The 144,179-nt window shown below is 39.8% G+C and overlaps 3 protein-coding genes across 4 annotated transcripts; 2 read left to right on the top strand and 1 right to left on the bottom strand.

Moving 5' to 3' along the window:
• Positions 1-5,519: 5,519 nt before the first annotated feature.
• On the top strand, positions 5,520-53,758 carry LOC144519986 (myelin basic protein-like). Its single transcript, XM_078253550.1, has 4 exons — positions 5,520-5,791; positions 19,303-19,361; positions 29,927-29,996; positions 53,336-53,758. Exons 2-4 carry the CDS (start codon positions 19,317-19,319, stop codon positions 53,632-53,634), a joined length of 414 nt encoding a protein of 137 aa, XP_078109676.1. The 5' UTR covers positions 5,520-5,791; positions 19,303-19,316; the 3' UTR covers positions 53,635-53,758.
• A 7-nt stretch (positions 53,759-53,765) lies between these two features.
• LOC144519987 (myelin basic protein-like) lies at positions 53,766-69,395 on the top strand. Its single transcript, XM_078253551.1, has 4 exons — positions 53,766-53,855; positions 62,656-62,760; positions 64,825-64,908; positions 67,857-69,395. The coding sequence occupies exons 1-4, from the start codon at positions 53,766-53,768 to the stop codon at positions 67,887-67,889; spliced, it is 312 nt and encodes a 103-aa protein (XP_078109677.1). The 3' UTR covers positions 67,890-69,395.
• Positions 69,396-73,485: 4,090 nt separating this feature from the next.
• LOC144519985 (zinc finger protein 236) lies at positions 73,486-136,305 on the bottom strand. 2 transcript variants are annotated; one of them, XM_078253548.1, is made up of 32 exons: positions 136,219-136,305; positions 133,666-133,805; positions 127,279-127,443; positions 126,992-127,170; positions 126,048-126,178; positions 125,028-125,200; positions 119,322-119,444; positions 117,644-117,817; positions 116,286-116,463; positions 115,731-116,003; positions 114,695-114,898; positions 114,332-114,464; positions 112,379-112,639; positions 111,216-111,448; positions 110,003-110,104; positions 104,549-104,691; positions 104,238-104,341; positions 99,980-100,131; positions 99,267-99,443; positions 98,537-98,843; positions 96,828-96,931; positions 95,821-96,264; positions 93,683-93,828; positions 92,421-92,643; positions 91,688-91,879; positions 90,820-90,978; positions 86,065-86,222; positions 85,781-85,900; positions 85,126-85,299; positions 80,705-80,834; positions 77,557-77,730; positions 73,486-74,127 (listed from the first exon to the last, which is right to left on the bottom strand). In XM_078253548.1, exons 1-32 carry the CDS (start codon positions 136,268-136,270, stop codon positions 74,006-74,008), a joined length of 5,550 nt encoding a protein of 1,849 aa, XP_078109674.1. In that variant the 5' UTR covers positions 136,271-136,305; the 3' UTR covers positions 73,486-74,005. The 2 variants fall into 2 exon arrangements, with proteins under 2 accessions (XP_078109674.1, XP_078109675.1); XM_078253549.1 differs by lacking the exon at positions 99,267-99,443.
• Between the last annotated feature and the right edge of the window lie 7,874 nt (positions 136,306-144,179).

The raw sequence follows: 144,179 nt of genomic DNA, 5'->3' as shown, positions 1-144,179 counted from the left end.
TTGTCCATTGTTTATTTCTAAAGAAACACGACAATGTATAAAAGGCTCCATTACCTTGTATCTCACATTATGGCTCCGTAGTAGACGTTTTTGTAAAAATAGGCTAACGATTGTGTCATAACCACGGGACTTACTGTCGTATAGAGGAATTACCGTATAGTACAGGAGAAGATCGCAGGCAGTTTTGACTTACATTAGCTGTTTAAGTTTAATTACTAATGTTAACTAGCATTTTAGTTAGCAATAATTAGCCTGTGTCCATGTTATCTCCTTACATATACCTACGCTCTCCGTCTCTGCAATATTCGGAATGATTGAGATTTCTCTTGGCACAGCTACCAGAAGACTTACAACTTTCAGACAGGTTGCTCACGTCACGTTTACGTCGTCTCCCTCAGTTGGAGGCTGCGCAGTAACGCTCGGCGCTCACCTGAAAAGTGCTTCTAATAGCCTTCGGTAATGGTCTCTGTTCAAAGCAACGGGATCTGTTGGTCCATTCTGTATACAGTCTATGGTTTTCCCGCCCTTGTGATTGCCTGATGTTTCTCACCTGTTTCCCAGCCCTTGTGTCACCTGCCTCTTGTTACCTCGTTACCCTGTTTATTTAGTCTTTGTCTTCCCCCTGTCCTGTGTCAGATCATTTAGTGTCCTTGCCCTGTAAGTTAGTGTGTGTTTTGTGTTTGTGCCTGGTCAGTTTGTTCCTGTCAGTGTTTCGCTCTTGTGCCTGCATTCTGAATCTTCCCAACGGTCTTTTGTTCCTGTATGTTTTTTCGCTGTTAGTTTGTTCCAGTCTCTGTTTTCGTTATCACCCTTTTCCTCGTGTTTTCATTAGTTTTTGCCTGCTTCTTTTTACTCTTTGTGTTTGTTTTTGCCTGCTGTATTTTTTTTACTCCTTTTGTTGGTATTTACTCTTCGTTATAATAAATCCTCAAGCTCAAACTTTTTCTGCCTGATCTCCTGCATTTGGGTCCACCTATTTCCTGCATCATATAACACTGCACTATCAAAATGCTGTTTAATAATGATTACATCGTCATTGTCATCATGATACCATCCTTAATTAACAGCATTTGGGAAGTTTTTGAATTACATTTTTTTTTTTAAATAACACAATGTACCTCCGATGATTAAAAGCTAATAACGTTAGCATAATGTCTAACATTATGCTAACGTAATCAATCATTTAGTTTTAAACTGTGTTAATACCAGCATACTAACACTAAATATGTTTCCATGTATGCAGATATAAATATGACAAGATCATACATGATGGGATTGTTATTAAAGTTATTTTTTTGGAGTTATATTACAGTTGTTGCAATGCAGTGGTTAAATGGTTAATTGATTGAACAGTGTTGGACAGATGTTTCCTAGCAACCAATTTACACTAGTCTTTACTAGCTATGACATTTCTTAGGTTTACATGAAGCAATAAGGCAAATCCCTAGTGTTTTTAAGAACCTACAAAGGACTTTATACTCACTTGTAATAAAATCTTTTTTTCATTTTGTCTCAATGTATCATATAGGCAATGTGTCATAAAATCTTAGCAGGTAATTCTGACCCAGCTGTCATTTGCAGATCCAAAACCAGATACAGTACAGTGCCCATATTATGAAAAAATCACTTTTTCTGGGATTTGGGGTGTTATTTTGTGTCTCTGATTCTTCCACACGCATATAAACTTTGAAAAAAAAACATCCATGCTGTTTTGAGTGAGATACGGGTTTCTGAATGTGTCCTGCCTTCAGTCTCCGGGTGAGCTGTTCAAAATCTGCACAGCTTTATACGTCACTAGCCAAAACGAGGGGCCTAGGGGGCTAACCGTTAGCATGTTAGCGCTAGCATGTTAGCGCTAGCATGCTAGCTCGTTCTCAATGGCAACACACTGCTACAACTCACACAAATTCACCCTAATCTACAAAATAAATTGTATAGAACTACTTACATGTCCCTGTTCTGCAGGTATTCCACACAAAGTTGGAAGTGCGCCCTCATTTAGAAGAAGGCTCCCGGCTAATCCTGCCTTGTACAGGCTGAAGTTGCACAAACCCCTCGCTAGCTCATGTAATCCTTACCTAGCTACTGGGCAACTGACAACAAAGATGTTCCAGAAGTTGCGAGGTCTCACTCTGTAGCTAAAACAGAGACCTGACACAGGGTGAAAATAGGTTCTGCAGCAATGTGCAGTACAACAAAAATATGGTGTTTTTTGAAAATTAAACCATGTAAACCTATTCTGGTACAACCTCTAAATACAATTATGAACCTGAAAAAATGAGGAATGCCAGGAATCTAAGCAAAAGGACAATGTATTCATTAGGGAAAAGTTTAAGGCCTTTGTGTGTTTCAGAGCGATTTCATATCTTTCACTCTATATTTGATAGTTTGAGAATTCACATTACCCGACAGAACTGTAATTGCTAAACAACACTGAAACATTTATGAAGGTGATGGGGTTCAGTTAATCAAGACACTTTTGAAGCATTTTTTGCTTAATGAAAAGTAACAGTTTGCTTACTTGTTTAGATGCTAGTTATATATATATATATATATATATATATATATATATATATATATATATATATATATATATATATATATATGTTTTGCTTGGTTGAACAGTATTGGACAGATGTTTCCTAGCATATATATATATATATATATATATATATATATATATATATATAAACGTTCAGTTGTAAGTTCTTGTATATTAGATGTCTTTGTTTTCGCTTAACAGAGTTAACAAAAGTGAGCTTTGTCAAATGTTGATTAACATCACCCAGTAAGACCTTTACTTCCTGACATCTTTAGGCCCATTTGTGGTTCAAACCAAAACCTAGAATAAGGTGGTAAACCAGCTGGATCTTCAAAACACATCTAAATGAAACGTTTAGTTAAGGATGAGAGGAAATCCATCTTACTGCTTTATGCATGAGGACTTTCAATCAGGCTAATTACATCCAGGACAAATACAGATGAGAATAAGACACCTGGATTTATTTCCAGCATGTAATCAAGCAAAACATCCGCAGATACATAAAAACATGAAATCATGAGGATGTGTCTATTTCAGGCCCTTTAAATCACCATCTGTCTGGCAACAAACACTGTAATTTTTATGGAGTTGTGTTTTCAATCAAAAACTGAGGATATGATTTCTAGCTTTGAGTAAAGGAAATATGGCAGCATACATCTTGCTAAGCAATAAGCACACTGTCACATACATTTCCCTCAACACACATAGACTATAAACAACTCCCCCTTCCCCTGAGTTACTGTGATGGCTAAATCAGGCTGTTTACCTCAACTGAGGCCTGGCTATTTCCATGACAATGAGTTACTGTATCATGGTTGAAATCAGTCCAGGCTCAAAGCTAATGGGTTATTAATATATGACTAACAATGTTGAGTAATTTTCTCTGCCTTGGCCTGATAATCCTGGATTCTGCCAGCAACCCACCCCCCACCTCTACCGCCCATCACCCCCCGCCGCTCAACTCTCTCATGCAGTCACAAACCTTATCAGTTCGCTCTGAATCAGGATGGATTGGACATGGTCCTCCTGGATACATTACTAAAGGCCATTTGATTTCTCTGGTCATCGCTGCATCATCATACAAGAGCATCAGATCTGGTCATCTTTAAACAGGAGAGCTCAATATGTGAGAAACTATGACTCCAATGTTAGCATATTCTAAGGCCAATATTCCATCATAATGCACTGATCTTAATTATGCGTATTTTAATTAGTCTACCTACCTAAGTTTGCCTACCAGCACTTTGCTGTGAATATGGTTGGGCCGGACAACGTGCCTTGTGCTGTGATATAATCACAACATACCACAGCCTGCTGTGAGAACTATTGCTTAAGGAGAATAAGGCTTTGTGCATTTTAGCCCACACAGTCTGAAAATAGCTATTAAAACAATGCCTATTCCTGACTGATCAAAACTTTTGTAATTAAGAATCATAAAAAAAAGACATTTTAAACTATAAAATAACAGTGTGAGGCTGATGCATAGCCTGCATTTTGAAAAAATGAAAAACATTGTATTTTGAAGGGGAATTTAGGTCACCTGGAGTTTCATTTCTAAAGGTCTGGTCTCAGTTGGACTTTGTTGATCAGTTATATATGTTATCCTATTGTTTATTTCCTTTAATATGTTTATGTATGCACCATCCACCAAGGCAAATCCCTTGTGTTACTTGGCAATACATTTCTTTCTGATTCTGACTTTACTTTCATGAAAGTTTTAGCAGTTTGCATTGGTGCTCTATGAGGATAAAAGTAAGAACTTTTGGTGCTGAGTGGATAAAAGTAACAAGTATTCTTTTATCAGTAAACAGCACCCGAATATAGCGTATGACCACTTATTTGCCTATTCCTATACTCCTGCACTGCCAGAAAAATGTCTGCAGCGAATGCCAACCACCCCTCCCTTAAAGGACAATTCCGGCACAAAACGAACCTAGGGGTTAATAACAGATGTGTACCCACTCAAACGCTTTGTTATCGCTTCAATTTCATGCTAATCGAATGTGTTTGTAGCTTGAAACAAGCTAGCGCAGACCGCTGATTAGCTTACAACGCTAGTATTCGGGGCACAGGGAAAGTAAAAACAAATTGCTTATTATACCACTAAAAAGGTTCAAAATATAACCACACTTCAATGGTAGCATAATGAGGGTCCCTAAATGTTAACCGAAGCATTGAGAACTTTGTAAGTGTACAGACAGTTTATTAAAAAGATAGTTAAGAAAGACAGTAGCTCCCAAGACGGCGGCCGCCTGTATACGAGACCGCGGCTGTCTTTATAATCTCTTCCAGAGGTGGAAAGAGTACATAAATATTGTAAGTAAAAGTACTATTACTTTGATGAACTTTTACTTAAGTACTAGTAAAATTACCGGTATAAAAATCTACTCAAGTATAAGTAAAAAGTAGATCATTTAAAATGTACTTAAATTACTTAGTTACGTTTTAACAGCGGGGGGAATATATAGGCCTTCTTTTTTATATTTATTACAATATCTTATTTTTATTTATTTAATGAAATCACAGTCTTTTGTGATATGCAGGGCACAGGCCATATCACGTTTTCGATGTGAATTTGACGAGAGACCCAAAACAACGTTAGAGAGCTTTTTAATTACTTTTTTTTTTTTTTTACTCTGTAACGAATGGGATTTAAAATGTAGCAAAGTACAATATCCTATACTTCAACCAAAACTACTATGAAGTAAAAGTATACAAAAAAAACTACTCAATTACAGCAATGCGAAATTGTAATTCGTTACTTTCCACCTCTGCATGCAGCTGCCAACTAATGAGCATCAAGCAGAGTGGTGCAATCCTGCAGGTGTGTGATCCTTTCTGTGTAGCCTACGTGAGATCTTATTTCAAAATCACGACTCTGTTAGGCGCGTGTATTTAACCCTCCCTACTATGAAGCACGAGCTACTAATCATGCACAGACGTGCACCAACGTGCTTTTTAGCCCATTTTTCTTGGCGGACTAAAGCTGCATTCCGCCCCACCCCTTACAAACAACATCATCACTGTACCTAAATCAGGAAGCACCGAAACGTTTTCTTTTCTGTTATTTTTTTTACGGAGACACTTTGGTGATTACAGCAACGGTGAACCATAAAGGGGAAAAGGCGTTATTGTTGTTGATGTTGTTGACGTCCACCGTCGACTACTGTCGAAAGAAGACAGACAATTGGTTACATCCAGTACAAGGCTCAGCTGTGGATGCATTTGACACAGACTAACCGGAGAAGGGTATGTGCACAGTCGACCTGATACAATTTACAAAAACAAATAGCATATAGCCTACAAGGCGAGAAAGCCAGTGTAAAGACAGTTACATGCTACATTACTAAGCCTTACTCATTTTTCGTTTTGACAGTAGGATACGCGGTGTAGGCTAACGATAGTAAACATGTTATCCACGTCGACTTGTTTACAAGAAACCTGCAGGGAAAATATGCTCGGAATGTCAGTTTCTTACTCGTCCAAGTCTACCTAACTTGGTGTAATCGTACGTAGTAAATGTTGTTTAATAAGCATCGCTGTCAGTGCTTTGTCATGTGCTTTGATATTGTGTCGCCCCCCACCACCACCACTACTACAACCACCACCCTCCCTGTTGCCTTCTCTCTCTCTCGATGAACCAATCACAGTTAACAGTTCACGCAATTTAAGGTTCTTTGCTTAGTGGCAATATAACACGCTGTGTTAAATAACACTCAAGGCCTGATTTTAATCATTAGATGGTTGTCTTTAATTCGGCACAAATACCACACGCCAAGCAGGACTTTAACCCAATAAAAGTCAGAGTTTTGAAACTGCTCCACACCGTTTGCTTCCGGAAACACCGGTAGAATCAGAATCAGAAAGGGTTTTATTGCCAAGTACGTTTTTTAACACATACAAGGAATTTGTTTTAGTGTTGTTGGTGCACGTCACACATTCTTTAGATTGAATATTAAAAAAAACAGTTATTTAGTTTTAAACTTAATGAAATGCGCGTCTTGATAAACGGATCATATGCATGCCGAATTTATCAGATTGTCATGGCAATTCTTAAAAAGTATAATTCATGTTACAGGACGCTTGGCATTATGCACCAAACCTTAACTCTTCTTTAAATTGAGAGATTTTAAATGGAGTTTTGCGCCTACACTTTAGGGCTGTACTGTAAGAAGGGAACATGTCGGTGTCAGGGGTTTAAATATATATAAATTTGTTTTGGCCAAGCTCCACTTGTTCCACTTGCTCGACTTCACATAAAAACAGTTAAGGCTTGTAACAGAAACCATACAGACTCTATTGGCCTAACTTAACAGAACAACTGTTGACTGCTGCAGTGTATGTCAGTTGAAGAGGAGAGCTGCTAAGACGTAACAGCAGCATACGACCATATCACAAGATATGGGCTGTCATTTTTACACACAGCCTGTTAGTTTTGTAAAAACAAGAGAGTGGGTCTTAAAGGGAAGACCTGCTCATTTACTGTCGCTGCCTATAAATAAAGTACTCGCACATGACTGGCTGCTTACGTCTGAACCACACTGATTTATTAAAGCCTGCAGCCCTGGATTTCCTCTAGACAGCAAACACTCAGCAAGGTAACATCTGGCTCCATGTGATACAAACTACATGTAGGTCTAATCCTCACCTGTTTCATCCTCCTTTGATAAAGACAAAGCATCATGTTAGTTGAAACACTGAGGAATCTTATTTTCAATAGATCATATCAGGTGCACCATGATGAAAATTGCGCTGGCACACATTACTAACAAGACAGAAAAAGCTTGTATTGACGTACACGTAGCAGGATGCCAGCAGTTGTAGGTTAGCCCAGTGGTTCCCAAAGAGGGGCCGGGTACCCCCAGGGGTCATTGAAAGAGATTCTAGGGGGGTCTCCAGCAAAAAGGGGAATTATTTTTGGTCACTATAATTCCAATCCGTAAGTAATAAAATGACAGAGTATATGACGATTTTGCTCTTGGGTTACATAAACTTTCTGTAATAAAACATTTAAAAGCAAAAATCCTATCAGATGTGGGGGCTTCTGGGACAAAATCTTATCAAATGGGGCTCCGTGGTCTAATTCATGTCAGTTTAGAAGTCCTTGATGTGATCAAGTTTGGGAACCACTGGGTTAACCTTCACATAGTTTGAGGAGAAGCCTCTGTTTGCCTGTGACTACCTGAGCTGGTAACGTCGCAGGAATGCATTCCTTTGCATTCCTTTGCATTCCTTTCTCTTGTACAAGACTAGCTTTTTCCAGCAGGCCTTAAAGTGTAGTTTTTCACAGTGAAGTGAAAAATTAGGTGTTCTCTTTTCCATACTAAGTGTATTTTCCATCCTGCTCACTAAATATGTGTGCGACTGCTACGCTATATCTGTGTTTTGCAGGTGATACACTGAGGTTAGTCAACTTCCGTCCGCACAGACTCAAAAACTTCCTCTCTTCTCTCACTTCCCCTCTGGTCTGTGCCTGTTCTTGGCAGACAGGTTGAGTCACATAACCTGCTATAGGAACACCCCCTCTGCAACAACGCAATAGTGCCGTTAGCTTTGCCCAAGGCGTTGTGCTGCCAGTCATCGCAGTCATCCAAACACTGTCATCCGCGGTGGCGTCACAGCCTGCAGTGTGTGTCAGTGCCTCACAGGGAACACAGCAGATGGTCGAGCTAAATATTTGGCCTCTGGATCCAAGTCGAGAGGTTATAGCCTGGATTATTGGCTAGCAAACCCCAGGTGCCAGCTCTTGTGTATCTCCATTGAGGAGCATTGAGCTTATGCTTCAGGCCCGAGGCTATATAACTAGGACACCCCAGGGAGTGACGGGAGGTGCCCATGCAAAACAAATAAATGCTTAGATTAACAAAACAATAGTTGGACCCCTGGGAGTATTGTTTTTTTTCGTCTGAGTCTAATATACCTTGAGAGCCATATGTGTTTTTTCAAGAGGCAAGTCCCACAGCGGTCTTCTCAGAAATGTAAAGACGTTGTGCATAATAACAGCTGTATATTTGTCTGTACACTCAACCTTTCTCTTGCAGGACAACACCTGTGTGTGTGTGTGTGTGTGTGTGTGTGTGTGTGTGTGTGTGTGTAAGAAAGAGATGGAAAGAGCATTTGTCTTGTCAAGAAGGAAGCTCCAAGCCGCAGCCATAATGTTATGAAACAAGAATCTGGAGCCCACAGGCTGACTGGCCACTGAGCTGCCAAAACTCTGACTTCTTTTCTAGCCGGGTCCCACATAGTCCTTACTTATTCACAGTGCCGAGCTCAATCTCAGACTGGAATTGTTACCTAGGAGAGGTGGAGATGGTCATGATTATCTGATAATGGCAGTGATGAGTGTCAATGCAGGGCTTTATCCTTTGTTGAGGAGTTTACCAATCAGCAAAACATTCCTCTGGTGGGATGGTACGTGGCTGTAGCTCAGGATAGAGACTCATTGAGATTTAAAAATCTCTTTTTAATAGTAACATAGTAACAGTGGCAGACTTAAAACTCACAAATCCGAGGAATATTTGAACCAAACAGACGTAGACACACACGCAGCCGTAGCGATAACGTTGGTTGAAAGTGCTGTCACTAGCCAGATTATGTGAATGTGAATTCTTTTAAAAGGGTCTTAAATATGAACTTAATGGCTACGTACATGATACTTTGCTAGAAGACTGATGCTAAAGCTGTAACTCCCTGGCAAAAAGTGAGCGTTCTCGCCAACTGTTAACAAAGAATCAGCATCGTTCTTGTATTGTGTGGTAGAGCTAGTTACTCCTAGCATTAGAAGTGTGATGAAGAATAGTGTAAGGCCTTTCATGCATTTGAATAGGGCCAGTTCGTCATTACAAAGCAGGGTCGTCCGGCAACTAAGTTTAACCAGTTGGCCAATCATATAACGTGCAAGTACACATTCCTGGTGAATTACTTTGTAACCTGAACGCTGTATTTCTACCGTTTACCTTGTGATCATCTCAAACAAAAGATAAATTAATTGCCACTGTGATAACTTAAACAAACCGTAGGGCAGTGTTTTTGGCATCTAAGTCTTTAAACGCATTGCTAATAATAGCAAGTTATTTTAGATCGTATACATTTAATCGATTCCTTTCACTTTTGCATTTTTGGTTTTGGATAGGCTAGGAAAAATGATACCATCCTCCAAACAAGTATCTCTCGTACTCGCTCTTTCACCTTTTACCTTGATTTTTCAAACTTCATAGCCCTGTTCTGGCATCCTTACAGAACAAAATAACAAAACAAGTTGAGGCTAAAGAGAAGGAGAGAAAGGAAGTGAGAAGACTGAAACCAACGGGGCTGGCTGTCAGGCTTCCTGCAACGTTCACTCCTCTTTGCACAAGCAGAAGCCCTCCCGCAGGGACAGATGTTGAGCTACGTAATTGACTCTGGGTAGAGTGTAACACGGTGCAGTCACCGAGGGCAGCCGGAGGGTTTAAAGGAAGCTGTTGTTTCGTGTAAGAGCAAACTTAAAGCGAAACAAAGGAACCAGTCACGGCTGACAGACGCACGCGTGTTCTAGCCACTTACAGCTTTAGTGGTAGACTGAGAAATGAGTTTGTCAGCTTGTTGTGCAGCGTTATGCCAGGCAGGCTTCTTATCATATGAAATATGCACACAGTGGTTACTGTACATGCACTGTAGATAAGTACGCATCTATAGGTTGGTTGGTTGGTTGGTTGGTTGTTGAACACTGCGCTGCTGTAACAAATCTAGACAGAAGCTGTTTAGACTGCCTGAAATCGTATGACGCTGACCTGTATTTGAACTTCATAATAACAACATTACCAGACAGGATGTATAAATCTATGATAATACGATACAACTGTTTTCTGCTTCGTCTCCTGCATGTTCAGCACCCTAACCCTGGAGTAGCGGAGTCACTGACCCAAAACCCTCTCTAATCTAATCATGAAGTTCATATTTCCAAAAGATTTTCTTTTTTTATCTGCGCCTTTGTCGGAATATTGGACTTGTAGTGGTTGACATTTTGATGAGCTAACAAGCTGCAGAGAGTTGGAGAGAAACAAACACACCACATTATTTACTTGGCTCCTCGCATCCATCTCTTCTGTAAGTCATAGGCTTATAAAAACGTCATGCTCGCCGACTCTGGCTTTGAGGAAGTATCCTTCAGACAGGGGAGTGCTTGCGGTGTAAAATCCATTTCTGCAGTACTTTTTTGGCTTTGTTTGGAATTGTTTCTCGAAAATGAAGGAACAAACATACTTACTGCAGGTTGATAAAGCGAGCCTCTTTTGAGCTGAATATTGTTTCCAAACTGATTGTTCCGAATTTTGCAAGCATTATAAACCGGAAGATTAATGTTGCAGCAAGATAACATAACGAGCCGTACCACCTCCATTCTCAATGAAAAACAGAAGGATTGTCCTTGCTGTCAGTTGATGAAATGTCACCTGAACCAAATTTGCAACAGGTGGCCGAGAGAAGGTTTTCATCACAGGTACGATTCCTCTAGCTGTTCTGCAATCCGTCTAGATGACAACGCTATTTTCAAATGTCTTTTTTTTCTTCCTACAAAATGTCAAAGCACTCGTTATCCTCTGGAAAACAAGATCTCTTTTTTGAAGATCTCTGTTCCATCGCTCATGTGTGAAACCGAAACCTGAAATGCTAACGGAGAACATAAAATAGACCTTAAGTAATCCAGTGTGTGCAACAGAAAACATATGGTGTGGAGTAGGGATGGGCGATATGGCCTAAAATCCATATTGCGATATACATTGCAGCCTCTTGCGATAACGATATATATATCACGATATATAAATTATAATAGAACCATTTCAGAACAGGTTACATGGACCCTAAGGAAAGCGAAACTGCTAAATGTATTTTTTTTTTAAAGAGAAAGAAACGTAGTATGTAGTTTTGAGAACATTTATTGTGCAAAACTGTAATTGTACAGCATAATGTTTCAAGTATAAAAGTTTCTTTACAGTAGTGCCATGCCTCACACTCTCTCTCTCTCTCTCACACTCACTCTCTCTCTCTCTCACACTCACTCACTCTCTCTCTCTCACTCTCTCTCTCTCACACTCACTCACTCACTCTCTCTCACACTCTCTCTCTCACTCTCTCTCACACTCTCTCTCTCTCACACTCACACTCTCTCTCTCTCTCTCTCTCTCTCTCTCTCTCTCTCACACTCTCTCACACTCACACTCTCTCACACACACACAGTGGTATATTCTACTTGATACGCAGACGCGCAAGTATACCCACTAAGAACGCTCCAGGATTTCCATATACCCACTTAAAAATACGCAATGACACGTAACAACATATTTTCCATTACATGTTTAGTATATTTTGAATTGCCATCTGTGTTTTCCTTCGCATAGGCTAAATAAAGCTATTTCCATTGTAAATTGGTGCGTTAAAGTGTATCAGAATGAAGGAAATGAAGTCTTTGACGCTCAAAATTTCCCAGGGGGACACCCAGACGCCCCACTTTAATATGTCCATTCTGGTCCATATATTTTTATAGTACAGTATACCCGCTAAAATACATTAGACTACACCACTGCGCGCGCGCACACACACACACACACACACACACACACATACATACGGCCCTATGTTCAGCGGGGAAGTACGACGTCTGCAAACACTGCCTGCCAAGATTCCAATCGTCCGTTATGTAGTGAATGGTCAGGCTGGTGAAAGGCTCCATGGTACGGCTCGACCACAGGTCCGTTAAAGCGGCTTCAATCCGAACCAAGTCCAAATAATGGATGTTGCACCGGTCTTTTTCACCAGCTCCTCCGTTTCGCTTTCAGCCATGTTTACTCAAGATGACGATGATGCGTTGCAGCTCGTGGCTCTAAAAATCTCGTGTAGATTGCATCAACATGAATTATCGCGATAGTGCAATATAATTAAAATCTCTATCGTAGGCCAATTTTTTATCATTTATATTGCATATCGTTTATATCGCCCATCCCTAGTGTGGAGGTTTAATGTATTAAATGTTAAACTAATGAGCTCCGTAGTTATCTGCCTCAAAGCCATGTAAAAAGTGGCTTATGAAGTGTGGATTTGAAATAGCCTCAGGTGATAGACTGCTCCGACAGATAATTGCTCATATGCGATGCAGGCCAAGCGGTAATGGGTTCTTCCAGGTGCTGGCTTGAATGTGGCCGCCCTATCATGAGAGATTTTCCCATCCTAATGGATATATTTAAAAGGCAAAGAGAAATGTTTCAAGAGATGTACTCAGACACACCGGGTAGTTAACAGCAGCTTATATGGTTTGAATTATGAAGGAGCGATTTCACGTTTTCCACCGCCTTCCTATCTCTGTCTAAAATACAAGGCGATGTGTGAGGGGAAAAAAAGTAAAGGCCAGGCAAACAAGTGTGTGCGTTTTGTACGAACCCCCCCCCCCCACTCTTCCCTCCACTCCCCCTCCTCTCTGCATCTCACACTCTATTATGCAACAGTCTTTTCTTGCAAGTCCTTGCAGGATCTCCGCTTTAATTGTGTAACATTCAAGAGCGAAACTGTCTACAAGGCCCCTTGTTCAGTTGCACAGAATCCTTGCAATGTCTCAAGGTCCAGTGAAGAACTAGCTGTGTGCAGATGTGTGTTGCTATAAGGAAGTATGCTCTATGAAGCGACCTCCACTCCACAACCTGCACTAAAAATAAGCCTTGGGTCCTGTTCTTCATTCTTCTGGTGAAATGAGGTATATCCACTAGTCTAGAAGGTCTGTTTTCTTTTGAGTTCATTGGAAGAGTATTGTCCAATATCTTCAGGAATTGTGGGAGAAATTTGATAACTTCTGATGCAAATGTGCATTGGGATTCGGAATATCCAACCACCACACACAGCTTCTTATTTATCCATTTAATATGCTGGCAGGATCAGAAAAGGATGACTGCCCAGAGTCAGAGCTTTATCCAGACCCGTTCTTCATACCTTTTTTAAGTCTATAAGTGTGTTAGGTTGATTTGATTCTTGACAGGTTCATGCGTGCCTAGTCATTTAATTTCTTTAAGCTGCTTAAAGCCTTTCCGCAGCTGTTGTTGGTGCACAGGAACCCACAGTAAGCTCAAACTTGCAACAGAACAAGCTTATTAAAAGTTGCACTAATCAATACGGACAGATCAAGTACTTAAGAGAAAGTCAAAATACATTTTTTTCTGTTATAGTCTATTTGGTCTATTCTTTCTGGTATTGTCTATTTGCTATAGCTGTTACCAAGTACACATACAATGGGTTACATCGATCTCTCGACAGATTTCAGTCTTACTGGTTTTAGTGAAGATAATAAGCATATATACATGATTGCGGTGAGTCAAGCACAATTTGTTCACTGTATTTAGTCCAGCTGCTGAAAACGCCAGCTCCCGTGGAACAGATGTCTCAACATGCACAAATGCTTTCATGCCAAATTTACTGGCCCATGGTATCCTTGAACATTTCACTGCATCCTAATAAATTGGATTTACAACCAAAGAAGGGGGATGCCGCTTTGAGAGGTTTTTTTTCTTTTTCGTGTTGTTAGAAAGTACTGCATATCTTAACTCCCCAGTAAATCACTGACCTTATCCAACCTTTTATGCCAAATCGGGCTCTTAGATCATCTGAGAAAAATGTGCTGTTGTCCCTCGAGCCAACTATAAAACTTGAGGTGACCGGGCTTTTCAAGCTGTAGCCATCAATCTTTGGAACACTCACACCTAATGATTGCAATCCCTAGACTCCTGTGATCTGTTTATGAAACCACTGAAAACATTTTTATTCAGACAGGCTTTAAGTTATTTGAATGACTAATATCTTTTATTTGTCTCTAGGCCCTTATTTATCAGCTGCTGTTTTAATCTTGTCAGCCCTGTACTGTGTATTGTTGCTGTCTTTTGTATTGCTTGTATCGTGTAATTGTTTTTAATGTTAAGCAATTTGTGATTTAGCATCTCTGAAAGGTACTGAATACATAAACCTTAGTTACTAACTACTTGTCCTGAACAGTAGCACTGTAACTGCCTAAAACCCACTGTAAGCTACCTGCCTAGCATCATAGAGCAGACAGACCATGTTAGCAACAAGCTAGTGTACATAGTTGAGACTTTTGCAGCGTAAGAGCCAAATATCAACCCCAAAGAGTTGTTGAAGACCAAGCCAGGTCTAAAAGGAGAGTGAATATTGCATTGAAATTTGTCGGTGGCCAGGAACAAGACTGAACTAATGCTAATGTTGCTCAATGTCTACTGGTTGCGTATTTAGGCAACTGTTAGCTAACGTTCACCGTGACCGCTTTATACGGTGATAATATGCATTTACAGCTTGTTCCGCTGCTTGCAAGGAGTAAACGCAATGCTCAGGGCTGTTAAATTTCTCTCATTAACAAACTTATTTTCTGATGGCTGCTCCTCTCCTTAGAGAGGCGTCCTCAGTACATCATTGAACAATGGCACTGATTTTGAGAAGAGAAACTCATTCTTGTTAGAACAGTTTTGTGAGTGTTTTAAGTTCCTGGGAGAATTTCAAACTGCTATTGTTGCAAATGCTATTCCTCAGAATGCAGAGCTGTTCACCTTCAGCCATATTGCTGTGATGTAAAATCTTGAACTTTTCAAGGTGATTAGATTTTGATCACAGTTGTTCCTCCCTGAGATGTCGAAGCACTGCCAAAACTGCTGCTAGTGGTAAACCGTGCTCCCCTGTGCTCCCTGTTCAGAAGACAATCGATGTTATAGCGCCTCTCAATGCCTAATCTTAATTGATCGTTGGAGGCTCCGCATTAAATATAATTAACCTTACTTGACCGTTGCATGAAGCAAATACAATATTAAAATTGTGTGTGTGTATGTGTAAACATGACTGTGCAGTGATGATTTGGTCATGATTTTATAATTTTTTTTTGTGATTGTTCAAAGCCCTTATTAACACATTTATGAATCCTTTGGACTGATTGACCTGTGAGAGGCTGACACACTGCATTCATGAATGAATTAAGAATTTTTTAACATTGTTGCCGTTTATATGGACCGCCTTCTTGGCTGTAAAAATAAGAAAAAATAAGCTTAATATACAAACTCTGGTGCATTTTGCACATTTAGTTGGATTTGTTGCTGACCAAGCAACCGGACCGACACAGCCCGAAAAGCAGGGTCTGTTTCCAAGTAGACTCTGGGGCGTTCTTTTTGTGTGGTGTGAAAGCAAAGCAGACTAACTATTTGAGCATAAATTCAAAAGCTACACTACTATTAAATCCATCTGCTGATTGGCTCAGCAAGCGATCATATGATATGCCGCCTGTATATGCGGCGTATAGCCTCTATTTATGCAAGACCAAGGTAACCACGGTAACACGTATGAATGTCAGCACATCAGTGCTAGTTTTTTCCTGTTACATTAGAAATTGAAAAGGGAGTTAAAACAGTGGTGTGCTTGTGTAACTCCTAAGTGAAATGTAGCGACCCCACAGTAACATTATGGTACGCTTACCTGGAAGAGCGTGCCGCCCATATACAGAGGCTCATTCCTCGACGCAGCGGCCATGGGTTCTGTTCTGACCTGTGGTCCATTGCTGCATGTAATTCCCCCTCTCTCTCCCCTTTCATGGTCAAAGCTGTCCTGTCAGAAATAAAGGCCTAAAAACGCCACACACACACACAAAAAAAAAAAGCCTATTATGTCCTGTTTCCAAATGGCTCTGATCACATTATCGTTTCTCTCATTCACTTCAACATGTTGACAGGAGAAGCCAGGAGTCAAACTGACAACCTTATGTGACCCTTTTATCAGCGGACGACCCGCTCTACCACCTGAGCCACAGCCGCCCACATTTCTACCTATTGATCGGCCAAACTATAGTTAAATAATAATAACTAGAAGGGTACTCAGAGAGCGCAGACCTCCGCCAAGGCATGGCCTTTTTCAGAAATGTTAATTATGAGAATTTTTCCGATTATTTTCCGATTATACTTGTACACGTAGCTGCAGCTACGTGTACAAGCTTCCACTGAGCTAAAACGGCAGTTGTCAGGGCAAGTTTTAGAGTGCCTTTGTGCCTCCGGCCTGCTAGCGCAGCTAAAGGAACTACCACACAGATCGACACTGCCAAGCCTCCTACTCACCAACACCAGATCGATCACACACAAAATGGATGAGCTACAAATACACACGGAACTGCTGCGAGATAATTATCACAGACGGCAGCTACCAGCTAGCAGCTAACAGGGCGAGCTACCTACCGGCAGGATCGAGACAGGGTAGGTGAATTTAAACAATGTCTGAGTTGAAAACGTATCTTGTTGTCACGTATACAGTGGGGCAAAAAAGTATTTAGTCAGTCACCAATTGTGCAAGTTCTCCCACTTAAAAAGATGAGAGAGGCCTGTAATTTTCATCATAGGTACACTTCAACTATGAGAGACAAAATGAGAAGAAAAAAAAAGAAATCCAGAAAATCACATTGTAGGATTTTTAATGAATTTATTTGCAAATTATGGTGGAAAATAACTATTTGGTCAATAACAAAAGTTCATCTCAATTCTTTGTTATATACCCTTTGTTGGCAATGACAGAGATCAAACGTTTTCTGTAAGTCTTCACAAGGTTTTCACACACTGTTGCTGGTATTTTGGCCCATTCCTCCATGCAGATCTCCTCTAGAGCAGTGATGTTTTGGGGCTGTCGCTGGGCAACTTTTTTTTTTTTTTCAACTCCCTCCAAAGGTGATCTGGAGACTGGCTAGGCCACTCCAGGACCTTGAAATGCTTCTTACGAAGCCACTCCTTCGTTGCCTGGGCGGTGTGTTTGGGACCATTGTCATGCTGAAAGACCCAGCCATGTTTCATCTTCAATGCCCTTGCTGATGGAAGGAGGTTTTCACTCAAAATCTCACGATACATGGCCCCATTCATTCTTTCCTTTACACGGATCTGTCGTCCTGGTCCCTTTGCAGAAAAACAGCCCCAAAGCATGATGTTTCCACCCCCATGCTTCACAGTAGGTATGGTGTTCTTTGGATGCAACTCAGCATTCTTTCCCCTCCAAACACGACAAGTTGAGTTTTTACCAAAAAGTTCTATTTTGGTTTCATCTGACCATATGACATTCTCCCAATCCTCTTCTGGATCATCCAAATGCTCTCTAGCAAACTCCAGATGGGCCTGGACATGTACTGGCTTAAGCAGGGGGACACATCTGGCACTGCAGGATTTGAGTCCTTGGCGGTGTAGTGTGTTACTGATGGTAGCCTTTGTTACTTTGGTCCCAGCTTTCTGCAGGTCATTCACTAGGTCCCCCCGTGTGGTTCTGGGATTTTTGCTCACCGTTCTTGTGATCATTTTGCCCCCACGGGGTGAGATCTTGCATGGAGCCCCGGATCGAGGGAGATTATTAGTGGTCTTGTATGTCTTCCATTTTCTTATAATTGCTCCCACAGTTGATTTCTTCACACCACGCTGCTTACCTATTGCAGATTCAGTCTTCCCAGCCTGGTGCAGATCTACAATTTTGTTTCTGGTGTCCTTTGACAGCTCTTTGGTCTTGGCCATAGTGGAGTTTGGAGTGTGACTGTTTGAGGTTGTGGACAGGTGTCTTTTATACTGATAACAAGTTCAAACAGGTGCCATTAATACAGGTAACGAGTGGAGGACAGACCTCTTAAAGAAGGAAGTTACAGGTCTGTGAGAGCCAGAAATCTTGCTTGTTTGTAGGTGACCAAATACTTATTTTCTTGAGGAATTTGCAAATAAATTCATTAAAAATCCTACAATGTGATTTTTCTGGATAAAAATTACATGCCTCTCTCATCTTTTTAAGTGGGAGAACTTGCACAATTGGTGGCTGACTAAATACTTTTTTTGCCCCACTGTAGGTTTGGGTACCGAAACCCGGTTCCGCTATGGATCCGGTTCCTAAGCAAACGGTAGTATTCGGACTGGATTAGAACGCAAATTTCGGTTCCGACTGAAATATTTTCCCTCTGTCGCTCCGGACAACGGCAGACTCTTTTTTTCTTTCTCCCTTTTCTGCCGAGTGGCGCACGTGCCCACTCGCGGTGTGAAGCGCGTATCACTGCTGATAGACGGCTTTTTGTACACTCTCTGAAACGGACGTAAAAATATCACACTTTCTCTGTAGTCTAGTGGTAGCTAGCTATCGTAAATGTAGGCTACTTTTAAAATGCCATGTTTTCCTTCTGGGCCCACCAAAACGGACGTAAAGGCATATTAACCATTCATTGCACATGATCGCTAGTAAACATATTATACTTGCTCTGCTAGTCTATCATTCAGGACAAGACCCTGTAGCCTGGTGGTGGGGGAGGCGGGACAGCCTCCCCAAATTGTCTGCCCTTTCAAACTCCTCCCTGTGTGTACAGGCCTCTTGGACACCATGTGAGAGAGTTTTCTCCTGTGCAGGACATGCCATAATGCTCATAATCCGTTATTTCTTCGTAAGCTCTTGGTGACACCAGAGAATGTAAATAATGACTCTGCTCAGAAGCGGATTGAGACACACTTTTTCAAGCTGCCCCGATCCAGGTGTTTGGTCTGCTCCAGGGTTCCCATGACAGCTTTCACACCAGCCCAAACAAAGCGCACTAAACTGGCAGAAGGTTTTTTTACCGCTATGTGTAATGCTACAATTTCCCACACTGATTTAAAGAGGTGGCCCATCTTCCTTAGATAAGGAAGAGCACATACTCCTCACATAAATATGCTGTTCACATTCTTCTGGTGTAAACTCATTGTCTGTTTTTCTTACAGTCTCTGTCAGCAGCATGGGCCAGCATCTAGGAAAGAGGGAGTCTCCCACAGTCAGCAAGGTAGGACTCCTCCTCCCTGCAGGGGCTTTAATGGCCTGCTTTGTGCATGTTGAAATAAAAAATATCTTGAAATGTGTGTGTAAGCATTTGGTCAGTTATCAGTGTGAATACTGGCCTTTATCAGCACGACTTTAGACTCACCGTCAGGTGACTGATATGTCTGCACTTCTCTTTGATGCTCTGAAGACGATACAGGCAACACAAACGCAGCTTCACGTGACGCTAGTTAACGCTATACTCGACAGCAGCTAACGTTAGCCTACCGCTAGCTAGCTACACCCTTATTTTGTCTTTTATTTTTTTACTTTCTTAAAAAGTATTGGTTCAGGCACCATTAATTATGTATGCGATTAATTTCGATTAATTAATCAGAGTATGTAATTAATTAGATTAAATATTTTAATCGATTGACCGCCCTAATATATATATAAAAAATAACGCAGATTAATCCATTCCATATTGACGTTTGACCCGGAGCCATTCTAGCCACCATTGGACTGTAAAATGAAGGAGGGAGACGAGAATGTTCTGCCTGGATTATTAGTTGGAACATTTACTTGTAAAAATCTTGGTGCCACTGATTTGTCTGCGCTTCTCTCTGATGCTCTGAAACACAAACACCGCTGCACATGACGCTAGTTAACACTATACTCGACAGCATCTAACGTTAGCCTACCGCTAGCTAGTAGCTGGATTAAACACGGTTAAAATGCTGACAGCTAACGCTAAATGGTGTAAAGTGTGACTGTGTTTTACTGTAGAGGATTCAACACCGGGATGTAACAATCTGCAGCTGCCGTTGGGAAAAACAACACAGGCGGTGCGTTCAATGAAACTGGTAAACTACAGCCACGTGGTGCATTTGAAGTTATTGTAAATGTCCTTTTCCCATCTGATAGTTCAACAGCAATTTACTACTGAAATTAGTTATTGTTATACATTATTATTAAATCATTTCATTTTGACCATATGGCCTTAGCAATAAACAAGCCGTTCTTTAATGCCACCAACTGTTGTTTAGTACCTTTTTTCTTTTTTTACTTTCTTAAAAAGTATCGGTTCAGGCACCATTAATTATGTATGCGATTAATTTCGATTAATTAATCACAGAGTATGTAATTAAAATAGATTACATTTTTTAATTGATTGACAGCCCTTATATATCTATATATATATATATATATATATATATATATATATATATATATATATATATATATATATATATATATATATATTTATCTATCTATATCTCTTGAGCCACCAATGTGTTCTTGGTTACAAATTACTCTTTCATCTCCGGCGCTTACATCACATATCCAGGTTTTGCTGTATTCACACTTATCTCTAAAAAGTATTGCGAAGCAGTAATCTATGGATATTGCCACATCTCCATGCTTCATGTGGAGATTTTCTTTTTGAGTAGAGGAGTGATAAGGTGACGATGACTTTGCAAATATATTTATGCATTATATTGACTTACATTAAAGACACTGTACTTGAGTAAGAAAAGTCAGTGTGAAATACCTACTCTGTTTCTTGGATAATTTACTATTATATTCGTTATCCCAAATGCTGAAAGATGTTAAGAACCACTCATGTACTTAAATGAAGTGATTTTTTTTTATTTACATAGAAAACAGAAACCCTCACACTGACACATTTTGGCTGGCCAGTTTTTTTTTAAAGTAGTTCTGCGTAGATGGAATTGTTGGGAAGTTTCTTTTCAGAGATAAAATTTTGCACACTGCATTTTAAACTTTGCTTTCTGTAAACACCAGCTTCCTACTCTTAATAGAGGCACGTTGTCATGGCACTGTCCGAAGCATGGTGGGTCACCATGGCTCTTGTGTGTCGCTCTATTATAACCCCCTTGAAACCACAACAACGCTTGGCAAGCGAACCCATTTGAACTGGAGGAAGTAAATAGAGGATTGTGTGCATCAAAGCTGACACTCTCCAGGTACACATCTCATTTAACCATTAGCTTTGGTCCAGTGTTCATCAGGACTCTGTTTGGCTACACCCACACAGTTCAGCTGTCTGACATTGATAATTGCACATCCATAAAGCAACAAATGATTACTCTCACAGCAACAACACTTTGTCACCACCATCTAGAAATTACCGATTTTTCACAGTTTTCTATCTAAACAGCTGTGATGGGTGTGAAATGTTTACATGTTTCTGTGCGTCTTGTATTGATGTTGACTCAGATGTTATGCTTAAAACAGTAAACTGGATTAAAGTCTCAGACAGAGAGATGTTATGCCGGCAGATGGATTGTGTTTTCTGCTGTTGTAGGACTTTGTTCTGTTAGCAAGTGGGCAGGAGCGATTATTGCCCTTTAAAGGTCCCATATCATTTTTATTGTCAGGTTCGTACTTGTATTTATTTATTTTTTTTGTTTACATCCTTTTTAAAGTAAAAAAATACATAGTTTTTCACCTGTTTCTTTAAGCTCCTCTACCGAAAATGCCCAGTCTGCTCTGATTGGTCAGCGTTTCCAGGTCTTCCACATCTGCACTCTCAGAGTCTCTGCACCGTCATTGCAGCCGGGGAATGACTGTAATGGCACTGTAGCAGCACTTTGTACCTCTATATCGTATAGTTGTGACATCACAATTGTACGGTAGTTCTGAAGGCTCGTTTAAAGGCACCGTTTTTGAATACGGGTTGTGTGCAATTCTTCTATGGATAGAGCGTGTTTTATACTTTCACAATATTTAAATAGGACCTCGACCTGCTTATAATCAAAAAAGACATGGACATCTTATTTTTACAGTACGGGACCTTTTAAAGCATTAGGATGGATCAGGGAGTTTGCACTCTAAGGTTGAGAAAAATAAAGCTTTTACGTCAGTGCTGTAACAGGAAGTATTATCAGTGCATAAACAGGAAGTATTATCAGATATGAATAATACTGCACTAAAAGGTCAATAATTGCACTTAAAGGTCAAGTGGTCACAAGTGCAATTTTCTTCTTTTTCTTTTGTAACAAACAAAGCCTCACAATGGGCATTTTTAATTGGCTGGGAAGCAAGGTGCTCTGCTGTGACGCAGTGTTAGCACTTGACAGAAATTGTCTGCCTCTAATAGTGCTGTAATTAAATTATTTTTCTTTCTTTCTTTTCTTTTCATCTTTGTGCTCTGTGTGCACAGAAATAATAAGCCAGACACTGTTTCTGTACTCCCAAGTGTGGAGGATAATCAGGCTTAAACTGGGACAGTAATGTAATTTAATTGCATCATGTAAATAACCCCAGCTGTGCTTAAGTCCTTTTTGTCACAGCTTTTCAAAATTACAGCAGATAGTTATATATTATAGTTAAGGAAATTACTGTATATATATATTTGAAGTTTGAATATATGGAATGAAAGTCTGAATATATGGAATGAAAGTCAATATATTCTATATATTCATACTTTCATTCAATATATTCAGACTATACCTAGTATAGAGTTTGGGCCATTATGGCTGAGTCTGCAATGAGATATGAAAAGATGCTATTAGAGCTTGGCGATATGGAGAAAATCAAATATCATCATATTTTTGACCAAATACATCGATGGTGATATTGCAGCGATATTGTAGGGTTGACTATTGGTGCTTTTACAAAATATTAACACAATGAGAGTTTTGATAAATAATCACCAATAATGTGGACATGACGACTGTCTAAAGGCAAAAAATAAAACAGCTAGCTAGTCTGGTAAGTTCAGAAAATGACATCACTTGTGTCATATCACGATATTATGATAACCAAAATTTAAGATGATATCTAGCCTCCATATTGATATCGAGATCGATATATTGCCCAGCCCTAGTTGCTATCTTGTTGTGAGCAAGGAGGTGTAGAAACAAAAAGTAGCATTAGGGGCTGCTGGCAGCAGCGTAAAAGTAAAAGTTTGCCTGTGTGGTCTGGCTTGCGGCCAGCTACCTGGCTGCTGCCTGTAATGGGCGGAGTGATCATGTTGGCATGCTGGGGGGAAAGAGGGGAGCCTTAACCAGCTGGGAGGTTAATAGCTCAGCCCACAGATGATTTGTTTCCTGAGCCTGCAAAGCACACTTTGGAAAGAGAAGAGCAGGAGCAAGAGAAGTGGATTAATTTGTGTGAAAAGTCACACGAAAGCTGCATTGTTTACTTAGTTGTATAATTGTATATCTCTCTATCTCTATCATGTGTTTTTTTCCCCCTTTCTTTTGGTTTGATTACCATGACATCAAAATCAATTTAAAGGTCTGGCAAAACAGCCAGTTGTCATAGTGACAGTCAAGCAGGAACAGAGCGTGACAGAGTAAGGCAGGTTGTGTTTAGATGCTGTTGTCTGAGTCGTGATCCCTCTCCCAGTTCCTTATCTTTGCAGGAAGGGTGAAATGTACCCATGCCTCTTTTGTCACACCTCAATAGCAGCTCTGACAAAATATATCTCTGAAATATTCACACCAGTGATATTATAGACCCTTAAATCCCACTTGGATTCATTGGATAATGAATGCCTTGCTCCTCAATGTTGTCTTTTTTGTCCCCAGTAGGAACAGAGGGACAGAGGGTTGCTTAGATGTTTCAAATTGCAAATAAATTCAGTTATTTGCAATGAAGCATGCATTTCTGACCCCTGGTGTTTATGCAGATTACTTGCCAACCAGAGATTACTCTATGCTACATATCATGTTGAGATATTTCCTGCCCAGCTACAGTGAGAGAAATCAACCTTTCAGCAGTTTCAGACATCAACAGTAAACATCAGGATGTGGCGTCAAGGCCTCAGAGTGGTAGTGCACACTTATTTTGTTCTGCCTTACCATTTTCTACTGAACAATCCTAAAGAAATCCATCGAAGCAAAGACAGAGCCAGTGAACTTTTCTCAGCTTGGATAAACAACATGAAAATATGACACTCTCTGGCTCCTGCTACACAAATGTTATAGCTATAACTACCTACGAGTAATAACGTAGTTCACATTCTCAGATGGTTTTGCACAATTTGCGGAAATGTAGGAAATCCCTAATGGAAAAAAAATTGGGTAGGAAGCTATTCATATAGCGAAATACGGGAAAAAGTTACTGAAGGAGAATTGGCACCCAAAACAAAAATACAACACAACACTTGTTTAAACTATGGATTAATATGCATTACATACTAGAATGCATTAAGGAATAACTGACAGCAGAAAAAGAATCATCATCATCATGTTACTCATCTGTAACATCCTTGGCCTTGGACATACTAGTCCAAATATAATTTTGCTGTATTACGACTGCAAATGAGACCAACATGCAACTTATATTGCAGCCAATCAGCTTTCGTGTTATTGGTGCGAGTCTGTTTTGGATTGTACCAGAGATATGAAACCAATTCTATTCTTTAGCTATGGGGAAGTGCAAGTTTAGCGATACTTGGCTTGAAAAAACTAATTTAGGGCTTAGCTGATGTTGTGATAAAGGTCTTGAATTTTATTCATAATGGTCTTAAAATGTCTTAAGTCTTAAATTTGACTCTGTGAGAACTGCAGAAACTCTGGTTAGAGCAGATAAACACACCATTCCTAACACTTTGAATGTGTTTTTGGTTTTGGGAAGCCTTAAAAAAAGAAAAGCCACCCTTGAAACTCTTTAAATGCCAAGTAATGTCAAGTGCTGTGTGTTGACCTTACTCTCTCACAGCAGTGAGTGAAGGCATAGGTGTTTTTAATTCATCGAGCACCAGCCTCTTTTTTTTTTCTTGATCGTATTTCGATTCACATTTACAGTGAAACTTCACAATACGATCCTGCTTTGTCAATCCTTCTTTGTGCCTGATTGTCACACAGTCTTATCACTGAAACTACTGAACTGAAGAACAAAGTCTCCAGATGAGGGAGCTTGAGGCTCAGCCAGCAGACCACCAGGCTTTAGCTCTACCATTGTACCCAATTAGAGCCCTCTGAGTTGTGACCAGCCCAGCAGGCGTGTTCTGGTCTCTTCTGTTCCTCTGCGTGAGATCTGTCCATATCTTAATAATAAATTACACTTTTCTCACCTCAAGTCTGTTCAGATTTGTACTCCGTTGTAGAGATCTTCAACAGTGGGTCCGGGACCCGTAGTGGGTCCTCAGAGTTACTAAATGGGGGGCCACCAACGTTTTTGTTTAAATAAATAAAAAAAAAAATAAAAAAAATAAAATGTCTTTACATCAACATATGATTAAATTAAGCAGCTTATTTGTGGGGGAAAAAGACATATGAATGATAGGCTTACTGGTCTATAGTTAAGGTAGTCACTAAGGTAGCCATCCACAGATCCAGTTAATCCTACGGATTCACTGTGTATGTTTTAACATTGAAACATGATCAATAAAATCATGTCAACAATTATTATTTTAAATAGTGTATTCCATGCACTAAAAAGGTATGTATAAAGGCTTTAGGCTGCCTACACTTTAGTGTAGGCCCAGTTTAATATGCAACTTAATTTTATACAATACACTATATGTAGTAGGGGGTCCCTGATCCTACTCTCTTTCAGTTATGGGGTCCTTGGCTTAAAAAACATTGAAGACCCTTGCTCTGTTATGTTTTATACCAAGAATACTATTATTTGGCCCAAAAACTGGGATACCTTTGGTTGGCGAAAGAGTCACAAGTTGAGATGACAGTTACTCTCCTCGTATTGATCATGTTAATACCGTCTATGATTTTTTTGTTGATTTTAGTCATTGGACAAAAATGTGTTGCGCTAATGATATATATTCATCACGACAGTGCCATAAATCTGCTTATTCCTCAATCTTTATTTGTGAAATATTATTATGTGATACTGTTTTGCCTTTGAATTATCATGTATAACAGGATATTTGCTTCACAGTAGGAATATTGTATGAGTTTTTTGTTTATGAAAAACTATAATGTTCTGGTTTTTCCTCAACGATCACACACTTGCAAAATCTGAGCTTAAGAAAGGCTTTAACTGCGTCATTTCTAAATGTTATCTCTATGCCTTATGGCAGTCTGGTCTTCATTAGGTAAATGTAATAACTTCCCGACAGCTCTACGTAACAGATGAATGTAAGAGATATGTTTGTCCTCTTGACATTTGATGAACCTTAGAACAGTATAAAACTGGCCTTTTGAATGTAGTGCTACATTGTTTCCAGAGTCCCACTGTGTCTCGTGCTTTTTATACCTCAGTGAAAGGGTGAGATGGTCCCATCCATCTCTGCGGTGTGGACAGGATGAAACACTGAAAGGCACAGCTATCACAGAACCACCGATGAGGATTTCTTTTGAAAATGTCAAATTGGCCAAGCACTGAAAGGCTTCACTCTTCTTCCCCTCTCACCATTCCAAAGTAAAGAGTACAAGGCACATTGAACCCTCATCCACTGCCCTAGTACTGAGCGGGGATCACAGGAGTGGATCCCAGTGGAGCTGAGGCAGCAACCACCATGGCTGAGTGTGCCAGTCTGAGAAACCGGGTTTGGCTCTTGCTGTTTCACCACTTCCTGCCCAGCTGTCTGAACGCCCAGACAGCCTCACGTGAAAATAGATTTGGCGCGTATCTTTAGCAGAGCGGAGCGGAGCGGAACGCAGCGTGGACGCGCCTGGTGGAAAATGGGGGTTACTGCAGCTCAATGCACACTGCTTTAACACGCGGCTTGCTACACGTCTTGATAGTTCCTTTTATTGGTTTCTAAGCTATGATTGGACAGTTGCTGTTAAAGGAAGGCCTTTAGTTGATTAGCAGACGGTGAATTCAAGTAATATTTTTTTTATTTCCGTCACATCAGTGTATTTGGAGTTTTCACAAGGACAACATCTAGCGGTCAATTAGACATCGGCTTCACATTATTCTGTGGGCATTGTTGGACAGGTGTAGGAGCTCCATTACCCGCTTGGATGGAACCTGGAAATAGTACTAGCAGGTGAGGGCAGAGAACAGCAGGAGGCTCTGTGGAAAACAGGAATAATTGGCAAGTGCGATCCTAATTGAGCTGTTTCTCTTATCTCCTTTACATGCCCCACGGTCAGCTGATGCTTCACTGTCTCCACACCAACCTATATAGAGGTTCTGCTTAACAAGACCTATATTTAATAAGCCACCAGTGGTGAGTAGGTGTGACAAGTCATGCTGACAGCTGCTGCCCTAGGCAGGTGGGAAAAAATGGCTCACATATTTTTTTCTCTTCCACATTTTCCCGATGTATTAATGATGACTGCCAGATACAGTGAAGAACAACAGTGTAGTTATTTTTTGGATTTTTAAAAGTGTATGATACTCTATACCAGTGGTTCCCAACCTTTTTTCCTAGGCGCCCCCCCTACTTATGTCTAAGAAAAGCTGAGCCCCCCCCCCGAAACCGAAGTTGAGGTAACTCTCGAGATAGAGCCTTACTTTCTTTTTTGATACGGAGGGGTTATCAGCACTTTTATGTTTCTCCGTCATGTTTCATTCATAAAATAGTGATGCCGTGGCGGCAGGAAAAACGAGGATGATAGCAGCTAGCAGCTGACCTGATGACAGCAAGGGCCCCAGGTTAAGAGGTCCCGGAGGTTTGGCCTGCTAAGTAGCCTGCCTACAATTTTAACCAAGGACAAAAATATATAGTTTTTATACAGACTTTTGTATACATTATATATTCTAGTGTATTATCATAATTTAACATGTGCAAATATTTTTTTTTACCTCAACCTCAAACCAGATAAAGACTTGCGCAGCCCCTCTGATCTTTGCCGCCCCCCCTGAGGGGTCCCCGGACCCCAGGTTGGGAACCACTGCTCTATACGATATCCCTGATGATAACACAGGAAGACGTGTGGCTGTGATGAGCAATGCAATGTGATATGAGATTGTTTGGGTTAAGGTTTAGAGTGGTGTTCACCAAAAGTGCACTTTGCACGCTCACTGGGCAGAGCACACTTGACTGTGATCATCATGGAATTAGAACCCTCAACCTTGTTGCACTCTTCTTTGCTTCATGTAATGCATGTCTTCCAGCAGGGTTAGAAACGAGGTGTTTTGAGGCAAAGATTCCTTTTTAAAATGCCTAAAATAATTGTCAAATAAAAACAAAGGAGCAAGAAACTGTTCATATTTGTATAGTTCTGTCAGAATGTAGTGATAATGTAAGCTTTATCAATGCACAACAATCCTAGTGCAATGTGTCTTCTTTCTCTGCCTTGCTTTCTCTGTGTCTGTCTCTTGCTCTCTTTTTGGTTTAAAATCATTGGTTGAGAGACTTTGGACTTTCGACACCTGTTTGTCCATTATTTTTCCTTATCTCAGATGCCACAGAAAATTTGGACTTTAAAATCCTTCACTTCTCCTACTTCCATACCTAAATAAAATTTCCGATGAAGAGATGCAATGTTACACCAAGGCAATTTCTTTCCTTTCTTGGTGCAACCAACAATAATACTGTACATCTTCATTGTCAGCACGTGTCAATGTAGTTCTGAATTCTCTTTTTTTTTTTTTTTTTACTACCAACTAATGGGATTTCCAACAGATGTGATCACGATGCAAAACATTTTAATTAAATCACAGAATTTGTATCAAGATCCCAACTTCTGAAGGAGATATTCACAGCTCTTGTCCCAGCTGACACAAGGGACTAGTTATTCACTGTACCAGTAACTGCTGTCATCTGGTTTGAGTTTACCTTTTGAATTGCTTATCTGCATTCTCTGCACATTCTTACCGTAGCCTATCAACCTCAAGGACTCGAGAAGGCAGTCTCAAGTATGGATTTACTTGTTGATTATTGATAGACTTGACCTGTGGCTCATTTTGACACCATGCTATCCTTTGAAACATACTTAACATGCACATTTATGATGAAAACATAATTCATTTATTTAGAAACCAAACTTAAAATACATTTACACAACACCTATAAAAAAAGTATATTCATAAAAGGACATAAACAAATATACATATATAAAGAGTCACTATGTTTATTTCAAAAACTTTGAACGTTTTGTTTTGAGGATTTCAAACCTACAATACAACTATTAATCAAATAACTTTATTTCCAGTCCAAGTACATTGAAAACGTAAAAAACAAGCATACTTCAACATTTTCCTGTGGGTGTTGCAGGACAGGTGTACAGTAAGAGCTCCATCGCCCGCTTATTGTCTGGGTGTAACCTGGGAGTAGTGCTGTTAGCGTGCTAAAAGGCAACTAGATGAGGACGGAGAATAACAGGTGGCGCTGAGGAAAATTAATAAATAAGTAAATATGAATAATTTTACACAGCAGTCTACTTTACGGATTGAATCCTGACTAAAATCCAGATGAATATGACTAATGAAATATAGATTTTGGATCAAAATGGGCATATATCAATTTGTAGGTTATGCGATTCAAAGTGTAGCACCTTCTTTTTAATGTTAAATGAATACGTCTGAGCATAATTCTGCAGTAATGATAAAGCCTAAATAGATGTCTCTCTCTCTCTCTCTCTCTCTCTCTCTCTCTCTCTCTCTCTCTGTGTCTGTGTGTGTTGGTCTGTCTTTGCTCCGTTGCCATGGCACCTCCTCAGCGCCTCACCTCTTCATTCTGTTTTTGTGTTCCTATTAAAGGCTCCATCACCTGAACCTGGAGCAGAGCAGACAGTAGCAGCAGAACCTGAATCACATGATGAAGTCTTCGGTAAGGGGCAAAAATCTTGAATTTCAATTGATATGCATATTGACATCATACTAAACTCCCAGTGTTGGTCAGACTTTCCTATTAAAAACCAATGGACACACAACAAGTGATATACATGTTATTATCCTTTTGGCTGCTGAATTTAGTGTATAAAAGAGTTAGTATTGAGCACAATTAGGAATATCCACCATTATTGAGCAGACCCTCAGAAACTCTAATACCATCAATATTATGTCTTCTGCTGCATGCATAGGCTTATTGCAGAGGAGCATTGGTGCACAGTGAATATAAATATGCAGTCACACAATTACTTGTTTGTTTGTTGTTTGTTTAAAAAGCTTATTTTGAACTGAATATATCATAGATGTGGCTGGAGAGCACTTTTCTGTCCATAAAAGTGTATCATTGAATGAACTATAGATTTTGTGGTAGTTTCTGAGGCCTTAGTCCTAAAGCACAGAGGGAAGCACTGAAATGTGTTATCAAAAAATCAACAGAACTTGGAATGACTTGAGCCTTAAATCCACATTGGCATTGTAGCTCCTTAAACTCTGTTATCTTGACTCAATATCAGGTTTTTTGAGGCAACAATGAAAAGCTTCTGCTTCACAACACTGGCTCAGAAGCAGCTAATCCTGCGACGTAACATTTGTTTGGAGTGAGCATTCTCACTCCAATTAGAGTGCGTTGTGAAAAGTTAGCAGTTACCGTGATGAGTGGAACTTGGTGGGTTGTGAAGGCCAACCATTCCTCATAGTGAGAAAAATGTTTCAGGCACACTAAAGTTTCTTTTCTCACAGTCAGGCACTTAGAAAAGTTTTCCCTCTGTCACATCCATTGTCATATGTTTGGAGTTACAAGGCAGGAGTTAGTTTTGCAATACTGCAACTCAGCAGATAAGGACATAGTGTGTTGGCAGTTGGCACTAAGTTGATTGATTTCAATGCAAGATGCTTTTACAAATTAGGATAAGGGGGATTGCCTGAGGCCAGAAGAAAATTGCAATTGCTTGTGCAAATTTGCTGAATTCTTCTTTTTTAATGAGGCAATATGCTCTTATTTAATTTTAATCAAGGGCAAATCTGATTGGATTTTCTGCTGGGGTATACTGTAACGTATGCACGCATGCATAACAGATCAAGCTATATAAAATAATACAACAGAAAAAGCTCAATCAAGAGTTAGGAGACATTTCCAATGAAATCAACATCTCAAAATGTCTTTTTTTGCCACCTTGAATGAAACCATCAGTGTTTCTGAGGCTTCCCGTTGGCTCTCTTCAGCTATGATATTAGGAGCCGAGTGAAGATGCAACCTTCCAGGGTGAAGGAAATTCTTTTTTTTCTCAAACAATATGCGCTGTCGCCAAATGCCTGGAGCCAGACATCACTTATTACAGTGTGTTGGCTTCTTATAGCTGCCTGTTGGGACATGGTGGTATGCCAAAAATGTAATTATGCAAAGTAATAAGGATAGGTATGAAGGCAAGTTTGTTGTTTATTCTGAATAAAACCGTTGTCATTGTAGCTCCTTTATCTCCCTCAAGACGTTGACCACATTTGTCTGGGAAGAGTGTTCAAGAGTTAGGGAATGGAAGACAAGGGCATCTGTTTTTTCCCTTCTGTGTCAGTCTCGATTGTTTTCAGGGCGAGCTGAGGTGAAATGCAAGAGAAGGGAAGGATTTGGCCATGGTACTGACTAAAGTAGCTACAGCACACAGGATAATAGCCTCTAACTGCTTTTTTAGTGTGTTTATTAAAGGGTTAGATATCCAATAGTATTTGGCTTTCAATAGCTATTTTTAAGAGGTAAAACAATTCCCTTTTCTTCACAGGGCAGAATCACCACTGACCCATCACAACAGATGAAATGTAATTGAAACCCCACAGATGATAAACAATTTAGGTAGATTCAGCATCTACTACTAGGGCTTAATTATAAGGCTATAACTCAAATCATTACAGTTATTACAAGCTCAAGTAGTGAAGTGCTGTCAACAATATGATTGTGGGTTGTCCGTCAAAGATCAAAGTTTTGTCATTATTAGGGGTCCAAGCCCGAGTCTGCAAGAACCGGCGGTAGCAAGAGCTACGCCGTTCGCGCAGCAGGGCTGTGGAACCCTATTGTTTTTGTAAGGATTAATCGTCATCGTCGTCCTTCTCCGCCTAAAACTCCGACTACAGCCTAAACCGTACATAGTGGGGGGTTGCCATTTTCAGGACTGGTCCGAAACTCCGCAAGGACCTCAGGGGCAACAATTCACCCACTTCCACCACTAGGTGGTGCTATAGCAGAAAAAAACGCGTTTGGCCCTATAACTCCCACACCGTACACCGGACATTCAAAAACCATACATTCACGCGTTCCCTGGATCTAACTGAATCTCCTGATATAGGCCGCGCCCATTTCGGCCTACATTTTTATTCGTGAAAAATCGCAATTTATCAAAAACCTACTTTTTCAAACTCCTCCTAGACCGTGCAACCGATTGGCACGAAATTTGGCAGTTAGCATCTCGAGATGGGCCGGACAAAAAGATAATAAAAATAGTTTTGATAGGATAAAAATTGCGCATATTACGCACAAACAAATTTGTGTAGCTAACTATGAAAACACCAACTTTGCCATATCTCGGCCAAAATAAATGACATTAACACCAAACTTTAGATTCTTGTTTGCCGTGACCCCCTGAAGGTCCCCCACACATTTTACAAAAATTGGTCACTAGGGGGCGCTACAAGTACAAAAAGTTTATATATCAAGAACAGCTCATCCCATTTCTACAAAATTTGTTGGGTACCATCTAGGGCCACTCCTGAGGCCAACCCTTGAGTGGGGTACTGAGGGGTCAAAGTGGGTGTGGCCTATGGCACCCAAGTCTAAATTTACTACTTACACTAATGTGAACAACGTTCAATTTACAGGGTAGATAGACAATGGGTCATGGACCACACTTACCAAAAATTACACATGTGGACCACTAGGTGGTGCTATAATTTTTTTTTGCCTTTAACTCCCACATAGAAAACCTTACATCCACGTCTTCCTTGAATCAAGCTGAATCACATGATATAGGCCATGCCCATTTCTGCTCAAAAGTTTTTGCGCAATATCCCGCAATGCGCAAAACCAACTTTTTCAAACTCGTCCTAGGGCGTGCGACGGATCAGCACGAATCCCGGTAGGTAGTATCTCCAGATGGACGTGACCAAAAGTTACTCAAGGAATTTTGCTACGTTAAAGTATGCGCATTTGACGACCAAACAAATTTTCATAGCTAGCTACCACACATGTATCATATCATATCTCGGCCACATTAAATGTTATCAGCAAAGAACTTGAGATCATTGTTCAACATCTCACCACGATGCTCTGTACCAAATTTGGCAAAGATCGGCCTTTAGGGGGCGCTATAAGCAAAGTTTATTTGTTTTGGCCAATAACTCAATGCATTTAAATAGGAAATTTGCAATTGCAATATCTCTGCCACAGTAAATGCAATCAACACGAAACTTGTCGTGCTTGTTCGGCATGCCGCTCTGAGGCTCTGTACCAAATCTGGTAATTAGGGGGCGCTATAATCAACGTAGGCGAGTTTTGGCCCTTTTACTCAATCTATGTTAATGGCGTATTTGCACGGAAATGTACCACAGACCTTGCAGCTCACACTTCTCAATGTTTACTGATGTTTGCCTCCTACCGTTTATACTTTTGCGTGCTCCCCTGGTTTTTTACAATAAACCAACTTCTTAACCCACCTGACAAAGTTTCTACAACCTTCACAGTGGACAAATGCAACTCTTTTCTCTCACTTTTTCAATCCAAAATCAACACCATTCATAGGCGCCGATGAAAATACTGAGCACCCAAGTGTGCCAGACTGCCAGTAGGCTACATTCATTTACAATTAAACATTGCAGTTGGTGCTGAGTGGAGAGTCTGTCATAGTGTGATTGGTTATGTCGGTGGCATTGATTCTTAATTTCCCACGAAGCTGATCGCGTAACGTGTCAGTTGAACTTTTCATCTCCAATCCTATCCATAGATCATTTTAAAGGTAGTCTGTATATGCATGGAGGTGAACTGTTGACCGCTACGTTTGCAACGGCAACGTACCGCAGACGTCGCAGCTCGCGCCTCTTGATATTTACCAACGTTTGCCGCCTGGCTTCAGGTTCTGCTTTCGCGCGCTCCCCCTTATTATTATAGGTGGCATACTTTTGGCATTTCTGTACGGTGTTTATCAATGATATGGCAAATTATGCTATGCAGTGACTTGGGGAAAAGGGCCCACAAACAAATATTCTCTCCAATTAAACATAAATCATCAAAATACAGTATACTCGTATGGAGGAATCTGATCTGATTGTGTCTTTTCTATCAGTTTGGGTCTTCTATTACACAGTCAATGTAGTATTGATTGTTATTATACAACAACTACGAAATCATTCAAACTGCATCAGAGGGTGGATGCACCAGATGACTGATTTTCAAAGAAAGGTCAATATTGACCTAATATTATGCAAAACCAATTTCTCAGACCAGCTGCAATGCGTTTGTCGATGTGTTTGCGTACGTACGTGCACGCATGATTGGATTTGTGTGTCTATATTGATGTCATGTCACAGAAGATTGTTTTAGTATGTAATCATGCCTCCTTCTGCAGAGGGAAACTTTGACCAGATAGCCACCACTGTGACTATCCGCTGTTCTCACTGATGCTTTATTATCGGCAGGAAAAAGTTAAACCTTGCAGAGGCTTCATCAGATTGATCTGATCTGCTACTCGATACGCAGCTAATTGAAGTTCCTTGTGTTTAACACTTGCCATTGATCAGCGTGAAGCAGACATAGAGGATCCACCACTGACACAAGTGATACTTCAAAGAAACCACCCACACAACACATAATAACTTCTAGCTTTGAGGACGACATGGTTACCAGGCACAGACATGAAATGATCTGACATTGAGGGCCCTATCTTGCACCTGGCCAGCGCAAAGCCCAACGCAAGTGTCTTTGCTAAGACGGACGCAGTTGTCAATTTCCCGTCCAGCGCCCACGTCGATTAAATGGCAAATGCACCTGCGCCCATCTGTGCGCCCATGGGCATGCTGGTCTTACAGGGAGGTGTCTTCAGGTGAATTCTTGACGTATTGCTATCTTGAGGCAGCTGGAAGTGTTCGCACCATTGACCAACAAAAACGTGGCCTAAAGTCAATAATGCAGCATTTCATTGTTATTTTAACAGCGCATTAGTGAAATGCGCCTAGGCTCGTGCACAGCTTGCGCACACTATGCTTGTTACACACACAGGGACGCGCAGCAGCACACAAACATGCAAAAGATTAAAAATAAAAAATATTAAAATGCGAAATAGTATTGGGTTATGATCTGCTCACGCTCTTTTACTTCACGCACGAGCAGATCAGTTTCTTATCCTGAAAATCTCTCCTTCCTGCTCAGCAAATCCGCCATCATAATAGCAATGCGCCAAGGTAGAAACATGCCTTGCTTTTAAAGGGAATGGGAGATGACACTCTAATTGGTTTATTGCAAGTTACGGCCAAAACACAATAATGAAGACACTAAGTACAACCCTTTTGAACCATGCTCTCCGCTCCGCTAAAAATACGCACCATGTCTATTCTCACGTGAGCCGCGGGCCGTTCGGACAGCCGGGCAGGAAGTGAAGCAGCAAGAGCATCCAGTCAATTTACCACCCCCCCCTTTTTGGTTTAGATTGGTTAGATTGATGAATCTGGTAAATGAAGACAATGCGTGAAGGTGAGCAAAACCTTAGAGGCTGAACTTAAAGAGCAGTCTGTCTTGATTATGGTTTGTCACAGGGGTAAGTGGATTTCAAAGCTCTATCGTAATGTGCATTTCTTATATTTATTGGTCACAAAGGGGTGTAGATTCCACTTTGATGCTTAATGTTTAACTGGTTCTTTGCTCAGTCAACACTGCTTTCTGATGATGTGTAAAAATAGCCTTTTCTTATCAGTTTCTCACTCTTACTGAGGGCACATTGCTGTTAGGATACATTTTAAACCTTTCTCTTACCTGTGCACCAAGGCTGAACTAATTGAGCACAATTAGGGTTCAGGGTCAGGCAAAATAAAATACAGGGATTTCCACCTAATTGGCACAGTGTGAGTGGTTTATGACGGGCAGGTCAGTTGTGCTTAATCGGAGCCTGTTTTGGTGAAGTTGTCATCAGCAGGCGTCATGACTCATCCCAGCCTGTCCAGCGTCTGGGGATGTCTCTGTGCGGCACTTCCTGTTTGCACTGCTTTTCCACTGAAGGGCAAACACCACCATCAGCTGTGCGGCTGTTAAAAGCCCATTATGGGCCCATTACCTGGCCCAGCCTGCAGCAGGCCCCCACTCAGCAAAACAGACCTCCTCTATCTGTATGTCTGTCTGTTCTGTCCTGACTCTGTCTGGGTCACTGTTTCTCCATCATCCCAGGGGGAAGTGGGGAGAAATGAACAGCAGTTGTGGATAGAAACCCAGCAGAGCCAGAAACACAGTGGAATGGACTTGGACCGTGGTTGACTGACCATATGTGTTGATAGGCTTGACAATTCCTTCATGCAGTTTTTGTTTTCCTCACTCCATAAAGACCAGTACGTTCTTTCACTCCAAGAGGAAGACAAGACCAAGTGACAAAACAGTGAAATAGTCTAAAAAACATAATAACCAAAAGGTTACTAGACACTTTTTTGGAATAAAGTTTTTAATGCTGGTTAACAACAACAAGGTAGTGCTTAGATTTAAGTAGTACATATTTTTCAAGCAGCTACCTAGGATGCTACAGTCTACTTCAGAATCTAAACACAATATTCATTTTCCTTTTTATGGTATCTTATCTGATATTGTCCTGCCTGAGATGTTTTTACCCAAATCCTGATAGGATAAGAGAGTAGAGTTACATATCAGAAACGCACAAAATCAACTTTTTCTCCAGTCTTCTCTACAGTAAAATGTGTGCAATCGTAACTTCCTCCTCCGGGTAATGGCAGAATCCCTTTAGATATGAGTTGATGTAAAATGTCAAAGGATGCTTTAGAAAATGGTTGTCAGGATTGTGAAATGTAGATAATAGGTTAAAAACCTGTTAAATAAATGTACACTCAAGGCCAGCCATGGAAATTTTATCTTTAAGCTGTAAGGCTGCCAGGTTCAAGCAAAGAGACCACAAGGGAGCAAGAGTAAAGAGGGTTTTGGTTTTTACTTATGATTAGTTATTCTTGTGCCTCACTATCTTCCTACCCCCTGGGAAAGAAATAGTTCTCTCAAGTCCAGTTCAGTGGCTGGTTCAGATGAGTTTAAAATCACTGCACAGTGGAGACAGAAAAAGCTGTAGAATTCTCTCTGACCAGAATTAGTTTTCTGGTCATGGTTTTATACAAGGTAACAGAAGGCAACAGAACAACAAAAGCTGAGAAGACATTCAATCAATATATAAAACTATCTGGGCCCTATTTCAACAATCTAAGTGTGTATGCGTGAAGCGCATGGCGCAGGTGCGTTTAGGGCGTGTCCAAATCCACTTTTGCTAGTTTGACGGCGGAAAAAAGGGTCCGTGCGCTGGGCGCATGGTTCAAAAGGGTTGTACTTAGTGTCTTCATTAATTCATAGGTGTGTTTTGGGCGTAACATGTTATAAACCAATCAGAGTGTCATCTCCCATTCCCTTTAAAAGCTTGGGGTATGAAAAATAATCGATTCTTACATGCATCGCGATTCTCTCTAGAACGATTCAATTATCATTTCTGATAAGTTAATAATCGATTTAGTGTTGATTTTTATTTAAAAGTTACTGTCTCCAGACAAGTACAAATCAGAAAACAGTGTGTGACTGACTGATAATGGACAACATCTTAGAGTTTAGGCAAGAGTGCAGAAAAAAAAAAAACACAATTTTTTTTTTGGTATATATACACATGATCTAATAAGACATACATAAAATAATTAGGCAAAACACATATAGGCTGTTGATCTACTTTATCACATGACATCTGACCACCAAATGTTTCATGTTCTAAGAAGCCAATTCTCCACCTTTTAAACATGACTGAGCCTCTGACCTGGAAGATCACTGGGAGAGAAGGGGACTTTCACAAGCATGTTTAAGGCTTAAGCATGGAATGACTCCAAAACAAAAACCTCAGTAGACCAAACATTTCATTAAAACTTGTGTGTGACAAATACTGTATACGTCAGAATCTAAGCTTTGTCTAGCTGCTTTGTCTAGGAAGTGATTAGCAAACTCTGCTCTATCTATATGTATATTTTTTTTAAATCACGCATGGAAATGTACATGAAAAAATTGTTGCATCGATAATTGGTTTAGAATTGAATTGTTAGCCTCTGAATCGGAATCGAATCGTGAGGTGCCAATCGATTCCCACCCCTATTAAAAGCCAGGCACGTACGTATCTTGGCCCATTGCTATTATGATGGCGGATTTGCACTGTAATATTTTTATTTGTAATCTTTTGCATTTTGTGTGCTGCTGCGCTTGTGTGTGTGTGTGTGTGTGTGTGTGTGTGTGTGTGTGTGTGTAATAAGCATAGCGTGCGCGCACTGTGCATTAGCCTAGGCACATTTTACTAATCCGCTGTTAAAATAACAATGAAATGCTGCGCTATTGACTTTAGACCAGGTTTTTGTTGGTCAATGGCGCGATCACTTCCCGCTGCCATAAGATAGCAATACGCCAAGAATTCACCTGAAGACACCTCCCTGTAAGACCAGCATGCCCATGGGTGCAGGTGCATTTGCTATTTAATCGACGTGGGCGCTGGACGGGAAATTGAACTGCGTCGGTCTTAGCAACTCCCTGTAAGACCAGCACGCCCATGGGCACAAAGATGGCAGGCATGCAAACTCATTGTTTACAAGAGCACAGATTCTACATAGATCTAGCCTCTCAATTTGGCTCTCAAAGTGCACCAGATTGATGTGTTAAACTTTAAAATTTACAAAATTTACTTCCGCGGGAGCATACCCCCGGACCCCCCTAGATGGTCAGGGGTCCGCCATATCCTTCTCACCTTTTTTAGCCATGACCTGTTTGCATGCCTGAGATGGGCAGAGGTGTTATTTCAATGACGTGGGCGCTGGACGGTGTTAAAATAGCAAAGACACTTGCGTCGGGCTTTGCACCGCTCTGCGCCGGGTGGAAGATAGGGCCCTCTGTGTAGATTTGCATTGACCCTATACCGTCTGCTCAAACTATTGAAAAACGCTGGAGCTGGCCATGGGCTCTGAACAATTCAATTCAATTTTATTTATAGTGTCAAATCATAACAGGAATTATCTCAGGACACTTTACAGATAGAGTAGGTCTAGACCACACTCAACACAACAAACGACAAACGCAACAAAAGGTCAAAGTAAATTGCTTTGTTTTAACACAAAGCTAGACAAAAGGCAGACAGACTTAATTAACACAGGAGACACTAAAAGTAGGGCTGTGCAGTTAATCAAAATGTAATCGTGATTATGATTTTGGCTCCCAGTGATCACAAAAACCGAATAATCGAGAAAAACAATTATTTAGCTCATTATGTTTTGCAAGTAATCTATTATTTTCTTTTGTGTTCTGAATGAAAAAATAAAGTTTCAATATGAAAAGTATGAAGGCAAATTTCACAGTTTTATTTATTTAACGTTTTCCACTGTTTTTGTAAGTTCAATAATTGCAACATCTTTCCAGAAGTCAACGAGTAATCGTGTTAAATTATCCTGATTTCAATATTGACCGAAATAATCATGATTATATTTTTTCCCATAATCAAGCAGCCCTAACTAAAAGTTTGTTGATCAGAGAAAATAACAGGAACTTAATCAGAGAACAGGAAAGAGAATATCAGGATAAAATAAGACTACAACTGTTAGGTAATTCATTTTCTGCTACACCCCACACTCGTGAAGAGGACTTTAATGAGATGAATCAATAAAAGTTAGGCTACATGTAAACTCTTCCATCGTAGGACAATCAATTCTCATGCAAAAGAGTTGGTTGTAAATAAAACATGTTTGAAGCCTGATAACAGAATACTACAGGAGTTGTGGCAACATAGTAGCAAAGTAGAAATGTATTTCTTAATATTACTTTTTTTCATTTAAGAATAAATCTCAGCACACAAAGCCTAATGCCTTTTTTCCTGTTGTTGTTAAGCGTTGCACGTTTCCTCCCTGTATCAAGTATGCCTTCACCACAAGGAAGAGAGGAAAGAGCTAGAGGCCAGATAAACTGCATTCAGTCAGCAAGTGATTGCTCCTGAGTGAGCCCAGAGGGCATCTTTTTTAGCCACATATCACAATGTCTGCAAAGAGACTGCACACGTCTGTGAAGCAATATTTCTGCTTTGTGCTGAAGACTTACAAAGGTCTGTGTGATGAGGATGCTGGGGAGGTTCATACAGTAATACTCTCTAATTGGATGGGATTATTCACACACAAAAGAAAATATAATGCGTATACACAGTGAAATCTAAAAAACTGTATAGATCATATTTTGTTAACGATAGAAGGGTACAATTTATGCTTTACAGGTTGATGCCAGAATATTTTGATAATAACTGATCTAAACCTGATGAAAGGCACACTACTTTTTCATAAGGCACTTTAAACATTTCCGCACTTTATTACATAGCTCATCAATACCAGAAGCTTTTTTTTTCACTTTTAAAGTGTCAGTTTCTTTTCTACTCAAAACTCATTACTGGAATAAATATCATTTATTTTGTTCTTTCACTGGATTCATACTTCACACATTTATATCTTGAAAAGAGCCCTGTTTTAAAAGCAATATTTCAGAATAACCATTATTGTTCCTATATGCTATTGTTATTAAAGTCTGTATGAACTAATACACACAGTTTCTCAAAATATTTCAACGTAACTATTTTAACTTAATTAGACATAACTTAACTGTATACCCCACATACACCCAGTGTATGTTTGCCACTGGATCAAGGCACATTTGTGGTCAATATTGGAATAATAACAACCTTCAGTTTTCTACTTAAAACCTGAAACTGGGAAAAAAAAGAAATGAACTAGAGGGAATACATATAAAATAATCTCAATAAAACTTATGAAACCCATAAAGCTGGAAATATCTTGGTTATTTAATGGTATAATCCTTAAGATTGGTGGTCATGGAAAGTGCATTTTGAGAATACTAATAATAGGCCCCAGAGTTCTGTTTAAAAGGAGACCTCAACTATCGGAGTTAGCGACAAATGCAACAGAGGAAGAGCAACTCATGTATCCGTTAACAGTGCACTCCCAACAACCGTTTAAATGCAAAAGACTAAGAGAATACAGTAAATGATGCAGTAGTACTCACCTTGTACAGTATGATCATGATCAAATGTTGTCCTCTGCAGTGTAACACCCACAAATCAGCTTTTCTCTTCACATCTCAGCCATTACACTACGTGCATGTATCGTTTCTTGTGAAACCTAATTTAAATTCAGCACGGGAAAGGCAGATTCAGCCAGCAACAATGAAATGTGTCAAACAGAGAGACAATTACCGAAGGCAAATGCATCAAATGACTATTGCTGAAAAATGACTTTCATAGGTGGTATTAAAATGCACTGGAATGAGAATCAATTCTAACATGAATACCCATATTATCCATATTGTTTTACACATTACTGTACAGGGAAAGACAGCTCAAATTAAATTGCAATACATTGAAAACGTCCTTTTTTCACAAGGAGTAGGCTAAATGTTTTCCTTCAGAGGTTCGCTGTAATTTTGGATCTAGCCGTGGCGGAAGTGCAGAGAAAGAAGGACAAATACAAAAAATTGTGCAGTAAACAACAATGTTTAATGCAGACAAAAAAGTGTCTTGAGTGCAAAGATAATTGGATTTTCTACCTAGTTATCCTTAGTCAAAAGGAAGCTCCACATTTCAAATCATACCAGTATTTGATGGAAAAACTGAAAAAGCAAGCGACTGACAAAGCTATGGACATAACATGAGAAATGACTGTCCTGTGAAGATCGATTTTCATTTCAAATTCATTCTTTCTGCAGGTCACACTTCCTTCAAGGAAATGGAGTGATATTGGTGTGAGCCAGTTATCACTTATTTGTATACACCATCTGATCCCTTTGTAATTGCTTGTACTGGCTACCTTTGAAATCTTAAGGGAGGATCAGGCTTCTTCAGGTTGCATTGCTTTGGTCTGAGCCTGGTGGGCTGGACCAAGGGTGAAGAACAGACCAGTTTATTTTTATATATATATATATATATATATATATATATATATATATATATATATATATATATATATATATATATAAAACTGGTCTGTTTTACCTTCATAAAACCAAAATAATTATTTTTTGGGATAATAATATTTTAGTTTATTTTACACATTTTATACACAAAGGCAATTAAAAGTGCTTTACAGAAAACAGAAAGGTATTACAGCAGCAGTTTAGACCTGTAGATATGTTGATACTGCAATATTAACAGCTTTGTATTCTTTTTATTCCTGCTGACTCATGCAAAATCTTGCAGGAAAATATGACTTACTTTATATCCTCTCTACCTCCTACCCTTTGTATGTCTCCTACTACACCCTCAAAATCCATTTGTAATTTTAGCATCTAAACTTAAATGATGACTATGTGCTTTTTGCATGTGGGTTTTGCTGATTTGAATCGATGTACTGTATATTCGTCCTGAGATTGTGTGAGCACTGCTGACTGTGCACACACCACAGTATTGGGAATATGTATGAGTGTGTTCCTCTGCTGTGAGTTGTCAGCTATACACATATATAAGTGAAGTGGCTCAGTCATTTGTCTCTGTGGCCGAGGCTGACGCTAGCTGGTACGGGCCCTGGCACTGCCAACACGAAGCACCGCCTCTCCTTCCCCCTCAAAAGCTCTGATTGTTAAAGGGCAGCATGCATCACTGGACCAGTGTTCCTTGGTTTGACACCATTGTTCAGATTCTCCCTTTCTGTCCCCTCTCACCTCGCTTTCTCGCCTCTGATCTCTTTCCCCTTCTTTAGGACGGATGGATTAATCTCAAGATCACTCAAAACAAACTGTGTGCAAACGCTTTCTTATGATCTGCCAAATTATACAGGCATGTTTGTTGCCGCCTCGTGTCTGGAGCTTTTCGTAATTGATTTCATGAACACACACTATTTATCCGGGCGTTCTGCGTCTGTGTGCTTGTGTGCCATGTTGTAAGAGATTGTGCCTTGGTGTTGCAATGAGTTCAGGAGGCCACGTCATCTGGCCTCGACCATCTGGCAGGACAATCACTGAGTGTGTATGTGTGTTAGCAGCTGGGTCGGTCGCTACACGAGTCCAAGGGGAGGGGATGATGGGTAACTAAAGGGAGTACAAAAAAAACAACTACCCTAGCTACTGCATCCCATATGTCAGACAAGATGAACTGGAGTCCTTTCCCCTTGGAAGAAAACAAATAACTCAACCTAAAGTGGTATCTGTGGTCATGTTTAGACATTGTATGTTTTATCCAGGAACACAGAGATTGTGTCTGAGTCCAGAGAGGGAGTACAGTCAGTGTTGGGCAAGTTACTCTGGAAGTGCAATATGTTACTCTTTACTTACTCCTTGAAAAAGTAATCTGACTTTATGTATTACTTAGTATCAAAATTAATTAGTTACGTTACTCGTTATATTACTATATAACTTTTGCGGCCCACCCCCCAAAAAAAACACAAAGCAAACGCACACACTGTATGTTACGAAGACTATCGCACATTTACGTAGGCCTATGTAATGTGCGATAGTTTTTTGTCAAGTTTGACATAGGCTTACATTATGAAGGACCTGGCGACGCAGATTCCCATCACCATAGTAACTCGCTGTGCCTGCGTGCACACGGCGAGAGAGGAGAGGGATGCTGCTCTGCTCACAGTGAAATTTTGCTCTGCACTTGTGTACTGATATCGCGAGACACTTTTTACCTCGACAAGAAATCTCGTCACGTTTAACTCGCGAGATCTCGTGGGGACAAGATCTCGTCAAACCTCTAATATTGAACATCAAAAAAGTGTAAAGTTGGGCCTTCCAAGATTTTTATTTAGCTTTGGAAAAAAGAAAGACCGATGCAATCAGATGTATGATGTGGCTATGGAGATGCATTTATGTTGCTAAGTGTAAACAAAAGTGTCTTAAATCCCATTGGGATTTTATCCAGATGTGTGACACTTAAATTGACTAATGAGATCAATGCTTCCTCTGTGCTTTTTGGGTTCACCTGTTACAAAGTTGTCAGCTTTGTGATCAAATTGTCTTCTGCTGTGACCCTGCAGTATCAGAATCCACCTCAATCCATCCTCCACCAGCAAATGAAGCTGTCCACAGCAGTGCTTTATTGACTTGTGTTTTGGTGCAACATAAACCTTTTGTGTCTCCTAGTGGGTAAAAATACTAAAAAGCTGCTACATCTTGGTCAGAGCACTGGTCACAGCTATGCAGGCTTAATAACACACTGTTTTATTCAGACTACTGTTGTATTTATCAACCGATTCCGAATCAAATCTTTTTTGATGAGAGAATTGCATTGGTGCACTTAACGTACGGTGTTTTCCAGTTTGATTTAGGTGACAATTGCTGTACTTTTTGTAAGGTTTTGAGGTCTTGGGTGCCTGACAGAGCCAAATGTTTCAGATTGTATTGGGACCTAAAGCTCTCAGGATGATACGTTTATTGTGCCAGTGTTCACACAGAAGAATTTAAAGTGTAATGTCTCAGTTGAAGCCTTTGACACAAGCATCCAGCCGGCTTACGTCATGTCCACTGCCCTGTTGAAGTGTGGGTCTATGTATAAATGTGTATTGGTCTCCGCGGGTGAGGAAACGTCCCTGAGCACTACGCTGATGGCATCAACCCATGTTAAGCTCTACTGTATTGTTTTTCTGTGCTGTCCCACTGTCCTACTAGAGACACCCATTCATACCGGCTGCCAATGAAAACCTCATCCTCCACAAACACGTCTGTCATGACAGAGATATAGTGCTGTATTAATACACCAGGCTGAACTGAAATTAAGATTCATGAGTGAGCTTGTAGAAAACTATAATTAACCTCAAATCACAGTATAATGCATTACTGTTTAATGCCAAAGTCACAGTGAAGTCACAGCAAGTGGTAAGAACGTCTAGTGCATACAGCATAGTGCTGAACTTATGTTCATTTATTGATTACACAGGCAAAGAACATTTTATCAGTTTAAAACTTTAACAGTTTTGATAATAAGTTATTTAAGTAATTTTTCAAGCACAGATGTCAAACAATAACTGGTTCCTGCCTCTCAGATGTGAGATTTGGCTGCATTTATCCTTTTTATATTGTTGTAAATGTAATGTCTTTGCATTCTGGACAAACAATTTGAAGACGTCAACATAGGCTCAGGGTATATGTGATGGGCATTTTTCACTTTTTTCTGAAATGTTATAGATTAAAAATAATTGATAAACAGGTAATGGAATCAGTACACATTATTTGCAGCCCCAAAACAGAATAAAACAGTATTTTCATTTGGTGTGGCCATAGCTACTGGTTGGACTAACTCATATTACCTTCTTTATATTGAGGAGAAAACAGCACACAAACACTCACAGACCATGAGGGAAAGCTTGTAAATGTTTAATCAGCTCTTGTCAGGAAAACAAGAGTGATACAGGAAGGTGAAAAAATAGAGCAAAAATAGCTGATGTTTGTCAGTAAACGAATGGATGCGAGGAGCTGTTGGTGACAGGCCAGGGCTCTCGTTATATCTGGTAGCGCTGCATGGTGAGCCTCACAGCGTCTTGGATAAGTACAGAAGCTCTGACTGCTGTGTATGATGGAGCATGCAACACTCGCAGCACACAAGCCAGGCCACATGGGGCTAATGCCTCAGTATGCAATTTGGGAAATTCAAAGTGTTTTTTAGTCATTTGACATGCCAAAACTTGACTTTAGCATCACAGCATAACAGTGATACAGTAGTGTGCATTTTTTTTCTCCTTTGATTCATATTAGGGCTGCACGATGTGAGGAAAATATCTAATTGTGTAATGATTATAGTGTGCGAGGTTACGTACCAAACAAAGATCTTTTTTCTTTAGTCTGTAGGATAGGATTTGTACACCGGGACGTCTCTGCAGCACCACAATACTTAATTCAGAATGGTTTGACACATATTTTGCCTTTTAACAAATATTATCCTTCCCCATTTAAAGTCACTGCTCAAAGTGAAGTTTAAAAGGTCACGAACATGGCCTGGGTTATGAGAAGGGAGTGATTCTCCTGTGGCTCTTATCTCGTCCAGAAAAATCTCCGGAGGACTAACGACCTGAATGCCAAATGGGGTTTCAGAGACAGAGAGGGTCTTTTTTCTCAAGGCTCGTGGGTGCTTCAGATCCACCATGAATGCAGCGGTAGAAGGATTTTCGCCCTCGGGTGGGAGGTTTGGTCCGGGGCCACATAGCGATGGATGTTTTTTCAGAGAAATGCTTCCCGTGCCTCAGTCCCACCACAGGCCTTGTTGTTGTCCCATAGGCTAGGCTACACATCCTCTTCACACCGAGGAAGAGGAGGAAAAATGAGATTGAGGCCCACTCCCTGCATACCTCTTCCCTTCCAGATGCTGATCTTTCCCCTCTTGCAGGGTGCAAAATTGCCCCACTGATCAGATCATTTTTAGTTGACTTCACCCAAGTATTTAATCTGGATCGTGCAGAAGACAGAGGTGGTGATGGTAATTGTTCTGGGCACAATAATCAGAGACTCCAAGATGACAGGTCACCTCAATTGTCCCCTATCATTTCACCAGAATTATCTGGCCACCTGGGCGCCTTACTCGTCATAGGAACATCTTGGAGTTGTCATTGTGAATTAATCAAGATGAGATAACAGGCTATTATCTGGTCACCCTCAGACATACATTACGAGAAGCTGGAAACCAGTATCTCTCGGTGCTAATGAAGCCACGCGTACAGAGCAATGTTTGATGTGCAGCAGATACTGACCTTAGAGGCTTAAGGACCCCTCTGCTAAACCAGCAGTGATGGACAGGAATTATCTTGGGATCTCAACGCATTAATAAAGCCAGTATTTATGAAGGAGGCCAGCTAAGAGAATGCAACATGCAGTACATCAGCAGACCCCTGCTTCTTTCTGCTGTGTTGTAAGTCAGGCTGCTAGATAATTGGCCCTGTGTTGTTTACAAGGTGTGCTTCTTTTGCATAATCTAAAGTCGTGAAGGACTATACAGAGGGAAAACAAACAATACTTTTTATTATTAAAAATATTATACTTTTTAGTTCTTCTTAGCGTATGGTGAAACAATTAAAATATGACATGAAAAACTTATTTCCTTCTCCTTTAAATATTCTGAAATGTTTCTAAGGAAAACACCCTGCCACTCGACTGTAAGGATGACTTTAAATTGCAATGAAAACATCAGGCTGAGCAGCACCGACAATTATTGGAAAATTGGTTAGGTGTGCTGAGGGTGTTTATTAAGCTATTCTAGGTGCTCATCGATTGCCTGACCAGTGGCATCAGTTTTTAAACTGAAGGGAAGACTTGTGTCATGGTGGAAACAAGACAGTGTGTGATTGGCTGTAATTTAGACATTGAGTCAGCACACTGAGCAGTGTACGCCGTCACACAGCCATCAGCCACCCAGCCACTGAAACTAGCTGGTTTCAAAAAATCTACCTAGGTTCATCTTACATTTAGTACTGAATTTATTATAAGGAGCAAGGATTTTCAGCGAATGTATCATAGAAAAAAAGGCAGCACTCTGAGCTTGGCGTGTAGATATCCATAAGGCAAAGAGAACTCCAACAAACAAACCAACAAGATCATCTTGTCCTTCCAGCTCCATCATCAAGCATGCTGGGCTTGTCATTTTAAATTGATTGCAGCCCCGTGGTCGCCTGGAAACCAGACAAATCTGTAAGTTCATGTTTCATTTGCTCTGGCAGATATGTCTGGTACCCCTCACATTCAGACAGATTTCCAGTCAGCTCGAACCTGGATGGGCCAATGAACTTATCTCACATGGGGTGGGTTTAAGACCATGAAAGACAGCGTCATGCTTACCGAACTTAGTTACAAGGTAGCCATTTTTTCTTGCTTCAAAACAGAATAAGCGCCCATTAACTTGCATGTGTCGCTTAGCACTAGGTTGTTTCCTTTGATTTGTTGTAGGCCCCTATTGTTGCTCCGATTGGTTGTAGGTATATTCAATTGCCAATTTAATTAAAAAATACATTTAGATTTGCGGTACTGTTAAATGGAAACTTATACACTAGAATTTCTATCACATTTTGCTCACGTAGCTAAAACTCTTATCTAAAGCCGCTTAATAATGTTTCACAAAAACACATTTGGCTCCGACTTGTCTTTTTTCTCACAGACCCCGCACTGTTTTGTTCAATTTAATAACAACATATTTCAGGTTTGGTTTGCAGACACTGAAAAACACACAAGCAGCAATTAAATAATCATTTACCTTGTCTATTTCTATTAAATGGACTTGTGTTGGCAACCAGAGAACATCAACAACACCAATGGCTATCTGACCAGTGTACGGTGCATGGTAATGAACAGAAATCCGTCATAGTCTTAGCATCACTATAGAGATAGTAAGCAATCTAATCTAAGCTGTGATCCAATAAAATCACAAAAAAGTAAATAACACAATGTTACCAGAACAAATCATAATCCTATGTTATTTGTTTTTGGAGCTTAAAAACAATTTTGCTTGAGTCACTTGGTTCACTATTTATTATTTTTTATTAACCTTTATTTTACCAGGAAATAATCCCATTGAGATTCAGAATCTCTTTTTCAAGGGAGTCCTGGCCAAGACAGCAGTAGAATAGTTCCATATTAAAATATACAGTGAAAAACAAACAACATAAAACAGACAAAAGACAGTTGGCAATTTAACATAATCTCAACATAATCACCAGCAGCGCTCGTACTCAAATAATCCTTTTTCCTAATTTTAAACTGTGTCATTGTTGGTAGGTAGTCTAATTTAAGATGATTCTGCAATTTATACCAGGATGAGGACGCAAAAACTTTAAAGGCACTTTCACCGAAGACCGTTCGCGTTTGGGGAATGTCATTCATGATTTGCCCATATGATCGAAGATTACATTTCCTGGTGGCGACTTTAGGAGTCAGGAGAGAGCATAAGTAATGAGGCAGTTCACACAGTATGGCCTTAAAAAGATACCAATGCTCCAACCTGCGATTGTGCAAAGAAGGCCAACCAACACTCTCATACAAGCTACAGTGATGAGTACGGAAACTAGAATTAGTTACACATCTTAGTGCTGCATGGTATACTGAGTCCAGCATTTTTAGAGAAGATTGATTTGCATGCATGTATAAAATATCACCATAATCCAGCATTGACAGAAATGTAGCTTGTATAAGTGTTTTTCTCGCACTAAAAGAGAAACAGCCTTTGTTTTCTATAATAGAAACCCAACTTTACTGTTACAGGTTATGTTGTCTAGGTTAATGTCAAGTTGTCATAACACAGAGATTGTTGGGTAACACTTTACTTGAAGGTATCTACATAAGCGTGACATGACACTGTCATGACCACATGACACTGTCATGACACATGAACCCTAACCCTAAAAACCAAATGACACTTAATGACAGAAGCGTTATGTTATAAACGTTTATGACTTGTTTATAATGTTTATGACACATTCATGACGTGTCATGTCATTTGTATGTAGATACCTTCAAGTAAAGTGTAACCGATTGTTGTCTTCGTCAACTTGTCATGACAAAGACATCTTGGACAATGCCAACTTTTGCATAAAAAATTTACCGAATGACACTTAATGACAATAGTCATGAATACTCAAAATGACTCCTTCAAGTTCATGACAGGTGTCATGTCATAATAATGACGGTGGCATGTCAGTCTTATGCACACCCCTTCAAATAAATGGTTACCCACATTAACAACTTCAACAAATGAGCTGAATTGATTTGCTTATTTTGCTGCAATCCCTCTTCTAGAATTGTCACAGATCCATAAAACACATTAAATATGCAGTGTTTCTCTAATGAGCTTTCCTGTTGGCTGCCAAGATTTTGAGCCAGCTGTTCCTGAAATGATTGGCAGGTCATTGTGTGCTACAGAACTCCTGGGAGAAACTTGAACACAACAGTGAGTTGGTTTTCTTTTTTATTTTGTTTTTACCACAGTGGAAAAAGTTTTCAGGCCAGTGAAGAAACTGCAAACTGCTGACGGTGTAAACGAACTCTGCAAAAGAGTATAAGTGAGTTGAAAAGTTTACACAAGCAGGGTTAAGGGGGTTAAAACTTAAACTTAAACAGCTTTCTTGAATTGCGCAAGTGCAAATTTTAAAATATGACTTTTATTGTCTCAAAATGGCCTTTTTAAAATGGCTTTTCCACCTTGATAACAGTGACTACGTTTACATGCACATAATCCAGTTTTTGCCCTTATTCTGAAAAAGACGATATTCCGACTAAGCTGTTTACATGGCTAATGAGAGTGAATATTCCACTAATATTGCTGTTGTGTAGCCGTGCAAAATACAATTTTTTCAAAGTTACCAGCGGTGGCGGACTTGTTGGACCGTGTGAACACAGCGTCCCTCTTTCATTCCTTCAACCAGCTTCTTGAAAAGGTCGTCGTAGCGATGTGTGTGCATATCCAAAAACCTGTTGATATCCAAGTCTTTGATAATGTTTAAAAGTAGCTGTGTTTCTCCTTCTTATCGGGTCTGCAGCCTTGCAAACTGTTGGCTGGTTGGTTTGTGTACAGCAACCATAGCAATGCACAGAGCTGACCATAAGCCTGCTGTAAAAACCCTGATTGAGACGCATATTCCGAATGCGCTGTATACATATCCAAAGAATGCCTCTAAAACCCGAATAATACCGGAATAACCCACATGTCTTAATTGGAAAATGCTATATTGGGTAAAAAGGCCTCATTCGGAATATCCAACCGGAATATGCTGTTTACATGACCTGTATCAAATTCGGAATATTAGTGGAATATTGGTGTGCATGTAAAGGTATTCAATGAGATCATGAGAAAATGAGGCACTGAGTCAGATCACTGAGTACTTTTTACAGCAGCACGGTGTGTGTGGCCAAGCTGTAGCAACTTTCCCCCGACAGCAGGAGAATGGTATTATCAGATCATTTTTATTCCATCCTTTTTACCATCATGTCTTACTGTCTTGCAGAAGTTGTTTTTAAGGATGATTTTTTGGTTTTCTTAACTATTAGACCTTTTTTGGAGACGAGGCCAATGGGTCTCCGTTAGATGACATTCCTCACAACAAGACTTTTGATACTGAAAAAAGCATATGCATTTGAAACTTTCCTCTTCTGAATGAAAACTGCTGCAAGTATCCATCTGGTGGTATAGTGTGTTTGAATGGTTCACAAACCTCCTCAGATTGCCCTTACAATGTATGTGACCAAAAGTGACACAGGCTAATGCTAGTGTCAAATGTCTTCAGCTGACCTCAGCCAAACATTAGCCATCTCCAGGGAACTTTTAAAGATTAATAACTTACAGGAAATAAGGGGAATATCAAGCCAAGAATCTGAAGACAGTTGTAGCTCATCATCTCCCAGCCTAAGCTAAAACGGCAAGACCCAAGTTGAACCGCTTCCATAACCATTGTTTTGACAAAGGCGTAGTAACCGTGACTTTTATATGGAGCAGTGGTGTGTGTGTGTGTGTGTGTGTGTGTGTGTGTGTGTGTGTGTGTGTGTGTGTGTGTGTGACAGATAAAGGCTCCTCAGGGCTCCTTTCCTTAAAGAACAGAAGTTAATCTGATTGTCTACATTCTGTTCTTGGACCTTTTAACTGCTGAATCCTATCCCATATGTACTGTACATTCATATCTATGGATGGACAGAGATTGATAGATAGAAAAGTTATTGATAGACAGTACATATGTACATATTTAGCCTATTGACAGTAGCCTATTGTACATATGTTATAGATATATTGGGCCAACTTCTCAATGTTTTACTTTTATCTTTATTTATTTTGTTGGTACTTTCTATACTGTTTATCTGTACCTCTGCTGTGTTCCATTGTCATTGTTGCTGCTATGACACCTGAATTTCCCTCGGGGGATTAATAAAGATTAATATTATCTTATCTCACAAACCAAGTCATATTTGAATCTACTCTTCTACTGACTCTACTCACATTTATTTTGATACCTGACTTGGAAATCTGCTAGTCGGACCATATATTGAGAGATTATTGTGCTGGTGTTGCTGCTACAGATGCTTTTTCTTTTTAGAAGTAATTCCATCTAAAACTGTAAGATATCATAAACGTCTACATTGCAGCTCTGCACCCAGAGACAGCGGCCTTGTGGCGCTCAGGCCCCAAATCGGATAAGTATCACCGTGCATTGGGTTGAAAATCCATACTTATAGGAGTTATTTTAGTGACACTGGAACCATTGTTTCTCTGTAATAACTATGCAGCTCGGACAACAGGCCACTGTTCCAGCCAATATTAGCATGCAGATTCTCTGGTGTAGTGCTACAACATTTCTGCCATCAGTACAGTGTGTATATTGTTTTGGAGGCAGGAATGCACTGGATGTCCTCTGCTGTGGGAGCTGGCTAACTTAATGGATAGCGGTCAAAGTGGACATTAGAGAAGCAGCTGTATTTCCATCTCACTGGAACTATTACGGTGAAACACGTGTGAACTGAAAAATGAGCCATGATAATGTAGGGAGAGGAGACCTGATGTACTGCACAGGATGGGGTCAGCCAGGTTTCAGTTTATTCCAATGCACTTTTTAAGAAGCTTCTCTTGTAAAATTGTGTAAAACCCTATTTTAATTGTGTTACTGTAACAAATCAAGAATATGCGCAAGCACTCTAATGCATTGTGCTCCAGTCAAATTAAGCTGGGAACCGTGAGCACACCTGCCACATTGTTTTAACTTCAAAAGTGTGAAAACAGAAGGTGGTGAAAGGGCCCTCGGAGATTAAGCGGTACTTATTAATTCAGTTAACACACTTCAGTTGCTCATATTTTTAATTGTCACATTTCTAGCTTTTTTTTTTTTTTTTAAATCTCACATTTCTACCTTTTCCTGTTGGGCAGGTAAGGTTTGTCCCAGTTGAAATGTGAAAATGTTAGCTGTGCGGTTCCCTGCTGCAGCAGGGAGGGCACGGCCTGGTCAAAAGAGCCCATTGTGCTGCTGCGGTTTGTTGTGTGCCATGCAGGCCCGAGCCCATAGATGACCCTTGTTTTTTCTGCGCAGGCCTGGGTGAGGCAGATGCGAGCCAGAACAATGGCTGCATCTCGGAGAAGCCGGCGGTGACTGACTCCACGGGCGCTGAGGGCCCCCACCAGCCCTGGCCCCACGCCAGCACAGCTGACCCTGACGCCGCCACGCCACGCCCCCACCTGGTCCGCCTCTTCTCCCGAGATGCCCCGGGCCGAGAGGACAACACCTTCAAAGAGCGACCCTCCGAATCGGACGAACTGCAGACCATCCAGGAACACAGCGGAGCGGCTTCAGAGTGCGGGTCGGAGAGCGCCGAACAGGACCTAGACTAGGATAGCTTCATTTTTCCCATCCCTCCCTCTTTCTCTTTTCCCTCCTCTGTTTTTCGCTCTCTGATATACGAGAGAGACAAGAGCCCCACGTTTGACCAATACAAATATACTACCAAACCACTACTACAGCCATGGCATCCGCAGGCAGCAAGAAGAAGAGCCCCGGCCTCCTGGATCAGATTGGAAAGTTCTTTGAAGGGGACAAGAAGAGGAAGAGCAAGGTGAGGAAGCAGGGAGAGTCGAGGGTGAAAACTCGACACTTCTCATGTATTGATTAGTCTGCTGATTTACTCCCAAAACCACTTTTTACTTCTGATTCTTTAACAGATCTTGTCTGTTGAGACATACTTGTTGCTTGGTTTTACTGTTGTTTTTATTGGTGAACCATGTCATTGCCCTCTGATTCACATTAACTGGCTTATAGGTTATGAATCAACGCTTGAAAATGACTTTGGGTGGGGTTTGTTTGATTTTCTATTTTTTTTTTGTTCTGATTTGTGAATCATTTAAAGCTACATTTCTATATCATTCTGTGTTTTCTTTCTTTTATTTGAATGGTACTGACATTAGTAGCATTTTCTGTTCTCTTCAGTTAAATGTAATATATCTGTTGTTTGGTGGAATTGTTTGCTGCCAGTATGCAGTTTTTTTATTAGACTGTCAAACTGATGATGATAATGATAATGATGTACGTTATTTTGGATTTTGTAAAGGCATTAGCTACTCTGCAGAGAGTTCATACAGCTCCTTTTGTAGAGAGTTGATCTCCTTGATGTCTCTGTCTCTAGGTTCATTTTTGTCAGCCACAGGGAGGTACTTTACCACTGCTTGCACGGTTCAGCAGTCAGCTAAGTCACTTTTAATGTTAACGATCACATTATGCTATAAATGATCAAAGAGATATAAGATGTATATTATCATACAGCGATGTGTATTAGAGTAGGAGCATATTATCATCCCCTGTTTGGGAATCTATACAGGAGCATTCTATAAAGTAAGAACAGGCGTATCTTGTGTTGCAGACAAGGGATTATGAGGCATATGAGCCTGCATTGCTTTTTAATGACTTTGTATAGTATTGTCAGGATACCATCATTTTGACCATTAGTAATTTGTAAAAACGTACTGATCAGGGCTACTTTGTCAAAAAGAATGAAGTTTTTTATGTTGGTTTAGTGTCCATCTTTGCTGTGGTATGGGAAGTCCCATTTGTCCCTGAGGCACCAGTTTGTTCACGGGTTTAGACAGACTGGGATCCACTTCCAGGCAGGGTGGGCTGCTTGGAACTGTTGCCACAGCCATTAAGAACCAGACTGCAGCTCCACTGGTTCCACTCCTTTTCAGTCTGTGCACTCAGTGGTGCCCTCTGGAGGCGGCAATGAAATTGACTTTCATCTTCTGCACCAAATGTGGTAAAAAAAAAAAATGTTGAGGGTTAAAAATGTTGGTTATCCTGACAACACTATCGCAACATGCTGAAGCTAAATCCCAAAGCCTCTTGTAGTGCTCTCAGAAAGTGGAAATGGAACCCTTGCTATGTATGTTCCATCATGAGCCTGCTCATTGTGACTGCTGTCTTAAAACATGGACATTACTGACGAGAGCTTGAAAGGAGAGCTACGGTACAGCAAACTAAAGCCTGTGGACAAAATTTTTTTTTTGTCCAGCTTTTCTAAACCTGTGTAGCGCTAATCAGCAGGTTTGGCAGGGCAATAGCAAATAAATAACAACACCATGAGAATATGCATTTCCCCCCACGCCTTATGTCAACTATTTGAAGGTGTTTGGTGTAGGATTCAGGAAAACAAAATATTTTATATATATAATATATACTGTACGCTACAAATCTGTGCTTTAACCTGCTGATCAGATAGTGGTTTGCGTTTGTAAAATGTAACCAATGAAGTGTTCAGGGAAAAATGTCACCAGAACAAAGTGTGAAGCTTTCATTCAACATTAGGCTAGTGACCACTTAGCTGCAGTATTGTTTTGATTTTGTTATTATTCCTTTATCCCATATAATTGTAATTTTTTCTCCATATTGATGACAGATTTACTCAAAACAAAGTTGTACAAATATATATTTGTGTTCACCAAGGGTTTGCCTTCAAATGAGTGTTGGACAGGTCCGCCCCACCTCTGTTGCCTCTAGCAAAACTTTCTGCTGCAAAAAATTTTTTTTCCAGCAAGTATTCATCATGGAGACAGATATGTTTCCACTTCATTTCTGATCCACCCTGCCTGTCTGCGTGCACAGATTCTCTACAGACGTTCTTAATGTCTTTGACTTGTAGGCTACAGTATTCTTAGGGAAAGATTGTGTCCGTGTTTTCTGTTGCATCTTCAATAGGCATGCTTATTTGAGTAATGCTGAATTGTTTTAACATGTGGCAGGTGTGGAGACATTTTACAAAACTGATCCCTTGTGCTTTTCATGTCCTTTTTGTCTGACTCATTTACATAACTTTTAATCCAAGCCCGAGACAAAATGTTAAGACAGCATTTCATAAGTTGTTGAGATGGCGCCAAAACTCCAGTCTGACATGAAACCCTTGCAGGAAATCTGCATTTAAATGCTAACGGGTGTTTGATCATTTCAAATTACAGGCATAAATGATGTGGTAATTGGGGTGGAAATTAACTTTGCATGAACATTAGCTATTCAAGCAAAAAAATGTAGACTCATGAAAAAAAGCGAGAGAATATTTGTAATTTGCATATTAATTTGTATATAATGCAACGCAAGAGTAATTACTGTAAAGGAATCAGGCTTCAGCAGCTCAGTCAAAACCAAAAGTCATACTGTTCTCTAACCCCAGTGTCTTGGATGAAAAGGGGGGGGGGTGTGTCAGCGGTGCCCCCTCCCCCTCTCACATCAGTCTGCTCACCTCAGGTTCATGTGTCCAGCAGTGGATCGCTGCTGATCCCTGCTTTGTAACGCCTTCAACTTTTGCACTGGATACTTGTAAGCGTTTGTATCTGTTGTGAACTGTTGTGACCGGTGACCTGTTCCTAACCCGATCCTGTTCTCAGCTTTTTGGATTATTGCTTGATTAAAACTCTTTAACAACACCCACAGCGCTCTCTTTGTTTTGTTTTAATGCTCAATCTCTCTCGTTTTGGTTCTTCTTCTGTTCTAAAAGCAGCATCATACATTGTTTTAACTGCTCTGCTAACAACAGCCAGCCACTCTGAAGGGCGTTGCAATTCCTCTTAAAATAGCCGCAAGCAACAAAGAATGGAGGAAACTTGAAAGCATTTATTCAGCGAGCTTTGGTTCCTCTGCAGTCTCAGCCTTTAGGATTAAAGTCTTCAAGACTGATTCATATATTCCAGAGTTCTGTCAATCAATCACATGAACATACTGCAAAACCAAATAAATTATCAGAGAAGGTTTAATGGAAAGCAGAGCTATTGGTTATCTCCACTCGGCAGTACTGAATAATGGATGACTGGCTTGACTTGTTTGTGTGAGCCTGAAGATGAAATGGATAGAAGAGAGAATAAAACACCTCTCACTCTATAGTTTGTCCACCACAATGGTTGTTCTTGCTTCCTGGAAATGTGCGTAAATTGAAATAGATTGAACAGCAGCATGTTCATGAGGAATACAAAAGGTAACCTTTGGATTTCTATTTAAGATGGTAAAACGTTTGTTTGTATTCCCTTGGTTAGATGGACCAAGAAACAAATGCAACCTTGCACAGGAAATGATCACACAATGAAAACAAACGCTGTCTAGGATTTTGGACAGACATGCATATTCATTTAAACACAAGCTGCAAATGATTGATACTGCAGAATTTACAGCAGGACTGCTTTATCGGTCACACATGAAAAAAGAAATTAAATGCGCAAATGTTGCTCAAGCATTTCATTTGTAGGATTTGGTTATGTGCTACTTAACAAATGCATGTAACCAAATTAGACTTTATGGACTGTGTGAAAATGATTTGGGGTTGCTAAACATAACTTCTTTTTTTTTTTATTTTTTTTTTTAAGGACGGCCCTCTACAGCATTATTGTATAATTTTTTGCAGTTGCCAAAATGATTGCAAACAAATAGACTGCCTTCCCTACAGCAAAAAGTAAAGATACATCACCCTCCCCTTTTTCTAAACTCCCCTCCCCCCTAATAATTTCTGTGCCTTCCCTAAGAAAATATGTTTTTTTGTTTTTGCAGCACAGATTATGGCTTGGTTAGCCTCCTTTTTATTTGCTATTGATCTTGCGAGTCACAAGGCCTGATTGCCTTCCGAGGGGAACAGCGAGCTGCGGCTGCCATGTTTGTGTATCTCCACCAGCAGACAAACTGCTGGGTTTGTCAGCCAGATCGATTTGCCCGCGCTCCCTCGGTTCATGAATCTGAGTGCCACTGTAGAAAAAAAAACAGTCCCAAGAGTTGAACGTAATTATAACTCCTTTCTTCTAGTTGAGCAAGGATTTGCAGTGTGACACTACGGGGCAGATTGTGAGGAAATGACTTAATGTCAAAGAGTGCTGCAGGGTGCACAAAGATACCTGGTTTCTTGAAAATGAGCTGCAGATATCGCAACGCAATTCTTGATAAATGTTAAATGCAAGTTTCTAATTTGGACAGTGTGAATTTGAGTGAAGCTAGTTGGTATGTTTTATAATAATGATCCGTGAAGATACTCACCAATGAGGAAGAATCTCCAAGTCATTCCCTCTGCTCAGGATGAATTATTAAGCAATATTCCTGGCCAGGCTGTAACCCCTAACCTCAGAGGAGGCAGTTGTGATCATTAGCCTGCTCGTTATTAAAAACTACAGGGCACTGGCACCTTGTAGCTCAATCTATGTCCTGAATCCTGATTTCTCACTTTCCTCTTTTCACCCATGGGTGTATCTGGAATACACTGTATGAGTGACAGCAGAAACGAGAGCTGCCCAGTTTACTGAGCTTACTGTCAAATATGCAAATCAGCAGTTCAACATTTTGGAAAGCACTTAATCACTTTATTGCAGAGAGTTAGATGACAAAATTAATACCATCCTCATGGATAATTTGATTATTATGAAGCTGGAGCCAGGAGATGCTTGATTTAGATTAGTCATAAAGATTAGAAACGGGGAAACATCTAGCCTGGCTCACTATAACATTATCATGTTTTAGATGAATTTAACAAACAAGATATAACATATTAACTTTATGAGCTTCAGGATTGTAGACTGACTTTGAGCTAACCATCTGGCTGTAGGGATGGCAATGTCGGTCAGTCGATCGCTCTAGCTCTTTGGCCCAGACTGAAAGATCTCATCAACTACCGTATTGGATGGATTGGCATGGGATTTTATACGTGTAAGTGTGAATGATCCCCAAAGGATATTTTTTTCTTTCTGTAGCCACGCCATGAAGTCTACATTTGTGGTTATGAGTGAAATGTAGGATAGATTTTCATGAAATGTGGTACAATCATGTTCCCAACAGGATCAATTGTAATCAGTAGTGATCCCCTTACTTTTCATGTAACACACCATCAAAAATGTAACACAGGCCTACTTATATACGTATAATAAACTGGACCAACAGATCCCGTTGCTCTGGACGGAGACCAGTGAAGGATATTAGAAGCACTTTTCCGGTGAGCGCTGAGCGTTACTGCGCAGCCTCCAACTGAGCTCGAAGACGTAAATGTGACGTGAGCAACCTGTCTGAAAGTTGTAAGTCTTCTGGTAGCTGTGCCAAGAGAAATCTCAATCATTCCCAATCTTGCAGAGACAGAGAGCGTAGGTATATGTAAGGAGATAACATAGGCACAGGCTAATTATTGCTAACTAAAATGCTAGTTAACATTTAATTAAACTTAAACCGCTAATGTGAGTCAAAACTGCCTTCTGCTCTACTATACGGTAATTCCTTTACTATGCGACAGTAAGTCGCTTGGTTATGACACAATCGTTAGCCTATTTTTACAAAGACGCAAGCTACGGAGCCATAATGTGAGATACAAGGTAAAGGAGCCTTTTATATATTGTCGTGTTTCTTTAGAAATAAACAATGGACAAATAAAGTATTTAAACGCTTCAGATGTAAAGTTATTCGCTGTCAAAGTGACGTCAAAATGAATGGCAGTCAATGGAACGCTAACGGCGGGTGAGTGCTTGTTAGCCTCAAAATGGTGCCATAGGATCTACGGGTTGTTGACAGACGCTTACCCCCTTGGTTTCCCCATGTTCCTAGTCTTTATTCTAAGCTAAGCTACCATTTTCCTGGCTCAAAAGCTTCATATTTATTGGACAGTTATAAGATATGAGATATTGATTGTCTTATCAAACTCTTGTCAGAAAAAAAAAAACTAACAGCTTATTTCCTTGAATGTTGAACTATTCCATGTTAAAGACATGTATATCTGCATCCTAAAACAACTTTAATTCAACCTATAGTAACTTCAGGAAATCCAGGAACCAACTATTAATTTATTCGCACTAAATATTTCTTGGTATAATGATACGAATAAGAACTGAATAGCTTAGCATGAGTACCAAAAACAGAAAATCAAAAACATCAACTGGAAATCTAATGGAAAAGTGTCTCTCTCTTTGTGTGTGTGTCTCTCTCTCTCTCTCTCTCTCTCTCTCTACACACACACACACACACACACACACACACACACACACACACACACACACATCTGAACCTCTTCAGACATCAAACAGGGATCAATGATTGCAACCTTGGTCTTTCCAAAGATACTACTGAATAGAAAGTTTGAGAGGAAGTTTGAAAAGCTGAACAGTGGAAGTGTAATATCCTCAGCATTTACCAAAACAACTTTTAATTCACTTTTCTTTTTTTTCTTTTTTTTTTTACTTTTAGCAGCATAAAATGTCTCTTAATAGCAGCTCAGACTTGGACGAATGCCTCAGTGTCACTACTCAAGATTTAAATGTCTCCATCATCATGAACAGCATGCCAGGAGTTAATGGAAACCTAATTTGCATTTACTGTAGATGCATGAAATGATCCATCCTCATGAGAGCAGTTATTTGGTAGCAGGATTCATACAGCATTTTTTTTTTTATCTGCTATTTCCTCTCCCATCTCTTCCTTTTCTCAAACAAAGGAGCAGCAGCAGCCACAAAAAGATGCTCTATTTTCTCCCCTTCCTTTTCATTTCTGCCCACATTTACATCATGACAGAAACAAGACACACAAAGAGACACACACTTATTCAAGAGGACATCATTAAGGGGTCACTATTGAAATTGAAGCAAAGGGGGGAGCTAACAGAGCTGGAATACACATGCTGAAGGCAACAAGAGGCTAGATTTGCTCCTATTCAAATAGTTGAAATAGTGTTTTTTTATACACACTGTACTGTTGTTTTTTTTCTCCAAATGGAACAAACCTTCTCTTTACCTTGTCTAGATATCCATTTGGGCAGATTGTGCCCCAGGTAGAAACCTTTCATTTTCCCCCTACACTGTTTTGATTTAATTGTTGGTTGGTCCATTTTCACAAAAGCCATAAAAGCCAGTAAATGTGACATGTAATCTAACATCACATCTTTCATATTGTGTAAATGGTGGTGGAATGGTGGAGTCCCCCACCCTTTGGTTACATTATGGTTCTTTGATGTAGGATGGATGTGAATCATCAACAGCTCCCACACACACACACACACACACACACACACACACACACACACACACACACGTTCCTGTTACATTAATGGGGTCAGAGAAAGGGATGAACAAGGAAGCATTGACTGAAAAGACTGAACATACAGAGTGGGTGGAAATCAGTTTGTTTTTTTCTGCAGGTTGTTGATGGCATTCGGTATAAGAGGAATTATGCTGTTCACCTTTTACGTGTCTATGCTGTTTGCATAACTTAACAGAGGATTAATGTACCAGTGTTTTTTTCTCAGGCCTAAAAGTCAGAGGATATCGACCATATTAGACAGTCTTCTTGACATACTCTTTGTAAAGTCTGACTTTGAAGAACTTGGCTGCATTGATTTGTTCTTTACGATGATAATTAGTCTGCTGAGATCAAGTCATTGACAAGAACATACTGGCGTTCCTTAACAGCTCGTTCCAGTTTAATTTGTTTTGAATGACTTGTGGCCAAAGGTTGTTGCCAGGTTGGGATAAGGATTAATGAGGTGGGAGTTGTCGGTGACGTGAGGCTGCTAATAATGCTGCTGATTGAATGACTATCTGTGGCTGAATGGAAGTCATCAGAGACGTTTCACTAAGAAGACTCAGCAGCGCTGATTAAAATATATTCATATTCAGGGTTTCTGCAACTCACCAGACACGTCTGACTATGCAGCAGGTTTTAAGGGTAGACGTTCCCACCTTAATACAGCGGAGTAGGTATGTAAGAAATATACAGGTGTTGAAACAGATGTTCCAAATGTCAATTTCCAATGGAAAAAACATTCAAATGAATCAAGTTTCTGAGCATGGCTTAGCTGTACATTCATATTCTGTGATACAGACATTAAATCACCATTTGTGCCAAAACTAGCATCCAATGTCTTGAGTGATGGTAGGCCACATGCATTATATATAACAATGACATTACATAACCTACAGATTCATTAAAAATTAGATTCAAAATAAATTATTATTCGTATTTCAGGTAAGTCACCCTGTTTACGCTACGATTTTGAGCTGCGGCTGTCACCCATCAGCCAACACCTTTGGTGCTATGGCTATGTTTTTGTAAATTGTCAACAATTCCATTAAAATGTGAAAAATAATTTGGTGTTTTTGTTCTCATCGTTCAACAGGTAAGTGGGACAAGCAACAGGACAACCTACAGAATGTTTTGTATTATTTTAAGTATTCACTCATGTAATCCCAAGAGAAGGGTTGAACTTTTTAAGTGCTATCTTCAACTATTAATCTTGCATTTATTATTACGGTTTTCAGACAATCCTTGTGAAACTGTATTTGAGCATCTAACTCTCGAGAGTTTAAGGTCAAGTCATATAGTGCATAAGCATGCAATTATTCCTTTCTTTCCTTTTCTCTTTTCCTTCCCAGGGATCTTTCCGAGGTGCTCTCTCTCCAGGCCCTCAGAAAGCCTCTGCGGCTGCCCCACGTAAGCGCGGAGCAGAGAACGCCGTGGTCCACTTCTTCCGCACGATCGTGAGTAATACAAATAATACACCTTTCAGACAGTATCTAGGAGTAGAAGTCTGTTTGCCACCATCCCTATTTCTTCCAGTGCTCCCTCCATGTCTGTCTCCTTGCTCCTCTTTTACTTTCTCTGATCTCTCACAAACTCTGTCAAATCTCTTTACTTTCTGTGATTAACTCCTCTTCAGGTGTCCCCTGCCCCTCCCAAGTCTAGGGTGAGTCTGCTTTATGTTGCTACTATTCAAGTTCAAATTTACACTCAACACGTGAAATACAAAAATAGTATACCAATATTGTCAATACTGCCAGTAGATATATACAGATACATTCGGAAGAGACAGTCAAGGATTGTACCTATAGTGTAATTACTGTGTGATACTAACACTTGTGTAGTGTATGTGTAGAAAACAGTATGTAAAATTAATATTATATGAGACATGATTTAGATAACTAAAACTCTCTAAGGAAAGACCTTAGATAAGTTTTGAAGTCTGATCACAGTGTTGCAATCAGATTAGATAAAGGACTTCCCTAGAGCTAATTATTATCACATTGGAAGTGGATGACAGTAACCAGACCTTATATGATTTTAGTAAATATTAACTAGTGGGCCATTTCATTTGAAACCAATGCACTGTAAATTTGCAAACACAGGATGCATAAGTGCACAAAAGTAGCAACAGTTGGATAAAGTTTGACGAACGCGCATGCAACATACAAATTCAGCCATTATTCTGAATTATTATAACACAATTCATTTTCAACTGTTCACTGGATGTGTATTCTATACATTATTTTCTGCATGCTGTATGTCTTTGGCTTTGTTGCTGCTGAATGTCACTAAATTTGTGCTCTTTCCAATGTGAGCATCTGCCTCGCTCCTCTCTCCTTGCCCCAACATATCTGCTCCCCTTCCCTCTGTTCCTCATCTGCTCCTGCCCCCCTGTGACCCTGTGACCCTGTGATTTCCCCCCCGGACGGACCCTCCTATCTGCCTCCTCTCCTTCCCATCCTGCCTTTGCGCTGAGTAAGACACACATTTCTATTTGTCCCCTCTCCCTTTTACCTCTTTTCCTTGTCTCTTGTTTCTCTACACGTCCAGTGGAGAGGACTAGCAGCCAAGATGGGCCTGGTAGGTGGTTTACAAAAAACAAACAGCTAAAACGCGGACGTATCATGCCTAATTAAACCGAGGGGGCAAGTGAGGTCATCTTGTCAAACAGCCTTCGAGTGTGACGCCTGTGGCTATATTTCCATTTAGTCTCCATCAACCATTTTAGCTGTCGTAATCTGTCCATACATCAGTGATAACGCTTTAATTTCCTTCCAACTTAAGTCCATTTTCAAAGACATCATACTCATTTTGTAGCTTTGCAGCCTGACCTTTCCATATCATGTGCGTGTATTGTATATTCACGATAACACACACACAACAAATCATTTTGCTCTTCATTCGCCTAGTTTCATTTAAAAAAATCTTCAGTGGCTGGCTGCAGTGAGGCTTCGTTCTGCTTCATTTGGCGACCACTATCAGCACTTAATTTAGGGCCCTCATGCATGTGTGTTTGAGTGTGTGTGTGCTCAGACAAAGGAGACTCTCCTTAGAGACTGTAATAAAATTGTTTGGGCGGGATAGGGGGACAAAAGATTTGCTTGAATGTAATCTTTGGGGTGAAGGCAGGAAAGTCAAAAGCAGAAGAGAAACTGTTTTGTTTTTTCTTGTAGTTAGAACAAACCGATACCTTTCACCTGTGCCATGGTTCATAAGGATGCACTTTGCCATATGAAGAGGACAACAGCTCTGTTGCTGCATCTGGGTTTTATTAGTGCATGCATTTTGCAGAAATGCAAAACAATAATACTGTAAAAAGTAGGGCAAAATGGGATTGCATTGCAATCGATATCAAGTTTTTGTCAAGCACACATCGGTCCCTCGCTCCCGAGCACACCCCCGGAGAAGAAGGTCTTATGTTTTATAGTCTCTTCTCTCCTTACTCTCTGAAAATGGAATCTGGGTCTATCTGTAAAACGGTCTTTTAACACACTGACTCCTTTTTTTTCACTCTCTGGCAGGGCGACCAGAAGTCACAGTCTGCTAAAGCCAAGAAGGCCAGTGCAGGGGATGGCAAAGGCTCCCTGACTAGGATCTTCAAAATGGTAAAAACTTGTCATAGACTTTCCAATATATTTCCCAGTAGCTTTTCTACATTACTTCTGCTTCCTGAAAGCAAAATTGCATAGAAAAAGAAATCTCTCCCTAACCACTTTCTTGCCCCTGTTCTCTTTTCTGCCTCAGTGATGATATCAGCAGCGGAGTGAGTAACTGATTCGTACTGGAGGGATTCACTCCGCATTTGTTAAACATTGATATGCTGAGAAGACATCCTAATCTCATTACCTCTGCAGCAGCAGTCGAATAATAAAAGGCTTTCAGACACAGGGTTGATCATGGTGTATGCTACAAGCTTTATGCCAGCGTGGATATAATCATGCTGAAGATGGTATATCCAGTTTTGAAAAGAGTTCCAGTGGGGCTATATGGCTAACATACTGTAACTGCTTTACAGGGAGAGAGTGGTTGCTTATGCACAATGTATAATATAACAGTATTACGCAATATCATCATTCACTTGCCAAGCACGACTGAGTGCTTCAGGCGCTTAGGAGGACTCACTGCGCACAAATGTTGGCAAAATATAAAACTGATAATTAGACACACAGTATAGACTACCTGAAAAAGCTATCATTCAATGGCCAGTAATGTATTATCTAAATAAAAGCTATCGCTACTACAATGTAGTAATACTAAGATGTGTTTACAGCTTGTTGTTCTGCCCCCAAGTAGTAAAAATGAATGCATGTTAAAATGTAGTCCTTTATGTTACAAACACTTCATTTAAACCTGCATTCGTTGATTTTACTGTAGCCTATGCTATAAAGCATGTACCAGCTGTTAATACACAGGCAGGTTCAAATCGATGTATGAATGTGCTTGAAACTGCTGAAAACAAAATTCAAAGTGTAAACACCAAGTTAGTCAGGCATGGTGGTGGTGAAATAATGGGTTCCCAGTTAAAAATGTACTTCATACTTTTTCCATTACATAGGCTAGTTTGAAAAAAACTGCACTGAACAGGTTGATAACCCCCATTGTGTTTGCTAAAAAGCTTCCGAACATGAAATGTCAAACGTACTCTGAGCACAGATGGAAGTCATGACTCTGTGCTCCTGGTATGACTCGGTTAACTGAAGTTTTCACGTGGACAAGTTTCTGGACATTCAATCTGATACCGTTTTTACCGACTCTTCAATTTCCACAGAGGCTTCTTATTAGTTGATTTGTTTTCATATGTCATGAAAAGGAGTGTCGGCTTTCATGCTCTGCCAGTTTTCCCCTGTCAGGTTTTAATTACCTAGCCTCTCTCACTGTACCTTAGATTACTTAGTTTCGCAATTACTGAAGCTGGAGAGAAATCCAAATTTCCCCAGGGCTGCATCCTCATCTGTAGTGGCTGAATTGTTCGTCACTTACTTACAAGACAGTAAACAGCTCTGGAGATGACGAACGTCTGGGACGCTCGTTTTAAATCTTTCTGATACAGCTAATTAGTGTTGACTCGGTGCCATCACACTATCACTATCCGTTTCCCCCGTACGCAAACTGGCTTCACAGTCCAAATGGAAGTGATCATAAAGCCACATTGACTTTTAATTAATGTCCCACGTTTTGTTTCTATTCATGTTTCTGTATGTTGAGTTTTTCTTTTTCACGACAGACAATGAATTTCATCTGGAATGGCTCTAAGAATAGCTTAGAACAAAAGCTCAGCCCTCAGCCTTCGCTTTATGAGGAGGGAGTAATAAGCTTCTCACGATATGGATTATCTTCCTAAACAATCCATCAAGATTTGTCTCATGAGTATAATCTTTCTGCCATTTAGAATCCTCTACTCTGCCCACGTTTTCATCTGAATGAGAGAGTGGGATGGATGGCTTTGTGATAAACACAGGATGTCTGATCTGAAACTTTGGGGGCAAAGAAACAATTAAGTAACTGGGAGGTTTAGCTCTGAAAGGATGGAATGCCCTTAGACCACAAATAAAACACATTTGCAGGATCTGTGAAGCAATATGTATTTAACTGTGGGAACCTGATTTCCTATTCAACTGTTCAACTATTTTATTCTCTTTACTCGAGGACAAATCCAGTGGGAACCTCCTCTTATATAACCCCCTTTCTGTAGATTGAAAAAAACAAAAACGATTTTAGACCTGCTTACAAAATGACGAGCAACATCAGCCATGTGGAAGCCCATTTCTGCCAAGAAAATGCATAGGAATGCTACGGATAAGAATACTCATTATAATTAAAAAATATGAGATTCTAATTCAAAATTGTGATGTAGTCAGTCAACATTTTGACTTATTAAGTCAAAATAATGAGTCACAAGTTTGACTTTTTGAGCCTAAATTATTTGTCAAATTTTCACTAAATCAGAACTTGACTTAATATGAGTATTTCTACCTTCTATCATTCTTAACGTTTCATTGACTTTTTGATTTTGATTTATTTTTTCTCTATCGGCTTCCATAACTATGCATCATCGCAGGCCTGAACATTGCCCACGACGTATTAACCAGCTTATTTCTCACATAAAAGGACTACTCTGTCTCTCACATGTTAAGCCCTAGTCTCATTAGGCAGTAGCTGAACTTATAACAGCTAAAAAGCTGGAAAATAAGTTAATTTAATCATATGTGACTACAACTCCCAGGCTTGAAGAAATAACTGGTAAGCCTGACGAAATACTTCTTCTGTTCTTCCCAAAGGCCTTTAAGAGATGTTTGTTTTTGTCACAGGGTGTGACAGGTTAGCCAGACAGCTAATCCATAATATCCTTCATCAATGGTGAAGATTTTTTCTGTGACAACTTCCTAAGTGCTTAAACACTGTCCACCGAGCTGTAAACTCCCATCGCAGACTGAGCGAAATGACCAAAGGGGCCAGACTACAAAAAACACCAGAGTAGTCCTTGAATGCTGAACTAGACCTGATGGACTTCCACCTCCACATATTCATCCCATGTGTCTTGTCTGTTCCACAGGGAAGCAGGAGTGCTTCTCCAGCCAAACGCTGAAGTCCCTCTCTACAACCCCTTCCAACAGCACGAGGGCGGATGTTCAAGATCACGGGGCTAAAGTGTTGAAAAAAAGAGGAAAAAAAGAAAAGGAGGAAATCTTGTCACCCCCTAAACTCACCGTCCCCTCCACCTCTGATAACACTCTAACGTACGCTAAATCCCTCTTCTCCCCTATTACCTCCCCATCCCTTTGGCTGGTAGATAGCGACACAATCTGTTGCCCCCCCCCCCACCACTACCACCACCCCCTTGCATGCGTTGTGCTGAGTCTGTGCAGTCATCATCATTAGCGTGAACTTTTTGCTGAAATTGATCCCGAAGCCGCTCACATGTGCAGCCCGAATGACCTCCCCCCCCCACCCCCCGCAATGGCTCTCTGTACTCGTGCTTGAGTTTCTGTGGACGTCTCCGATGGTTCCTCTAACAAAAAGGTGGCTGAACCGAAGCACACCCGGAGCAGGTGAAGGATTACGGCCGGTGCGAGTCCGACTGACTTGACCGTCATTGCCGCTTGCTGATTGGGTGAAAAGGCCGGGTTGTTTGGTTGTTTCTGTTTTTAAAAAGAGCGGTTTTCTGTCTCGTCTCACTGTCTTTGTCATTCCCTCAGAACGTTTTTTTGTGAACCCAAACATAAACCTGTGTTTTAACAGATTTTACATTGTCACGAGAGCCATTTGGTCACAGTGTGTTTTCATTCAACCTTTGTGTCTTCGCTGTAGTTAAGTGTCCTGTTATAAATGTGATGTTTGTCATTAGGGCCTCAGGCTAGCTGTGGATTTTATGTTAAAAACGTCATTTCTAAACCGTCTAAATCATATTTTCTGCAATAGTCACTCAAAGAAAACAAATAAATTAGTCATTTCTAATGTATCATTTATTTTTTCAGTCCATGAGATAATGGTATGCGTTACTTTTCCTCTCCATGTATATGACTGAATAATTTTGTAGTGCACTGTTTTCCACCTTTAAAAACTGCCAGACTTTGGAGGGTGATGTTGTTGCTTACAGACCTTTCCTCTTCGCTTTAGGTTTCTCCTTTGTCTTCGCTGTTTCTATCTCATGCACGGCAGGCATACTGTAAATTAAATTCCAAAACTCCTCGCTCAACAAGTGCCTTTCCTCCTGACTACCAAAACAATGTGCTGTGTTGCCTTTTTGTGGATAATTTCAAAAAACACAAACACAATTTCAAAAAGGTGCTCTGTAACTAACTGTGTAGTGGCACATTATAAGGTGTTTCTTGGGAATGTGTAAGTTGCAAGTTTTCAACAACAAAAAAAGCTCAGCACTACCACTGGTGCTGTTCAAAACATCCATCTTGTACGTGTTAAAAAAAAAGCATCTCTCCCACTGTTTGTGTGTGCTTGAGCCTCGTGAGTGCTGTGTGGTGTTTTTTTTTCTGAATGGATCCTGTGGATGAATGTAAAGATCCCTTTTCATTATTGTATGTGTAATGACCAGCCACTTAACTGAGAATAAAAAAAATAAAAATTATAAAACCAACTCTCTCTGCGTTGTGTAGTGTGTTTTGTCTGGCGTGGCGCCACCAACGGCAAATGACTCATTTTGAAAAAGCTGAAGGGGAGAGACGTGATGTTATTGGGTCAGGTCACAGCATCACAACAGGCAAATGTACGATATTGTTTCTTTTACAAAGCAAGAATTCACTACTTATTTGGTGTTCATTATTCATGCCGAGCTTTCCGAGCCTTTTCATGCAAGCGGCTAGAGCACCATTCTGGCTCAAATACAATCACACATAGTACTTGAATTTGCAATGATAAATGTGCAATGGCTGGCTGTGAATAAAAACACACACAAAGGAAATTATTTTGAACTCATAACATCATTTTTCTAATCCCTTTAAATAAAAAAAGGTGTTTGAAAACATGTTTTGTAATGATGAATGAAACATGAATCAGAGCGAATGCAGTATACTGACACGTCATTGCTAAATAAGCACAGTGAAACTTATAGACAAGATTGTATTAAATTAAAAGGCTGGGTTTAAGTAGCATATGCGTTTAAAGCCTTTTAACACGCTAAAACACAGCACAGCAGTTTATAATACTGAGACATGACATATATAACCCTGGAAAGTTATCACGGCTGTAATTATTTGGATCTTTTATCGCGACAGTTGTGAGATAAACAGCAGAAATGCAGCATTCATGTTACAATGTCATCTACCGCAAGTGTGAGCTTGCGTGTTTTTGTGTGGCCACTGTCTCGCGAATGTCAGGTTCAACTTTTTTTTTGCTAAATGTCTCTGCATTTTCTTGCCAGAATCCTTTGTGCTGGCACCCGAGCTGCGTCGCTAGAAATTTGCAAAAGGTGATTTTATGTACAAAGCCAGGCTAGTCGTTTCCCCTCACTTCGAATCTTTATGCTTAGCCACGCTATTCACCTCCTGACTGTAAGTGAAGTCGTCTTTTAGACAAAGTTATATTTACATTTACTCGCCAAGACATGGTATTATTACAGCGGATAAGCTCTCATATTATAGAAATGGTGCATTTTATGAGAAAAGCATGACATTTCGAAGAATGTTAGTACATACCTAAGGTATATTTTCAGATGTGGAGTGAAGTTAGATCTGACCAAAAAAGCCATTAAAAAGTAATAGTATAGTATGTCGAAAAAAGACATGAAAAGTCAGTATACTATGTGGAAAAAGTGATAAAAAAAGTAATAGTACAGTATGACAAAAAGCTATTAAAAAGTAGTCATAGTATGGTATGACCAAAAAGTCATCTAGTACGTCGAAAAAAGTGATAAAAAAAGTCATAGTATAGTTTGTCGAAAAAAAGTCTAAAAAAGTCGGAAAAATGTCATAATATTGATAAAAGTAAAAATAAAAGTCCTAGTATAGTATGTTGAAAAAAAACATAGTATGTTTAAAAAAGTCAAAAAAAGTCGGAAAATTGTCATAGTATAGTATGTCGAAAAAAGTTGGAAAAATGTCATAATATTGATAAAAGTAAAAAAAAACAGTTGAAAAAAGTCATAGTATAGTATGTTGAAAAAAGTCATAGTATAGCATGCCAAAAAATGTCGACAAAGGTCATAGTATAGCATGTTGAAAAAAGTCATAGTATAGTCAGCATAGTAGGTCGAAAAAAAGTGATAAAAGAGTCATAGTATAATATGTCGAAAAAAGTCATAGTATAGTATGTCGAAAAGTCATACAAAAATCATTCAATCATTGTATATTGAAAAAAGTGATAAAAAGTCTTAATATGGTACGTAGAAAATAGCCATAGTTATTTTGAAAAAATAAGTAAATATAAAATAAGTAAAAAGTAATAGTATAGTATGTCCAAAAAGGTCATGATGAAAAAAAAATGTGAAAAAAATTATAAAAAAAGTCATAAATGTCAAATGTTGAATATTGTCATAGTATAGTATGTCTAAAACAAGTCATGAAAAGTTGTAGTATTGCATGTCGAAAAATGTCATTTAGTATGTCGAAAAAAGTGATAAAAAAATCATAGTATAATATGTGAAAAAAGCCATTAAAATGTCACAGTATAGGGCCCCCGGTTAGCTCACTTGGTGCAGCGCATGCCCATCTGTAGAGGTTTATTTCTCAACACAGAGGCACAGGGTTTGAATGCGACCTGAGGCAATTTGCTGCATGTCTTCCCCCTCTTTCCCCTTTCAGTGTATTGAAAAAAGTCATAGTATGTAGCAAATAGCCATAGCATAGTTATTTAAAAAAAAAAAAGTCATAGTATAGCATGTCGAAAAAACGTTTAAAAAAGTCTTAGCATAGTATGTCGAAAAACCCCATTAAAAAGTCATAGTATAGTTTGCCAAAAAAAAGCCATTAAAATGTCACAGACATGGTTAGCTCACTTGATGGGAACCCATATGTAGATGTTTATTCCCTGAAAGAGAGGCTCAAGGTGCGAATCTGACCTGAGGCAATTTGCTGCATGTCTTCCACCTTTCCCTCCCCTTCCAGTACGTTGAAATAAGTCACATAATACATTGAAAAAAGTCATAGTATGTTTTACGACATACTACACTATGACTTCTTTTGACTTTTTTCAACATGCTATACTATTACTTTTTTCGACACACTATACTATGAATTTTTTCGACATACTATACTAGGACTTTTTTCAACATACTATACTATGACTTTTTTCGACTTTTTATACCATGACTTTTTTGATGTGAATAACAAATGATAAAACGAACAAGTGAAGTTAAAGGATCAAGCTCCAGTTCTGTCTTGAGAGTTTTTCATTTTCTGTCCTCAGTAATTTGAACGATATCGACTTTTTTCGACATACTACACTATTACTTTTTTAGACTTTTTTTTTGACATACTATACTATGACCTTTTTTGACTTTTACAACATACTATACTATTACATTTTTCGACTTTTTTTGACATGCTATACTATGACTTTTTTCGACATTCTATACTATGACTTTTTTCGACATTCTATACTATGACTTTTTTGATGTGACAAATGATAGAACGAACAAGCTCGAGGAATAGCTCACCAAGATGAGCTGCTGGCTCAACTGATACTTCATAATCTGTGATTAAAGGATCAAGCTCCAGTTCTAGCTTCAGAGTTTTTCATTTTCTGTCCTCAGTAATTTGAACGATATCGACTTTTTTTGACACACTATACTATGACTTTTTACAACATACTATACTATTTCTTTTTTGACTTTTTTTGACATACTGAACTATGACTTTTTTCGACATACTATACCATTTCTTTTCATCACTTTTTACGATGTAGTATTCTATGCCATTTTTATATGTAATACTATGACTTTTTATCACTTTTTTCAACATGCTCTACTATGACTTTTTATCAAAATGTTTGACATACTACACTAATGGCTTTTTTTCCCTACATACTATACTAAGGCCTTTTTCAACATTCTATACTATGACTTTTAATGACTTTTTTCTACATACTATACTATGACTATTTTTCTACATACTATACTATGACTATTTTTCTACATACTATACTATGACTTTTTAATTGCTTTTGAGCCATGAGACATGAGATCGTCTCATCTAACTCTAGAAAGTGAATAAGAATATTTACCAAAATGTGAAACCATTCCTTTATTAAGGGGGAAATAAAAGACACAATAAAAACAAATGCAAGTTTAAATTAGTAGAAAAATTACTTTAGTCTTAATTTATTATGGACAATAGAAAATACAACTGCAAAAAAGGGGGGGAAAGCTCATTGTCTGTACATTGGCTTTGCTTCATTACAAATGCAACATTATGTTCAAATTACACATTTCCAACCAATCCTTGTTGTGGCGGTTCATCAGAAAATATACGCAATCTAACTACACTATTTACAGAATGAACTACAGTAAAAGAAGAAGTTGGAGCTGTGAGCAAACACAACGTTCAGTCAAAAAACCTCGTACAGCAACAAATCTGACAACAAGTGTCCTCACAGCTCACATCAAGCTGTTCTTCACTAACATGTTGGTACACCACTTTGGGCACTCTTTTCTAACTAAAACGAACATGTAACAAACTGCAAAAGACATTTGACTTCAAGATGAAATATGTACAGTACAAATATGTAAAAAGTGACACATTTCTTGTAGATCCATGAAAAAAGCACATACAGCAGTACAGCTGTTTGGAGCTTTGTGTACATCCCTGTGCATGCTGAAGTAACAAAACACTCGTCTCTGGGTAGCTTTTTTGCAGAATAAAGTTTCCTCTGTTTCCAACAGGGTCAGCATGAGAGGGACCTGCATCTCATGACTGGAGAATTCTCTGGGATGACTGTTTATTGAGCCAAACCTCTCCGGAGGTTATTGTATTGATGGCAATCAGACGGTAGCAAAACAGATAAAAGTCATTAAGCCAATCACAGGGAACCAGACTCCCCTTACTTCACTGCTAATTTGGATAAACAGCAGGGGGCTGCTACTGGGGTAAAAGCCCTCGATATACAGTGGAGCAAATCTATAGTCTTCAATCTTTTTCTAACCAAATAAGCCTTTTGAGAGGAGGAAAATGTTTGGCAAAGCTTCGCTTTTTAGTTCTTTATCAGTGCTCAGCACACTGTACTCTTCGACTCTGGAACTGGTGTGGTTTGTGGTCAGGGGAAGACATTGTGCCAGTCTGCGGATGATTCAGGAACCACTTCCAGGTCAAGTTCCGGTGTTACCTCGACCTGGTGCGCTGAGTCTTCTTGGCTCAGGGAGACGTCTTGGATCTGACCTGGAGGGACAAAGAATGAGAAGGGGTTTGCATGACTCACGTGCGGTAAAACACTCACACTTGAGATAATCGCAACGCTTTGTAAACCAGGAGGAAAGCCCATTAAAACACATATACAGAGCAGCGCCAGCAGTTCTGATTCTGTATTCAATTTGCCAGTGACAGTCATACAAATGAAACCATTAGTCAAAAAGCAATCTTCTGCTCCTCCCTCCTCCCACCATTTGTTTCTATATCTTACATTCTCTCTGTTTGCTCTTCTAAAAATGTTGTTGTCTGTTGCACAAACTATATAATAAGACTTGACAGATGTGGAATATGCTCATTGTGAGTTGTAACTATGATATGAGCCATGTGTCATTGTGCATTCAGCCTAAAATAATTTGAGCACAAAACAATAAGTCACTTAGGCACATGCTGAGAGGTTCAGACACGCTTTTTCTACTGCTGCAGGCCACGCACTGAATTATGTTTTATAGTGGGAGTCATTTAATTATCTCCCTCTACTTTTGCTCTTTATATCAGAAACAATTCTAACACATATTCATTAAGTTGCAAGCTAGTGTGCGCCTTGAGTCCTCCAGTATTTTGCACAAGCAAAATGACTAAATGAGAGCAGCCACACAACAGCCACACAAACGTAAAAAAAAAAAAAAATATCAAGTATTAATTTGAACATTTTTAAATATTTTTACATCATGAACATGCCTACAATCACGTGCAGGCATTGGTGGAATACTGGCAATGGAGATCCTGGTATTTCCCAGGAATTCTTGCCAAAACATGGTTCAATTTCCAAAGAAAAATACCTGGGATACTTAGCATGTGGGTGCTTGTGTGCGTTCTTGTACAGAAGAACATACGCGTACTGAAACACTACTACTGTTGTAGATTTAGTCCAACTTTAAACTGCTATTATCAAAGTAATATGATAGGAAAATGCTTCACCTGGTTTCTTCCAATTATGTTTCTTGCTAAAATGTCAGCTTACAGTTCAGCTGTATGGAAGAATATTTTCCAGATTGAAAAAACTAAGAAAGGTGTAAAAATCTGGAAACTATGCAGACAGTTCAGTGCCAAAATGACGATGTCCCTTCCTTGCCATTGCATGCAGTAAATACCTCATGTCAGCATTATTAAAATATTTGTATGCTCTAATAACTACTTGCTATCTTGCTGAGAGGATATCCTGAAAAGCAAATAATTACTTCAGGATAGCCTTGTGTTTTTCCACCTTGTTGATCTATTAAAATATTTCTAAGAAATGTAACAAATATTGTCTGAAGACTCAATGTCATTTTATAATGAATTATTTGCAGTTCTGTTTAAATAAAAAATAATAATACTTCATTTGTGGCAAGTAATCCCAGGAAAATTGGAATAGTACATTCCGGGAATGTTATCATTTAAAATCCATGTGAAAATCTTCACCCCTAGTCACAAATACAGTAGCTAAGAACTAATAGGAGTGACTGCCAGTGTCTCTACAGATTTTGTTTTTAAACGTATAGTTCAACTCGTACAACAGGACAAAGAGTCTACAGCCATGCTAGCAGCTCTGTGAGGATGTACTTACGCACTCTGTGAGCCGCTTTTATCTAAATGCTAACGCTGGCATGCTAAAAAGACAATGGTAACATGCTGATGTTTGGCATATATGTTTAGCATGTTCACCGTCTTAGTTTAGTGTGTTAGCATGCTAACATTTTGCGAATTAGCACTGAACCCAAAGTACAGCTGAGACTGAGGTCATGAGTTTTGCAGGTATTTTTAACCTGATGGTGGAACTACAGGAAAGGTTAGGAGATCACCAAAATAATTCATCTTGAGGAGGACATGATTGTAAGTGTACCAAACTGCATGGCAATCTATTCGACCGTTGTTTAGACTTCTTTTCAGTCTTACTTCAGTTTGCTGTTGCACCAGGGAGCTTTAACTGTGAGGTCTATACTCTGTGAACACAGATGGTTTTTGTCCGGGCAAATGTGTAACCAAATTAAAGTCATATTTAAAACAGAAATTACTTTTCCAGAAGTTGCACAATATTTTACACATTTCTGACACATTATCTGACCTGGTACCATGTGCTTTGTTTTCAACAGGTCTTCCAGGATTTGCATTAGAACCTTAGAAAACACTCAAAAAGTGAAACGCAGTGTGCCCTAATCTTTGAGAGTCTAGGTCTTATTCCCAAAAAACAACAGAAACCAATGTTTCAGAAATGACATTTTAAATGATCTGTACCCAGTGGGGGAACCTGGGTGGAAGCTTCTGTAGAAGTGTAGAACAGATCTGTCAGCATCGTTCTCTTGCTCAGTAATTGTCCATAGATGTCTGCCAGGCTCCCGGGGGGTGGGGGTGTGTGTGTGTGTGTGTGTGTGTGTGTGTGTGTGTGTGTGTGTGTGTGTGTGTGTGTGTGTGTGTGTGTGTGTGTGTGTTGGTCCAACTCTTGGCCAAGGTTAACCAAAGGGGAGAGACAACCTAAACCTTAACCAAGGCTGTCAGGAAGAAGTATTGACTAAACATTCAGGACGTTTTTCTGCTCTGCAATATCAGAGAGTCTGCTAGACGGGGGCGTGTGTGTGCATGCACATTAGTGGAGAATGTAGGGGGCGACTGAGCATTGGCATAAGGCTCATTATCAGCGGATAATGACAAGGATCATCAAGTGAAAAACCACAGACAGAACTTGAGTATGACGGATTGTTAATGTTCCATAGGGACAGGTCAACACTGCCTCCCAGCATTCTGAGTGCTCAGGGAAACCTTTTAATGTGCAGTGTCTTCCAAACACAGTGTTTGTTATATAAGGCAGGGGTCTTTAATGCTTTTTAGACTAGGGACCCATTAGCTGAAAAAGAGACCCCCTAGTGCATATATTGCATACAATTGAGTTGCATATTAAACTGGGCCGAATGGATGAAAATGGTTATTATTTATACATCATGTTTTAATGTTAAACATATACGTGGAAGGCACAGTGAATCCTTAAGCTTAACTGTACGGCTACCATAATGGCTAGCTTGTCTTCAATGGGTACTTTTTTTAACAAATGTGTTGGATTCCTATTAATGTATATTTTCAGACATTCATCAGTATTTCTATTATTTAGCATAATTTGGCAGATCCGCTGCACTAACTCTGAGGACCACCTTGGGGTAACGGACCCCCTGTTGAAGATCACTGATATAAAGAATGTGGACTGTGTGTGATAGCCAATACACACACACACACACACACACACACACACACACACACACACACACACACACACACCCCAGTAGTACTTAGTGAAGTTGAAAGAGAGACGCAACAGAGAGATGATTACTAGCTTTTGTTGCCAAGCTGCTTCAACAGCTGGCTGTACACCCGAGTGATTTTGGATGGGTCTGTGTGGGTGCACTGGTGTGATGCCAGTCAGCTACTCACCATAGCCGTGGGATCTCTTCATGTGGTGTTTCATGTTGCTCTTCTGGGTGAACTTGATGCTGCACACCTCACATTTGAAGGGCTTCTTTCCAGTGTGTTTGACCATGTGCACTTGCAGAGCACTCTTCTGGTTGAAGGCCTTGTCGCACTGATTGCACTTGAAGGGCCGTTCGCCTGCAGGAAAACACAGATCAAACAGGTCATTTAGAACTCAAGGTCATTGCGTGTAGTATGTCCATGCATTATGGTGACGTCAGATTAATTGTGATATACAGTACTGTAGTTTGGTAGAACTAGTGCAAATAAATGAAGCCATGGTTGAGTTGAGATTATTGGACTCTACAGTATAAATATGTAAAGTGACAGAGAAAGCATTAACAGCAAACTGCAAAAAACTACTAGCTGTCCAAGCCCTAAATAATACTACACATACACTATTAAGAACTATTACAAAGAACTCCAGTGGCCTTCCACATGTTCACACATGCACACAGACATGGCTATACACACTGCAATTGGTACTACTTTGTGTAAAATCGTGCTCTGCCAATTTAATATCCATGGTTAGTACATGGTGTTGATTTAAAAAAACAACAAAAAAAAAAACTCACATTCTTGCCTCAGCATAACTCATAAATGAACCAACCTAATGATAAACTTGCTTGTGTACATGTAGACGAGTGTCTGTGATGCGATAGAGATCTAGCCGCACCCTATCGGCAGCAAATGTAATTTGCAGCCAGGGGGGTCTAGCAACTCTCCGTTGGCTTGCGAGCTGGAAAAGCCAAACTCCAGCCGGGCCAATCACATCGACGGTTACGACGGTTCTGCATGAATTCCCTGCTACTTGAAAACAAAGACGATGGCTGCTGCTGCTGGCGAACAGAGGTCTTTCGAATCGGCTTTCGCCGCGACTCCGGAGACTTTGAGAAAAGAACAAAGAACGGCACTGAAGTCATTCTTAAAAAAGGAAGATGTGTTCTGAGTTTTGCCAACCGGATACCTTCTTTGTTGCTCTGCCTGGTTGTAGCGCTATCCTATTGCGTGCAAAGGGAATTGCACTTCGGGTTGAGCCCTGTCAATGGTGAGTTCCCAGACCCAACATCTTGATGTGGGTCTGGCTTGTCAGGCTAATGTTGTTTAGGACTGTATCAGGACTCTTTCTAGATTTAGACACATTTAACTTGTTTTTACTAGTCAATAGTTACAAATAAAACTCCCTGAGGTGGCCTCTGGCTCACCCAGTGGGAGCGTTCGCCCCATGTAGGCTGGGTCCTTTGCAGCGGCGCGGGTTCGAGTCCGACCTGCTGCCCTTTGCTGCCTGTCATCCCCCATCTCTCTCCCCCTTTCCGGTCTATCCACTGTTACTCTATAATAAAAGGGAAAAGTCCCCAAAAAATAATCTTAAAAAAAAACTCCCTGAGTGAACTAAGGAATTATACAACATAGATGTTTAGTGGAAACTAGGTTTGTTATTTGGGCAAACAGCTGTTGCCTTGATGTGGAGTAATCAAAACCTTTTTTTCTCCCCCGTCAGTAAAACATTTTATCATAAGCATGGTGATTGGTAATTCAATGTGGAATTTCTGACATATACAGTTAGTGGACCAAGTAACATACACCGATGATACGTTTGCACACAGCACTCTAAACATACTGTAGATTTAACCTACATGTTTCCATGGTGCTCAAATGTTTCTCTACATTCACACAACTTCCCTAAACTTCACAGATGCATATTACCCATTCCTGCTGGAAAACAGATTCTGAACTGGAGCCCTAAAGTGTTCAATATTAAACCAATCATATATAGACTATGACAATAATTATTGTTTGAATAATTTGTATAAAATGTCCTATACATAAACAAATAAATTGCGAAATAAGTTATGGTCTGCCCAAAAAGTTGCTAAATCTTTCACTGGCTTTTTTTTTGTGTAACAAAGTATTAATCCCTAAAGGAGTCTTAGAAATTGCCAAATCTAGAAAGAAAATGCCTAAGTTGGCAACACTGGCCATGACTGGTGACAACACCATTGTCTCAAAGCAACAATAAAGCACTTTTCCTCTTTGGTCACCCTACAGGTTGGAAGCGGAATTGTCCATTACCGCTGTCGTAATGTCTCATTTTGTCTCATTCGAACTACAGATCAGCTACCTGGCAAACTTGCATAGTGCGGTTATAGCCGATAGAGGGCTGCAGAGCAAATGCAGAAGTGCCGTTCACCCTGTTACGAGTTGATGAACCACTGAAACGATTTTGGAAACATTATTTTAAGGTACATTATTTTGGTGCAAGTTTGCCAGATCGGGTAGCATATCTGTAGTTTGAATGAGACATAAGAGTAATGGTATTGGTAATGGACAATCCCGCTTCCAACCTGTAGGGGGACCGAAGCGGAAAAGTGCTTTAGTGTTGCTTTAAAAAGTGACATTATGAAAAAACAGACAAATCTATTATTAAATGAAAACTAGTGCAGTGCCCGTTCAAAACATGCCTGTTCGGGACAGGCCGATTGCTTGGCCTCCGTCATTGTTACTTGCAGCTTTCTCTAGAACCACTCAGCCAAACAACTCCACAAACACGAGCAATACACCTGCCATGGCATAGTTGCGTCCCCTAGCAATGCTAGAGTATACATGTAATTTGCTAACAGGGGACAAAGCTTTATAAGGAAACATCATAAGCGTTTAATTTAAATGAAATTTATGTTTCACGGATGCTTAAAATGTTTAAATTTGCTACAACGTAACATCGCCGGTCTCTCTCTCTTCATCTGTTCTTGAATGTACTGTAGTGAGTGACAGAGAACAAGCTGTACCCAGCATACCGTTCAGCGGTGTAACAGTCAATAGGGGTCCCTAATACTACTAATTACTAATTACTACTAATAAGTCGATCGGACAAATGGTTGTCGAGAAAATCAAAGGACGAACAGACGGCCACTCCTAAGATATATAAATAAATAAATAAATATAAAGATATATAAATGAATAAAAATTAAAATGTAAAATGAACCATACAACTTTGGGGCTAAATAGGTAGTGTTGGATCATTATAAAGATAAAATGAATTTTAATTTCCATGACAATGTTGTGATTTTTGTTGTGACATGCACCGTGCAAACTTGTTCCACAATGCTCTTACCTGTGTGTGTTCGGTTGTGTCTCTCCAGCTGGCTGCGCTTGGCGAAGGCCTTCACGCAGGAGGAGCAGTTGAAGACTCGGGGCTTCTGGGAGCTGGGTGACGGGCCCGGCTGGTGTACTCGTTCATGTTCCTGTAGACAGAAAAAAAAATCATTTTACTGTTTACGGTTTTACTTTACCATACAAGGTCAATCTACTTATTTGGGTCTAAGGTTGTTATAATGATGTGCTCTGTTGCTGGGCGGATTGCTGATGCGATAAGTTGAAAAACGAAACATTGAAAGTGTGTGTGTGTGTGTGTCTATATGTGTGTGTGTGTGTGTGTGTGTGTGTGTGTGTGTGTGTGTGTGTGTGTAGACATTGGTGATATTGAGAAAATGCTTGTTTTTATATTTTGTACTTGATCCCTTTAAGCTAATGTTACATTAATGCATGTTATGTTGCTTTTTGATGACTGACTCATATATTTCATCAAGTTAAAATATTTCATAGTTTAGAGGCAAAATACTACGTATGGTAATTGGAAAATCTAACCAATAATGTACCCACTATGCCTCCACATAATCTTTTCATGTGTACTGAATGGCTACCTGATACATTTTATTTCTGTCATCAGTTTAGAACAGGTAAGAACAGGTAAAACTGCTACACACTGTGTACTGTGTCGTAAAACTGAAAAGATTATTTTTGATCAATTGACCAACCCAGCCTCTCAAATGTGAGAATATTATGCTTTGTCATGTAAGATAGTAAACTTAACGATCTTTGGGTTTTGGGCTTATTGTTGAAAACTATTTTTCTTTCTGACATTTTGATGCGGAAGACCCTGAAATGCTGATCAATCAGAGCATGCTGTGCTTTTTCGGGAGGGGTGCTCAAAGAGACATGCACTAAAACGGAGCATTTCCGACAGAGGGTAATTATAGGTATATTCATACAGACAGTATGAGAAAAATAAAGTTTTTTGAACATTAAAGAATGTAATCAAGTTCTAGCAGAAAACCCAAAATACAAGTACGAACCTGAAAATGAGCATTATATGGGACCTTTAATGTTCCATGGGTGTTAATCTGTCTCATCAACTTCTCAAAATGGGAATCTGGCAGCATCTACTAACCCTCAAAGGTATCACAGTGAACAAAGTGGGCCGTTTTAATGATTATCATCATTATTCTGATACAATAATACCTTGGTTCACATTGTTGCATAAAAAGACTGAAAGAGCAGTGATATGTACCCAGAATACTGATGATACTACTAAACCTTTTAGCACTAAGGCATATTCGAGACAGATAGTGGGCAGCACAAAGCAGATGGGCACACAGGGAAAAGAATGGAAACAATGGCATAATCAGAACGTTCATAGGGCAATGGGCAAAAACAATCAACTTTATAAGGAGATAAGAATGTCTAGAGGGTGTTTGGGCTCATTACGGAGGCAGTGTTTATTAAAAGTGCCGCGGGTTAGTTTGGGTACACATTAAAACTTTAGAAAAAACTTTCAAACACATAACCAAAAAGCAGTTTCCATTGCCCAGTACCTTTTGGAAAGAGTTCCAAAAATGTTGTAAATATTCCTTTTAAATGTACACAATTCAATTACACATTTCACAGCCTACAACTTGAACTTATACATGTCTGTGATTATTTGTAAAATTATTTGTGAAATTATTATCTTAAAGATGTGTGTTGTTTTGATGTATGGATTGTTTGTTGTTGTAGTTAGAGAGCCTGTGTGGGGGAGTTATATCCTGTAGAAACATATTTTTATTAAATTTCATAAAAAATGTTTTAATTAAATGTCCGAGTATGTGTGTGCGTGTTATGGAAAAAATAAGATAGATGGACATTTTTAATGACCAAGTAATTGTGAAAAGGATTGTAAGCAGATAGGATTCATTAACGTGGGCCGATACCCAAAATCCCCTTCATTTATCTGGCTTTTACGGTCATGTAAGGACTGTGTGAGTCTACTGATTTTTCCAACCCATCAAGCAGGAATGCCTAGCTTTAATCATTTCTGGATAAAAATATTTTAAAACTTTACCATTAAATATCTTTCCCAGTGTTCCCAAATTATAAAGCCATGGTTTATGATTGTCTGGCTATAATTGGCAACGTTAATATCCGCACGACAACAAAATGAAAAAGTACAGTACTAGCAATTTATCTTCTCACCACTGGGCCTTTTTAAACATCTAAAATCAGCATCCGAGGTCTCGTTGCAGACTAATAAGCAGCCTGGGGACCAGAGGATGAAGCTCGGTCACTCTCACTGGGACACCCACCTAATTTCTTTTCTCAAAGACAATTACTGCTCAGCATGTTGAGGCACATTGACAAAAGTACAAGCCTATGGCACAATGACCTTTGTTTTGAAATATTACACATGGTGGTAAAATAGCTTGTATATAAAGCCATGTCCTCCTCCTCCTCCTCTTTGTCTCCTGATATGAGATCCCAGCATTTATGTGCAGCCTCGAACACATGAAGAGACACATGCTTCTCTTCTTAATTAGGCTGCAAAGCACCTCTCAGTTTAAGTGTTTTGTTTGTGGAGAGTGACAAGTTAGAAGTGTCTATCGGAAACGCTACTTGATGAATAACCCTTATTTTTGCTTCAAAGAGTGAGACAGCACTGATTTCTCAGCCTGATGTGGAGGCACCGATTAGTAAATATAACTAATAATAATTATTCATCTGCTTTATTCACTTATATACAATGCTAAAAGAAACGTACAGTATGTAATTTCCAGCCGCTAGGGGTCTCTCAATCGAAACCATGGATGTACACACAGACTTTTGATGACGTCATATCCTGATAGAAGTCTCATAGCGCCAGGGAGTGAAGCATATGGACCAGGGTGCGCTAGCTGGCTAACTTTGCATTAGATTAGTCTACTACCAATACAGCTGATGTAACATGGCAAATGCATTCGTGGGTTTGTCCAGCGGTGTTAACCGTGGTCAAAACAATCATACTAAAAATAACTTTTAACTTTAATGTTGTTGTAATCCTATAACGTTACCGTACGGTTTAGCCACCAAGCATTAGCATGAGCCACTCTTTAACGTAGCACATTGTAGTAAGCTGGAATCGATATTGAAATGTCATATCAATAAACTAGGTCTCTACTGTATCACTGTGTTAAGACGTGGCATGTAATTAATGAAAAAATGATGCTGTGTGGCAGAGAGGGTGCTGTATTTCTGCGAGTATAATTCTTTGACATTGTATGATTTACAGTCAGTGATGGGAGTAACGCGTTACAAAAGTAACGCAATTACAGTAATATATTCCTTTTTGCTGTAACGCAGTAATATAACGCATTACTAATACAATTTCGGTAATTTTACACCCGTTACAATCTCAGTAACACGAGTTACAACGCATGTAACCGCAACATTTAATGGCGTTTTGTTTTTTTAAGAATTCACCAACACCGACACTGTTCCCGTGGTCAGAGCCAGAACCAGAGACGGTAGGCTAGAGACATCTGTGTCCTGCCAGTGCCGACAGCAATGCGCCCAAGCAACTGACAGATAATAACATGTTGGGAATCAATGTTTAGTCTTGCTACACGTAATATCATTACATTTTATCAGCGGTAGAAAGTAACTATACAGTAGGCTACTTCGATTCAATTGTAAGGTGCTTTTAATTGAGTATTTTCATTTTCTCCTACTTATTAGGCTACTTCTAGTCCACCACAATACAGGGTCAAGTAGGCTATTGTACTTTTTGTACATCTACTACTATTTATTTTTATAGCTTTAGTTACTTTGCAGCTTCAGATTAATAATACACAATAATATGAATAAATTCTGATGTATTAAAGTGGATAAAGATGAGACTTTGCTGATCCAGTGGTGAAATTCACAAGCTACCTGCCAAGTCATACTTCCGCTTTTATTTTGGTGCAAACTAACTTAAAAGTAACGCAAAAGTAGTGTAAAGCATTACAATTCAGAGACAGTAATACTGTAATTTAACTAATTACTCTCAAATGACAGTAACTAGTAATCAAAAATGTATTACATTTTGGAAGTAACTTGCCCAACACTGTTTACAATTACGCTCTAACGTACCGTATGGTTTCCGGGTATTTGATGTGTTTTGACGGAAGTCAGAGCAACTATAAGGGTCAAAGGTTATATGATGCCACTGACAGGCGACCAAATGACACTTACCATGTAATTAATATTACAGATTCTCTGCGATGAAACATTGTTGGAAACATTTGGGATAGCGCAAGTACACAACTAAAACATATTTATAACATAAGTATAATCATTTTTAGACATTTTAATGCAGAAATATTACATATTATATCTTTAAATAAAAATACGAGCCATATAAGCCATCAGTATCTTAAAAACTGTTTATCATCCCAGTACTACCGTTTTTACATGAGGACTTACCTTCAGGTGTGTAGCTCTCTTAAAGGCCTTGTTACAGAGAGTGCAGACGTGGCAGCGGTCCTTGCCGTGAGCTTGTCTACAGTGCCGTCGCAGTGTGTTGGCATTCTGGCACACCTGATTACAGTAGTAACACTGGTTCCGATTATCAGCCTCCGTCTGGCCATCCTTCCCACCCTTATGGCCAACGTCAGTAATGTGGATCAAATCACAACATATTTACGATTACTCACAAAAGCTCACACCTACACGAGCATTGTGAAAATATCTCAGAATATTTTCCTTTTTTTTAACATAGACTACTTATGCTTACAATACAGTATTAGTTTCTATAAGTCTGGTTTTATCTAAATTTTTAAAAATTGTATCTTTAATGTCTTAAAGTCCTAATCTCATGGTGCATATTTCCATTAAAAAATCCCAAACTTTTTGAGTTTAATGAATGTGTTCTTTTATATCTTCCAGGCAGCCCCTGATTACCATTCATTTGAATGATACAAAACCACTTGTAGACAGTTATTTGCTTGAGATAGGTAATCCATCCCAGATTATCATGTTGCCATTTTAAGCATGTAAAACTTACTGCCAGCTCCGTTTGACAGTTCCTCCACTGGATATTTTAAATAGCACATATTACACATAATACAAACACACTCACGTTGTATCCATTGTCAGATGCTCCGTTTGAAGATTGGGAATGGTGGCTGACCAGTATAACCTGCTGGCCTGAGCTGGCTGGCTGCCCTGGGTCATTCAGCACTGCAGGGAACGTCTGACCCTGAATATTAAAAGATACTCTGGTAAGGCAGCTGAAAAACTACATGATGTCTGCTTTGATCATCACACATGTTTTAATGACATCAAAGATGTTTTTTTATGTTTCTGTTCTAAAATCAGACATTGTTACAAAATAAATCTGAAGCCAAGCCATCTTTTTTTTACCTGTGTATTAAGGTTTAGAGTGACACCATCCAGCATACCCTGAGCATCTGCCAGTGTTAGCGTAACGCTGTCATCGCTGGCCACGCCTCCTGGTGACATCACTAGGCTCTGGGATGCAGCAGTGTGTGACAGGGTGGTGCTAGTTGGCAGGCTGGAGACTGACAGGGGAGAGACAGACCTTAAAGTTAGGGTTTACAAGTTTTTAAGACATTTCAACTACAGCCAGAGCTGTATTCTTTTTGTGCCAAATGTAGTAGAACATATACAAACTGTATTTAAATGGGGACCATTATGTTCTTTGCCACAACTGTAATACAGTTCAAATAGTCCAACTATGCATGAGGGATCTACAGGAAATGATGCAGCGAAATCATTCAGAGTTACTGTTATTAAGTTATTGTAATTTTATCACATTAATAATCAGCCTTAATGTCTAATTGTCACTCTCTTAAGTAAATTACTGCCAATGCCAAAGTAACATTTTCTACTGCTGCTGCTTCACAATAAAAGCATTTAACTGGCTTGCATTGTGAAGCAGCTGCATTTTTGACAGCTGATCAGTTTTAAATATAGCAGGGAGTAATTAAACGAAGCCCACAGTTACGTGAAAGGCTGCTCAAGGAGTGTTTGTTGCTCCAGGATTCTGGGATCTGTAGTATTAAACAACACTTGCTGTTACCACTGGTGTACCCAAATCAACCAAAACTGAAAACTAAAAGATTTATGAAGAGCAAATATCAACCTCCCACGCTGCACTGAAACGGTTTCTACGGTTACAGGCCTGAATGTGAGATGAACTTTGGAGCAGTGGATGCAGTACATGGATTGTTGTGATGACCGCAAAATGTGTGCCTGTATTTGTTGAAGTGAATGCAACCAGCTGGCTAAAGCCCTTTTGGTGCTTTGCACCCTGACTAAAAATAATAACGACATATTCATTAGTTTGGTCAGGGAGGAACTTCCATTATATTAGTGGTGAATAACACCAGATGATATTCGAAGTAAAAAGGCCAACACAGGCCCCGTATAGTTTTATCAGTCAAAGTGCAGGTTGAAGCATTTTAACATACAGAGTGACTGGATGCTTCAGTCTAATCAACAAAAGCAGAGATGCTCTGGTGTCTCTGTGAAGCAGTGGGAATGTTTTCCACTTGAGTTGAGAGGGAAGGGTAATTGAGAGAGAGATGAGACTAAAAATTGGATTAAGCTTCAAGGTGACAAGCAAGGCAGTAAACAGAACAATCAGGAAGCAAACTCTGCCAAAACAAATCCTATTTGCTCACTTCACAGCACACAAGCCCTTTACTCTCTTATCACACATACCCAATTATAAAGTGACAATATTTCACTTACAGAGTTTTCAAACTCAAATGCACATCCTTTTGATAGATGCATGTACAGTAAATGTACATTTGCAATTTATTTTATTTTCTAGCACTAAAAGATGACACACAAAATAGATCCCAGGTCAGATTAAAACCAAGGACATGAAGATCAGGGTGTGTCATTTCTAGGCTTGTATGCCTACAAGCGATTATGAATTCTCTTTTATGTGACGATGTTCCATGATTTTTGATCTTGCACAACAAAACAATACATGCAATAATCAAATCCCCCTTTAAATAACATGGAAATAGTGCCAATCGGCCAGGCATGCCTTATTTATGAACTTCAATATTCAATGAAAAATAATCTCAAATGAAATAACACAACGTGGTGGCAGCATAAAACACATCGCTTTCAAGCCCGGAGAGCGGAGTTCACTTTGCAGCAAAAACAAAATAATTTCACCCAGGAAACGCATGTTCGTTCCTCGGGTGTGTTTTAACGTTTAGATGTTTAGACGTTTTGGCGCCTAAACTTAACTGTCATCGCCGCATGATGCTCACTAGTGGTGTGCAAAATTTGGTATTGATCCGATACCAAGTAAATACAGGGGCAGTATCGCCGATAGCGATAAGATACAGATACTTTTTTAATAAATTAGGTGGATGCGTCATCAAATTGCTTAATCTGAACAAATTTTCATGACATTTAAGTGGTTTTGTGATTTTTCCTTTGGGTTATTAATAAGTTAAAACCCAGGACAGAATTTTCATATGCTTGTACCTGTATACATTTGTTGTGTTAACGCTGTATCTTACAGCCTTTTTACAAATTATACAGCTTGCCGTGGTTTCAGTTTTGGCCTGAAAATATAGCCACACAGCGCTCCTATTCCTCTCTGCCATTCTTCTGCTCCGTCCCTGTCCTGCTTGTGTGTGTGTGTGTGTGTGTGTGTGTGTGTGTTGCTGGCCACCGCTGGGCCTGGCTGCTTGCTTGCTTGTTTGCCTGGTGCTGCTGAGTCACGTGACGGTACAAGAGGGGGGAGGAGGAGCAAAGTGTACACAGACACAGACAGCCAGATCGCCTCTTTGATGAAACCGCAGCAGTGCATACTGGAGAGAAACTAAAACTAAAGTATCAATCTCATTACACTGGTACTGATCAATATCAATACCAACGTTGGTATCGATATTATCGATATTTGGATCGATCTGCCCACTACTAACGCTCACGTTTTCTGGCTAAACTCCACTACCATGGCCCTGAAAGGACAGTCATCTGGCGGTGCCTGTACCCGGCTCACAGTCACCTATTGTCGGCTAAACACCTAATGCTGGTAGCCAGCGTCCCAGAGCTCTGTAGAGACTAGCAACTGCCGCTCTGATTTTATCGTTCTATCGCACTACAGACTGTTGGGGATACATTTTGTCCCCACCGGGGATAAAATTAATTCAGCAGAGGTTGGGATATGTAGACCAGAAAGGGGAAAATCCCACACGTCCACCCCAGAAAACCGCACCATGGCTAGAACTGATAGTCCAACTTTGTACACAGTTTAAACAGTGTGTTTGGCTGCTCTAAAGTATACTGTAAAGGTTAGCATACTCAGCAAACTAGCTTACTACTACAGTACAGTATTAACCTGGCATTTCTTCCAAAGTAAAGAACATAGCTGACTTTTCCCCTGGGTCATGCAGCTTTACTCTCAGTCTTTTAATATTTATATAATGTGTGTAGCAAGCACATACATATTTAAAACCCATATTGGTTTCTTAATTAAAAAGAGTCTGCAGAAAACAAACGGTCAGCTAGACATGAAGGTTGTCACTAACTCTAACAGAGTTAGCGTTAATAAACTAGCTAGCTAAAACTGTTGCTAGCTAGCTAAATCTGATCAAATCTGCTAGGAAAAGTAATTCAAGACATCAAAATTGACGGTTGCCGGCTAGAAATGAAAAGCCTGCTAGATAAAATACTGCTAGATAAAATACTAGATAGAATACTAGAAAAAAAATGACTACAAATTTTGAGTGGTAAACCTGCCACTGCCACTGAACAGCATATGTGGTATGTGAGAATGAAAAGCTTAACATTTAAAATGCTTTAACTTGTCTTGCATCCTTTCTATTTGAAAGCTACAGATTACTGCTGTTGTGGTGATCTCTACTCTTTACTCTTCACCTGGTATAACTGACGGACTGAAAAGGCTTTGTGTTCAGTCACATTTATAGAGAGAGAGCTCAGTCCGTAAACCAATGTGATCCATTGCTGTTTAAACCACCAAGAGGTGAGACTCGGCCTACGCAGTGTCTCATTCTTTATGTGTTGGCAATGATTGCAATGGCTTACATCAGTATACGCAAGAATCTCCCACTTGGTGTGCGTACTCATTCCATACATTTAATCAGTTCTGCCCAAGTGGGTTATTGTGGTGATATTTGTGCAACAGCCAGCTGGATATCTCCTACTTTATTGCCATACTCTTGGCTTAAAGTGGTGGCCCAGAGACAAGTGATGTTATGAGTGAGTGGACGAGGTCACTAATGATGGCTTGATGCAGGTCAAATATGGCTTTTATGTGCATTTATAACACTCACAGAGTGAAGTTGTGTGGAACAAAGTTGACTGAAAGGGAGGGGCTGGTTTATTAGTAACCATGCATTTCTGGTGGGGATGTTAATGATTACCCGTTTAACCGACAATAAACATTTTGCAGATGGTAACTAAATTCAAGTATAACTTTATTACTATACCCCTGGGGAGTAGCAGGATTCTCCAGGTACACACAGGCACATTTCACTCGCAATTACATTTCTATAAATAAAGGAGTGAGATGTATTCGCTTACTGTCACAAACTTGTTCACTAATCATAGATTGATTTAGATTTGATTGAAGATAAACTGATGTCTGGCAAACTTGAGAGACAAGGTGGTATTGACCTTTCATTGAGGAAGAAGTTATTGTGTGTATCCTTGTTTGTATGTAAATGCATGGTCAAAGAACAGAAGCAGCAGTTTAGAAGGGATGTTGCACGGTTGACAGTGAGACAGGGATTGAGGGAGAAAAAAATAATAGAAAGCAGTCTGTAACAATTTTTTATAAAAGTGTTGATGAAAAGGCGTGCCATTTATGACTTAATTGTGATTGGTAGTCTGCTAGACATGACACAAGATCTTTAGGTACTGGTATCCCTTGAAACCTGCTTTTTGCCAAAATGTGTAAAAAAAAAAAATTGTCCTGCCAATCCAGATCTTCCAGTGGCATACTGACTAATCATATTAAACAGGATATCCCCACAGAGTGAGTAGTGTTTGATTAAAGTTTACAAAATAACCTTTCACTGTCCAACTCAGAGGCACCCCTACAAGAGAAGATGTCCTTGTAGTCCAACCGAGATACAAAACACACATATCTAAACCAGTCCTAACCTGTCATTCCAGTGTTGGCGTGACTCTGAGGTAGGAGGTGTTCATTGGTGATAGTCAGGGTTGCGCTGGTGGGCTGGCTATTGAGTGGTGATGCCAGCCTGATGCTGCCATTCATCTCAGCACCATTAGTGTGGCTATGCTGGGGGAGCAGATCCTGACCTGCAACAGTATGGAAAAAAAGCCATTTTTAGTCCAGAATTCAAGAAATTAACATTTCAAGCTCTTTTTTCATATATTAGGGTAGGGTAGCATGTAGAATATTTTGGTCCATTTGAGGAAGAAAAGTGTTGTTCTGCCAGGCATGGCAAGTTATACACAAATGTGGATTAGCTGAGAGTGACAAAAAAAAAATCATGTCAGACATTTTTGCTTGGAACCCATGCACTATGATCCATCTTCGATTCTTTTCCACTGCCTTTCATGCAGAGAGAGACACTGCACTGAATGTCTTGGTGCAGCTTCAAGAGAAAGAAAAACAAAAAAATAAGGCTTTGTATAAAAGATAGTTAGCTATTGCCTTAGTCTAAAGGATTTGGATCACAATACAGTAAATATGTCAGAATGCTGAATGAAAGACAGTCCAAATTGTACCCAGATCTATCTTGACTCAAAAAGTGGCACAGCCACAACTTACCTTGACACTATGGACAGAACGGATACATGTATAGGACAAAATTGGATGTATCACCTATTACCTGAGCGAAATCAATACATGTGTTACAGATCCTTGAGGGGATTTTTATTTCATCTGTTGGTTTGTTACTGATAGTCTGTTTCTGCACTTGGACAGACAAGGTAACTGTATACAGTATCCACGTATTTATTTGTATGCTTTTTTTATGAACCTACATTGTAGAGTGGTCCATACCTGATATGGTGAGAGTAATCTCCTGAGTATTTCCTGCTGCAGTGCTGGAACCGGAAGCTGAGGCCTGGGCCTGAACCTGGGCAAGGGCTTGAGTCAGGCTGGAATTGTTGATAGTCAGTGTGATCTCCTGACCGCTGGTGCCTCCGGTTACCAGCCCAGAGCTGCTTATGACATGGCTTAGGTCCTGAGAACCTGCAGAATCCACAGGAAAGCATTGATCACTTATTCAACTCATAGTCTCGCATTGCCAGACCTTCCTCCACAGTGCTGCGGAGGAGGGTCTGGCTAGGCTAGTCCACACAGCATTCCTTGATTGGAGAAAAACATGCTCTGGTTTATTGGCATTTCTTTAAACCAATCACAATTGTCTTGGGCGGTGCCAGGCGCCAGACATAGCAATGCTGCCACTGCAAAATAGCTTGTTTTAGTCAAAAGTTGTTTTAGTTGTGCAACAGAAAACTCCGATTGGACAGATAGTCTAGCTAGCGGTCTGGATTTACCCTGCAGAGATCTGAGGAGCAGTTAATCATAGTCCTCATAAATCGACCGGAGTTTAGCATGTCAACACAAAGACAGCAGAAGGTGATGGACAGCCGGCCAAAAAAATGAAGGACACCCGATGGATTTTCCGAAGGCACCTGACAATCCCGGAAAGGAAACGCCGTCGATATAGACTATTCAGCTCATAACTAGAGAGTGTCTGTTTTTTCTCCCCTGAGGCCGCCATACATACCTGTAGCATCCTGCTCAGAGAGGCTGACCTGAGCAGGTGTCATGGCGGAGGGCTGCAGGGCCAGGCTGGTCAGCGGGTGGATGACCACGTTGGCGGACACCGAGGGGTCGGCGGTGGACATTAGCTGGCTGCCGGAGTGTGAGACGAGGCCAGTGTCGACGCTCAGGGGTTGAGAGAGGAGACCGCCTTGTTGTAAGGTCTGCTGGAGGAGCGCATGGTCAATCTGGAAGATGAAAGCACTACTTCAGATTAAAGAGGAAAGGTGATGCTGAGGAGGAAAAGGAGAGTGAGACTTGTGGGAATGTATGACGAAGGCCTAAGTATGGTTGCTTTTTCTCAATGAGGAAAATTCCACCCTTTGATACCTTCACTTTTCAACACAAACCTGTGATCTAAAATACATTAAGATTAAGAATTAAGATGTAATTTAGTTTGGCCTACATACTTTCTCTTAATGTTTTATATTGTTTGGAAGGCTGGTTCTAATCTATTCTAGCAGGTAATGTGTAACGTTTCTGACAAGTAAATTTATTATGAGTTTTGATGGAGGATATGAGCAACAACAAGTATCTGAAATATACAAAAATATATTTGATTAATTACAGAGAGTAACAATAATCGGCAAGATTCTGGTTCACAGAATATTAATGTACAAAAACCTTTTTGACTTATAAACTATTTCTTTCTCCAAATGTTATGTAAGTGTGAACCATTTTATGGTTATGTTTTCTTTTTTAAAGAGAGAGCATGTATTTTGAAAATGCTATAAACAAAAAAATGTTTTATTCAATGTTTAGCATAATCATACATTATGTATGATAATACAATGGCAATATTATGCTTAAAAAAACTTTATACGAACACAGTATACGCTATAGTTTGTGTCTCTATAAATAAATAAATATTGCTCTATTGGCTCATGAGCCAATAAACAGCATTGCAGTAAACTACAATGGATCTCATTTCTAACATATTTATGCTAATTTTAGGTTGGTGGTTTTGTCAGTGATGGCTCATACTCTCATATGTGAAGGTTTGGGTCATGAGACTTGAGCATTTCAGGAAATAAACTCATGAAAAAGAGATTACTGCTCCTAATTGCTCCTCTAAGTGATGCTTTTAAGTTATTTGAATTCCTTTAATAAAAAAATATGCTGCAGAGCACAGGCTCTATTTTCTCACAAAACTCAGCACACACCGTTCACTAAGAACTTGATTCATCATGACCAACAGAACAAGGCTCAAATGAATTAACATGTAACCTGTAGTGTGATGTTGTTGATGTTGCTGGCGTCGATGCCAGAGATCTGAACATTGGGGCACACCAGGCTGGCAGGCGTCAACTGCAGGTGGATGCCGTCTAGCGTGGTCAGGCCATCTGGGAGAGACACAGTCAGGTCTCCTGCAGCTGCAGCACACGCGCACACACGCACGCATGCACACACACACACACACACACACACACACACACACACACAGCTGTTTTTTTACAGCAGTTTTATCATCTGACATAACAATAAATTATGAAATCATAACTACTGCCTTTAATAGACAGGTTATGACAGGTAAAGAGGCATGAGGTCTTATTAATAAAATGCTGAAACTAAAACTTTAAATTGTACTAGACGCGGATGACCCTGGAGGCAGATACATAATGATACATCTAATGCAGAGCTGTATAGTAACGAAGTAGAACTACTTCACTACTCTACCTAAGTACTAAAAGGCTGTATCTGTACTCTGCTGGAGTATTATTTTTTTTCTCCTACTTCCACTTTGACTTGAGTACATACTTTCGATGAGTTTAACACTTTTACTCCGATAGATGCGCTGCATCGTTACTCGTTACTGTTGTGAATTCCTCACGCTACGGAGACTGTGTAGGTTAGTGTGTGTATGTTAGTTACGTACGCTAATTACGTAATTTACGTAATAAATCCCAGAGATCGCGTCGTGTTTCTTTTCATTACGGTTGCCCGTTCAGAAGTCAGAGACGATGTAAGTTTGTACTCTATTTAGCTATTGTTGCAGCAGATGAAGCTATTCCTGAGTTTTTTCAGTCTACAGTGAGTCCTTAATGTTAACCGTTTGACCCTGTGATGTGAAGCTGCTAGTTTATCTGTACTTGCTTACTTTCCTGTTCATCACACATGTTACTAGCTAGTGTGTGATAACTTTTTTGGGGCTTTAATCGTTACTGTGCTGGAGAGGATGTTTATTTTACTTGCACAGTGTGAAAAATTGTACATTTTATTTCAGTATTTGTTAATATTTGTTATTTTTAATATAATTAATATTTGTTAATTCCTTTGGCTACGGCCTTGGCTAAACATTTGACATAATATAAACAATATGATATTCAAACTTTTTACTGCTTTCTTGAATAACTAAATAACACAATACTTGTACTTGAGTAGTACATTTTTAAATAAACTACTTGCAATACTTAAGTACAAACAATGTTGAATACTTTAGTACTTCTACTTAAGTGTTGTGCTTAAAGAGCACTTCTACTTCTATTCAAGTCACTTTTTTGATAGAGCACTTGTACTTTTACTCAAGTATGGGTCTCTAGTACTTTATACACCTCTGATCTTATGTCAAAGGGCAGATGTAAAGGCATGACATACAGTCCATTATATGCCCTGCAAGACATCTGAGCTACCAAAATGACCCTATGGTTTCTGCTGGAGCAAGAATACCCCTGAAGTACTGAATATCTCATAAATAAAAAGACTGAGAGACAACAAAGAAAATGTTGCAATGTATTCAGTCTTTTCCCAAATGAGAAAAGGATAGATGTTTGCTTTTGTATATATTTGTTTCTGTATTTATTGTTTATTTAAAATTAATGTTCAATATGTTTGTTTATGTATGCACAAAATGCAGCAAATTATTTTTAAGTACTTACTTGGCAATAAACCTTTTTTTCTGATTCAGATTTAGAGCCTCAGCCATATCCTTCATCTTGTCCTGTGCAACTGACAACTCATTATCAACCGACCGACACTAGAAATGAGGATCCCTGCAGCAATCCAGTTCCACTACCAAACGTCGGTGCATTAATCATCAGCCTGACATTATGGTCAGAGTAGGAACATCAATAAAAGGTGTTGTTGGGTCATTTATAACCCCCGCACAGTGACACCTTGGGATAATAAAATTCAGTGCCTCCGTTTTACTGTCTTGCGTCATTTCATCCTCTCAAAATGATGCCTGCTGACCATAGTCCGTTATAACTTTGAGGTAATAAAATCATTGTTGTGTAACAAACAGACTTGACTTCTTGCTACTCTGCATCAATCGCAGTAAAATATGCAAAATGTCCTGATAATCTACTGCTCTGCCTGATTAATTACAAGCCATTTTTTGTTCCGTGTGACCCATCCATAATCCCTACCTGACATGGAGGCCGGCAGGATGGCCTGCCCCACCAGTCCCTGTTGCAGTAGATTCTGGTCAAACTGCCCTGTCAGGACTTGGTTGGCTGGGAGGTAAATATTGGGGTCAGAGTTGGACGTTTGTAGCAGACCCACAGGTTGCAGAGCCTCTGAAACGGCTGGCTGCTGCCCCTGGCCTGGTCCCACAGCCTGCCCAGTCCCTGGGTCTTGACCGTGACCGGCCTGAGCAGTAGATGAAGCAGACCGCTTGGATTTGCGGCTGTCGAGGCTTGGCCTGAAGTGGCACTGGATGTGGGTTTTGCGATGGCCTGAAGTTCTGAAGCGGAGTTCACAGAAGGGACATTTGAAGGGCTTGGAGCCGGTGTGGAGGCGCATGTGCACCTTTAAGCTGCCCTTTGTAGAGAAGGAGGTGTTGCACATGTGACAGCTGAAGAGTTTCTGACCTGCAGAGACACAATAAGGAGAGTGAATAGGACTTGTGGCTCTGTCACAACTCCAGGCTACACCAGCTTGTTGTCTCTTTGTGGTCAAATATTTCAGAATTCCCTGTTCTTTGTGTATTATGGATCCGGTAGACCTTCCTCCGCAGCGATGCGGAGGAGGTTCTGAAAGCATAAGGTAATGGACATCCGGCTGAAGAGAATGACAAACGGCGAAATCTTGTTTATGCACTTCTCTAAATACCACAATGTTCAAGAAATTGCACAACCACAAACAAAACAACGCCAACCTCAACTTGCATAAAGGGGCAGTACTCGATATTCAGAACATTAATATAGCAGTAAACAACTATTTGCTATGTAAAGATATAGTGGAGTACTGGCGTCCTGAGCAGAGAATGAAGTCACACTCCCTCGGAGTGTGTTGTAATCTGAATTTCTCTGTTCTTTGTTTTGTGTTTGTTTAGTGCATGCAAGTGCATCGGCAGACGCAGAGGGCTGTGAGAGCAGTGTGAATATCGAGTACAGCACCTTTAAGCAATGATTTCTTGTGATAAAACTCTAACCTGTATGTGTCTTCACGTGGCAGTCCAGGGTAGATTTTACCGTAAAACTCTTCCCACATACATCACACTTGTAAGGCCTTTCTCCTGTATGGATCCGAATGTGCCTAGACATCGAAGCAAATCATCTTAGGTACATTTGAAAGAGCACAAGGGCAGATGAGAGAGTTAAAGTGGGGTAAAAAGACAGCAAGTGAGTGCAACTTCAGTTTGTTTGCATGAAAATATGGCACGAGTGACATACTGTAATAGAAACAGCCAGCACAATAAAAAAGCCTTGCCAGTGTTTACTGGTTACTGCCCAAGGGCACTCTTCCATCTCATGCCTTTAGTTCCCAGTGCTTTTGTTACAGGAGCTTGCAAGAAATTGCAAATGCACTCTGACTCTGAATATGAAAACTTAAATAATAAATGTGGCTCACTGGTGAGTATCTGACTTGTTCAGGAGAAGAAAGTGACTCTGCTATTTTATCTTTGAACTTCCTGTCTACACCAGAAGTGGGAATGTGCTACGTTTATACTTTATCATAAAATAAGTTATGGTTGTTTCAAAAACAAGTGACGATACAATATTTCTTCATCCAAACACAGAGTAACAGTGGAGACTCAGTTTTCTATGACATGGTCTTATTATTGTGAAATAAGCTAAATATTCCAAATTATATTTTCAATCAAATATACATTGTAATACATAGTTGGGTGACAAAATGTGTTTAAATTATGTTGACCAATCAGATTCCAGAGTGGCTAAGTAAAATCCGCTGGTTTAGTGATTATTACATATTATACATACATACACATATTATATACTGTATGTTACCATCAGAGCTCTTGATATTCTTCTCCACGGAAACATTGAGATGCTGCTACAACACACAATAAGCTAGTTGAACTAGTTGTAAGATAGTTAATGGTGAATGTAACTTTGCGCCAAAGATTGTCTTATTATCTGTGGTGTATGTGGTGTCAGGTCAAAAAGGGGTGGGCCGCATAATGTCAATACAGTTAGCTGCAATAGCTAATGTGGGGGCTAATTACTGTGATTACTTTCTCACTGACTCAGAGACATTTGAAATGCTTTGTGTAAAATGTAAGTGTATCTGAAAAGCTTTAGGACACTCAAACTGCTTGTCCACGTCTCCTCAACCTCTAAAATGAAGGTGGTGGATGCAAAGTTATCGTAAGCCATATACAGAAAGGCTACAATTAACAGAATAACCCCCAGGTTGAAAAATACTAGAATTCCCTTTTAAAAAGGTATAGTACGTGATGTTAATCAAATACACTTTTTTGTCAACGAATACCTCCTCACGGTCACCTAGCTCTCTATTTTCTGTGTGCGCTAGAAGAAGAAAAAACGATGTTAATACACAGTCCTGCCTGTGTAAATGGAAAACAAACAAAGGAGTGCACAAGCCACAAAACACAATTCCAGCTAATCAGCAACAGTTAATGGTAGGGGGGAGACAGCATGTGAATGTGCCGGCCAGTAGTTATCTGTCCGTGAATCTGGGGGGGCGGAGCTTCTAAAGGGGGGGTGGGGTTTAGCAATTGTGTTCAAATATCAACAATCTCTGCGCAGCATCGCTTACTACACCTTTAAGCGATCGTATAGCAATGTACATACAGTATGTTGTATATTCGTTGTATTCAATCTTTGCGTCAGCTGACAGGTTTCTCCTAAAAGACGATAAAACGGGCGTGATATTTACCTGACGAGGTCACTGGGCTTCTTGAAGCTCTTGGGGCAGAAATTGCAGCAGTTGGCAAACTTGGGTTCCGTTTCCAGTTCAACGGCCTTGTCTTTGATCTCGCTGATTCGATCCCTCTCCGCCGCTGACTGGGCGAGGATCCGCTCCGACACCGAGGCCTCCTCGCCAGGATCCTTTGCCAGCTCGGCCGCCTGCTCCTCGGTGAAAGTGATGATTTCCAAACCCCTCCTCTTTGACTTCTGCTCCCCGTCCTCGTCCTCTTCTTCTTCATCCTCTTCATCAACATCTTGACTTTCCAGACCTATAACTGGGAGAATCGGGGTCTATTACCAGTATGTGACTTTGGGTCTCGCTTCATGCTAGGCAACTCAAAACTGAGGCGAAGATGTGTGCAAATTGAAACATTTTCAAGAGTAAAAATATGGAAATCATTTTCACAGACACACAAATGTCACTTGAAAGCTCAGATCTTTTAAACAGTGGTGCACAAACAGCGTCGGACCTTCTCTCCAATGATTCAAAGACAAAAATCAATCTGTTGACACGCTGATAGATTCTTTTTTAAAATCACATATTCCACGCAATTTTGTTTGTCTTTAAACTTTTCAAACAGCCTTCCTATAACTTTGAAATTCAATGGAATTTGAATAACCCTGTGTATAGTGAGTGTATACCCTGTGCGTTAAGTGTCATGTAATGAAACAGCCGAATGCTGTCTTGGCGTCCTTACTTTGTTCCTCCACAGCATGCTCCTTCTTCATATGCTTTTTACACAGCAGGCTGGTCCTGAAGCTCTCGTCACAAATGGAGCATTTGAAAGACTTGATGTGGATGATCATGTGGCGGTTCAGGCTGCCATTGGTGGTGAATGAGGCGTCGCAAACATTACACTTAAAGGGCTTCACTCCTGTCAGCGAGAGATGACAGAGGCAGGGTTTCACATGCTGTCTGCAGGTTTCAGGGACTTCCATTTAAAAAACCTTTAGTAAGGTTTTACGTAAGAAATTAAAAAAAAAATTTAAAAAAAAATTATAAAACTGGATAACTTTGCATAACTTTCTCATACTGCTTATTTACCTTATGTCCTTTGCTAAAAGTCATTAAAAAAAAAAACATGGGTATTTTCTTTTTTCCACATATCTTGAACTGCACAGCACACACCAATGATTGATTGCGGGAGTCATTGGTGTAGCTGTGGCTCCAAGTTTCATTTAAAACTTTTTTAATTTGTAACCGTGTTGTGAAGGAAATGCATGACCTGGCTTTGGGAGATAAGGTTATACCATTTTTAATCACAATGTACCAATCGGGTTTTAATCCTTTGAATGTTCCAATTGAAATGTGGAATATGATATATTTAATAGCTTGCGTGACCTTTAAAGACTTTCAGTTTGGAAAATCTATTTTCTTTTTTTCTCAGTGCCTGGTACAAAGGGAGCTCACCTGTGTGTGTATTGAGGTGGGACTTCAGCACTCCGGCTGATACAAAAGCTCGTCCACAGAGATGACATCTGTATGGTTTCTCCCCCGTGTGGGACCGCACATGCTGCTTCAGATGGCTTGACTTTTTGAAGCCCTTACTACACCAACTGCACCTGAAGAGGGAAAATAATTGTTGCTGTTATTTACAGTACCACTCAGAAAATAATTTGATGATAAACTGCCAGACTAAATAGTCACATAACATAACACATTGGGCCGATAGCGGGCATGGTTTACTTTTAATGGAGAAAGAGAAGTTGTCATGACTCTGAGGCACACTATTCACCTTCTTTCCAGTTTTTTTTCAATGTCAAATCGCTGGCTCTTTATCTGTTCAGCAGTTTTTAAATCTTCTAAAGAGGATAGATAACACAGCATGCATATTCTATATGTGTGTTAATCAAATGTCAGTATGTTTCCTTCATAATTTTCAAACAAATCTGCATTCTTCAAGGATTACGTAACAGCCCAAAAACCAAGAGGGACACTTCTTATATGCAATATATTACATTAAGAGACTTATTTTGGTAACACTTGAAGGTATCGACATAATTGTGACATGACACTGTCATAACTATGACATGACACTGTCATGAATGTGTCATAAACGTTATAAACAAGTCATAAACGTTTATGACTTCTGTCATTAAGTGTCATTCGTTTTTTGTCATGACAAGTTGACATTGTTTGGGTTGTCTTGATTATGACAACTTGACATTAATCAAAGCGACATTACCAGAAGTTGTCTTGGTCATGACAAGTTGATATTAAATTTTTCTGGGATGTCTTTGTAATGAAAACTTGACATTAACCAGGATGACATTACCAGAAGATGTATTTGTCATGACAACTTGACATAATGTCATCCCGTTTAATGTCAAGTTGTCTTAATAAGGACACTCCAAAGGCATTTAATGTCAAGTTGTCATGACAAATACATCTTCTGGTAATGTCATCCTGGTTAATGTCAAGTTGTCATTACAAAGACATCCCAACCAAATTTAATGTCAATTTGTCATGACCAAGACAACTTCTGGTAATGTCACTTTGATTGATGTCAAGTTGTCATAATCAAGACAACCCAAACAATGTCAACTTGTCATGACAAAAACTGAATGACACTTAATGACAGAAGTCATAAACGTTTAGGGCTTGTTTATAACGTTTATGACACGTTCATGACAGTGTCATGTCATAGTTATGACAGTGTCATGTCACGATTATGTCGATACCTTCAAGTAAAGTGTTTCCCTTATTTTATACTGACTTTTTTATATTTAACCAAACTACACTAATGACCGGTTCGCCTCTTTGTCAACCCGAAACAAAAGAACACTGAATACTGAGGAGGCCGGCACTCTTCATAAACACCAGCGCCTTTTGCTGCCAAGTGTCCAATGTCCCCAAATTAGCTGGCAGTTTAAGGTTTTGTTTGTTGTTTATTTGTTGCATGGTAGGTATCAGCAATTGTTAATTATGCTGTGATGTTCAGAAACATTTTGGGCTGAAGCTTCAGCTGAAGTGTCTGATTCAGGACTGTCTTGTTCCACTTGATGACCAAATTAGGTATTAGAAACTAGGGACGCACCGATGCAACTTTTTCAGTCCCGATCCCGATACTTGGGCTTTGGGTATCAGCCGATACCGAGTACCGATCGGATACCAGTGTTTAATTAATAAGCTGTTTGCCCCGCTGTGTGTAAGTGACTGAGATTATTCTTTTATGTGTAAGGCAACATCAAGCTTTACTTAAACATTGCTTTTCTAACTTTGTAAAACAAAATAAATACGTAGATTTAAATGTATTGAATTGTTATTTATTATTGAAAAAAAATTAATTGTGCACCAGCAACTTGGTAAAAAAAATCTTCAAAATTAACAGGAACAACAATTCAAGTGTAAACCTTTTAAATGCAGCATCGCATTAGTCAACTTTTAAACAGGAATTCCAAATTCCAGTATATAGCGTATACAATATATAAACATAGAAATGAATTGAATAGATCGGCCCCATTCTTACAGATACCCGATCCAGCTATTTGATTCAGTATTGGCCCAATATCCGATATCATTAGAAACCAGACTTATTTGTTTCTCCTCATAAGTCAGATCTAAGTGATGTCAAAGGTTTACACTCTTTTCTGAACTTGTGTGTCTCTGTATATGTGTTTTCTTCCTGTGAACTTTTAACCCTGTTTACCATCCACCCTCACTAAACCTGCCCTAAATATAAAGCTGATGTCAGGAGGAAAACATAGCGTGTGAGAATGATGAAAATTGTTTTTGCTGCTCCTCTCCAAATTGTGGTAAATCCAGGCTATCGGGTAAATATCCAACTACGGACGATGCAGAGGATTTATTTCGTTCTAGTGAAATCCTATTAATGAATTAAAAGAAATTCATAAAAACATGGCAGTGACTCAGTTTCTACTTTTCACAAAGTTGTTAAAAAGTTGTTGTTGGCAGGCCTGATATATAGATAAAACAGTGATTACAACATATTGAGGAGATGCCTTTGATACCTTGGCCACGGTGAGTGTATCTCTGGGGCATGTCTATAAATGCTTTTGCTTTATCTGGGGAAAAGTTTTAAATGAAAGAAGCTGATAACAAAGGCAGGCAAAGTTATTAAAGGCAGTCACTGTGAGTGCTGTAAACAACAGCTATTATTTCCCCGGCCTCAGTATTGAGGTGATGCCTATCATTAATCTGCTTTAAGCCCTGAAAAAGATTTGTTTGGATATTGCAGAGCTCACAAACACAATGCAAACACTGAGAGGAAACTAAAAGCCAGCAAACTGACAAACAGAAATACAATTACTCAGCCCTCTGGTGCATCTCAGATAACAGAGTTTCTAAGGGTAGTAGCTGGTAAGAGATTATTAAAGCAATATTAAAAAAACATGGGTAAAAACTTCTTGAAGTACCGTATTGGTCCAAATATAAGATCACCTTGATTATAAGACGACCCCTTCCCCCTTTTCAAGACTAATATTTTGGTTATAAAAGCCAAATATTGTTTTCATAAAGAAAATAATTTTATTTGAAAATAATTCTAATATGTTGTTTTTAACATCTTTAAAAGAAAATAATATTATTACTTTTTAGATGAAAGTGTCACATTTAAATTAACGGTAAATATTTCCAAGGCCTTCGGCTGAATGCTCTGGTAATGGGCATCCCATCATTCCGTTTTCCTGTCATGTAATCACACAATCTCCTGTCAATTTCTTGGAAGCAGCCGCTTTGAGGACCACAGTAAGATTGTCTCTGGCTGTTTGCATTTTAAGACGGTGCAACATCTCCACGACAACACCTCGTTGTATCCGTTCTATTTCCGACTGCCAGGCTTTTTGGAACTGGATATATCATTTTTTTTCGTCTATGTGTGAATGTGGATACAGTTAGATAGTGAGATGCTTGCTACGGTTACACTTCTAGTGATGAATCGGCGAAAACGCGTTATATTTCTCTGAGTCACGGCTTTGTTCTAATGCCGCTGGGCGCTCGGTCACTCTCTTTCGCTCTCCACCAAATAACGTTATCGTGCTTTCGGGCGGTCGCTGAGGCTCCGTCTAAAACTCAGCTTTTTCGAACAGCTGTTTGTAACAATCTCCTCAATCGATTCTGACAGTTTAAAATGATCTGTAAGAAAAGAAGCTATAAATTGAAATGCAGGTGTGCAAAGATGAAAAAAGGAAGAACCAGAAGAACCAGAAGACTTGAAGCTCTAATTAGAGCTGGGCGATATGGGAAAAAATCAAATATCACAATATTTTTGTCCGAATACATCTATTTCGATATTGCGGCAATATTGTAGGGTTGACTATTGGTGTTATCACAAAATATTAACACAATGAGAGTTTTGATAAATAATCACCAATAATGTGGACATAATGACTAAGTGGGTAAAGGCAAACAATAAAACAGCTAGTAAGTCTGGTAAGTTCAGAAAATGACATCACTTTACTGTAATGTAGCCTTTAAAACCATGAAAAGACAACATGTGTCATATCACGATATCCAAAATGTAAGACCATATCTAGCCTCACATATCAATGTTGATATACTGTCGATATAGTGCTCAGCCCTAGCTCTAATTACCAGTACTGGTGCTTTTATAGTACATAGGAAGGAGCACTTTCTGAATCACTCATACAAGCAGGCACACAGGCACGCAGGCACGCACGCACGCACACACACACACACACAAAATAACCTGTAGGCTCTCTTGCTGTTGTCCTCGCTGTCTTCCTGGTAGTCCTGTGTTTCAGTGGTCAGTTGAAGCTCATCCTGACTGCTCTGCTGAAGAAGCCCATTTGTCTAGATTAAAAAAGACAAATCAACTAAATGTACTCACCTTAATGCAGATAGAAATACATTTACAAGGACATTATTAGTTTCAAGTGTCTTATGTTTGTTTGATTTCACTCTCATGTCCTGCAATAAATCAGCGTTCTAAATCGGAGCATTAAAGTCCAAGTGCGTGTAGGAAAGGGCTAAGGGCACACGTGGCGGCCCAGGACTCACCACCTCAGCACTGGAAACATGGAGCAGATTCGGGGGGTGATAGCTGGAAGACAGAGCCTGAGACTCCAGGGTGCTGGAATCCTGCAGCTGCTGGACGGTGGAGAACTGAGACTGATTGTAGCTCGATTCAGTGATGGTGAAGCCTGAAGGGAGCCAACAGAGAACAATCAGTCTCTTGAGTTATTGATCACATTAAAAGGCACTAGCATTGGCTGACTAAAATGCTGGCTCTACAAGAACTAAAAAAATGAATAAAATGGTTATTTTTTAATTGAATAATCATTCAAGAGTTTTTGGCTAATACACTTTGCAATGACACGTATAAATGCTAGATACTATAATGCAGTTTTGTAAGCAATGGAAACATTTAGAATAAAAACCACCAAGCCTTAAAGAGGCAGAATGCCTGATGCCACAGCATTTCACAGCAAAAGTGGAACTACAACTCAGCACAAAAGCAGTTGATAAGTCAATAAAGCACAAATATTGCTCTCAGCTAAAATAATAATAGCAAACTATGAAATCTAGGTGCGCATTTGTGTTTATCCAACTTCCGCACAAAACAGCAAAACAACATGCAGAAACTTAGCTCTCCAGCAGGGAGAATGGCTTTTATTGATTTTAAATGACTGAACTGTGAGCACAACACCATCATTTATTGAAACTGCTGGCAATGATTACTGACCAGCCTATGGATTACAACCTGCAGCAGAAAGATGTTAGATGATGTACAGCCTTGACTACATTCAGACTGCAGGCAAAAGTGGCCCAAATCTGATGTTTTTTGGGGTCAAGTGACCAGGTCAGACCTCTTCAGAAGTAGTGTGAACACTCAAATCTTGCGCAGATCTGATTTTTTCAAATCAGATTTAGACCACTTCCATATGTGGTCCTTTTTCAATGCGGCCGCAGTGTGAACAACCAAGGTGGATTTAATGCGACTTTTGTCACAATTATGCGCCGGTGGGAGTTAGCCCTAGACACAGACAGTAAAATTAAAAACTTGACTAGGCCTACAAAATGGAGAACAGTGATGGAGCAAGTCAATGGAGGGCGAGGGAGGTGTTAGACCTAATTAGTGCATGCTCATTAATGTTACGGCTGCCATTACACAAACATTTTGAAATAAAAGTGAAACTTACTTACTTCCTCCAGAACCTCCCTAACGTTAGTGCAACAGCGTGCTGCGTCTGATGTCGTTGCTATTGTTCTTTTGCGCATGCGGGTCAGTTCAAAACCGCAAACAGTTCACACCGGAATCTGATACAGGCCACGTTTCAAAAGGTGATGTGAACAGCCAAACGAAAAATCGGATTTGAGCAAAAAATTTGCGGTGTGAACGTAGCCTAAGTTATTGTTAGAAATCTGTGCGTAAACTGTCTACAAAAAAAACAAAACACACTAGACAAATAATTTAATGTGACCACAATAGCTGTTCAGTGCCATTAATAAATGGATTTGGAAAGACCAGTGACAAGAGAGCATTTAACTGCTGCTTCAGTGGTACTGTAACCTAACAGTGTGTTCACATATTGTCAGTCAGCAATGTGATTGCTACTGTAGCAGTGTTGGAATGTAAACTAAGTACATTTACTCAAGTACTGTACCTGAGTACAAATTTGAGGTGCTTGTCCTTTATATTTCTTTTCATGCTACTTTCTACTTCTACTCCACTACATTCATCTGACAGCTTTAGTTACTAGTTATTTTACAAATTAAGACTTTTGCACACAAAACACATGTAGTTTAAAAAATACTGTTTTACTATAAATTAAACTACCCAACAATATACAGACCTATAACACTTCGTTGACTGACAGAACTGTTTTGATCTTTTCCAGTTTCTAAAATGTCAGGATTTCTCAGCATTGATTACTTTTACTTTTAATACTGTAAGTACATTTTCCTGATGATACTTTCATACTTTTACATTTTCAATGCAGGACTTTTACTTTACTTTTACAGAGTATTTGTACAGTGTGGTATTAGTACTTTTACTTAAGTAAAGGATCTGAATACTGCTGTAGCGCAGATTCTACATGTAACTGTAACTAGTTATTGGATCGAAAAATCGATACTTAAGTATCCATATTTATTGTTTTTTTCTGCTCATTCCCATATGATTATTATGTGTAATAATAATAATAATAATAATAATAAGTGATTACTGGTTTGAGAAAAGAACCAGAACGAGTGTTAAGACCATACTTCAATTTGAATGTCATCCTGTTTGGTGTGTTGGTCTTTTGTTTCCACAGCTGTGGGACTTTTGAATTATTTCATATTTACTGGTCCTGTTTTCAGGTGTATCAATTATGGTCTGCTTTTTATTTATTAATACATTGATTGTATTCATATTTTTTTTTTATAGTGCTTGTTTTATTTTTATTTTATTTAGTATCTAGGTGGGCTTCTGAGCCACACTAATGTTCTCTTGGAGTATGTGTGGGTTTGTGTGTAGGTGTTATGTTATTGTGGCAGTATATTGTGTATAATGCTGTCTGCTGTGAGCTGTCTGATTTGTGTATCGCTTGTTGTTTGTTATTGTGCACGCATGGGCGACCACACTAGTTTCCCCTCTCAGGATTCATAAAGTTATTACATCATATTTATGTGGCAGACCTGCCTGTCCAAAGCGAATTACAATAAATGTATTCAAGCCACGCGCAGTCAAATAAGTTATCCATCTAAGGGCTCATTCATGTGTTGATAATGTCTGTGTTCAATCATCTGAAAAATGAACTCCTGCATAACCCACAAAAGGAAAACAGTCCAAAGTTCCTTTTTGCGATTTTTAACATGTTAGCAGTTTGATGGTCTGACCCCCAATTTCCACCAACTGCGGAACGGCTGCGGATCCGCTCCGGAACGGTGGCGGAGCCAATAGGTTTCCATTAAAGTCAATGTGTGTATTTTCACTGACTGCGGAACGGCTGCGTTTCGACTCAGTCCCAGTTCCGGCGGTCCGTAGCCCTCCGGAGCAGATACGCAGAGCTTCTATTTTTGCCGGATGCTGGAGAGCTCCGCAGCAATTCAGCACACGGCAGATTTTGCGGGACAGGAAGTCGAGCACAGAAACAAAATAAAACATCCGGTTAATTTTCAAAATAAATCATATCGATATGATGAAATATAGATCATATTTCCCTGCACTACCCCTTGAAAACATCATCGTGGGCGGAGACAGGCCTGAAGTCAAGTTTGTGGTCCTGTTTATAGAAACTACATCCTGTTATATCGTGCGATCATACGTGAATTCGCGAAATCTCGTGGGTCCTCGTGACTTCAGCTGTCAGTCATGGCCGCAGCCGTTCCGCAACAAATCTGCACCAGGTGGGTATTGAAGGACGGCGGAGCACGGATCCGACACGCAGCGGAGTTGATCCGCAGCCGTTCCGCAGTTGGTGGAAATTGCGGGTGAGAGTTCATTATTCATAGGCCGTGTCCGAAATTCCATACTGACGTGCTATTTAGTAGGCTAAAACAGTATGTGAGATTTTTTTAGTATGTCCGAAATCAATAGTGCGCGAATGTGCATACTATTTTAATTTGTATTTTATTTGCAATACTGGACACTACGCTGTCATAAATATCCAGCAATGCAATGCGGTAGTAACGACAAGATTCATAACAGACAAACGGACAGAAACCAAGGAGCTCTGTAACGTCAATAACGCTCTTATTTACATTTCTACATATTTAAACGACTGTTGGTCTAGTAGTTAGTCACCTCTTTCAGCAATTTAAGCATTGTCTGGCGATGCCGCCAGAGCGGCGTTAATCGATTATCAAAATAGTTGGCGATTAATTTAAAAGTTGACAACTAATGGAATAATCGATTACTCTTTGCAGCTCTACTGCAGACCCAGTATGTGAGCCTCATGCAGCAATTTACCAAGTGAGACTGAGAGAAGTGAGACGACAGTAAGTTACAAATTACAAAACAATCCCATATGAAACCCCAGGGATCAATGTTACATTTATATCACAAAAAACTTAATAATTAGGGGTGGAAAAAAAAAAAGGAATCTATTCATGTATGTATCTCTTTTTGTTACGATTTATAAAATTGATTCTTTTCCCCAGAACCGATATTTTTTTACTATATTTTGTGTTTATACGGTACTGCTGAAGGCGACTACATCATATCCGTTTCCAGCAAAACCGACCGAAAGCAGAAAATGCAGAAAATCCATGTTATGTACTTCTTTACAAATGAAATAAATGTCTGACTGACTGACAACATGTGATGTGCATTCTTTTTAGAAAACAATTAGTTTTTAGAAATGTCTCATGATATATTGTCTCTAGAAGTGTATTATTCAACTTTTGTTTTTGTTAAAGACAGAAAAAGAAAATCTCAAATACTGCAACAACAAAAAAAAATGCAATACTTGCCTGTATATGCTTGCAATGATTGAAAATCGCAATACAAATGGAATCGGCACCCATGTATCGTGAAAGAATCGAATCGGGACAAAAGGATATGGTCCCAGCCCTAGTAATAATGCTTTACACATGGCAGTGGTGTACTGGGGGTTAAATAGGAATAGCTGCTTAAGAATCCTCTAGCCCAGGCACATGTGCCCTTGCAAATTTGATGGGCCTCGGGGCCATATGGTCCTAGTCACAAAAATGATGACATTCCAGGTCTGTTCTGGACATATAAAAAGGTTGTAGTGCCTCCTGAGAGAATGGAAAAGGTAGATCTGCCCACTATTATGATTCCCCAGAGTCCAAATGGTACAAACTGGTGAGTTACTTGGTGGAAGTAAAGTAGCAACCATATGTTTGAGAGCACTACACTGGATTAAGAGTTATACAATGGAGACTGAAGAAAGCGCGCAGATAGTACATGTACCATCTGTGAAAGTGTCTTGTATCTCTCTACGACTGAATTAACTGCTGTTTGAATTGTCGCGAGTCTGGCTTTTCCCCCAAAACCAGCAGCTGCTGTCTCCTCTGACAGACGACAGAAAGTTTATTCTATCATCAATGTTTCTGTTCCTAATATTAATTAGTATATATATTATTAATATGAATAATCCTAAGTGAAAAATGTTATTACCAAGGTGGATTTCTTGAGGCCAACATTTGCACACAGCACAATAATTTAACTCTTACAGCCGTAAAACACTGTAGGGCAATTACTGAAATGATAAGTGACTTGCTACAGCTCATTATTACTAATAATGAATCAATTTTCAATCAGAAACAGCCCTTATTACACATATATTTTTATTATTATAACTGTGTTTAATGCATAAATTGAAGGAACTGACAGGATCACATTTTACATAAATTGTATCCTAAATTAAAGTAAATTGATTGATTGATTGATTAATTGACACTCAATAGTGTATTTTCATGCATTACGGACATAATAGTTTGAAAACTGAAAGGAAAAGCCTACATGAGTAAAATGGGTGAGACAGAAGGTGTGTGTGTTTGTACCTTGCGTTAGAGCTTGCTGGTCAAAAGCAGGCTGAGGAAGTGCTGGTGACTCAAACTGGCTGATATTCTGAGGCAAAGCATGCTGGGTAGTCACATATGAGTCTGTCGCCACAGAGAAAGAGATGCAGAGCAATACAACAGATTAGTTTGATACTCACGAAGACAAAGATGAATAGAGAGGACATCTTGACTGTTCTGCATCTAGTTCAGGTTAAAGAAAAAAGTACTGTGGACTTAAAGTGAAACTGTTCTGATCTTGTTGTTATTTTTGTCTCCATCTTTGTTGATGTTTGCCCACTGCACTTCCACGGGTCACTTATCAATATAAACAGTTTCTTGTGTGTACAAAGAATTGCTTACATTAACTACAGATTAGGTGTAGCTTATTGCTGTAGGTGCTGCTTTTGGGAACAATATTAAAATACTACATTCTATGGCCTTGTCTCCTGCTTTAAACCTTTGTATGGAGGGTAAATTACAGTCTATACACTATTAAAATGTTATCAAACATAGATAGCTGAGGTCAGGAGTACTGAACCTGACCACAAGACATGCATTTTTAAACTAAGGTAGTTTAAGAAAAGCCAATTCTAAACTGGAAACAGTGAATTGTGGAAAGGTTTTCAGTGATCTGCTTGGTTCTGAAGGACAGTGATGAACTCTATTTTCAGAGACCGGGTCCTGGTCTTTGGAGATGGATGCATGCCATGCTATTACTCTCCTTAAAGTGCTGAAGCTCCACTGGACGGTAGAGTATTCAGTCATATTTTTCGGAAACTGGAGTGTTATAGTGTATACTGAACACACTGACAGATAGACCATGGAGAGATTGATCACGCTGCAGAGTGGATTGAGAGGTTACCATTATTTGACTTTTTTTTTTCAAAAGCCAGAAATTTTCATTGCAACAAAATCGCAAAACATATTTTTGTCCAATTTCTTTCTTTCTTTTTGACCTAAAAAAATGTGTTTAAGTTTCAATAAGTTTGCATCTCTGTGGTAATATGTGTCTCTCTGTCGTCGTTTTCCGTCTCCTCACAGTCATTTTGCACCCGTTTGTAGACCTTTTGTGCCTCTTTGTAGACATTTGTTTGACTTTCCAACAAAGAAATCTAAACAGTTCATCCATACAGATGCTCTGGTCCAGGGACCCTGGCCCTATACCTGGTAGGCCTGTTCAGTAATCCAACTATGATGTGCCACTGCAGCTTACCTTCTCCTTGTACAAGGGGTTGGTCAGTCAGGGGTGCCTCCAATGTCACTTGTTGACTTCCATTCACAACCTCTGTCTGGCCCAGTCCCAGCATACGTTGCTGCTCTGCAGAGGTAGCAGATGGTTGCTGGAGGGAATCTCCCTCTATTTCCACCTGCATATCATGGGCCACAGTGCCCCCTCCTAATGGGTCATCTGTTGACTGGGGCTGCAGCTGCTGGGCCAGCTCATACCTGGTATGGCAGAACAAGAAAGACAGAACTTAGATTTTATATATTAGTGTGTAATTAGAGCTGGGCAATATGGAGAAAATCCAATATCACGATATTATTGACCAAATACCTCCATGTCGACATTGCGGCGAGATTGTAGGGTTGACTATTGGTGCTTTCACAAAACATTTACACAATGCAATTTTTGATAAATAATCATCAGTAATGTGGATATAATTACTAAGTAGGTAAAGGCTAGGGCTACACAACATATATTTTTTTAATAATTATCGCAATATCAACTGCCGCAATAAACACATCGCGAAAGGCTGTGACATATCGCGAAAGACACTCCGAGATTTGTTGTGTTGTGCACATTAAAATGTTACTGTCATTCTTTCGTGTCATGTCTTTTATATTCAATTCAATGTTCAATTTGTTCAATAAAATAATGTTTTATTAATGTTTTAATAATAATTAAATTCAACAAGCAATGTGTTGTATTTTAGCAGAATACTGAAAGCAGCAGAAATGCAGAACTGAGTACACTATAATATCTGCTTGTTTATCGCAAGTAATGTCGTTATCGCGATCTTCAACAAAGTTATCGCATATTTTACTCATTTCGTGCAGCCCTAGTAAAGGCAAATAATAAAAACAGCTAGAACAGTCTGGTGAATTCAGAAAAATGCATCACTTTATTATAATGCAGCCTTTAAAACCAGGAAAATACAACACTTATATGTCATATCAGGATATAATGATATCCAAAAATTTAAGACAATTACATTAAGACAATGTAATTATATGTTTTACTTGGACTTTTTTGTGGGTTTACGACTTCCTCGTCACTACCTATCTGATGCTCATAAGTACATGGCAAAAAGTGTACAAAAGAATAAACGAATAAACGAAGGCAGCCACGAACAAACACGCAGACAAAGCCCAGACCTGTGTGTCTTCATGTGCTTCCTGCAGTTGGGCGATGACTTGAAGGTCTTCTGGCAGTAGGGGCACATGTAAGGTCGCAGGTCACTGTGGGTGGTCATGTGGCGTCGCAGGCTGCCGCTGGTGGTGAACGTGGTGTCGCACATCAGACACTTGTAAGCTTTTAGGCCTGAGTGGGTCCTGATGTGAGCCTTGAGGACTCCCGAGGAGGCGAAACCCCGACTGCACTGCAAACACTTGTAGGGCCTTTCTCCTGTATGAGACCTGGGATGATAAAAGGATAGTAACACTAAGCTAGTTAGACATGAAACTGCAGTTTCAGTATTTAGTTTTGAGTGGGACACAACGAGTAATGATGTAGCATGTTAATATAAATGCTACTGCCAAATGATGACATTTCCAAGTGATTTAAAATGGTGGTAATATTATATACTGAAAACATAACATTTTATCCCAATGAGGATAATCAAAAGGATTAGAAAACGTTGTTACCTCTTCCGAGCAAGGTGGAAAGTTACTATGCATGGTTTGAAGCGAACCGTCGCAACAATTTATTACTTGGCCAATTTGAAACATATTCCCTGGCTTTTTATTAAAGTTGCAGTTCTAGGTTAATAAGTGAATCAAGGGAACTGTCACTAGTGACAGATATGGATCCTGTGTTTGAGATGCAAGCCAGTAATCTCAATCTGCTAATAACAAAGGTGAATGGAGAGGCGCAGGAATCTGAAGGCACTGCAAGGTTGACAGTGCCAATATTTAGATTAACCTCTCAATATTGAAAGGAAGACAAATGATGGAGGACTTTCATAATGTAAAGGCTAGAAAATTCAACAGCGATACATAGGTCAGAGCTGAGTTATCAGGCTATTTATCATTCTAGTGCTACTGTTTAAATATTCTGTTGTATTCATGATTGACAGGGGTATTTCAAAGTTAGTTTAAAAAACACCTTGTAAAAAACGTTTTATGTCAGGTATAGAAAAGAGCCAGTGATGTTAAGGTAGATGTCTCTAAGCGACCTTTAATTGCAGTATTGGATTTGCAATAATGGGAATAACAGTATATGAATAGGTTGATTTGACGATTATTGTGTAATGGGAAATTGGGGTTGTTCTTGCCTGGCAAATGCTGAACACCACCCTGCTGCTTCTCCTCTATCCATCTGCTAACAACTCTTTTTTCTCACCCTCTTCTGTCTCACATTTAATTTCATCCCACCTTGGTTATTTTTTAACACATCAAACATCAACATTCCAGAAAGTAAACTTGCCAAGCTGAACACTCTTCTCGGTAGTTCTCTGACATGATTATTTAGGCTTAGTTTCTAAGAATCATTTAGAAACGATTATGAAGATTCTCCATGAATCTCCCAATAGTACAGATTAATCCATTCTCTCAAACATCGATGGAGAGAGACTCCATAATGGTAAACTTTCCTTCTCTTGGCCAAATATTCAAGGAGAAATTGTGGCCTGGGAAAAGTGAAAGATGAAAAGGTGTCATCACAATCAGTAGGGTTCATCCTCTGGGGACAAGAAATAACCACAAAAACAGGGGTTGGCAATTATTCCTTTGACTTGTTTAAGTCCTACTTGTCAAACAGTACCAGTAGTTGTTGGTTATGCCCCTCTTTGGTGTCCCCACTGATATGTGGTGCTTCCCAAGGCTATATCCTTGGGCCACTTTTATTCTCTGTGTAAATGCTTCCACAAAGTCATATAGTTAACACAACATTCAATACCACTGTGTGGAAAAAGACACCATCCTCCATCACCTCGTATCATGTCTCTCAGGAAAAATACTCCATTCAATATGATGTACTGTATATGAAGGAAGTGCATCAACTATCAGCACATTAAATAAGAAAATACTTGTATTGACCCTCAAAAAGTCACATTGCTTCAATTCTTCTACATTCTGTACTGGAATTATAGTGTCATAAAGCTGCTTTACCTGACATGCTGTTTCAGATGGCTGGATTTCTTGTATGCCTTACTACAGAACTGGCACTTGTATGGCCGGTCACTGCCCACCACCTCAAGATATTGTTGGAAAGCCAAGCGGGGGTTTTGGGATGGGATGAGGCCTGTTAAGCAACATGTGAAGAAGCAACACGTGTTCCATGTGAAAAGACATTTCATTTTGTGCAGAGCCACGCAGCACACAATGAAATATAAACGAACAGCAACTAAACAATGAATTCCACTCCATCCCCAGGACAACTGAAAAGGTATGTGTACAGTATGTTTACAATCATGAACACAGATGCCACACAACCCCATGTGTATGAATAAGCCTGTTAACACATGCTCTTACCAAAGTCAGTGATGAGGATGGGTTCCTGCAGGGGGATATCAGACAGAGGTAGGTTACTCTTGGACACTTTGGCTTTGTTGGTTTTCCGTGGAAACTTGTGCTTCTTCTGCTGCAAGCTTTTGAAGTGAGAAGCAATGTGCGTTTTCCTGTGGCCGGATGTACGAAATATCTTGTCACAGTGAGGGCAGGGGAAAGGACGTACACCTAGGAAAAGTGGGGAAAAACAGAACTTTTGGAGAATTAGTATTTAGAGAATTAGACTGATTCTGACATATGTCCTTTAATACAAACAGCAAAAGATTCTAAAAAATAAGCTACAAATTATACAAAATATATCAGAATCCACTACCCCTAAACCAATCTAAATGAATATGAGACTCACACATAAACCAAAAATGTAATCAAGCTCATATAATTTTATTTAATTTTTGTCTACAAAAGGTTACAAAGCCTTTCAGTTAGCAGGAGACAATATATGTGTAAATGAAACCCATTTACAGCACAAAGAAAAGGGACAAAGATATGGACCTGTATAAACACAAAGCCTTAAAAAAACAGCTGAGAACATATCTATCAAAAGCCTTAGCTTGGAGCTAACACATAACCAAAGCTAAAGTGAACACCTAACATAGACAGTGCCATCACATAGCAATTAGAGAGACAAACACTAACGCACAGATGCACGTAGTAATTCAACTGTTACAGTTCTGTTTATTTACACTAATGCTGACATTTTATGTCCAGGGGATAATTCTTTAAGGTTATCTCTCTGAGAAGAAGCAGATACAGAATGATTGCAAACACATTAGTGCAAATGAGGGCTCTAGCTGTATATTTACACAAGTTTAGCATTTGTCATTTGCTGCAAGCATTATGTTGAAAGCTTGATGTCTCCTTTTTACTTATGTGCATACTAATTGTGTTGGTAGAAATGTGACATAAGGAATAAACCAATAAAGTGAAAAAGATGTGTTCAAATGCTGAATTCAGTTTGGCTTTAAAAATAACCCTTTCATGAAGTGGACCTGCTTCTCACCTGTATGCAGACGCATGTGTACCTTCATGCTACCAGAAGTGGAGAAGCACTTGAGGCAGCTCTGACACTCAAAGGCCTTGATACCCGTGTGCGTTTTCATGTGTGCTGTGAGGGTACTCTTGACAGCAAAAGCTCTGAAGCACTGTTTGCACTTGAAAGGCTTCTCATGAGTGTGGATGCGAATGTGGCGAACAAGGTCGCTGGGTTTCTTGAACTCCTTTGAACAGTATGGGCAGCCGTGCCAGCGAACGCCATTCTCCTCCCTGATGGAGCCTGGAAAGGAAGGCAGAGTGAAGCAGCTGCCCAGTGTTGTCGATAGATTGGTGCTGCAACTGAAAGCTGTTTTCATTACGACCTAATCTATTATCTTCGTAAACAATTGATTGCACAGTTTATATGAAGAATAAACAATTTAATGACAGATTTTCACTTAAAAGCAACGGCAAACCTACTGAGTTTCAGCACTAATTCATAAGGAGTCAAAATCTTACTTGATGTTTATAGGCTTTTCATTGTGATTGTGACACAGTGAATGTTCTGTAAGACCCCACATACCTGGCATTTGTATAGGTTTCTTAAAAATGCTCCTTTTCCTCTCCCTAGCCGGTTTGTCGGGACCTTGTACTTTCTTGCTTTCTGCAGCAGCTCCCTCAGTGGTCTGGTTCTGTGACTGTCTGGATGGGGCGTCGCTCTGTGGCTGGACCACACTCAGCCCGCTGTTCTCCAGAGCTTGCTACAGAAACAGAACAGCAATCTGCTCAAACACCACAGCTTAAAAATGACTCCATATGTACAACAAACTACAGTTATGGAAATGCCAGTCACATCTTATAACGGATTGTTTTCTCAAATGTTAGGAAAATACTAAACATATTCATGTAAAAACAAATATTATCATTGTAAGTTGCAACAATTTGAGGTATGGCTTGAAATAATGTGGCAAATATTGACACAACATTGCATATATTGACAAAAATATAAGCCACGGTCCAGAACCACAGCTCAGTGATAATCACATCCTTTTGTGTTGGACAGCCGAGGCTGTATTCAACTCTCAAACAGTACTCCTTTATAAAGCTTCCTGGTACAAACTCATTAATTCATTATTATACTGTCTCCTTTATATCCTCTGGATGGATCATGTTTACACCACCACCACCAACATCCTGACATTCAGTCACCAAAGGGGAAAAACATTTGACATAGAATAATTTGGTTTCAAACAAACATTATTTCAGGGACATTTTTGTGAGTTTGAAAAAAAACTCTTTTTATTTTTCTCTCTCCACATATATTCACACTGTGGGTCCTCCGATCTCCATCCAAATCATTTCAATATAAATGTGTGTGTGTGTGTGTGGTTGGAGTGGGAAGATTAACTGCCTGGTATGGCAGCAGCTCCTCTCAGGACAGGAGGCCCTGCAGAGGATTGGCTCGGATGAGCGCACTATGGGTACCGCGCCCCCGCCCTCCCTGCAGAGCCTGTACAACAGGAGGTGCATAAACAGCACTAGTATTATAGGATTATATAGAGCTAGGATTATAATAAACGACACCTACCAGCCCAGCAATGGACGGTTTCTGTGGCTGCAATCTTTAAAATAAACTCTTGAAGGAAAATATACCAAAGGACATTCAATATATTATACTGTATTATTTGTATTTACAGCATATGTGACAAATACAATCTCGCTCTTGAATCTTGAGCTGTGCATTTTTGTCAAACGCATGCCACATTGAGGGATTGGAGCTGAAGTGGTGCACTCGGATGTTTTAAGATTTACATTTGAATCATATACTGTGGGTTAGGTCTGAGGCATGTGGTTCCCAGTGGTCTTATGGAGCCCTGAATACTACTGCGTTTTGTTCTGATTCTCTAATTTATTTAGCGTGGGTGAATGTCCTTTGCCCACCTGCAGGATGTCTTGGTTGATGGCAGTTTCCATGGCAATAGCTGGCTCTGGAGGTTGGGGCTGGACTGTCTCCCCGCTGACCTGCTCCGACAGCTCTAGAAGTTGCTGGATGACATCTGTCACCCCCTCGCCACCCTCTGACTCCCCAGGAGCCTGACCTGTCACCTCTGTATCCTGAGGGGGAAGAAGAGGGGGAATGGAGCGAGAAGAAGGGAAGAAAGAAGACGAGGACCAATTTGACAAAGGGACACTTACAAGATCAGGACAGGCCGCAGTTTGAAAAGCAGACTAGTTTAATTGTTGGGGCTCTTTGGAGCATAAAATAATGGGCATATTTGAACAAAATGTAAATTAGCGTCTACATCCGTGTGAATCATTGACACTTTAATTGATCATGCATCAGGCCACCAAAGAGAATAAAATAAATACAGGCAGTGGATATGATATACAAGGTCAGTTTGTCTGAGGATATGTGGTACGTAGGCATGGGCCGGTATACGATTCTGAGGTTATGATAACCTTCAGCAAAAATATCACGGTTTCACAGTATATGTATTGCAATTACAGCTTTACTTTTTTTTTAATGTCTGTGTAAAAAACAACATTTTTTTAAACACTCTTTTCTCCTTGACCACTCATAAAAAACAGCTCATACGTTAGGAACGATATGACGGAAAATGTTTTGAAACCGTGACTTTTTCAAACCGCAGCATACCTTGAAAACGGTAACCGGCCCATGCCTAGTGGCATGTAGCATTTTAACACTGGTGATGCCCCCCTGTTTGAAAAAAATGCCATAAAAGTGCCCTCTTGGATTCCCCGTGGTAGATAAAATATGACAAAGTGTCCTCTATGGTGGCCTTTTCATTGGAGATAATGTAATGCAGCGCATGCTGGAAAATGTGCTGGCCTCTACGTGCGAGACAATGTGCCCTCAGGGGATGCCACTATGGTGAAAAATGCCCTCCTGGTGCCCCTGTTGTTTTTTCTGTGCACTAATGCCCCGCTGCATACAGCTGGTGGCTTTTTAATTTTTTCTCCCCTGCTGCTCATACAGCCTGAGTCTACTATTGCATTTTGACATAACTAAACTGCAAATGATAATTAGTTATTATTCACCTACTACCATATTATGTTAACTATTGTTACCATTGTTGTAACCAAAGGAAGGCATCACTGAGAAGACTGTATGTCAGGTCCGATTTGCTTGATTTATGGCAGAAATGTTTAACAGCATAAAACTGGAAGAGAGTGATGCTCTTTGAGGGCAAGTGAAGTTTTTTTTTGAAATGCCAATAGAAAAAAATAACTAGCATCATTATCTACCATTAAGGAGAAAGATAAAAACATATTTGTCAAAAGAAGCCATGGTTTATAAAGGAAATATTAAGTCAGTGAGACAGAGGCTACCGACCATCTTGACAATAGACTCAAATAAAATAAGTAAATAATGCAACTAATGAATAATTATTCGGATATATTGTGATTTTAATTCATTCGGAATTAAATATAGTTGCACATTGAAACTACATGCCCTCTGTTTATCTGCTGTTGGGCTATACTATACCTGTGGTACACAGTTTCAAAGAATAAGTGTGTTAATAGTATACTCAATGTGAATGCTGGGCCGATTAAGCGTAAGAACCTTTTTGCACACCTGTTCTGCTCTGCATCTTACCGGAGTGCTGGAGGGCACCTCAATCACAGAGATGTGCATCTTGCTGATGTGGGCATTCAGACTGCCCAACTTCTTGAATACACAGCTGCAGTCCATGCACGGGAACAGGGGTACGCCTTTAGTCTGTAAGAGAACATAAAACAAGACATTATCCCTGGCTGTATGTCTTTTGCTTTTTAAGCTCCCGTCCAGTGACTCATTCTAGTCATTGAAAATGTTGTATTTCAGAGAGAAATGTACGATGATATTAACTCCACCTATCACAATCCCAAGCAAATTGAGTTTTGTGGAGTATCCGCAACGTACGCAGATTTGGTAGAACTCAGCTGATATGCGTATATTACCCAATAAATAAATGATCTATTTGAAGATTATAGATTGAGTACTACTAATTAAAGCAAGGCAGATTCTGGAGCTCCCTTTCACACAGTGATTCTTTATTTATGTTTATTTGTATAGGGACAAGTATGTAGCATAGACCTATGCCACACACCACAGCATTTATAGCTTAAGCTAATTTGCAATGCATGTCCCTTGATGGACCCTTTTTTTTTTTTTAACTACAATAACTCAACACTTACATAAAAGACAGTAGAGAACACAAACTCATCAAGAGATACATACCTTAAAATGCAAAACTCACAAGAAAATACAGACAAAACAATACAAAACACAGACTAATACAATAAATCACCATAAAACAGGAGCACCAGATTATTCATGACTACATGACTGCTCCCTCTCCAAAAACAGTTTCAGATGAAGTTTCAAATGATCCCAGTCAGGATCATGTTTGAGTTTAGTAGGTAACAAACTCCACATATTGACCCCCCGAACAGAAAAGGCTGTTTGTCATAAAGAGGAGGCTGGATGCTTTTGTCTACGCGATACAGAACCCAAAGCTCTAAGAGGAACCACTAGGTCACTGAGCACCTGGAGAGCCTGGCTATGTAGGCACTTATATACAAGTTTAAGATTTGCACATTTTGTAAACATATTTAATTTCTCTGAGAACATGACAATGATGAGATCTTATTGGCTTCCTGCCAAAAATTTGAATTGCTTGATTGTATATCGTCATAAGAGGCTTTGTTATTGTAGGTGCTGCTTGTGACCAAGAGGTTACACAATAACTTAGATGTGAAAAGATCATAGCGTGCATGAAACTATTTGCAGCATGAAATGGGAGGCAGTCTCAATGTGTGTAAGTTTGCTTTTGCAACCCTGCTCGCCATTTTCACGTTTTTCACATTTTAAGTGGGAGTCTAATATAAGGCCGAGCTATTAGTTGAGATTATCATACTCATATCGCCTTAAAGATAGAAAAACACTGCATTTGGTCTGTCTACAGAAAGTCAGACAATTATCAAGTGTCAAAGTTGTATAATGTGTCTACTTGAAGTAGGGAAAACATAATGTAGTTGTAGATAACGGATGCCAGACATAAACTTCACTCTTTGCTCTTGTTAGTGGTCTAGGCATGGGACTGCTATATCAATGTACACCGTTTTCTAGTCGCCTTTTTCCTGATATGTTGATAATCAATAAGTCAAAACAGACTACTGGTATTTACCATTACTATATATGGTATTGGCTCGTGAGTCATTATATCACGATGTGGAAAAGTATTATTGAGTAAAAAGTCTGTAAACCCTTAGTTAACAGTGTCAGTAGTGTACAGTACAGTACAGTGCTTTGATGACCACTGAATATCTAAAATGAGAAGGAAGCAGTATTGACTTTTGGATAAAAAAAGAGTTTGTTGAATTGGCCTAGGGGAAAGCAAACGTCCAGAGCAGATACATGGACCCTTGATTGAGTTTAGCAGATTTTTTGAGTTTCGACTTGTGTTTGGAGGATTCTACAAATTGAGCAGGGATGAGTAAGATGCTTAAGTAAGAGAGGTGAAAATAGCTTGAACATTGAACCACTGACATCCATGACTGAAATGGCAGCGAGTGGTGGGTGGAAAACAAAGTTTTAAGTGATGCTACTTCAAAAACTGAGTGGGAGTGTAAAAAAAGAAAAAAAAACTTAAGAGCAAGTGTGCCTGTAAAGTGTGCCACAAAAATATAAATAAATAATGTGGGAAGGCAATTGTTTTCCCATGAGGGAAAAACCAACGGTGAAGTGGACAGGGACTGTGTACAGGAAGTGGAGAAAGGTGGCTGAACTGCAGTCTTTCCAGAAAAATACGGAGCTTTTTTGTGATTGTTGAGGGCAAAAATACTTGATTATGCGGCACGTTGTCTTAAGACATGCGATGAAATTGCGGGAACTTGCAAAAACTGCGATTTCATCATGGCTTCATCACAGGGTTTGCAGCTTTTCGATGATGTTCACGTCGCGTAATTACATCACTTTCTGCTAAGATATATGGGACTTTTTTGCAACGAAAATGCGGCGATTATGAAATCATGCAAGCCCCGCATATTTTGCACGGAAATCTGCAATTTATGCGCCGAAAGTGCGGCGTATTTGAAAAAATGCGGCCCCCCGCATAAATATGCCAACTTTGGCTGATTATGCATTGAATTACGTGATCGCATAATCACGTTTTTCTGGAGGGACTGAGAAAGGATGCATTTGAAGTATGTTTGTGAAAGTGTGTGACGGCATATGAAGGAGCTTCCAGTAAGGTGTTATCACCATCATGATAACGTGGCAGCTGGGTTAAGGACGAGTGTGGAGAACGTATACAAAAAGATGGTTGGACACACAGGAGGTCATTTCGCATCCGGCCAAGACTGTAGTGATGAATACAGATGGGAGCAAAGGACTGCGAAGGAAGGGAGAGAGGTGGAATAGATGTCATATGAGAAGCCGGTGAAGAGAGTGAAGGTAGAGACATGGCAACAATGAGGAAAAGATCGGGACAGAAATCAGGTCTACGGAGAAAGGACAGGGGGAAGATGACAGAAATCATAAACATACTGTAGATAGGTAGAACATTATTGGAAGTCATGTTCTGTGGTTTATGTCATTGATTGTGCAAGCAAGGTTACAACATATTTGGTGGTTGATGCAGTGAGGGATAAGATATATTAAAAAAGGGGTGATATTCTTTCTTTTTAGGAAATTGAAGGCAGAATGTTTATCGGGGTCACACTTTAAGAAAGCAGAAAGGTGGTTGTGATGGGGGATAACTTTCAAATAAAAAAAATAAAAAAAACAGTGTTGGTAGTGCAGATGTATTACCATTATTATTGTTAAACCCATAAAATAATAAATAGCAAATCTAAGTGTGCCCGCTTACGCTAAAAATTGCAATGTTTTGTGCAAAAACAGGTTCAAATGTCTTGAAATGTAAACTGTTTGCATGTTAAATATATAGGCTTTGAAGTTCAAGCAATTCAAGCAGTGGAAGTTTAATGACAGGAAGCAGATGGAATCAGCTGAGTGGATAGATTTATATTCTGTAGCTGATTTGTGCCGTTTATTATGCCATTTGATGATGATTGTAGTCCCCTGGCTGTCGAGTGCGCATCTGCTCATGAAATCTAATGTGAATAACGCCTGACCATAATTTATTCATGAAGTCAGTCAATCACGAGGACAAATTCTGAAAACAGGAAAGCTGAAGGACACTTGTGAAAATTAGATGTATTATTCAAAATGGTCCTACTGTTTGGCTTCCCAGAAGTAATTCAATCAGCTGGCCCCATCATGGGCTTTTAGCCTGGAATACACAACTACGTTAGCTAGCGAGAAAGAAAATAAAATCCACGCTGCAATTAGTTCTGACCTAAAAAAGACATAAAGAAAGTGTGAAAGGCTATTCGACCAATTGAACCCCTAAAAGAAAATGATTATCCAACATTTCAATAACACGTACAAACTGGAACATAATGGATGGGGCAAAACCAGCCATTAAATGTACTCATAAGCATTAATTCAACCGGACTGGTCATCACAGTGAACTGAGTGTCAGGCTTTTTATTCAGACTTAATTTATTCTAAAGGAAACACCATTAAAACACCCCGGCTGCAGAAACGATAAAGACGTGATGATATGTTCGTACGGTTGCACCAATTTCCTGTGTCTTTTTCGTCCATTATGTACAGATAATTAGAAATTGCGAATTCATATATAACCCATAAGCGACTGTCTTTAATAAAAGCTTAAACTTGACAAGACATTGTCAACTGAAAATGAAAGACTTTATATGTTCCTCTAACATGGAATCTCAACTACAGATTGCAGATATATAGTCGGAATTTTACTTTGTTGCATTTTGTATATAGTCACTCAGACCTGCCAACCTTGAAGAAATTTTATGAGTACAACAACCCCCGCCCCGCGCATGCGCACCCGACAGCCCGCCGCCAATGTACGCTCCACTGTTGCCCACCCACCAGTGAGAAACCTATGAGATACCTAACACCATAACACATAATAGACACATGGCATCTGCAATCTGAAAATGTAGGTGGAGAGGGGGTAGATTATGATAGGCTACTATGAGTAGGTCATATTCCTGCATATTGTAGGTGTACTGAAACTACACAAATGTTTTCTTATATCCTGTCCAATTTTGTGCACATATATTTGTTAGTCTAGCCAATAGGAGGCAGAGAGAGCTAATAAATAGGCCTAAAGATGGTAAAGAGGTGTTAAAGATGAGAGTAAGACCAGGTTAACACATAGCCTTCTTCTGATTACTGAAGTAGTCTAAGTAATGATTTACTCATAAAGCAACTTTAAATAGGCCTAAAGCAACTACTAAAAAAAACACAAGATTGAAGCCTGGCAGAGACACGATTATAGGCTAATAAATAACATGGGTCAGATATTTTCAAAGGTTGACATGGGTGACATTGCATAATGTCAGTCACATTGGCCTAGCAAATAGCTCTACTGTATGCTATGCATCATTAACTGAGCTTGTAACAGCTGGACTCCCAGTTATGATGTCAAGGTCATTATTTATGTTCATAAATTCAAGTAGGCTAAAAAATAGCCTAACTGTTACCTTTATCTTACGTTAATCAGCACCTGGCCTGTCTAAAACCTTCTAGTTTTCTTGTTTTCTAACTGCCCCCAACTTATGGCGGGTGTGACAGGCTAGCCTATTAACACGGGGGGTGGGCGGGGAGTATTTGCAAGAGTGTATGGCTGCAGCCTGGAGACCTCCTGTCTCATGACTGGGCATGTCAAACGCTAAACTCAGATGTTCAGAATACGATGGTAAATTCAGATGTTCAGAATAGCCTACGAAATCGTAAATTATTTTTTAAATGAAGTCACGGTTAATTTAGCGGGCATGGGAGGCATGAGACGGGAGGCCTCCAGGCTGCAGCCATACCCGTCTCAGTATTTGCGTGTGGGACTGTGTTCGTTACCGGTTGTCCCTCTGTGACTGATATCGATGTCTGTCTTGCACACGGTGCAGAACACGTGATGTCTAGGATGATGATAGGGTACGATTTGGATCAGGTTCAACATTTGTAGTATATAATATGAAACAAACCAAAAAAGTCTGCTGTTTAAAAATATTTGTTTTTCCTTTTTACGAGATTTAAATGTGTGATCTAAGCTCTCAGCCATGGTAACGTGTCCAACATTGTCACACACAAACATACTCTTTGTCCCACATTTGGTTTGTTGGGATCTAGTCCCCCTAATCACATCACACAGAGATATTTCCTATACAGTATATGAGGTGTGAGTATTTCACTTGCAAACCTGTAGCACTGTGCTCTTACCTCAGAATGGACTCTCTGAACGTGGGAGTGCAGGTTCCCTTTCTGGGAGAAGGAAGCAGGGCAGAACATGCAGAGGTGAGGTTTCTCTCCAGTGTGTCGCACCATGTGAGTCTGCAGCACCACCTTCTGGTTGAAAGCCTTGCTGCAATGTGTGCACCTATAGGGCCTCTCACCTGGAGGGAAGAACAAGGGGAGGGCAAACACAGATCAAATAGTCAGAAACGCTGATGGCAATTTCTGGAATCTAAATGAATAACTTCAAAACAAAAAAGGCAAATAGTGAAGGATAGGGGTAAATACTGGGGCCTCCTTTAAGACATCCTCACTTACTCCACTCTATTGTTACAGTCTCATTACTTAAAGCAGCTTTTGAGGCTGGTTACAGCATTTCATATTTGGATCAGTTCATTATTGTGACTTTTTTCAAGCATTTACTCAAAAAGAAAATTGGATTTGGTTTCTTTTAAACTATGCTGTTTATTATTTTAACAAAGAAAAGATGAAGAATTTACCAAGATACGGTTAATCTTATATTTTACACATTTTACATCAGACTTATATCATCATGTTTGGTTGTATTTTATAGCAATTTAAGACATTAAGACAAACAAAAATACACGACACCCTGGTTGGTTGTATCCATCTTTAGTACTAATAATACTTAAGGAATGCGTGTGTGCGTGCGTGTAGTCTACCAAAGCGATTATTAACCTCATCAGCTTAAGGGCTGTTTCAGATTCGAAGCACAGAGGAATTAACTCCGTCCACCATTAGTCATTCAGCCAGCAAGGCAACCAAACAAATTAACATGTGGACGTTGTATAAACAACAAACAACATTTGGGTTGAAGGCTACTGGCTACATCATCTGAACCCAGACGGCTTAACAAGCGCACATCCGCACTGGAATATTTGTTATATCGATATTGAAATTGTACCCACACAACAAGTTTTTTACAGTAATTCCTCTGCATGAACCATTACAAGGTCATGTCATCTCTTTTCTGTGCTTTTCACTCACCTGTGTGTATTCGTATGTGCCTAACAAGCTGGCTGGGCTTTTTGAAAGCCTTTCCACAGTGATGGCAGCTGTTCTGGAACCCACTGCGGTCAATGTTTTTCTTGTAGTTTCTTGAACTAGAGCTGAGCAGCCTGCGGAAGGAGTAGACACAAACAATGTCAAGTTTGTTTTACATACCATAAGTTCACAGTGGATCACAGACAATCATCAAAATGACCACAATGCAGAGATCATTCTTCTTCTGGAGCTTCAGCCAGATCACGTCAGTTGTTTGCGTCTTGTCTGTCCCTGATACTAGTTTTAGATCAAACCCCATCTTTAATTTTCACACATGCAGTTTGGAGTTGATAAATGTACAAGTGGAATCTTCTCAAGCTCTTTGTGTTACTGTTGTTGTGAGGCTCTTTTTGAACCATGGTTCTAATGTTCAGCTTTAATTAGAAATAGTCTATAGAGGGTTTGCACACAGCACTGAGGGCCGGTGCCCTTGTATAGGCTGTATAATTCAACAGAATGAATGACAATGTACAAAAACGCCAACTTTCAGTTGAATATATAATTCATGTATAATAAAGAATTATTCTGCGTCATTCTGTCACTCTGGCCTTTAGTACTGCTGTTTTTTATTGGAAAGTGTTACTGTCTCTTGACAGTCTAACTGCTGTTTCAGATGCCCCTCCTTCTCCATAAAACACTACCTCCTTGAAATTCATTTGGCAGACAAATTGGAAAATGAAGTGAGGTGTAACACACTGTCGGTGGGCAGCTACAATCCCCCAATATCATTATCACAGTGGTAGAGGTTAGACCCTAAATTGCCTAGAACCGGATCCTCATAGTTCCTTTTGATAGCTGTTGGATTTATGTTTCGCTTTTTAACTTCAGGCTGTTTTCCACCTGACTTGGTCAAATGAAATAAATCGGCCTCTGCAGCCGTGCATGACCTCATCTTGACGTGACTCTTCATGTGCTCCTTGAGGTGCGCGGACGTCTTGAACTCCTTGTCGCAGGTCTTGCAGGTGTAGACCTTGACGCCCGACAGCTCCTTCCGGTGCTCCTCCAAGTGCAGAGACAGCTGGCTCTGAAGAATGAACTCATCTCCGCACTCTACGCAGATCAAATTCTGCAGGTTGGGTCGCAAAGGTGGTAGAGGAGACAACACAGACAGATACAAGTTGTTCCTAAATGCAAATCAATGATGGTTTCATGTTTGACCGTCGAGCTGACTAACCTCCTCCTTCTCGTGCAGCATGATATGGGACTTGAGGCTGGCGATGCGGGAGAACCTTTTATTGCAAACGGGGCAGGTGAAGTCTGAGGTGGTGTGTGTGGACTTGTGGAGTGTGAGGTTGAACTCCACATTAAATGTCTGTGGGCACTGGTCACACCGATGGGGCTGCGAGGGAGAGAGGAGAAATTAAAGAAAGTAGTGAATAATGTCAGTGTAAAAGCTCTCAGACGTCTTCCTCTGCAATCGAGTCCTTGTTGATGTTAATTCTCACTCTTGGTGGAGATAGGTGAAGACAAAAGGAGTTTCTTTAGCACGTTAATCAATGTACTACCTTACAGTGAAAACACACCGGACGCGTAAGCGTCGAGTACAGCCCGCCCGCCTAGAAACATGGTGAAAATGTTATGGCTGTTGAGAGCATTTTCTGATTTATGTTGTGATAACAAGAGCTATCCAAAATTCCCTCGATAAAAACCTTTGACTCTAATATGTCAACAACATTAAAAAAATAATTTTTAACCTGGCTTTTTCCAATGTATAGATTTCTCTTCTGGAAATATATACGCAAATTACCATTATTATAAGATAACTGACTTAAAACAACTACATTTGCTGTGTACCCCCCCGTCCTACTTAAGTGTCTCCTAGAATCAGGGACGGACATCTGCAAGGCAGCAGGTGTGTTAAAACATAAAAGTTCACTTTATCATTTAATCAGAAATAATATTTTTATGTGTGGCTAATCTTAGTTGTGTCTCAGCTACTAGAGAGAGAGGGAGAATAAGAAAGAGACATGAAGAGAGAAAAAACACTGTGACATACAAGTACAGAAAACTACCAGACAACATAAAAAATGATTTCCCATGAGGCAGAAATGGCCCCAATATTAAATTCCATTTCTATTAGAAGAGCTGACTGACTTGACTCCAGAGTACTTTCTGACTGCGGTGAGTCTTATTCAGAGTGGCAGACCCCGAGGCTGCTGCTCTTCAGCCTCAGAGACAGTGCCTGTGGAAGTGGAACATAGTGGGCATGAAATTGAAATGGCCCACTACAGGTGCAGCTGCAAATGAAGTAAGGTAGGGTCCTATTATCGTCTTTTCAAGCCAGAAGAGACGGTCAAGAGAGGAGACCAAATGACCGAAGTTTTCCTTAGGGTTAGCGCAGCTTGAAAAAACCTAGCCCCTTAACTGGTCTGTGATTGTGTGTGTAATGTAGGGCTGCACAATATATCGTTTTTTAATCGTGTGTAGTGATTGTGACAGACATAATTCACCTTTGTTGTTTAATGTAATATGTTGTGCATGTATTATGTTGGTTTAGGGATTGCGGCCCCTTTAAGCGTGTGATGACGTCACGTGGGACCTGGGGGTTGGGTGTTTTACCTATATAAATAAATGAGACACGCATTCGTGTGCTCAACGTGAGAAGGAGGTGACACGGGCATTTGTCGGCACCTGGGTTGCCCGTTTCGGCACTCCTTCGGACATATCCTCGGACCAGGGGGCGCAGTTCACGTCTGAGCTGTGGAACGCTGTTGCTCGGAGCCTCGGAGTAACGCTCCACCGCACAACCGCGTATCACCCGCAGGCTAACGGACTCTGTGAGCGTTTTCATAGGTCGATGAAGGCTGCCCTGCGTGCCAGCCTTAAAGACGGCAACTGGGTCGACAAGCTCCCGTGGGTGATGCTGGGCATCAGGACTGCGCCAAAGGAGGACCTTCAGTCCTCGTCCGCAGAGCTTGTTTATGGACAGCCGCTGCGGGTTCCAGGGGATGTTGTCCCTAGCACCACGGTTCCTTGGTCTGCTGCTCTCCAGAGGTCTGTTCTGCTGGACAATGCGAGGCTTTTCGCTCCTGTCCCCACTTCCCATCACGGCCTCCCTCGGTCGCACGTCCCGGCTGGGCTGCAGACTATGTGTTCATTCGCCACGATGCCCACAGGGGACCGCTGCGCCCGCCCTACGATGGCCCGTTCTGGGTTTTGAAGGCAGGCGACAAACATTTTGTGGTGGACAGAGGCAGCAAGCCAGAGCAGCTCTCCATCGACCGCCTTAAACCGGCTCACTTGGACGTGGCCAGGCCTATTGACCTGGCCCAGCCCCCACGGCGTGGACGGCCTTCAGTGTGGAAATTGTAGTAATCTTGACAGAGACAACTTCTCACGTTGAGCACACGAATGCGTGTCTCATTTATTTATATAGGGAAAACAATTCATTCACAAAATGGTGCTGCCCAGCAACCCAACCCCCAGGTCTCACGTGACGTCATCACACGCTTAAAAGGGACCGCAAACCTTAAACCAACATAATACATGCACAACATATTACATTAAACAACAAAGGTGAATTGTGTCTGTCACAATCACTACACTCATCGCAATATCAACTGGTCGCAATGTACGTATCGTGAAAGGCTGCAACACTCAGATTTGTTTGTGTTAGTTGAAAGAAAATATCAGCAGAATACTGCACTTCAAAATGTCATTCTTTTTTTAGTGCTGCCTTTTATGTTCAATTCAATGCTCAATTTGTTCAGTAAAAGAATGTTGGAAATTATTTCCTTTTGTTTTAAATTCAACAAGCAATTCGTTGATATTGTAGTAGAATAGCGATAGCAACAGAAATCGAAAGCAGCAGAAACAATGTTATCGCATATCACAGTTTCCTCCTATCGTGCAGCCCTAGTGTAATGTGTGTGTGTGTGTGTATATATATGTGTGTGTGTGTGTGTGTGTGTGTGTGTGTGTGTGTGTGTGTGTGTGTGTGTGTGTGAGAGAGAGTGTGTGTGTGACAGAGAGACAGCAAGGGAGTGTAGATGGATCTTAAAAGGGGGAGAGGGCAAAGATATGTGTTGTTGCAGCTGGTAAATGGAGAGAAGAGGGCACACTTAGACACTAAAGGGTGGCCAAACATGAATGAATGCACATTTATTCTGTTTGTTTTTTTTAATCATCCATTGCTCCATGGAAAAATACGTTCCCACACAAATCCATCCCGGTATCCTCGCTCCAAGAGTCGCCAGTGAAAAGTGTAAAACATCTTCATACCACCTTGATGGGCAGGAAAATCCTTCACACAGTATCACATTTAGTGCAATATGTATTGTAGGATTTTCATATGTAGGGCCACAAAATACGGGAGGAGCAAATGGAAATTCAAACAAATGAAACCAATTTACTTTCCGGCCAGTAAACACTGCGGCAAAGGAAATTGCGGCTGTGATTCAACATCTACGAGAAGGGGGTGTAATATTTGCTGTGCTATTTCTTAGCAAAATGTTAATTATAGTCAAGCTATAACTGAGTTGCACCACCACAACAACAAAAAAAGACTAGCAATACAACAATGTAAATGTATGCATTTCCCCTTTGAATGGCTCACAGCAAATCCACTGTGATGTAATTCATAAAACACTAGTGTTATGAATTACATAGCCACAGTGTTTCCCACACATAGACTAATTTGTGGCAGTACGCGCCACACAATCAACACCGGCCGCCACATATTGCGTTTCGTTATTAATTTTGTATTTTCTTTTTTAACGCTATTTAAAACACGCAGCGTATTCGGTCAGCTGCATTTCCTTTCCCTGCTCTCCTCCATCTCTTTGTCACTCGTGTCTCTTTCACATAGGCCACACACACACACACACACACACACACACACACACACCCCCTCCCCTCCATGCACACAGCGTCTGTCTCCATGAAAATGAGAGAAGACGGCCGGAGTTCACGAAAGGTTGGTATCTCGTGAACACAATCACACATTAAAAAGTGCTGTAAAAATATTTTATATTCTGAATACAATGTTGTCAGTGTGTTAATGCTGGAGTCCCGACCCGACTCTTAGCAAACAATAATAATAATAATAATAATAATAAATTGAATTTATATAGCGCTTTTCACGAACTCAAAGCGATTGCGCCTGCTTTAGAAAGTTAACTAGTCGCAAGTTTGCGGTAAAATGCAGTTGGGTTGTCGAGGTCAAAACACTATATGTAGCAGCTGTGAATCAAATGAACTTATTATAAATAATGTTATGTCATTTTTTTACTCTTACACTGAATGTTTGCTTCAATCCAGATGAGTATTGAAAAGTATTTTCCGCGCTTGAAAAAGGCACGTGTTGAGGATGAGGACTAGCCTGAACCGGAGGTATCAGTCTGAAACAGAGCTGAACAGTCCGACCAGTGGAATTAGTTATGTTATTAATTTGTTTACAGTATTTTCAGGCTTCAACCAGCGCTGCTCAAGCAGAAAGACAGGGTCAGGGAGAGAGAGAGAGAGAGATAGATTCGTTAGGCATTGAAGAAAGAGTAGGAGATGAGGACGGCATCCAACAGCGTGTCAAAAAACAACAGAGTTTTACTCAGCTGTTTATTTAATCAACTCAACTGAGGCTGTGCTCATTCACATCTTACCTGGTTAACTGAAACATGTGGCGATACAGAAAGCCGGGGCTCTAATGTAATGTTGCATAAGGATAAGTAAATAACCCACAATGTGTTCTGTATGAAGAGAATATGGGAGGAATCCCACCATGCTGCTGGTAACAGCACATTACAGAAGCTGTGGAAGCATCCGGCACCAAATATTGTGATAAAGTTCAGACCTGCGCTGAATCTGTCAAATACTAAACAATGGCATCTATGGCAGCTTACTAACTGTATATTGACTCTTTACTACATTTAAGCATTTATATAGTCTGTCTATTCTTGTATACTGTGTTATCACTGATCTTCATCACCACCTAGACCACACTTTGCACGAATTGTACTCTGACTCTTTACTACATCTCAGCATTCATACAGACTGTCTATTCTTGCATATTGTATTATTACTGATATACATCACTACATAGACCACCATTTGCACTAATTGTATATTGTCTCTTCTCTACATTCAGCATTTATATAGATTGATTACTGCTTACTGTGTTATTACTGATCTACATCACTTAATAGTCCACAACTTGCACTAACTGTAGATTGATTCTTCACTACACCGCAGCATTTATCTAGACTGTCTATTCATATAAACTGTGATATAACTGATCTACCTCACTAACTAGACCACTAGACTGTTTACTGACTCTTTACACTAGAGCTGGGCAATATATCGATATTATATCGATATCGTGATATGAGACTAGATATCGTCTTAGGTTTTGGATATCGTAATATGGCATAAGTGTTGTCTTTTCCTGGTTTTAAAGGCTGCATTACAGTAAAGTGATGTCATTTTTTGAACTTACTAGACTGTTCTATTATTTGCCTTTACCCACTTAGACATTATATCCACATTACTGATGATTATTTATCAAACATCACACTATGTAAATATTTTGTGAAAGCACCAATAGTCAACCCTACAATATCGTTGCGGTATCGAAATCGAGGTATTTGGTCAAAAATATTGTGATATTTGATTTTCTCCATATCGCCCAGCCCTACTTTACACCATCAACTCTTTACACCATCTCAGCAGTGATATAGACTCTCTGTTCATGTATATTGCATATCCATCGACTTACTTGCACCTCACTACGTGCCGGCATTTGTAATTGCCCACTTATTCTGCACTTTATGTAGCATATTGTATTCTGTGTTCTTGTACTGTATTGAATGTGAAACTATTTGTTGCCTTGCACGCCTACACTTGTCTTGGCCAGGTCACCGTTGCAAATGATAACCTGTTCCCAACAGCCTACCTGGTTAAAAAAAATAAAAAAAATAAAAACATAAAAAGCTTTGAATTTTCCCACATTGTGAAAAATCATCTGAGCTGAAGAATCCAGGACACCTCCGGCTTTGACGGTAAGCCACAAGCTTGGCCCAAATCCAACCTGTAGCTGGGACAGGACAGGACAGGACTTTTACTTGTAACAGAGTATTTTTACAGTGTGGTGTTAGTACTTTTACTTAGGTAAATGATCTGAATACTTCTTCCACTACTGGCCTTTACCCACTGAGTCATTATATCCACATTACTGGTGATAATTTATCAAAAATCTCATTGTGTTAATATTTTGTGAAAGCACCAATTGCAAACCCTACAATATCGCTGCAATATCGATATTGAGGTATTTGGGCAAAAATATGATGATATTTCATTTTCTCCATACAGCCCTATGTGGCTTGAAAAAGGCATTTGGATCTCAACTGGTTTAAAGGTTAATATAATAGTGTGGTTCTACTGGAGTGGATGTTGTTATACTGGCCAGACTGAAGATCTGAATGTGTGGCATCGTAAGAAGAATACAAATACAGTGTTGATGATAGAGAGCAAGCATACTCTTCTGACCTTGTCTGGATAAATAAAAGGTTAAAAACTGTGCTCACTGTCTTGTTATGGCTATGAGTGCTGACACCTGTGCTGTACTTACCTTATCGTTGATCTCATGTTCGCGGAGATGCTTCTGCAGCTGGCTCTCAGTGGTGAAGACCTGGGAGCAGATTGAGCACTTCTTTTCCTTGAGCTCTCCATCACTAAGACCGTCTGCCTTAGTGTTACTGGGATCCGCATCTGATCGAGTGCAAGAGAAAACATTTCAATACGTTTATTTGGTTCAAGAGGCTTTCTTGTGACAAGAATAGCTGAAGAACATGATACGATGCATTTTCTACTTAAATTCCACAGGTGCTGTGTTCAGTGGCTTTATGTTTATAAAAAAAAAACTGTGTTTGGTTTGCATCCAAACAGTATTTTTGTATGACCGTCCTCTCTCTGGAATTTGAAAGTAGTGGCAAATATTGATGTGGTAGCACCAATACATCCAAGGAAACACCCACACCCACCCACACACACACACACACACACACACACACACACACACACACACACACACAAAAACACACACACAGTGACAGCGTCCATATGAATTCAGTGCTTCACAAAATAGGGTATACACAGATAGTTAAGGCAGTTTCAGAATTAAGTGGAAAAGGGTTAATTACTATTAACAAATAGTATAGGCTGGGCGCCCGGATTGCTCAGTTGGTAGAGCGGGCGCCCATAAATAGAGGTTTACTCCTCAACACAGCGGGCCCGGGGTTTGACCTGCGGCCCTTTGCTGTATGTCATTCCCCCGCTCTCTCCCCTTTCATGTCTTCAGCTGTCCTGTCAATAAAGGCCTAAAATGCCCAAAAAATAATCTTTATAAAAATAAAAATAAATACTATAGGCGAATCCTAAATAATGCATGAGGTTTTTCATTGTTTCACTTTGAGTTGTAAAGTTGTATTGTTTCATTTATTAGGGCAACAACTACTTGGGGTCCTGGTCTATATAATGTATTAGCCGTGGTGGAAGAAGTATTCAGATCCTTTACTTAAGTGAAAATACTAATACCACACTGTAAAAATACTCGGTCACAAGTAAAAGTCCTGCATTGAAAATATTACTTAAGTAAAAGTATAATCAGGAAAAATTACTTAAAAGTATTAAAAGTAAAAGTACTCAATGCAGAAAAATCTTCAAATTTTAGAAACTAGAAACAATCAAGACAGTTGTATGTTTAATCGTCTAATCATTTCAGCTGTGTAGGCCTATATTTATATTGTTGGGTAGTGTAATTTTTATAATAAAACATCGTATTTTATGAACTCCATTTGTTTGGTGTGCAAAAATATTAATTTGTAAGTAACTTAAACTGTCAGATTAATGTAGTTAAAGTAAAAAGTACAATATTTATCTCTGAAAGGTAGAAAGTAGCATGAAAAGAAAAGACTCAAGTACAAGTACCTCAAATTTGTAGTAGCCTAGTTGAGTAAATGTACTTTCCACCACTGTGTTTTATGAATTGAGCCTGCATGTATTTTTATATTACAATTATAATGTATTCATATAATATTCAGTATGTTTAGGTTTGACTAAACTTAAGTTACATCTCAAATGTATGGATGGAAATTAACTGTAGACTTCCACAAGCACTACAGCAGTCTTTGACTGTATTTGACTAATTACGTTAGTCTATGTTCAACAACACATCTAATAGAGGTCTGTGTAACGTACATAATGGAGGTACGCTAGTAAAATTACGTTTTTTATTCACCTTATTTGCCTCCCAAGAAGATTAATAAATAGACAATGAGATATTATTTTATAATTGGGTTTCAGTTCATAGGTCGCGTGCACACAGATAAAGTTAGCCTAATATCAAATAATGTTAGTCTGTAAGCATGTTTGGTTCCACACTCCCATCTTAGCTGTCGCAGTCACAGGCATTGCTTGGACAGTATGTGACTGATAGGAAATCAACCCAATGTGAAAAGTCTATGAAACGTTAATGCTAATGTGAGGCGGTTTTGTTTTGCCAACTAGCTTAACGTTACATCCATCCGAGGAAACGTGTCTTAATACCAAGATAACGTCACATACTGTTTTCCGATAATGACACCAACATGCCAGCACAGTGAATGCTTTCCGACAGCACATTTCAACACTTTAGGAGCATGTCAATACGTGAATGTGACAACTTGTTCTGATCCATCAGCAGCTGGAGAGCAGCGCTACAGTGCATCGCAGGATCAAAATAACAATGGCAAACATTTTGGCGTGTTAGCCTCGAAGCTAACGATAGCAACGCGAGCTAGTTAGCAACAACAAGCTAACGACGAATTACAAATAAACAAAGATTTAGTCTAAAAACCGTACATTAACCAACACTACACGAGACCGCTGTTCTTTCCCTCGCGGACACCAATTTAGACTGGAAGCCAATAAGAAGAGCCACCGAAACGTTATTAATATCATTCCGCCTCAATCACTCCTTCGCCGCACAAAGCAAAGCCCACCCGCAATACTATATCCGGGGACTATATACACTACATTGAAGTGTTATTATATCAGATGCAGAGATGTTTGTCCAAATAATACCAGGTTATTTGGATAGCCCATACTCTGTATTTTTTATTCGTTGCATTTTGGTACTTGTTACCTGTTTCGTCGTTGCTTTTAACTCTCAGTTTGCGAGGTCGGCCCCGCGGCATAGTTCCAGTACTCAGGGCGGGTGTGCTGTGAACGATTTGCTTTTCAAAATGGCGACTCAGTCATCTCTGGACAGCATCGTACCCATGCAGATACACAGCTGCACGGAGTAGGGAGACATCTACCGTTTGGTTCATTGTACATGCATCTTCAGGTGCACACAAAAACAACAACTTTTTTGTTTTACGCACAGGAGAGTGAGCTACTTTATAAGTATGAAACACTAATAGGTCTAAATCAAATAGTTAAGGAATTTACACTTTCAGTGCCACTTTGTTTATTAGGCTATTTATTTATTTGTATTTAATGTTTTTTTTTGTTTTTTTTACAGGGACCATGTAGGCCTACAATAAACCTACATTTCAATTCTTGAAATATGATGCAAAATACAGAGAAATGGCTTAAATGCTAATTTTCATCCCCACTCTCAGTATATAGTAGCCTATGGCTACCGCACTTTTTTGTTGTTATCATTTCTATCTTATAATTTTTTGTTTTTCTCAAATAATTCACTGTAAATACTTTAAGTGTAGGATATGTATAAATGTAGGCTTTAATACTTAGTAGCCTAGTGTTATGATATATGATCTACATGACACCTGCAGCTGTTTTAGTTGTAGGCCTACAGACCCTCAGGAAAGACCCGTTGTAAGTCTGATTGTTTGAGGTAATATAACTTAGACTGTAGCCAGTTATTTGGCAATATGCACCAACAAAGCATTTTAATAACTGAAATGATAAAGCTCTACAGGCGAGTACTGCATAAGGCTATTACCTGCCCTGTACCATATGTCAAAATGATACCATGCATGTTCCTAAATTATTTTCTGTTTAACCAGGGAATTAATAGGGGCCCATAGCAAATATTTTACCCTGCTACCCTCTAGCAAGTTAATTTGGCCATTTATTACAGTAGTATATTAACGTCAAAAGTGTGTTGAAATTTGTTTATTTGGATAAAACCCCTTGAGATGTACCATCTCGTTTTCGAGGGCAGCCCAAAAAAGTAGGCTAAATACATGAAACATGAAAAAAGCCTAAAAAAGGAAACTGATAATTACATAACAAGTCCGAAAATAGCAATAAGGCAAGCTATTAGTAAATGTAAAAAATGAGATATTGATGATGAATAGTTTGATCCTATTGATCTTGTTTTTAATTAGCCTATTTTTACAACTCCTTACTACTACCCAGGCCATGCACAGTGCGCACACACACACACACACACACACACACACACACACACACACACACACACACACACACACACACACACACACACACACACACACACACACACACACATTCAAGAAGATTTAAGAGTCATCATCATTGATAACCTTTCTATTATTATATTAATCAAACTAGAGAGAAAGTAACTTAGTATTGTAAACTGTAATTCTAAAGAGGAAAAGTTGTGGTGGTATATCTACTATAAGAGAGAAAACACCACAAATTATATAAACTCAGTATTGATTGCAGTGACTCATAAATCACCTGTAGAGATATTACTGGAATATTATTGATACCATATTAAAAAATACCATAAATAACTGTCTCATAAGGTGACTCTAAACTCACCTGTGATATAATTTAAGTCCCGAAGGACTATCAGACATAAAATATCATAGTGTGATATGTTATGTTTGCACTCACAACTGAGTGCCATAGACAACATCACATTGATTTTTCAAGAAGGAATGAGGCTTGTTGTAAAATGACTTTACTGTCAGTTAACACCAGCAGAGGGAGGCAATGAGTTATAGATGGCTTTGGTCATTTATAGGCCAATAATCCTGGAGATGCCAACAAGCGGATGTTCCTGTTTAGAACTGTGCTACAGATCTCAACTGCCTGAAAGACTGTGTGATTCACTGGATCTCAAAGGGTTAATGACTTCCAGCAAACTGGAATGTGGTGAATATCCCACCTAACACTAGAAACTGATCTTACATTCCAACTGAAAAAACACACAGGCAGCTCATACACACCCAAACACAGATGCACACAGGATGACTTGGGTTATGCTTAATACTAGATCCATGTCTCATTTTACATGCGTTTCCCTGGATACTTAAAAATTTTTTTGGTGTTGGTATTATTGATAACATCTCTTTCATACATTCACAAAGACAGGAAGTCAAGAGAATGTATGTTTTCATTTGACATAAATAGGCACTCTATATATGGAGTACAGACCATTAGGGTGCAGAGCTGTGTGTTCAAATAAAGGAAGAGCGAGAGAGTATGGATGTCCAGAGTGATTGAGACAAAAACACTTTGTGTAGGCCTATTTGTGAAGGTTAATTGATCATATTATTCTGGTGACCAAATATAAATAAATCTGGTCATGCCACTGGTGGAATATCATGAGTTTTTAGAGCGTTGAAAAAAAAGGGGGGCTGTGAATTTGTGTTAATGTTTGTTTCATTAGAAGATTTTATTTCAGCCTGACCCCAAATCTGAAAAGTTATTAAAAGTGTCTACTCTGGGCTATAGTATCTGCACATGCGATGGGGTGTAGTATTATCATTCAGTCTTTGCTAATGACCATGAAATTACATTGATTGCCTGTATGTTCCATCTGATGGACCTCAAGTTGCTGTTCCCACTATTTAGAAACAAAATCCGTTTTAATGGCCAAGTAAGCCAAGTTGCTCTTAATGTACATACACAGAAATAGACATACCACTAAAAGCAAGGACACACTATTATCAATTTACACACATTTATTTTACAACTTAAACTGCTGGGACAATTTGTTTGGTGAGCTAGTAGATAACTGACTTCAAATATTCTATTCAGAACACTGCGTCCGGAATTGGATACTACAGTACATACTAAACATAGCACATATGTGATGCCATACTGCATGTAGTGTAGTGTACACTGTATGTAGTGCATTGTAATGCCGTAAGGAATTATCAAGGAAAAAGTCCTCCAGTACACACTTTATGTCAAGTTTGAAATTAAATGAAACTGGAAGTAATAGTCATTTTGTCTGAACGAAGAAACTAATAGGACCCAGCCCTGACGCTTTTTTTATAAAGAAAGAAAAAAGTGTTTGACCTCTTACGCACAAACACACACCAGCATTATATGCAACTTTAACATATTATCATGCCCATAAATAGATACCCATGTGTTGGATGGTGGATGTATCTTTAGCAGGACGTAAATCATTCTATATATGAGCCTGATTGCCTCAGCAACATTTCTCCGTGATGTACTGTAGGCCTACAGGTGGAAAGCCATGACTCTTTGCTGTATTTTTCTTTGTTTCTAAAAAAAAGGGGAAGTCAGCCCCTTGACTTTTCGTGAATAAGCAACCAACCAAATGCATGTTCATTGTGTAAGAACATCTGTTCCTGCCAGGCCGCCAGTTACTCTGCCTGTCACCTCGCGGCTGCACAGGCCACTGATCTCACCACTGAAAACAAAAGACTGGACATCACTCTGACCTTGTGGGATTGTTCACGCCCCTCTTTTCCTCCCTCCGCTTTTCTTTTTGCTCTGCGGCCTGCTGTCTTCCCTTTCACCGCAGTCAAGAGGCGAGTGATCAATCATTCAAATTGTCATGGGCTCCGGGTGTGGGATTGTCCCGAAGCCCACCTCTGTAGGAGACATGCCAAACTCATGTTGTGGAAAACATGCAGAGAGTGAGGGAGCTGCTGTTGTTGAGTCACATCTCTAGCTCTGTCATTCATGGTAACAGGCCTCACCGACAGCGCTGACATCAAATGACACTGGCTGGCTGTGCTTTTCCACAGACTAGGCTAGACATGAGTCAGACTTGAAAATGCGGTGCTTGTTTGCAGCACTTTGCAGATGAGGTATCTAGTGAAAAACTAGTGTGCAATCAGAAGCTTCTATTGCGATTTAATGACACCCGACTATTCACAGGTAGAACAGAAACAACCATTGCCTGCAGGGCGTCCTTGCTTGTTTTGGCTAATACGTTTCCTTTTTCAAACCAGGACATTGTTGTCTGCAGATTCACCACCACCTCACGCAGAGGCAAACAAAGCCTAAGTCAGAGTCCCATCTCAAACAAAGGATATATTCAGACACAATATTCTCCATATGAAGCACAAGGCCAGGCTGTAAATTCTTCAATGACGACAGGCGAGGGGGGGCGGTTGACAGGTCTTACAATGACCCTTGGAAAGACCTTGTTCAGTAACATTTCACATCCTGCCAGTGTTTCTTCTCCCAGGTGTGGCAGAGTCTCCCCCGCGCTGTCGGAGAGCACTGTCCGGATCCATAGAACCAATCATTCTTCGGCATCATTGAAACAGCATCTGACAGCCGCGGTCGCCATGGGCGTCCTCCCCTGTGACCATCCTCAACGGGGGACCGGGGAGGTAAGGCCACGCTCAGCAACACTCTCTGGTCCGCTGGGTCCCTGCATAGGTAAAGGACCTTTTGACCAGGCAAAAGATTTTTATGCTTTATTGTGAAAAATTGCACACACAACATACATAAAACACAATCAACCTTCAATGATTGTTGAAATGTTGCAGCTTCAAAAGAGGAGCCCAGAAAAGAATCTAGAATATAAATAAGCGAGTGAATGAATATTTAACATCTCACAGTCAGTAATTGACACTAGAATTAATAAGAATTACAATGAGATATTGTGAACAGCATGCAGATTGTGCAGAATAACGCGAGTAGAGCACAGTGAGACCGAAATGACAGAACAATGAGTGTGGTTTTAGAATATGTAAACATATAAAATGTTTGCTGAGGTATATGTGCACTATAGAAACATTATTGTGCTTGATATACATTTTCAGTATGCACGTGTGTTTTAATAACTGCTGAACCACGAAACTCCAAATGAAGCCAAACAATTAGGTTGTCTCTCCCTACGTTTGTCTTTTGTCTTGTGCATTTAGTGTACTGTGTAGTGGGATGTGGAGCTAAGGGAGTTGTTTTCTGCATATCTACCGTTTAGTCTCCCACCGGGTGTTATAGGGAACGGAGGTGAGCGGGGTGGTGGGGGGTGGGGGGAGAGAGAGAGAAAGCTTTACACAAACAATCAAAAAGGTAAGGCCCAATTCACGGTCAGCTGTGCTGGAAAGATGAAATAGCATTGCAGGAGTGTTTTGTAATCAATAATGCATGGCTGCCCATCTTCGGAAAAGAGAAAGCCCCTCCAAACACACCAGAGGCATCACAACCTTTTTCATTTCATGCTGAAGGTCAGCAGAGCAGCACGGACGTCCCTACAGTACACCACACGAGGAAGTAAACAGAAAATCTTTTTTTTTCACGTTCTCTCCTTCCATACTTAGCTGCATGTTTATATGATGTCATGAAGGGACTCTTGTAATAGACAAGAATCTTCTGATTAAGTGCATGTAACGTAATCAGGGTTGTTCCGAGCTAGTCGTGTAATCTGATCACTAGCGTAATCTAATCTTTTCAATAGAATGCTTTAGATGACAAGATGGGTAACGCTTTAGATCGTAGCCAGAAACCTACAATGTAATAAAGAAGGACATAGTTACTGGACACCTGTGGGTGCTGGTTAAGTACAAGAAACAACACTTTAATTTAGGGGGTAAGTACTTTTTCACTTACTCAGCAGCACATATTAAAGTGCTCATATTATGCTCATTTTCAGGTTCATAATTATATTTTGAGGTTGTACCAGAATAGGGTTAAATGGTTTAATTTTCAAAAAACACCATATTTGTGTTGTACTGCACATTGCTGCAGCTCCTCTTTTTCACCCTGTGTGTTCAGGTCTCTATTTTAGCTACAGAGTGAGACATCCTACTTCTGCACCATCTTTGTTGGGATTCGCACATGCGCAGCAGCTGGGTAAGGCTCACAATTGTTAGCTAGCTGTTTCTCTAACTGCAGTCAGTACAAGGCAAGATTATCCGGGAGACTTCGTCTAAACGAGGGCGCACTTCCGACTTTGTGTGGAATACCTGCAGAACAGGGACATGTAAGTAGCTCTTTTGTAGATTATGGTAAACGTGTGTGTGTTGTAGCAGTGTTTTTCCATTGAGAACGAGGGGGATAACCGCTAGCATGGTTTAGCCCCCACAGCTCACCTGGAGACTGAAGGCAGGACACATTCAGAAACCCGTATCTCACTCAAAACAGTATGGTTGTTTTTTTTTTCCAAGTTTGTATGTGTGTGGAAGCACCAGAGACACAAAATAACACCCCAAATCCCAGAAAGTGTTTTTTTTCATAATATGGGCACTTTAAATAATCACAAGGAACAAACAGGGTACCATGCAGCAGACTTGGTGTTTATGTCCTTGTTTATATAAAAAAAGCAACTTAAAATTGACTATTTGTTGAAGTATTCAGTAATTTAAAACATGGGTAATTTGTTTTTTAAGTCCCTCTTAAACATAACATTGTTACACCCTTATTTCCTAACCCTTTCTCTCCTTCCCTGTCATTCATAAATAGGTACCCAATAAGTATTTTATGGATGCCCTGTCATTTTACAGGCTGTAATCTAAACACTAGATGTTATTATAACTTATTGTGATTACTATATTATTGTTTACTGCGGTTACTTGGCCTTGATATAATTTCATCTTCACACTCCTTTTTTTTTTTTTTATGAACGGCCATCTGTTCAGTACAGATTACTGTTAAATATTAATCCCTCTCCATCCTTACTGCATTATGACAGTATGCTCATCACCTGCTTGGGAGCCATCGTCCGTATATATTTCCCTCAAGATTCCGCACATCTGGATATTAAATTACTCTGACCGCAGCACAGCCTCTCCTTGGCCACATCGCACATACACACTGGTAGAAATACACGCACACATAATCACCCTTTCTACACGCAGCAATACAGTGCATACTAATCTGTGACTGCCTGAATGCAATGCACACATAGACACAAGCACAAACAGGATCCCCATCCCCCAACGTCACACAGATGCAGAGTGCATAGAATTTGTAGTTATATTTGGCTACACAGATGCACATAATCACGTGCACCCCTGTATGCACACACACACACACACACACACACACACACACACAGGCGTACATGCATCCACCTTATCAGACTGTAAAAGCCAGAGCGCTGAGCTAATGCTCATGCACTGAGGATGACACATAAGGATAGTCAGCTTCCTACCACATGAAGCCATGGCCCCATGACAGCTCAGATCAATTAGACACCATTAAAGGCTGGTCCCAGAACAGCCATGGAGACTTCCTAATGTCTTCTTTTCCCTCTGCAGGGTGCTCACAAAATCCATCTTCTCCCTCACCCCAAACCTAATTACAGGTAGAGATGCACTGTGTGAGATGAAAAGCCGGGAGACGCTTTGATGAATGGTGGGCCGCTGAAAAACAGAGCAAACAGGTAATTAACATGACAACAGGGGGCGAGGCAGGGGTCTCATTCAAAGACACAAGGGTGGGGGGAGCAGAGGTGTGCATATGTGTATTATGAGTGAGCGTTTGGGGGACAAAGACACCAAAGTGCAGAAATAAAGGCTGAAAACTTTGATGTGATGTGAAATCCTTTCGGTGTGTGTGTGCTGCGGTGAAGTAGAATAGATAACAGTCCTGCAGGGAGTGACCAGAAGCTTAATGGAGGTGTTGAAACCTTGTGCAGAGATAAATAATTGATCTTTCGACAAAGTATACCTCATCCATTTTTCATCAAGGCATATTTATGGGTGAATCATGAAGATGTGATAGCTGTATCCATTGAAATTGTCAGGTGTATAGCATTTGGAGGTATACTGCTACTCTTCAAACAGCGTATAGATCTGACCAAATGATCACTCACCATGCAGTCTCTTAATTCCCTGTCAGTTTGCGAGCCGAGCTCATGGAGAACGTGACTCATTTCAGACATAAACCATAAGCATCTGGGTGTTTAGATGTCTCATTAAGACAGAGATA

Source organism: Sander vitreus, chromosome 6, assembly GCF_031162955.1.
Source record: "Sander vitreus isolate 19-12246 chromosome 6, sanVit1, whole genome shotgun sequence".
Taxonomy (NCBI): domain Eukaryota; kingdom Metazoa; phylum Chordata; class Actinopteri; order Perciformes; family Percidae; genus Sander; species Sander vitreus.
Note: the sequence above shows the minus strand (reverse complement) of the source record. Positions and strands in the feature narration are given on the sequence as shown.

Bases quoted from the DNA above. Each gene is read 5' to 3' on its own strand.
- LOC144519986 (XM_078253550.1), top strand. From the start codon at position 19,317: ATGGGCCAGCATCTAGGAAAGAGGGAGTCTCCCACAGTCAGCAAG. The intron at 19,362-29,926 runs GTAGGACTCCTC...TTCCTATTAAAG, and splicing joins AGTCTCCCACAGTCAGCAAG to GCTCCATCACCTGAACCTGG. The intron at 29,997-53,335 runs GTAAGGGGCAAA...TTTTCTGCGCAG, and splicing joins ATCACATGATGAAGTCTTCG to GCCTGGGTGAGGCAGATGCG.
- LOC144519987 (XM_078253551.1), top strand. From the start codon at position 53,766: ATGGCATCCGCAGGCAGCAAGAAGAAGAGCCCCGGCCTCCTGGATCAG. The intron at 53,856-62,655 runs GTGAGGAAGCAG...TTTCCTTCCCAG, and splicing joins ACAAGAAGAGGAAGAGCAAG to GGATCTTTCCGAGGTGCTCT. The intron at 62,761-64,824 runs GTGAGTAATACA...ACTCTCTGGCAG, and splicing joins TCCACTTCTTCCGCACGATC to GGCGACCAGAAGTCACAGTC.
- LOC144519985 (XM_078253548.1), bottom strand. From the start codon at position 136,270: ATGCCGCGGGGCCGACCTCGCAAACTGAGAGTTAAAAGCAACGACGAA. The intron at 93,829-95,820 runs GTAGGGATTATG...CGTGTGCTGCAG, and splicing joins CCTGCCGGCCTCCATGTCAG to CTGCAGGAGACCTGACTGTG. The intron at 85,901-86,064 runs GTAAAAAAAAGA...TTTAATATTCAG, and splicing joins CTCTAAACCTTAATACACAG to GGTCAGACGTTCCCTGCAGT.